General features: G+C 35.9%; 5 protein-coding genes and 2 long non-coding RNA genes across 7 annotated transcripts; 1 reads left to right on the forward strand and 6 right to left on the reverse strand.

Moving 5' to 3' along the window:
• Positions 1 to 3,567: 3,567 nt before the first annotated feature.
• On the reverse strand, positions 3,568 to 8,373 carry LOC119067024 (glycine dehydrogenase (decarboxylating), mitochondrial). Its single transcript, XM_037169756.1, has 9 exons — positions 7,887 to 8,373; positions 7,737 to 7,815; positions 6,601 to 6,736; positions 6,372 to 6,536; positions 6,087 to 6,312; positions 5,817 to 6,013; positions 4,119 to 5,756; positions 3,822 to 4,056; positions 3,568 to 3,755 (listed from the first exon to the last, which is right to left on the reverse strand). The coding sequence occupies exons 1-9, from the start codon at positions 8,055 to 8,057 to the stop codon at positions 3,636 to 3,638; spliced, it is 2,967 nt and encodes a 988-aa protein (XP_037025651.1). The 5' UTR covers positions 8,058 to 8,373; the 3' UTR covers positions 3,568 to 3,635.
• Positions 8,374 to 13,484: 5,111 nt separating this feature from the next.
• On the reverse strand, positions 13,485 to 30,591 carry LOC119067073 (serine-rich adhesin for platelets). The gene is made up of 9 exons (XM_037169805.1): positions 30,401 to 30,591; positions 19,317 to 19,584; positions 18,143 to 18,268; positions 17,962 to 18,077; positions 17,699 to 17,826; positions 17,436 to 17,537; positions 17,201 to 17,369; positions 16,937 to 17,137; positions 13,485 to 16,872 (listed from the first exon to the last, which is right to left on the reverse strand). The coding sequence occupies exons 2-9, from the start codon at positions 19,494 to 19,496 to the stop codon at positions 13,731 to 13,733; spliced, it is 4,164 nt and encodes a 1,387-aa protein (XP_037025700.1). The 5' UTR covers positions 19,497 to 19,584; positions 30,401 to 30,591; the 3' UTR covers positions 13,485 to 13,730.
• Positions 30,592 to 37,320: 6,729 nt separating this feature from the next.
• Positions 37,321 to 62,871, reverse strand: LOC119067018 (synapsin). The gene is made up of 13 exons (XM_037169746.1): positions 62,753 to 62,871; positions 59,737 to 59,867; positions 59,592 to 59,665; positions 58,407 to 58,537; positions 58,159 to 58,347; positions 57,937 to 58,094; positions 57,795 to 57,866; positions 57,589 to 57,732; positions 57,265 to 57,369; positions 41,707 to 41,924; positions 40,352 to 40,448; positions 39,516 to 39,683; positions 37,321 to 39,453 (listed from the first exon to the last, which is right to left on the reverse strand). Exons 4-13 carry the CDS (start codon positions 58,444 to 58,446, stop codon positions 39,031 to 39,033), a joined length of 1,614 nt encoding a protein of 537 aa, XP_037025641.1. The 5' UTR covers positions 58,447 to 58,537; positions 59,592 to 59,665; positions 59,737 to 59,867; positions 62,753 to 62,871; the 3' UTR covers positions 37,321 to 39,030.
• On the forward strand, positions 46,740 to 55,771 carry LOC119067019 (tissue inhibitor of metalloproteinase). The gene is made up of 5 exons (XM_037169747.1): positions 46,740 to 47,355; positions 53,746 to 53,879; positions 54,024 to 54,109; positions 55,037 to 55,258; positions 55,324 to 55,771. The coding sequence occupies exons 2-5, from the start codon at positions 53,753 to 53,755 to the stop codon at positions 55,516 to 55,518; spliced, it is 630 nt and encodes a 209-aa protein (XP_037025642.1). The 5' UTR covers positions 46,740 to 47,355; positions 53,746 to 53,752; the 3' UTR covers positions 55,519 to 55,771.
• Positions 62,872 to 67,383: 4,512 nt separating the features above from the next.
• LOC119067032 (ADP-ribosylation factor-like protein 6-interacting protein 1) lies at positions 67,384 to 70,177 on the reverse strand. The gene is made up of 3 exons (XM_037169768.1): positions 69,950 to 70,177; positions 69,433 to 69,801; positions 67,384 to 68,158 (listed from the first exon to the last, which is right to left on the reverse strand). The coding sequence occupies exons 1-3, from the start codon at positions 69,983 to 69,985 to the stop codon at positions 67,952 to 67,954; spliced, it is 612 nt and encodes a 203-aa protein (XP_037025663.1). The 5' UTR covers positions 69,986 to 70,177; the 3' UTR covers positions 67,384 to 67,951.
• A 14,013-nt stretch (positions 70,178 to 84,190) lies between these two features.
• LOC119067033 lies at positions 84,191 to 98,780 on the reverse strand. The gene is made up of 4 exons (XR_005085843.1): positions 98,770 to 98,780; positions 98,422 to 98,428; positions 89,702 to 89,707; positions 84,191 to 84,340 (listed from the first exon to the last, which is right to left on the reverse strand). It is a non-coding gene; the product is annotated as an uncharacterized LOC119067033 (long non-coding RNA).
• A 968-nt stretch (positions 98,781 to 99,748) lies between these two features.
• Positions 99,749 to 115,221, reverse strand: LOC119067012. The gene is made up of 3 exons (XR_005085840.1): positions 115,138 to 115,221; positions 104,617 to 104,622; positions 99,749 to 99,760 (listed from the first exon to the last, which is right to left on the reverse strand). It is a non-coding gene; the product is annotated as an uncharacterized LOC119067012 (long non-coding RNA).
• Between the last annotated feature and the right edge of the window lie 28,958 nt (positions 115,222 to 144,179).

The raw sequence follows: 144,179 nt of genomic DNA on the forward strand, positions 1-144,179 counted from the left end.
TCTAACAAACCAAAGTGGTGGTCGGCGGAAATGCAACGTTTGAATAATCGTCGGAACAAGTTGTATAAGCGTAAATCAGAATCGAAACTGGGATCGGTGGGAGTATGAAGAAGCACATAAAGCGTTTAGTGAAGAAAATGACCGTCGGTTTGACGAACACATTCGTATTGTACAAGAAAACATCAAATCAGACCCAGCTGAATTTAGGAAATTCGCCAAGTTGAATGGTGGAACCGAAAAATATCCTGACAGAATGAACTACGATAACAGAATTGGTACTTCAACGGAAGAAATAGTCGATATGTTCGCCGACTACTTTGAATCGCTGTACGTATCCGATGCAAAAAACTCGAATGTCGACGAAAGCTACATGCCGATGAGTAGTGCAGTGGATATCAATCTATCGATGTTTGATATCGAATCAGCAATACATTCACTCGACTGGAAGGGCGGTGCTGGACCCGACGAAATCAAGTCGTTTGTTATCAAAATGTGTGAAGCAGCAGTGGCATAGCCTATGTGGCTGTTGTATCGAAAATCGTTCGAATGTGGTAAAATACCGGCAGCGGCAAAAGTATTACGAATTGTTGCAGTGTACAAAAAGAAAGGTGATAAAACGAATGTTAAAAACTACAGAGTCGTTGCCATTCAGACAATACTCATGAAGGTCCATGACATTGCCGTAAAACGTGAAATCAGCAATATGATCGATCCACAGTTGAAAAGTGCACAACATGGGTTCAGGAGCAGGAGATCGGTTGTCACGAACTAGGCCAGATTACGCTCGCACACAAAGCATTCGAACGAAATTGTCAATTGGATACGTTTTATGGCGACTACAAGGCTGCATTCGACAAGTTGATCATCATGCTGTTGATCATCAAATTTGCCAGATTTGGAATTGGTAAAAGAACTGCAAGATGGTTGTGGCAATATTTGATCGGCCGTACTAATTATGTTCAAATTGGTAAGTCGAAGTCCAGATTGTACGAGTCACCATCTGGAGTACCACCCGGAAGTTCTTTGGGACCGGTAATGTTCACCGTTTTCATCGATGACCTGGTCGACGTATTGGAATTCGCTTACACTTTGCTGTTTGCTGACGATATGAAATTGGCGGCCATTATTGGTGACGTCGAAGACACACAAAAAATGCAACGAGACATCGATAATGTGATGAGTTGGAACGAAAGAAATCGCCTGCATTTTAACAACGACAAATGCCATGTTTTCAGTGCATACCGACACGATTCATCGTTTATTCGAGCGGATTATACAATGGGCGACCACGTAATTGAACGTGTTGAAGAAAAGAATGATTTGGGCGTTTATTTCAACAGATGGTACCATTCTGGACATCACATTGAACAAATGACGATGAAAGCGCGACAGATGATTGGTTGTATCAAGCACTTTTCAAACGGAAATTTTACGAAAGAGACCCAGCGCATTCTATACGTGGCATACGTACGGTCAAGACTAGAGTTCGCATCGACCATATGGAATCCGGCTGCTCAGATCTACATCGACGACATTGAATCAATACAGAAACAATTTGTTATCTATCTGCTGGAAAGTCGAGCGAATGCGATGTCATACAGGCTGGCACCAAACGAAGACCGTTGCAAGCAGCTGAAATTGCAAAGTTTGGAGAAGAGACGAACCGCCGCGGATGCTGCACTAGCTTTCGACATTTATAAAGGCAACATCGCCGATGACATAATCTCACCAAATTTTATCCTAAACGAAAGTGTCTACAACCTTCGGGATTCAACAATGCAACTGTTAGTCGAACCAAGGATGTCTACCGAATACTTGTCCAATCAACCAATTGTTCGGCTAATTAGGATTATCAATGAGTACAAGGCGTCAGTGAGTAAATGTGACAACAGGATCGCTTTTAAAGGTGAAGTAATGGAAAGACTGAACGACGAAAGAATGTGATTTTTTGACGAGTTTTAATTTTGACGTAATTTTCAAGAAGAAGACGAAGAATTTTAAGTTAAAATGTATCGTTTTTGTTTTTGTATTTTTGTATTTTGTATCTTTATTCAGCCAGTCTCGGCGGTGAAAAATAAATTCATTCATTCATTCAATACTGTTACAGGTGTGAATGGTAAGTGCATTATCACTGCCATAAACAGTGACGGTAAGTGCACTTCACCGTGCATAAGCATGTAAAGCTTTTTTCATACCTAGGACTTCGTCGCACTTTTTCTCCGTCCAATATGAAAAATACTATTCCAGTATTCGATTCCAGACCTCGCCTTCGGCTCTGTCAGGAAACCTCTCACACGCTAAAAAAGACTTTTAGTCCTAGGTACGAAATGTACTATTTTTGTGAAGGTGAGAATGGTCCAATGCACCACTACACGAAAATTTTCACTTTTTGATTTTTCGACACCTGAAGTTGTTACAGACCAATGTAGGCTAGACATATTTGCACACAAATCGTATTTTGGTTATGTCACACGAGTCCTTAAGTAAAGAGAATGATTTTGTTGCCCACTTGAAGTAGATTGCTTGGAATCGTAGAATCGACCGTCGATCTATTATTTCAAATTAATTTATTCAACCGTAGGATTTAACCGATTATTCTGTTTATTCGTGATGTTGCGAACGGAATTTCTTTTTGCTTCCAAACTAGTTTTTTATAGCTTTGCTTCACTAAATGAAAACTCTTGTTTTTATAACAAAATTTACAAATTTATTTCAGCGTTATACGCTTTATACGCTTCTAGTGTAAAACTGCAACTAATTCCATCTCACAACAGTTTCTTCTGACTTTCTAAAACTATATTATTGTTCAGATTGCTAGCAATCTAGTAATGTAGCTAGTAATCTGGCAATCTAGATTAACAAAACTCTACAGGCATTTTTAACACGTGACCACCGATGTTTTAAGTAGGTGACTATCGCTAAGCTAGTGGTTTCATTGAGAATCGTTTTAATGTTTTGTTTTGTACTTTAGCATTGGAATGAATTTTGACGAAACACTTATGTGTCAATGGTAGGCCTAAGTTTGTAAACATTCGAGGTAGGATATTGCGCTGTAATTTTCAATAAAAAATGTGTCCTTATTGTAACGATGTCGAAATTAATTTGGCATTAAATGAAATTGAATTGAGCGACTCAGAGTTTTCTACAAAAAAATAGATTGCTTAGCATATATCGCGTTGCAGTCACCAAACACTGTGCAACTACTCAAATAAGGACCTTTCTAGGACGTTGCCAATAAGATTTAGTCGCTCGAAATATTCGATGTCTGAAATGAGAACCGCGAACCCAGGTCATTTTGGTTGGAATCCAGTACGTGACCACTAAATCGACCCGTCCATTGCAAATAATGTGTTCCTTTACGACAATGATAACAAATCCTTTCAATCCTATAACACAGCGGGTTGAATGTCATGACTCTTCGTATCGAGTCTTTGGTCAAGCGGTCAAGCCTAAGGTATGTATTTTATGCATTTTTCTTCAGCGATACTGTGGTAGTCTTAGTGTCTCAGAGCAGAATAAGTAAATTGATTTTCGGGAAAACAAAACTCTGATCAAAACGCCAATCGATGGATGAGTTGTTTATAGAGACACATTTATTTCAAACGGAAACATTAACAGTTGAGGTAGTAGTAATATCAATCGGCATTAAAATCGGGAAGAATTGGTGGACATGTGCAAATAAGATGTTTGTCACCGAAGACATCGTCTATCCGTCCAACAGTCGGCCACACTTTTGCATCGGGCTTAACAAATGACTGGCACGGAAAAGGAAATTACAAAATTGATGAGATGAAAATTGAGATGAAATGTTTTCAACTTACTGCCGGATATGCGGCTTGTTTCCTCGAATACGGCCGATTCCATGGACTACTTATGATTTGCTCCTGTGTATGCGGTGCCATTTTCAACGGATTTACAGTTTTGCTCATTCGGCCTTCTTCAATTTCCTTCACTTCCATTCGAATCGATATCATTGCGTCACAGAATCGGTCCAGTTCTTCCTTGTCTTCGGATTCGGTGGGCTCAATCATCAATGTACCAGCAACTGGCCATGACCTGCAAATGTAACGAATTAAATAAACGTAGGCACATCATGCACCTGTATGTGGACAATTTACATTGTTGGAGCATGGAAACCGTAGTCCATTAACCGTTTGGCTACGTCGACAGCTTCAATGTTCGCTAATTTCTTTAAATCTCTGATGTCCAAAATGAATTCATGAGCAACCAGATCTGCAACGGGATCTTTAAATAGCGTTTTGTAGTGGTTTTCCAAACGTTTCGACATGTAGTTGGCATTTAGGATTGCAATCTGTGTAGCTCGTTTCAAGCCGCGGCCTCCCATCAACTTAATGTAGGACCAAGAGATCGGCAAAATGGCACTGGATCCGAATGGGGCAGCGCTTACAACACCGTAACTGGAATTGTTGGCGTCAGGGAATTCCAATGGATTAATAACTGGGTGGCCGGGAAGGAATGGTGCTAAATGTTTTTTGACGCCGATTGGTCCCATTCCAGGACCGCCGCCTCCATGAGGTATGCAGAAAGTTTTGTGAAGATTCAAATGCGACACATCGCTGCCATAATCACCCGGTCGACATAAACCGACCTGTGCGTTCATATTAGCGCCATCGAGATACACTTGACCGCCACTTGCATGTACCATATCACAAATATCGGCAACGGTTTCTTCAAAAACTCCGTTTGTGGATGGGTACGTTATCATGACACAAGATAGATTGTCTTTGTGCTCTTCCAATTTTTCCTTGAAGTGGTACATGTCAATGTTTCCGTCAGCTGTGCTTACTCGAATCGGTTCCACCTTCATGCCAGCCATTTGAGCCGATGCCGGATTGGTTCCATGTGCACTGATTGGAATCAAGCAAATGTTACGGTGACCCTGATTCAACGAAATGTGATATCCTCGAATGGCACGTAGTCCGGCATATTCGCCCTGTGCCCCACTGTTCGGTTGAAATGAAATCTGATCGTAGCCGGTGATCTCACACAGATCCTTTTCCAGTTCATTGAACAATTGCTGATAGCCTTTGGCTTGACTTTTCGGTGCAAATGGATGAATTTCGGTAAAATGTCGAAAACTGCACGGAATCATTTCGGTGGTCGAATTCAATTTCATTGTACACGATCCCAATGGAATCATTGAATGCACCAGCGAGATGTCCTTGTTCTCCAATTTCTTCATATAGCGCACCATTCTGGATTCGGAATGGTGATTGGTAAATATGGGATGCGTTAAAAACGAAGACGTTCTGCGATACGTCGATTTGTCGATGGAATATTTTGTTAGATCCGACAACGACAATACTTCGGCCACCGATTTACAGTTAAAAATGGCCAAAAGATCTTCCAAATCGTTGGTCTTTACAGTTTCGTCCAGCGCGATCCCAATAGTGCCGTCGCTAAAATAGCGGAAATTTATTTGCTTTCGCTCGGCACGATCTTTTATTTCATCAGACGAAATGCCCACGGGGTCCACGTGCAAGGTGTCAAAGAAGTTTTTATTGAGCACCCTGTGACCAGCTTCCAGTAATGCTTCGTTGAGTGTGAGAGTGGAGTGATGGATTTTATTGGCGATCTGCTTTAAGCCTTCAGAACCATGGTAAACAGCATACATTGCCGACATATTAGCTAGAAGTGCTTGGGCCGTACATATGTTACTAGTAGCCTTATCTCTGCGAATATGTTGTTCACGGGTCTGCAGAGCCAAACGATAAGCATCATGGCCATCCATGTCCCTAGGACGCAGAGGTAATTAAATTTGATTTCATTCTTCAGGAATTATAAACACGAATTACCTGGTTATTCCAACCATGCGTCCCGGCATCAGTCTTACAAGTTTTTGTTTACAAGCAAAAAATCCCGCATGAGGTCCTCCATATCCAAGAGGAACTCCCAGACGCTGCGAAGTACCGATGGCTATGTCTGCACCGAATTCAGCTGGTGGTCGTAATAGAGTTAGTGCTAGTAAATCTGTTGCGACAACAACCAAAGTCTGCAATACATTTAATCGTCGGATTAGATCTGACGATCTTAGGCTAAACGATCAGCTCGAAAAACACACTCACTCCGTTTTTGTTGGCCACTTTGGAAACATCAGCAAAATCTATTACATCTCCGAATGTGTCTGGATATTGAAGTAATATTCCAGCGTATTCACGGCTGCCCAGATTTGCTTTATCTATCGGTCCAACGACCAGTTCAATGTCGAGATCTTGGGCTCTCGTTTGGACTACGGACAACGTTTGTGGGTGAATATTTTCCGAAAGGTAGATTTTCGGACGTTTATTGTGCCTGGCGAAGTGACTAATGACCGAAACTGCCATACGATTATCTTTAAATTGACATTTTACCTCCAACACAATGTCATCGCTTCGGCGGCAGCCGTGCCTTCATCGAGAAGAGACGCATTGGCCACATCAAGCCCTGTGATTTCTGATACCATTGTTTGATAATTTAACAGTGATTCTAATCGACCTTGAGCTATTTCCGGTTGGTATGGCGTGTATTGAGTGGTCCTAGAATGTAACAAGAAAGGAATCACAATTTCCAATTGAATTCTGGTTAAGTTGAATGAAATACCATCCCGGGTTTTCGAAAATATTTCTCATTATTGTGTGTGGCACGTAGCAGTTATGGTAGCCCATACCTATATACGATCGCCAGATTTCATTTCGTTGTGCAATTGTACGAACTCGGTCAATAAGATCATGCTCATCTGAATAAAAACAGAAATGAAAATATTTTACATTTTTGTTACAGTTACACACCGTTGATACCAGTGTCTCTAAAAAAGAGATTTGTTGAAATAAATAAATTCGACAGATTGATAGTGATACAGTAAGCATGTCAAATGTGATGAATAGCGGGTTCGATACCATTCAATTTTTCTTCGAAAGCAAGGCGACATGAAATGCAACGCCTTCACTACAATATCTATTGCACATAAACTTGCAGAACAAGTTGTATACTTTTCCACATTAGAGACGGTGCTGATTCACAGAAATCAAATTTTTGTTGGTAAAGTCAAAATTTCCAGTTTTTGTTTGTTCTATTAACGAACTGCAGTTGAAATTCCCATTTAATCAAATCGAAAACGAGCACCCGATAAGTTTTATTTTTTTTAAACAAGAGTTCGGAATCAGGATGGTAAATGTGCATCAATACCACCACGGCAGCGTAAAGTTAGGCAGGAGCAGTCGATTTGACAACCAACTCTAGAGAGTTAGAGTACGACAGCAAAAACGACCACGAATGTGCTAGCTTTCAATACAAAAGAGATTTGGTTGGAGTAGTTTAACCATCTATGCAATCGCATTATTATGTTTGAAAATTATAAGGCTTTTTGACGTTGCAAAAATTAGTGTTCGTGCTAGGAGCAGTGCCATGTTCTTATCGAATAAAATTTAGAATAAATGCAATTTATGCACTGAAATCATGAAATGGATAGCTTCATCAATTTTCCGTATAAATTTCTCTGATAGATCAACTCATCCAAATACCCCGAGCAGCAAAAATACTTAATCTGAAAATATATCGGTTCTTGCTCGTCAAGCAAACCGAAATGTTTTATTTTGCTGGGGGTCTCACTGATAACACATAATTCTAACCTTGTTTGTGTTTAGATTGTATTGTTGACCCCTGCGAGAACATTATCGTTCTATATGAGCGTCTGAGTTCATTTTGCGATAATAATTTTGTGTAGCACAATCACTTACTTAGCGCTTCTTCAATCACTAATTCCCGGCGAAGTTGGATTTTTTTTGGCACAGCCTTGTCACTTAATTCATCTAATGACTGAAAGGGTAGAATGTTCATCTGAATTCTTTGGAACGATTTTAAATGAAAATTCTAGGATCAATTCCTACCTTATATCCCAACAAATCAAGCATTGCCACCACTTCTGTTTTTCTCGGACCAATGTGTCTGGTGGGAAAGTCGATTTTATTGGGAAACACATCCTTCACGGTCGCTAAATATCTCGTCTGAGCAAACGTCATGCCACCATAACAATTCTTCAACAAATTTAAGCGTTGCATCTTGAACACAATATTGCTATCACACACTCCACAAATGCAACAATTTTAAAATTTATTTTCAATTATTATTCACACCGCTCACAACCGATCAAACTAACAGCTGAATTATAAATGACCGATCTCCCAGTGGATGAACTTTGTGGCCTGTTACATTTTTTGTATCAAATAAAAATTCTAGCACTTATCGCATGGCTAAGGTTTTTTTTCCTTCTTATTTTGACAAAAACATCGTCTCATTTTAATTATCGGCAGTTTGCTGGGGGTTTGCCATGTTAATAGCAAACGAGATAACCTATTTGGTAAATGGGCACTGACTGTGATGTAGATTTTGTGAGCAATATCTTCAATGACAATATCATGGATCCTGTTTTGAACGATGAAATAATAGTCTTTATCTGTCTAGAACGATAATCTCGAGCTTATCCCTCTAGGGAATTTTTGTTTATCTCGATATATCTGTTCTCGACAGATAAAATATGATATGCACCTATTGCCAGACTGTTATTTTGACGTGTAGGCATTATGACCCACGCCTTTGGCTAGGGCAATAATGTCCTACACGTCAAAATACCAATCTTGGCAACAGGTGCATAATATATATTATCACATACGCGCGGTGTTCGGATGTCAAAATTACTTAACTAGAAGAATAATTCAAAAATTACACTTCAGTTTTATGTTGTTGTCTCGTTTTCGCTTATGTGATAAAATAGAGTACACACTTGTCACTATCAGTCTCGGTAAGCCTCGACTTCTTCGTGACAAGTGTGTAATATATATTAACACACTAGCGCCCGATCAGTAGTGTTTACTTTGCATGATAGTACCTTCGGTAGCAAGCACGTTACATCACCATTTTCACAGCACTTGTAAAGTACTACCGAGAAAAATTGAAAAAATAGTTATTAACGCAATTTATCACCCAAAATCCAATTTTCCCTTTAAAAGTAACATATGTTTGTGTGCTTTAATGGTTTTTCTTTTTCAAAAAATAGATTTTGGTTCAGAGAATATCTTACCGCCTAAATATATAGGCTACAAATTTGCATAGGGGCCATTCGGAGAGATGCTAATATGACGACTGGGGCGTCGTTTCGACGGATAGAGGGAATATGTCGAATGACAGCTGGTTTTTTGAGATAGAATTCAATACATTTTCTATCGACCAAATTCAAAATCATGCTACATATTCCCTCTATCCGTCGAAACGACCCAGTCGCAATATTAGCATTCACATTAAGAGTAATGGCCCCAGAGAGGGCCATTACTCTTAATGTGAATAAACAAACGTTCTCTTCTCTACCACTGCTAACGACTGTGCTTGTAATAATCATTTACAATTACTAACGGTGGTGGGTAGGAATTGCAAACCGAACTCGAATTCAAAAACCGCGGTTTTGGTTTTTTCCACTGAAAACCGCGATTAACCGGTTAACCGCGGTTTTTTCAACCCTAAGATCAAAAAAAAAATTCTCTAAATTTCACAGTTTTAATACTTTTTTCGCTTTTATGACGCGGTATTTCATATTTAATTCAATGAAATGAAATGAATTCGTTTACCATCTGTTTGGAGAGGGAATTTGGGTTTTAACTTTGCATCGACACATAAAATATCTTAAGTTTCTGCAGAAAAACTGGTTTATAATTTCGGGGGATTGCATCTCTTGACTTCGGCGCAGGATACAACCCTCCTCCTCGAAGATAAACCTTTTTTTGTATCACTTAATCTAGAACCTAATTTTGTACATAAAAGACCAGCATTCGAAAATGTTCTCTCAGTGTCAACACTGTCAACATTTAAGCAAATGCTGATAAACGGTCCCTAGATTCGGTCCTCATCTTGTGTTTAATAATGTTTTCGATGTTGCGACTACCATTTGTCTACCATGAATGAGTGACGATCTCTTTGCATTCCTAAGATAACTCTTATACCTCATAAGGTCCTCCTTATAATCTCTCCAATCCAAATCTAGCCCAGTATGACTAGCCAGACGACGTGCTTTCTTTCGAAGTTTATCTAGCTTTTTAGTCCAATAACGAGTCCTTCGAATATACGTCTTCTTTAAAGGGCAAGCCTCCTGGTATGACTGCAGGAGACTCGATTCTAACTTTCCTAACGCTTCCTCTACTTCCTCTCGCGTACGAGGCTGCTGGTCACCAAGGTTTAGGTCAGCATTCAGACTAATCAGGAATTTTTCCCAATCAGTCTTCCTGTACCACGCCGACTCCACCTCGTCCGCTAAGAGACTGAATTTCATCCACTTATGGTCCGCGACGGAGAGCTCAGTAGAGACACTCCAGCCCTTAACCTGGACAGCGTTATATCTATCACTTCCTTCCTGTTCGCTATCACGAGCGTCGGTTCGTTCCCTCTGTTCAACAAACTAAGATCAGTCGTGCTCAAATAATCTAACAAAGACTCACCTCTTTGGTTTGTGTTGCTACTTCCCCAAACTATATGGTGAACATTAGCATCCATTCCAATTATGAGTTCTATTTTGTCGGATCTGCAGGGCTCAACTAATCGTTTCAATTCAATGCTCGCGTCTGTCTGGATGTTCATACGGCAGGTATGCTGATGCGACCATTATCGGTTGATCAACTCCCTCCATTTTCCGTTCCAAAAAGATTACGGTAATATCTCTGCTACAGAGTTCGGACAAAGTGGAAGAAATTCTTTGCTACTTTTCAGAAAAAAAAGTTTATCGAAATTGATTAAGATTTGGTAGAACTTTTATCATATTTCCGAACATTTCACAATCAAATTACAATAAGAAAGATTTTTATTTTAAGTGTGCATTTGTATGGGATGTGATGATTTTCAAATTGAGTTTTCCCCGGTTCCAGTAAATTAAATACTTTCATTTATGAAAAGTTCCTGATTCTATTAGTTTGGTAGGTACAGAACTGCGTCACGGTTTCTGCTACCACCACAGCCATAATAAATGAATAGAATCACTTCATAATTAATTGTCCATAATGGTATTCAGAGAGTGGTTTCGATACATGCCACATTTTGCCATTAATTCGGAAAATTGGTTGGTTCGTGGAACATATCTGCGTAAGAAAATTCATTTCCTCAATAATATTTTCGTTTCTTGATTGTTTTTTATCATTTAACCTAAGGGGAACCGTATGGATGGACGGTGTGTACCAACCATAATCTAAATTAGTTGTCCTATAGAATGGGCACATATTTTTGCGTTGTATGCCGAAACCACGAAAAATATCTGTTAAATGCAAAAATCCTCAAATGATATCAACGTGAACATGGATCTTGAGATTAATACTTACGAGTATTTTCAAATCGTTCTGGTAGATTGTAGGTTTTATAGAAAGCTGATGTGTTTACTTGGGGCTCGTAACGCTCTACGTTTCTTCCGTAAACGTGATGATTTAAACATTCAAAATCTTCGCCACAGTAGATGTTCATTTTTGGTGTTTTCGAAATGTAACAACGATTTAGTTCTAATTATTGATTAAATACGGAAAATGTTGCCATAGAATTTTGAATGTTGTAAGCTGTAAAAAACCGAACGACGAACGACCTACAAAGCATATTGAAGTAGCGAGCTCATTTTTATTGAATCTTCCAGATTTCACAATGATAACAAAAAATTTTGTTATATAAAGAAACCACGAAATCCACATAGGCCTACATAGCGTAAATTTGGTACACGGTGAAACTTGTTGGAGTAGACAATGTTTATTGGAAAGTTAGCTCTCCTAAACTGTAGGAACGAAAGCTTAACAAATTTGTAAGTGGAAGATCGAGTTTTTGCTGACGAACGATCTACCAGCAGCCGACAGAAACGATGCAGTCAACTTTTACGAACCCATTTTTCTTGCTGAAACGATTGAACCTGCAAGCAGCATGCAGGTGAGTAACATATTGGTAACGTGGAAGTTTTTTTTAAAACATTAGGATGGATGGTGTAAGCATTCCAGATTCCCGGAGCAGCAAATAGAAAGACTCAAATCAATAAAATGAATTTAATAATAGTTTGACCAAGTAATATGATTGAAATTTCTTCAAGGCTTGATCATTCATATAGATCATGATCATCTTCAAGGCCGTTTGAAATGCCATCCACGATAAGAAAATCTCATACAAATGAATGAATGAACGAAACATTTACGAAAATTAAGGGAGGTTACGTTTAAGAGTACATTATCTTGAAGATGATCTATTGGAAAAGCAACAGATCGTAATGTAGGATGTCTTGTGTAGCTTACTTAATAGTTACGACAATTTGATCGTAGCTCTCGACCGCAATGAGGAAGACTTACCGTTAGTGTTTAAAGCCATGGCTGTTTTAAGATGTGGAAAAAACAATCACCCGAGAGCACGTTAAATGTGACATCAAAGTGTGTCTGCGTGCACTTACTGAATTCCACTATTCAGATTACCTCACACAATAGTCAATGTCTTGTACATTATATCCGCTATTTTTAGTCGAAAAGTCTTGGTCGGGAAAGTTGACGAAGTTACCTTGCTCAAATGGAGTTTTTTGATATCCAACATGTTAGTGCTATTTTGAAGCTATATTACTTAGTCGATCAAATCTAGTCATCATTAAGTTTTGTATGGAACCTCACTCTACAACCACGAAAATCAAATATCTTGTCTGCGCCCTAGGAAAAACTATTTTTTGTGTTGTAATCAATTCTTTGAGCCATTCGGTGCACAGCGTTAGGTCAGGCGTTTCAAAAAAAGAGTTCGAATACGATCCACCCTATTATGTACATGCGGGATAAATTTGGGATACGCATGAAAGGATATACCAAAGTGTTTTGTGTTTTGTTTCAACAGTTTATTTCTTTTCTTTGTTTCTGAATAAATATAATCCTATAGTTGCGACATTTACTCTTTAATTTCTACCTATCGAGCTTCTTAATTTACAAGTTGTAACACGGGAGAATTTATATCTGTTTTTAAAAATCAATATTTTGTACATTTCCAATTTAAATTCCTAATTCAAAAGGCTTCTTCGGTTTGCTTGGAAAAATGAAAATTACACACTAATGTTTCAATAACACACAGCTAGTGTTATTTGGACACTAGTACAGTTCAGACAAAAAAAAAAGTTTCGAGTTATCTCGACACACATTCTTCTAATTGGTTTCGAACAATTTTGTAGAAGAAACTATAAAAAAATATTCATTCTCCAAGCTGCGCAAAGAAGTTTCATTTTCTTATAATTCACTAACATCGTACAGTTTTAGCGAATTATAAGAAAATGAAACTACAATCGCTAAACCGAACTGGTGTGCATACGTTATTTTGCACCAGCTGGTCCCATTTGGAATTGTATGTGACCAGCTGGTGCAAAATAACGTATGCACACCAGTTCGGTTTAGCGATTGTACTTCGCGCAGCTCGAAGGGTGAATATTTTTTTATACTTTTTTCTACAAAATTGTTCGAAATGATCATATGAATAAATTAAACATTGTGCGTCGAGATAACTCGAAACTTTTTTTTTTGCCTGAACTGTACTATTGAACACAAGTGTATAATTTACACACAGAAAGTGTTAACTGCACAACACACACTGTGTGTATATATAGCAAAGTTTAATTAGTGTGTGTGTATGTGTGTCAATGACAACACAGCAAGTGTCAGTTGCAAACACTAGAGTATCATTTACAGCTCATCGGGAAATGTGGAAACTCAACTCTGGAAAAATACTGATGATGATGCTGGTGTAGGTGAGTGGTGATGAAAACTACTTCTCAAATCCGATGATTTCATCAGTTTAGCTGGTATATTATCACAGCTCCGTACTGACGAACTGCTGAATGGGGGCGAGTAGGCATTCAATAGAAGTGAATCGTCGGTGATGGCACCCGTTCGAGATGGCGAATTTTCTGCCGACTTTGAGTTTCGATCTTTAGACGGTGGTCGCAACGATTCTAAATAGGTTCGTGTTATGACCGGTGTCGACGGTGATTTGTCCAATTTGGTGGATCGTTCTTTTTTCTGTGACAAAAAGCGATCGTAAAACGTTGATGTGACGGTGGTGTGCCGAATTTCGAATTTATTTGATTTAACTGGTGAATAGTTCGATAAACTGAATGTTAAATTTGGTATGTAGCTGCTGTAATCTTTTGTTTTCGATTCGCCGCTTACGTCGACTGAATTGAAGCTTTGTTTATGGGGTAGGCTCATCGGCAGATCTCTTCTCGTTCTGCTCTCGTACTCCTTTTTGTCGTCTTCTTGTAAACGTCGCCGAGGCGACACATCTCGACTACGGTCTCGGGAGTAGCGTGAAGGCAGGTAATCAGTTTTAGTGAAGTCATACGACATTTTTTTCATCGAATGGATTTCTGTTACGGTATTGCTTCCATAATTTGTTGCATAGCTAACATCCTTTCTGTTGCTGTAGGGAGATTTCGATCGACGTTCGTCTTGACATAATGAATCGATATTTTGTATTGTATTTTTTATGGAAGACAACGTCTCGAATATATCCTTTGTTTCCTTTAAACTGGAATCTGTGTTGCTGTTCAAATAACTGTGGTCGAATTTCGAAATTTTAGGCTCAGACAAAGGAATGTGTAGACCGCCGTAATTGAGAACATCACTGTCAGTCGTTGCGTCCGTTAAACTTTTATCATCACCTTCACTTTTGGCTACTTCATCATCATCTACCATTTTTTCGTCAGAATTGTCTTTCTTATTGTCGTTGAGAGAAGTAGGTTCAGTAGGAACTATTGCATTTATTTTGTCATTATCTGCTTGGAAACTAACTTCAGTTGAACCATCAGCACTGACGGTATAATCAATAACAATTTTCTCTTGATTTTCTGCATTCATCGCTTTGTATACAACAGATGTCGGCACATCGTCGAATGGAGTCGAACTATCCACAATATCATCGTTCACATGAACTAATTCAACTGTTGTCACACTTGCGTCCATTGGGTCACCTTTATCACCAGCCAATTTCTTTTGCAAAATTCTGCACAAAATTTGCGAATTTTCTTCAATTATTTTCGATATTCGATCGGTGTTATTTTTGTCACATCTAGACTCTGGACATGATGTCGGTCGAAATTCTTCCTTGTCCTTCGTGCACTCATCCAATGAGTAAGATTTTTCTTTGATGAAATTTGTTCGATCTGGGAATTCTTTAATGCGAATTGATGAATTGGACGTTGAAATGGGCACATTTTCGTGCATACTGTAAGCTTTGTAATGGACCGTCGACTCATCAACGATTTCGGTCAAAGAGATTTCATTGTTTGCCTCGTCAGCTGTGTATGGAGAACTGGGTATTTTCGCGTTATCTGGACTGATGGGTCTCCCCGAAAATGATTGCGTTAGATCGAGACGCGTAGGTCGTTCGGGAGCATTAACGATTTCAAAATATTCATTCGTGACCCCTTCGTCGTTGACTAGATACTTCTGAAACACACTTTCGTCATTCGATTTCGTGTTAGTTTGGTGAATCGAATCACTCGACGAATATTCGAGGAATGATGACGACGGTGTTCGAAGTGGACTGATGGTAAAATTGCCTAAGTATTTGCTGATGTCGACAATTGGAGATAATTGACTCGTACTGGTGATACCTACAGGATTGTCAATGTGCAACTCTTGTTTGATCAAGATGTCAGAATCATCAAGCATTTGATTACCCAGAGTGTTTACCAATTCTGATGTGCTCTTGATTGTCGTTGCATCAGTTTTATCCAAACGAGGTGAATTTTGTGTTGTAAAAGTGGGCGATAGGGAACGACCGAATAACTCCTCCTGATATTTCTTTGAGTACTTTATTCTCACGCTATCGCACGTATTACTAAACGATTCAGTCATATCCCCCGTTGTCGAGCAACATGCTCCATACAATATGTCGTCATAATTTTTCTTATCAAATTCTAATACACTCAATGGTTCGTTTGCTTCATCAGTTTGATTTATGCTTCTGTCAAATCCATCATTTGCACACGGTTCGATTTCGGCCGGTTCATCATTTTGATCGTAAATTGCTATTACTTCGTCACAACCATTTTCTACGCCATCGTCAGTCTTGTATAGGTTTAAGCTGCGTATACATTCGTCAATATTTGGCTGACCCTCCTTGACATTATACACCAATTTCAATGGACTCGATTCCACTGACGACAAACTGTATTCGAAATTTTCGTCATCGCATAAACTTGTACTGGTACTCGAATTAACATCACTATCTTCACTGTATGACGACGATTCACTTCGTTTCCGCGATTTTGATGGCGTTGATAATGAGGTATCTGAAATACTGCTTTTGATTGATGTGGCACTTGAAGATTTCTTCGGAGAATAATTCTCATAATTCGATTGACTTTCTAAGCTGTCCAGTGCAACCATTTTCTTTGGTTTCTTTTTGTCGCTGATGTTAGAGTTAGAATCCGTTTCGTCTCGATGCGCTTGTTTGGGTGAAATTTTCATAGCTTTCGATGATATAGACGGCTTCCGTGCGGGTGGTATTGAACCCTGCAGTGGTCCCAATCTTTTTCCTTTGCTCACAATAGCGTTTCGTCCCATTAGATATTGATTCACCGACATAGGATTAGAGCCCGACGAATTGACAGTTTGTTTGGCCGTATTGGTTAATATTATGTGAGCCTGTCGTTGACGTTCCCGCAATTTGTCATACTGTTTCTTCAACAACGATATATCTAAAGCAATTCGATCTTTGCCATCTGACTGTTTACTGGTCGTTGGCAATCCTATTGATCCTCGCCGACCTAAACGTATACCCCAAGCGGCAGTTACTGCTAACTTGGAATCGTCGTCAGAATCGCCATCATCGTCAGATAGAAATATTCTGCGAACAGAAAATGAGACTCAGTACACGAACAAGTGAAAAATATTACGTCGTTCGCGCTTACTTCAGACCACGTTTATCCCTCCATGGTGCTATATTATACAGATGTTTATCTCTGAGCTTTTGTAGTTCTGGTATAGGTCCCAGGTCGACAACTTTCTGAATGAGACCATTCGAATCAAACAAATGACCGTTTAGCAGTTCACCAGAAAGCATTCCCATTTTGCAATAAAAATCATCTGCCGTTTTCGTAGCTAGGATTCGCCTGAAATGAAAATACGAAAAATTGGGTGTAAGGTGTGAAAAATTGGAGCATGTGCCCCCTTACTCTTCTAACAGTCCCCAAATGGCTAACGCAGTCCTTAACAGAATATCACTTCCTTCAATCAGCACCAAATCCCAAACTCTTAGGACGCAATTAATTGGCAAACATGTACAAAATAAGGTTAAAAACCATTGCATTGTGAATACATTGGTTAACGGTGGTTCGAATGAACCTTCAATTAAAAAGCAAAAGTCAAAAAATCTGCAAAATAGACACAAACAACAATAACGCAAATTACCTTCGCCCATCGGTCCTTGTAACTTTTGTAAATGTTTTGCAAGTTTTGGCAGTCTTGCGCTTAGTAAGTCTCGAAACACAGCCATATCTGCTTGCAGTCCACCTGTTACAGTTCAATTTGGTCAATATTTATGTATGTATATTTGGCCGAAGTAGATTTTTCTTTTGTAAATAAGCTTTCCGAATTTCTCGAAGCTTTACCGGGAACTTCGAGAAATGTAAGAACATGCTTTCCTTTTACAAAAGGACTATGGTCTGATTTACCTAGGGAACCATTAAAGTAACCTGCTGGTAGACATCCTTCAATTAAAAATATCATTACTTTCAGCGATTCAACATCCTCCTTATCCATAACTTGTAATATTAAAGCTCCTAACATATTAAATCCCTGAAAGAAAATTACTATGAGCATACTATCGGCATCACACTTCACAGACGATGCCTTACCTGACCTACATGGAAGCATTAAGAGAACAAATTGATATATTAGATAATTTTGAATTGATTCGAATTAATACTGTTACTTACAGTAGCCTACTTCCGGATTCCAACGGGCATAACCAATTAACACTCTTTTCAATTTAGCCTGATTGAGCGATCCAGCGGGACCGGAAAATAAACTAGAGCCAGTTCTATGCAGATCCTTAAACAAAATAAACAATTTAACAATTTCTCCCAGTCATAGGAAGCTGTTGAGTTTAAATTTACTTTAACTATTTGAATACCCAACTCTTCGTTGTCGTCTAGCGATTGATCGCACATACATTTCTGTTGTCCCTTTTCCCAATCAATTTCTTTCAATTGAAAGTGTTGATCAGCCAACGCCAGCCAGAGCTAAATTTTATGTGTGATGAGAACAATTAGTTTATCTGTATCTGTGTGGTGAGACTAACATTATGCATCAGCTCAGAGAGGGGGTTTGGGCTTTTCTTGGCATCGAAACATAAAAAATGATATGCACCTATGCCAACATGTTTATTTTGACGAATTGGATTATGGTCCGCGCCTTCGGCTCAAGATCACAATCACCACTGGTCAAAATAAACATTTGGATACAGGTGCATAATATTTGTTGGCAGAAAAAGCGCACGATCTAGTGCCTGAAAGGCATTTATCACTAGGTGACAGGTGACTAGGTTTCTCAGCTCATTAACGAAATGTAATAGTTATTTTCATCACTTGGATTGAAACCACGAAATTACAGTATTACGTGTGAATTCGTATTCCGAGAGAATAATTTTTGCATAAGTACGTATGATTCGTCGACACGAAGTCACATACATGAAATACACAAACAACAAAACCAAATATAGTAGACACCGTTCAAGGTTGAACTTGAATGTATAGAAGAAGAATGAGAATAAAAACGAAACCGAAAATACGCGATATAAAGCCGAACGAGTTGATCGTTCGATGTGCATCACACTACTCGTTGATACGGAGAGTAAGCTCCGCCTTCGTATCAAATTTCTCTCTTTGACGAATAACATAAACAAACTCCACCATTAAGGGAAAACATCGCCTGGATCCCTAGACATGTTTGCAATGTCTGCTATGAGAGAACTAAAAATGTGTGTTTTCCGATAGCTTTTGACGCGTGATATTCAGTGTTTTCATGGTTTGGCGAGTGTAAAACTCTATTGCGGATACGTATGTAACTCGATGATGAATAATATTTTGGTACACAAAGTGTATATATATATATTGTATCGCGTGACAATGACATATCTAGTGCCTGAAGAAGCATTTATCGCTTAGTTGCACAAACAACTATTTATTATCGTACACAAGTTCACGTTCTGAACGGTAGGCAATTTAAGAATATTAAAATAAAATAAAATAAAAAATCACAGCACCATATAAAAGTGTAATCATTGAATACCTTCCGTCTAAACTCTGGCGGCATACCTCCTGGTAAGCGAGCTACCATTTTCATGGCACGCAGCCATTCATTGAAATCCGATGTTGTTGTGTTTGAGGTAGACATTCCACTTTTTATTACATCATGTTTTGCAGAAACAATTTTACGTTGGTGGAGATGATGGGAAACTCCAAATTTCATACTTTTGATAAAGCAATCAAGGTCCAATTTATTATGTTCGTGAACATGGTCGTTTGACTTTTAAAATTCAGTGCTGAAGTATGAGTACCTGTGTGTATGAGAAAATAATAGGTCAGAGTGTATACCACTATCATTATATATATGAACTTAGAAAGCAGAGGCCAAAGGGAAGTACATTTGACGAGAAAGGGAACAATACTTTTGCTATCTTTTATAATTGATAATTGATGAGAACATTCTCTACACTTGGCGAGGCCTAACTCAGGGCCTATTCTTGGAAAATAATTTTGCTAAATTTCCTAACAATATTATTAAATTCAGGAAAATTTGAGCTAACGAATTTTCTGAAAATAAACCCTGTCTTAGAAGTTCTAATGTTCTTGCAACATCGTCCCAGAATCCAGCTAAGCTATGCTCACGACAAATCAATTCAAATAATGTCTAGTGCACTCTTTCGCGAAAAACGTATTTTATCAGAGCACAAAATGCAGCCCTCAACACAATATTTTACAGTCCATAAACTTTAAAAATATTTGATTTCAGTATATTTAGCTAATCCTTCTGTCACATCTTTTGACAGCTTTTTACGTTTTAGTACGTTTTCTCTCCCAGCAGCAAAAACCCTATCCCAGTACAAAAAGTATATCGAATGCCTCAAATGCATTTAAAAACGAACATTCGTTGAAATACTTTTTTATCACACCAAATCTTTATCATTTTATACAAATATGTTCATCTTTATAATAACACAACATCGGTGATTTGCATGCAATTTAAACAAAACCAAATCAATTGTTCATGTGTTACATTTACATTATGGAAGAGGAATGTCTTATTCTTTATCCAAATTTGTGCACAGCTAACTGTGTTTTTCTTTCTTTGTTTAACAAGTGTAACTTTCTGCAATAAGTCACTAAATAAACATTTCGATAAACTACAAAAATAATTCAAAAATATTGTATTGTGGCTTGCCTACGTCTACGATATGCAAATTTATTAAATTTTTGTGGACGAAAGAGCGACGCAATCTCAATAAACTAAACAGACATCTGAAACAAATTATGATCGGATCTACTACCCTCTCGTTTTCATACGTTTTGTTCATTATTTCATTATTGTTCCTTGACATTAGAGATTTTTTTTTTCATTGTGCAAAAGTCAACCGACAAGAGGACAGCGAATTATAAAACTTGTTCTTCAATTTGTAAATTTTAATTTAATTTTTGTGCTTTATTGTGACTTTGATATCAATTTCTATCAGTATTTTCGAAATTAGTTCAGCTAAATGCAAAGGAGTTGCGTGTTCAAATGTTGGATTTGTTGTATTAAATCAGTAAAAATGTTTTCTGTTTTGATCGTCTACAATCATTGTTTGGAATATTCTGTTTCGAATAGTTAACAATATTATTAACCAAGATGGCTCAGTATGTTTCTCAATTCGTCGGTCCGAAAATCAATAAATTGAAACAACTTTAAACATTTTGTGACCTTAACGCCATAATATCAGCTGTGGCTCAAAATATAAATACAAAAATCAAATTAGAATTTCTTACGTGTAGTCGAATTGACTTCAGACATAATTTTGTCATTTCGCTTGCACGTAAGGTGCGAGTTTTTTTAAAAGGAATTTTAACGTGATCTTATGTGTTTAAAGATTGAATTAATAGCTGATGTGTTATGTGACAATAAAGTCACGAAGCGTCGGAAAATGTTTCAATTTTGGATATTTTTGATCGACAAATCGAGAGACATGAAACCTCTAAAATGTGCAATAACTATTCGGTATAAGTATTACCGCTGTGCATTTTATATGTGATTATGATGGCCAATAATATTGATGATGTCTCTAATATCTGCAAGTTCGAACAAAACGCCTTTACGTTGCAGTTTGTAAATGGATGAATTCCCTAAGATGAAACAACACGCTTTTTACGTTTCTCTTCGTAAATGGAATTGTACAAACGCCTTTATGTTACATTTCGTATAAGGATGAATTCCCAAGGATTGTACAAAAATACTTTACAGTAAAGGCTTTACGTTACATTTCGTAAAAGGATAAATTACTAATTGATAAGATTAACAATAAACAGATTATCATTAAGAAAAAAAAATTAACAAAATGTTTGTTAAATCCTAGCGATTTTTTGATTTTGATTTTTTGGTGAGACTTGGTGACATCACAAAAATTCGCATCACAAAGATCCGCACTGACTTAAAACACCTCTTTGTCTTATTTTGTCATAAATTGTTCACTCCTTTTATTTGATTGCAAAGAAATTTTCAGAACAAACAGAAAGATGCTTTAAAGAGGAGGTATTTCTTGTCTACCTCTTGAATAAAATTTAAACTCATGTGAATACGGCCGCAAAGCTCACAGTAGTTGAAATTTTCTAGATTAAAAGACTTTTTTAGCAAATAAATCTACTGAATTGACCCGATTTGCTCATCAATAAGGTATGCAACTAGTGTGTTTACGGCCCTCGCTTCGCTCTGGCCGCAAAGTTCACACTCGTTGATTTTTTTTCTAGCATAGACAGCAAGAAATCACTCATAGAAGTCTTTTCAGAACAAATCATAGATTATTGATCCATCATTTTCCATTAACGTTAACTTCGTTAGTAATTTCAGTTCTGTCGAAATTACTCCGTATGATAAGGAGACAGAGCCATCACAAATTTCATTCTTAGTCGAATAATTTTTTTTGTTGAGGATTATTCAAGCTATCGAGCAACAAGCAAGTCGAACTTTGATGTGAGACAAAATATTGCGTTGCGTGTTTCTGTCTTTTTTACCTATGCATAAAAAATGCATAAAAATCGACGACATATTTTCATGGTGTGCAATTTTGTCAATATTAATTTTGTTTACGAGATCCCAAAATTGTTTCTTCCCCCGAAGTAATCCATGAATCGTCTGTATTCAATTCTATTTGCATTCAATGCAACACTTTCAAAATGGATCTTATCGATATAATTTTAACATTTAATGAATTTTGTAGGCGGATTAGCTCAAAAAAGACAATTTTTCTTTTAAATAATTGCGCCAATATATTTCGTCTTTAGTTCAAACATTTAAAAAAAAGTCAAAAATGTAAAAACAACTGATTTTGTCATGCAAAAATATAGATAAAAATTGACAAAATTGCCGACCACGAAAATATGTCGTCGATTTATATGCATTTTTTATGCATAGGTAAAAAAGACAGAAACACGCAACGCAATATTTGTCTTACAAGCAAGTCGAACTTTGATGTGAGACAAAATATTGCGTTGCGTGTTTCTGTCTTTTTTACCTATGCATAAAAAATGCATGTAAATCGACGACATATTTTCATGGTCGGCAATTTTGTCAATTTTAATTTTGTTTACGAGATCCCAAAATTGTTTCTTCCCCCGAAGTAATCCATGAATCGTCTGTATTCAATTCTATTTGCATTCAATGCAACACTTTCAAAATGGATCTTATCGATATAATTTTAACATTTAATGAATTTTGTAGGCGGATTAGCTCAAAAAAGACAATTTTTCTTTTAAATAATTACGCCAATATATTTCGTCTTTAGTTCAAACATTTAAAAAAAAGTCAAAAATGTAAAAACAACTGATTTTGTCATGCAAAAATATAGATAAAAATTGACAAAATTGCCGACCACGAAAATATGTCGTCGATTTATATGCATTTTTTATGCATAGGTAAAAAAGACAGAAACACGCAACGCAATATTTGTCTTACAAGCAAGTCGAACTTTGATGTGAGACAAAATATTGCGTTGCGTGTTTCTGTCTTTTTTACCTATGCATAAAAAATGCATGTAAATCGACGACATATTTTCATGGTCGGCAATTTTGTCAATTTTAATTTTGTTTACGAGATCCCAAAATTGTTTCTTCCCCCGAAGTAATCCATGAATCGTCTGTATTCAATTCTATTTGCATTCAATGCAACACTTTCAAAATGGATCTTATCGATATAATTTTAACATTTAATGAATTTTGTAGGCGGATTAGCTCAAAAAAGACAATTTTTCTTTTAAATAATTGCGCCAATATATTTCGTCTTTAGTTCAAACATTTAAAAAAAAGTCAAAAATGTAAAAACAACTGATTTTGTCATGCAAAAATATAGATAAAAATTGACAAAATTGCCGACCACGAAAATATGTCGTCGATTTATATGCATTTTTTATGCATAGGTAAAAAAGACAGAAACACGCAACGCAATATTTGTCTTACAAGCAAGTCGAACTTTGATGTGAGACAAAATATTGCGTTGCGTGTTTCTGTCTTTTTTACCTATGCATAAAAAATGCATGTAAATCGACGACATATTTTCATGGTCGGCAATTTTGTCAATTTTAATTTTGTTTACGAGATCCCAAAATTGTTTCTTCCCCCGAAGTAATCCATGAATCGTCTGTATTCAATTCTATTTGCATTCAATGCAACACTTTCAAAATGGATCTTATCGATATAATTTTAACATTTAATGAATTTTGTAGGCGGATTAGCTCAAAAAAGACAATTTTTCTTTTAAATAATTGCGCCAATATATTTCGTCTTTAGTTCAAACATTTAAAAAAAAGTCAAAAATGTAAAAACAACTGATTTTGTCATGCAAAAATATATATAAAAATTGACAAAATTGCCGACCACGAAAATATGTCGTCGATTTATATGCATTTTTTATGCATAGGTAAAAAAGACAGAAACACGCAACGCAATATTTGTCTTACAAGCAAGTCGAACTTTGATGTGAGACAAAATATTGCGTTGCGTGTTTCTGTCTTTTTTACCTATGCATAAAAAATGCATGTAAATCGACGACATATTTTCATGGTCGGCAATTTTGTCAATTTTAATTTTGTTTACGAGATCCCAAAATTGTTTCTTCCCCCGAAGTAATCCATGAATCGTCTGTATTCAATTCTATTTGCATTCAATGCAACACTTTCAAAATGGATCTTATCGATATAATTTTAACATTTAATGAATTTTGTAGGCGGATTAGCTCAAAAAAGACAATTTTTCTTTTAAATAATTGCGCCAATATATTTCGTCTTTAGTTCAAACATTTAAAAAAAAGTCAAAAATGTAAAAACAACTGATTTTGTCATGCAAAAATATAGATAAAAATTGACAAAATTGCCGACCACGAAAATATGTCGTCGATTTATATGCATTTTTTATGCATAGGTAAAAAAGACAGAAACACGCAACGCAATATTTGTCTTACAAGCAAGTCGAACTTTGATGTGAGACAAAATATTGCGTTGCGTGTTTCTGTCTTTTTTACCTATGCATAAAAAATGCATATAAATCGACGACATATTTTCATGGTCGGCAATTTTGTCAATTTTAATTTTGTTTACGAGATCCCAAAATTGTTTCTTCCCCCGAAGTAATCCATGAATCGTCTGTATTCAATTCTATTTGCATTCAATGCAACACTTTCAAAATGGATCTTATCGATATAATTTTAACATTTAATGAATTTTGTAGGCGGATTAGCTCAAAAAAGACAATTTTTCTTTTAAATAATTGCGCCAATATATTTCGTCTTTAGTTCAAACATTTAAAAAAAAGTCAAAAATGTAAAAACAACTGATTTTGTCATGCAAAAATATAGATAAAAATTGACAAAATTGCCGACCACGAAAATATGTCGTCGATTTATATGCATTTTTTATGCATAGGTAAAAAAGACAGAAACACGCAACGCAATATTTGTCTTACAAGCAAGTCGAACTTTGATGTGAGACAAAATATTGCGTTGCGTGTTTCTGTCTTTTTTACCTATGCATAAAAAATGCATGTAAATCGACGACATATTTTCATGGTCGGCAATTTTGTCAATTTTAATTTTGTTTACGAGATCCCAAAATTGTTTCTTCCCCCGAAGTAATCCATGAATCGTCTGTATTCAATTCTATTTGCATTCAATGCAACACTTTCAAAATGGATCTTATCGATATAATTTTAACATTTAATGAATTTTGTAGGCGGATTAGCTCAAAAAAGACAATTTTTCTTTTAAATAATTGCGCCAATATATTTCGTCTTTAGTTCAAACATTTAAAAAAAAGTCAAAATGGTAAAAACAACTGATTTTGTCATGCAAAAATATAGATAAAAATTGACAAAATTGCCGACCACGAAAATATGTCGTCGATTTATATGCATTTTTTATGCATAGGTAAAAAAGACAGAAACACGCAACGCAATATTTGTCTTACAAGCAAGTCGAACTTTGATGTGAGACAAAATATTGCGTTGCGTGTTTCTGTCTTTTTTACCTATGCATAAAAAATGCATATAAATCGACGACATATTTTCATGGTCGGCAATTTTGTCAATTTTAATTTTGTTTACGAGATCCCAAAATTGTTTCTTCCCCCGAAGTAATCCATGAATCGTCTGTATTCAATTCTATTTGCATTCAATGCAACACTTTCAAAATGGATCTTATCGATATAATTTTAACATTTAATGAATTTTGTAGGCGGATTAGCTCAAAAAAGACAATTTTTCTTTTAAATAATTGCGCCAATATATTTCGTCTTTAGTTCAAACATTTAAAAAAAAGTCAAAAATGTAAAAACAACTGATTTTGTCATGCAAAAATATAGATAAAAATTGACAAAATTGCCGACCACGAAAATATGTCGTCGATTTATATGCATTTTTTATGCATAGGTAAAAAAGACAGAAACACGCAACGCAATATTTGTCTTACAAGCAAGTCGAACTTTGATGTGAGACAAAATATTGCGTTGCGTGTTTCTGTCTTTTTTACCTATGCATAAAAAATGCATATAAATCGACGACATATTTTAGTGGTCGGCAATTTTGTCAATTTTTATCTATATTTTTGCATGACAAAATCAGTTGTTTTTACATTTTTGACTTTTTTTTTTAAATGTTTGAACTAAAGACGAAATATATATTGGCATTTATTCCCTTGACTGAAAGTCATGGGTCTTACGGATGATAAACACTCTAAAATGTTTGTCACAAAATGTTCACTATGATTGAAAATACATGAATGTATGACCAAAAATCTTAAATACAGAAAATGTTTGTCACACTTTGTTCATTCTTTGATAACACGATAACTCGAGTAATTCTCAATGGATTTCCAATTTTTTTTTATTCGACGGGGAATTAAATTCCTGAGGTTAAGTTCGAAGATGGGCTATGATGTACCGATGATCTTAAAGATATTCCCAAAAGAATTTTTGTCTCATTGCTTGATAACACGATAACTTGAGCAATCTTCAACTGAGTTCCAAATTATTTTTTTTATTTGACGAGGAATTAAATTCTTTAGGTTAAGTTCGAAGATAGGCTATAACAGACTGGGGAGCTCGGAGATATTCTCAAAAGAATTTTTGTCTTGTCTCTTGATAACAAGATAACTCGAGTAATTCTTAGTGGATTTCCAAAAACTTTTTTTTATCGAAGAGGAATTCAATTCCTCAGGTCAAGTTTGAAGATGGGCTATAACGGACCGGTGATCTTAAAGATATTCTTAATAGAATTTTTGGCTCGTCGCTTGATTCCACGATAACTTGAATAATCCTAAACGGATTTCCAAAAACTTCTTTTTAATCGACGGGGAATTCAATTCCTCACGTTAAGTTCAAAGATGGGCTATAATAGACCGGAGATCTCTGAGATATTCCCAAAAGAATTTTTGGGTCAACGTTTGATAACTTGAGTATTTCTCAACAGATTTCCAAAACTTTTTTTTAATCGAGAGGAATTAAATTCCTGAGGTTAAGTTTGAAGATGGCCAATAACGGACGAGTCACCTTACAGCAGGTCTTAGAGATATTCCCAAAAGAATTTTCGTCTCGTCGGTCGCTTGATAGCACGATAGCTTGAATAATCCTCAACAAAAAAAATTATTCGACTAAGAATGAAATTTGTGATGGCTCTGTCTCCTTATCATACGGAGTAATTTCGACAGAACTGAAATTACTAACGAAGTTAACGTTAATGGAAAATGATGGATCAATAATCTATGATTTGTTCTGAAAAGACTTCTATGAGTGATTTCTTGCTGTCTATGCTAGAAAAAAAATCAACGAGTGTGAACTTTGCGGCCAGAGCGAAGCGAGGGCCGTAAACACACTAGTTGCATACCTTATTGATGAGCAAATCGGGTCAATTCAGTAGATTTATTTGCTAAAAAAGTCTTTTAATCTAGAAAATTTCAACTACTGTGAGCTTTGCGGCCGTATTCACATGAGTTTAAATTTTATTCAAGAGGTAGACAAGAAATACCTCCTCTTTAAAGCATCTTTCTGTTTGTTCTGAAAATTTCTTTGCAATCAAATAAAAGGAGTGAACAATTTATGACAAAATAAGACAAAGAGGTGTTTTAAGTCAGTGCGGATCTTTGTGATGCGAATTTTTGTGATGTCACCAAATCTCACCAAAAAATCAAAATCAAAAAATCGCTAGGATTTAACAAACATTTTGTTAATTTTTTTTCTTAATGATAATCTGTTTATTGTTAATCTTATCAATTAGTAATTTATCCTTTTACGAAATGTAACGTAAAGCCTTTACTGTAAAGTATTTTTGTACAATCCTTCGGAATTCATCCTTATACGAAATGTAACATAAAGGCGTTTGTACAATTCCATTTACGAAGAGAAACGTAAAAAGCGTGTTGTTTCATCTTAGGGAATTCATCCATTTACAAACTGCAACGTAAAGGCGTTTTGTTCGAACTTGCAGATATTAGAGACATCATCAATATTATTGGCCATCATAATCACATATAAAATGCACAGCGGTAATACTTATACCGAATAGTTATTGCACATTTTAGAGGTTTCATGTCTCTCGATTTGTCGATCAAAAATATCCAAAATTGAAACATTTTCCGACGCTTCGTGACTTTATTGTCACATAACACATCAGCTATTAATTCAATCTTTAAACACATAAGATCACGTTAAAATTCCTTTTAAAAAAACTCGCACCTTACGTGCAAGCGAAATGACAAAATTATGTCTGAAGTCAATTCGACTACACGTAAGAAATTCTAATTTGATTTTTGTATTTATATTTTGAGCCACAGCTGATATTATGGCGTTAAGGTCACAAAATGTTTAAAGTGGTTTCAATTTATTGATTTTCGGACCGACGAATTGAGAAACATACTGAGCCATCTTGGTTAATAATATTGTTAACTATTCGAAACAGAATATTCCAAACAATGATTGTAGACGATCAAAACAGAAAACATTTTTACTGATTTAATACAACAAATCCAACATTTGAACACGCAACTCCTTTGCATTTAGCTGAACTAATTTCGAAAATACTGATAGAAATTGATATCAAAGTCACAATAAAGCACAAAAATTAAATTAAAATTTACAAATTGAAGAACAAGTTTTATAATTCGCTGTCCTCTTGTCGGTTGACTTTTGCACAATGAAAAAAAAAAATCTCTAATGTCAAGGAACAATAATGAAATAATGAACAAAACGTATGAAAACGAGAGGGTAGTAGATCCGATCATAATTTGTTTCAGATGTCTGTTTAGTTTATTGAGATTGCGTCGCTCTTTCGTCCACAAAAATTTAATAAATTTGCATATCGTAGACGTAGGCAAGCCACAATACAATATTTTTGAATTATTTTGTAGTTTATCGAAATGTTTATTTAGTGACTTATTGCAGAAAGTTACACTTGTTAAACAAAGAAAGAAAAACACAGTTAGCTGTGCACAAATTTGGATAAAGAATAAGACATTCCTCTTCCATAATGTAAATGTAACACATGAACAATTGATTTGGTTTTGTTTAAATTGCATGCAAATCACCGATGTTGTGTTATTATAAAGATGAACATATTTGTATAAAATGATAAAGATTTGGTGTGATAAAAAAGTATTTCAACGAATGTTCGTTTTTAAATGCATTTGCGGCATTCGATATACTTTTTGTACTGGGATAGGGTTTTTGCTGCTGGGAGAGAAAACGTACTAAAACGTAAAAAGCTGTCAAAAGATGTGACAGAAGGATTAGCTAAATATACTGAAATCAAATATTTTTAAAGTTTAGGGACTGTATCGATATCGTTTCGTTGTCGTGCGATAGAGCGCCTTTTCAACCACAGACACAAAATTAGATGGTGCAATTTTCACAATACATAAGCTTTTCGCAAAAATTCATATATTACACCAAATCATGGTCATAGATTTAACGGTAACATTAAAAGCTACTCAAGGTCAAGGTAATCGTGTTTTGTGGTAATTTTGAGATCAATCGGTATTTCCCTTTTTTTTGCTTCTCGTTCGAGACCAATTGGAACGGTTAGTGTTTGGGATGTAAATCGAAATTTGGGTAAAATGAAAATTAACGCCAAAATCGAAAATATTGTTCACAATACGACAATATTGGAATATAGAGCTCCATTACGCTAATGTCACAGTAAATTTTAATTTAAAAAAAATTGGCGAGTTATCAATTAAATTACATTCATCGAGCTTAAAATGATTAGGTGTATGTATCGAACATAAAGTGACCGTGACATTTTCGTATAAATTATTTCTTTGTATTATATATTGTAAGTGGAGTTGCTCTCCCTTAAAGCGAACAGAAGTTTTTTTTTTGTACAGATTCATTGAATTATTTATAATTAGTTTAGAACTTTGGTTATTTAAATTTAAAAAAAAATATCTAAAAACACCACTGACACTTTATTATATCTGCTTGTTTCTATATTCAGCTACAACAACGTTACAAGATTATCATCCATAGCCACCTAATTAATGCGATTGTGACTACGAAATCTGATTTAATAATAATCGATATTTTTTCCTTCACACTAAATTCGGGGGTTTTCAATTTGTGAAATAATACTTTATTCAATGAATTCGGTTACCTTTCTGTAGTCCGCTCGATACTATTCGATAGTAGCATTTTCTTTTATTTATACTAAAATTGTTAATCTCGAATTCTTAGAACTTTTTTTTCAGCAGAAAATCATAATTTTTTTCTTTCGATTTCTAAACACAGTCTAAAAGCTTCGAAAGGAAAATTTCTCTTTGAAGGGAAAATGAAGACTGAATATAATGTGCGCGCGAGAGAAACTGAGAATATAATTTTCTACCATGTAAAAAATGAATAACGTCATAGTAATTTTCGTTGTCAATTCGTTTGTTTTCCCCGCGCGAAAACGTAATTTCAAATTTAACCTCAATTTTTTTTTTATACGAAATCTTTAAACGAGCTTTTGAGACAATTTAGGCAATTATTGACATTGATGAAGCAAAGAAAAAAAACGGCAATGTCTCCTTATGCCTAGACCTTTGTCCGTAGACCGTAGTCCGTAGTATCCGTCCAATAAATTCAACCCTTCATGATATCTATTTTCAAATTTTTTATTGTTGATCTGAAATCGACAATGCACGCATTGAGTTCTATGAAAATTGTTTTGTTATCGTGTAATGCGCAAGTAAAAAATTTTCGCATCCCACTCACATGTTGCAAAAGGGATATTGTGATGTCACAAGGCCCATATTATATACTCACGTGAGAGTAAATATAACGGTAAATATAAATATCGCAACATGTTCTCTTTGAGGAACAAATATAAATTACATCAGTGTGTGATATTCGGTATCGAAGCACCTAGCAGAGTAATAGAGGTTTACCCTTGTCCAATAAAGTAGTATTTTAATATACCAATAATACCATCCAGCAGCCTTAATGGTAATTTTGCAATGACATTAAGAAAAAAAGTTGTCGAAATATTCGCGTACTTCGATTAAAGTATTAATTTTTTCTATGGTGCTAGGTGCTTTGTCGGTATCATACAGGTTTTTGATAGCTCCCCGGATCCCACACTTACAGTCGTCTTAAGAGATACAAGCAGAATTTACGTTTATAAATCGAATTCACGCCGTAAGTGTGGTCGAAATTTAAAGTGGAAAGTGCGGAGGTCTTTCTAACGTTGCGTCATTTTCATACAATGAAGCGTTGAAATGTATTTTTCGGTTCAATTTTTCATCGAATCGTTCACTTAAAATTCAAATTTTAGGCACACTTACGACGTGAATTTGGAAGTGTTTTTCGCAAAAGAAGTTCGTTGTTGTTGTAAATTGTACTCAACAACATTAATAGTATATAGGCTGAAGCCCTCGGATACTTTTACTCATCTGGATACGAGATATCAAATTACTTCACTGGTATAGTAATGTACTATTACATGTTTCTGTTTTTCTTAGAGTCGAAAGTGGCTTATTACACATCTAAGGAAAACAAGAACATTGGTTTAGGTTTTAAAAGCATATAAATAATACATAACTAGGGATAAAAAGATGAAAAGTAGAGTTTCCGTGCGAATTTTGTTGATCCGAGGCGAAGCCGAGGTTAAGAAACACACGAAAACTAGACTTTACATTTTAATCCCGAGTTATGTAAGAGGGATTCTTTTGAAAAACCAACTACCGAAATCGAACGCATTTTATGGTGGAATTTTTTATATGTACCTAGAAAGGACTTTGTAGTGGCCGTGAACTGAGTCACTACCCCTACGTTACAAGTGTCGAAATGTCAAATAACATCGCATTCTGTTAGTTCGAACTCTCTCGTTATATTCGGTTAACCGACTGCAAAATTGTAACATTTGAACATGGACTTTTGCGCGGAGAATGGAAATTGTTAAATTTGAACATGGACTTTTGCGCGTAGAATGCAAAATTCTAACATTTGAACAATGCGATGAAATATGGGCACTTGTACGACCATGTACGTTTTGTGTATCTCGAGAAAGAACAGTGTCTCGGTTGAAAACTTTCACTGCACATATTTCAGTATGGATGAATTTTAAGCCCAGTAAGACCTTATTTGGCTCAATAGTACTTGTGACTACCTATCTAATGACACCCCACACGACCCTGTACGGCTCGTGTAACTGGAGAAATTTTTGTAAGAAAAATACAAGTTTTCAGTTTTTGATCACATTTCGCCAGCCACACAAGCTTCGAAGAATTTTTTTGAAAGTGGATTTGGCTTCTAGGGTCGAAGTCCTTTCTAGGCATGTAAGTAAAACTGGAAAATGCGTCCGATTTCGGTAGGCTGTCCCAGTTGTGTCAAATTCTGTATATGTGACTTTTTGGTGGGCTGATGGTGGTAAGGGCGTACTTCGACTTCGCTGCGATATGCTTTTCTGTTTCTGCTTTTCTTTCTTCAGACGTTTTCATCACCTGGGTAAAAAATACACCTTTTTGGTCCTAGTGACAGAATGCACATTTGTTGGCGTCGTTCATAAAGTATGCCATGCGCATGCCAAAATCTATACTTTTTAGATAGGGACAGTAATCAATTAAAAACAAATAAAATCGTTTCACACGAAAGAGAGTAGCACACAAATTTTGGAAAATTTTGTTAGACACACTCATTACAGTTTGTATGATAAGAAAACTAGAAAAAAAAAAACATTTTTATCGAGTTGACCCTCCAGATAATCTGTAACCAGAGAAATGTTAAGTTGGTACTCATGCGGCTAGATAGAAGTAGGAACATGTGAATGACAGCTGGACCCTATATGGAGAAAATTGGTATGAAATTCTGTCGCATTCTCTCCCATAGGTGCCAGCTGTTATTCACATATTCCTACTTCTATCTAGCTGCGTGTGTACCAACTTAACATTTCTCTGTCTGTAACGAATGTGTTTAACGAAATGTGTCTAAATTTTCAAAATGTTCGTGATCAACTCGGAAGTGTCTTAACCTGTTGTTTCAGAACCTTGGTCAGATCATTGAAACTTTCATTTCTAAATTTTGAGCGCAATAATTTATTATGTGAAATTTATATGAGTTGATAATCATAGAAAATTTTTAAAATTGTGAAATATATTCCTTTAAAGAATGGAATTCATACGGAAGAAAGCCGAATCATCTGCCACTTTTTGACGCAAACTTTTTTATTATAATTTTCTTCCTAAAATTTTTCTGGTAAGATTTTTGTTGATAAAACTTTCGCGTACTTTCCTCATCAGTTCTTTTGTAAGTGGATAACAGGACTTGCGTCACACCTCCACTGTAAGTGGTTTTAGGCGATTTCTTTTTTCGACCTTTTTTTGATAGTTTTTGAATTGCGAAATGAGAAATGGTACATGGTAATTGTTTGCTAATTTTGGACTGGTACTCGAAAATCCATCAAAAAATTGTGATCTCCTTCCGTTTTGCGGCAGTGATGCAAATAAAGTCAAAAATAGTTTGAAGTTATACATAATACTTGTATATTTCACTGAATTTTCGTTAACATGGTCACAACAAATATATTTTTAACATAGATTAATAATCAAGTTTATATTTTATTCGTCCACTTCTTCTTCCTCTTTTTTATACTTTTGTAACACTATTCCAAGCTACGGAAAAATTGGATATTGCGATTATAATGTCATTTTTAATGAGAACAGTAATGATATATAATTATTAATAATATGTTGATTAGGTTATCAATATAATTAATTTATATTTTCTCTCCTTTTCTTCAATTAATAGTCATAAATATACATGGTGAGTAGGTTGCGCTAATCTAAAAGCTTCCGGATATGATGACAAAAGCTTTAAAGCAACTAAATAACATCAAATTGGCTAAAGAAAACATTATTTCAGTATGTTTGACATACGTTTTTTTTTTTAAATAATTAATAAATGTGATTTTTTAGCTGAATTTTTTTTTGTTTGCATCAATTTAAGATGAGCAAATATTTGTTATGAAATGTTTCTAATTTTAATATTTTATAGCATATTTCAATTTGATCGATTTTACTTTTTATCGTAAATATAAAGCTTTGAAAAAGCATTCATAAACCATTTAATAACTTGTATAACATAAATACGCACCACGTGACGTGACATCAACTGCATAGAAATGTTACACAAATAACTCAAATGTTTGTTTTGAAATTTAATGAAATCAGCTAAGATCGAAAACGGATTATGTTGCAATTTTACCAAATGCAATACCAAAAAAGTCAAGTTTCCGTCTGTCTCTCTCTATCATTTAAGAAAAATCGTTAAATCTTTTTTTTGAGCTACGCTCATAGAGGTACCTAGAGTATTTATGAGCCGAAATTCGATGAAAAATCACACACCACTGACCAAAATGTACTTTTCTCTTTTGAACCTAACAATCGTACCTGCTTCATGTATCCAATGACATTTTATGTGTGAAACATTTAATTCAATTTAATGTTTTGCAGTCTTAAAATGCATCGAAAATACTATCCCATAATTCAATGCACCATTCTGACAACAAATCATTTAATTCAAAGGATTTGGTTAAACAAACTTCGAATATTTACTGCGACCTTTAAATCCTTCGCGCATAAACAAGTTAACTTGAATTATGTCGAATTCAAGTTACGTTGCTGTCTGTGCACATTCAAGTGGTGATTTTTCATTTTCATTTGTCATTTTGTTCTAATGAGAGGGGCCTTGGCTACGCTTAAAAATGGTTTTCACTCAACAAAAAGTACTCCATGAGAGAGCCAGCTGTCAAACAAACAAAGCAAAAATTGAAAAAATGCAATTTTGCCTCTCACACAGAGTATTTTTTCGGTAAGTGGAAATCAAGCGAATGCCTACAATCACAACTCATGAGAGGTGAATTTGTTTGTATGAAATCGTCATGTTCTCCGGGTTTGTATGAACAGACCATACCTGGTTTATACTTTCATTGAATGCCGACACGGACTGTCAATTTTGTGAAAAATTCCGTGAGTTAGACGAATAACTGTTTAGATTAATGACTGTTGGGTTGGTTTTAGTAAATTTGAAATTCGTGCTTTTGTATGAGCGAAGAAAACCGAAATTCTCTGAGTGATTTCATAATCAATAAACAATTGTGAATGTCTTTTATTGTTGCAGATGATAATAATTGTGCACGTTAGGTACATAGTTTTTTCTTTCCACTTTCTTTTTCCTTTTTTTTTCGTTGTTATGGTTTATACAAAATAAATAAATAAATTTTCAACAACGTAAATTTTTACTAGTAATACTGTAACAATTCATTTTTCGTACTGAACACTTTGTTACTAATTTAAATCCACTCAGTTCCACAAAGCATTAATAGTGACAGTAAAGTAATATAATCCGGCAAAAGATCCACAAACATGTGATAGATGAGCGGAATGATTGAGAGTTTCAAATTGTTAGGCTTTAACAGTTGAAATGGAGAAACATTTATTTGCACGTGAATTTCTGTTCACTGCAGTAGATAGGGTCTTTTTAAATATTACTAATAATAACATTGATCTTGCCAGTCGTACTTCTTTCAATCATTACTATCACTGTTTTGGAGAACTAAGTGGATTGAAATATGCATATAAGGAGTCGTGCATAAGCCAAGTGCCCCGCATTTTTATAAAAATTTTGACCGCCCTAATTTGCCAAAAAAGGATGAGGGAATGGTTGAGTAAAGTAACCGACACACTTCTCTAAACACCCGTATGACATGACCCCAACCGAAAAACTGTTCAGAATTGAAAATATGTAATTTTAAATAATGGAAACAATTTTAACGTTTTATAATGGAGTGCGTAGTTTATATCCCTTTTAAGCGTTGGAGCCCTTAAGTGGCGACGGAAAAAACGTAATTCCGCCTTGAAATTCGAAAAAAAAATCTTTAATTAAGAACACAAAAATTAGCACAATTTTCAGCCAATTGATGAAGAGCTTGAAAGGCTCGAATCGGACGTAATGTGCTTCGGTGGCTCTCATGCCTCACATTCACACATTCATTATTTCAATAGTGTTAATATAATCTTTTAATTTCATTTCAACAACTTTTTTAATTTTTTTTAAAATTTATATTTATGTGTATGTGACTGTGTATGAATAAGATTATAACATACGATTTATACCTTTTTTTCCCGTCAACACAAACACCACTCTTCGATGGAAATTTATTTGCCGTGTATACTAAAAAAAATGGGTGCTAAACTACTAATACGCAAGTTGAATGTTTTTTCAAAAAATTAGTTTCAATAAATAAATCTCCACTCAAAGTTCTTTTCCTTGAATTTGCTGTAATATACTCGGTTACGAGCCTTTATTTATCTACGAGTCCCTCTTTTGTCTTTCTCACACGCAGAGTTGTACCATTCGTTTTTATGTTCAGGACACGTAACTGGTGCCGTTACCCTATTATGTGAAAAGCTCGTCTGTAATTTGAAGAAATGTGTAGTTTCAGCACTTATTTTTAAGTACGGCAAATGAGCCAGCCCATTAAAAGTTGCGAGTGTGTTTTCCAGCTATTTTCTCTTTTCCTTTCTCTTCAAATATTCGTAATATGTATCCTTAAAAACTAATTGCTTATATTGTCATTTAATATATAAATGATACTGAAACATATTACGATTTCTAAACAATTCATTTCAAAAAGTTTAAAAATCAAAAACAAATTACAAATCAATCATTTAGAATTCGAAATGTAATCCATTTTTTTGTTTGTGTAAGATTAAGTATTCAATAATAATTATCATTTTAGTGTAGCTAACAGATTTTTGTTTTTGTTTAGACTTTCATAATTCAGCTCAATTATTATTATTATTTTTATTATTATTTTTACTCATTTAAGTAATTATTGTAACATAATTTTAGCTTATACTATAAAACAACTTCTTATTTAATTGCTTCAGAATGGTTTTGAATTAATTTCTTTTTAATATGAGGTCCTAATGTCCGAATACGTGAGAAAAACGATGAGTTCATTTGTATAGTCAAAAATGGAGTTTTTTTTCTTCTTTTTTTTTGTAAATAGTCTTGGAGAATTGAAGTTTATTTCCGAAGTTGTTTCTTTTTATTCTTATTTTTTTATTTAGGATTTATCTTATATACTTGCAAAAACTAATCCTTAACTTTATTTATCAACTCCCACTATAACAAAGGAACAATTCTACTGAGTGCATGTGTATGTCAACAAATTAACTATCCAAAACTTGATCCTATCGACATCATTTCTTACCACACAAATCAGGATCATTTTTTCCATGGATGTTCTCCACATAAATCGTCAACTTAAAAATTTATGTAAAAGGGACTATCAAATATACACCAGTGTCACACGGCCATATTATTACACTACCCAATACGAAAAATAGTTGTTGTATGACTTTTTGTGTGAGCCCTTCGTCTTCGCTAATGTTTAGTAAACATGTTCTGTTAGACAACAAATTTTCGCTTGTGACTGGTCTGTTACGACAGGTTTTATTTTGAAATTTCATTCGTCATCTAGGACTTTTATTTTTGATTTAACTACGATGTGTGACGATGAACGAGTACATCTACCCACATTATTAGAGTCCTTCTAGGGCTCAAAAATATTTAAATATGTTTCGTATCGAATAGTGTAATGCTATGACACAGGCTACCAATCATGGCCCTAGGAGGGACTGACAGTGTCGTAGGACACTAGTCTGAAACTATTTTTTTTTCTTTTATTGGAAACCTAAAACGTTTGAACAAAATCTTTGTGTGTACAGTGCATTCACGACTACGGTTTCATGCTCTAAGATCAGAACTAAAAACTGGTTTTCTTTCATCCAAGCTTTCAAAATATAAATGTTTCGAGAACAGCTCTCATTTTAAATCATAGTCTTCATCATCTGTATTGCTTAGGCTTAGGCCAGATGATTTAGGCGAATCGAAATCGGTGAAAGCGTGATTCTGGATACCGTCGTAGATTTTGTAGGATGGTACACTTTTGTCGAATGATGTTTTCGGCGTTTCACTTTTACCAAACACACTGTCCGACTCAGTTGAACTTCTGTAACTCGAATAGTCGCTTGTATTTTTCGATTTATTTTTTAGGTCTCCGAAAATGATATCAGCATCAGATAACGATCCACTGGATCGTGTAAATTTATTGCTTACAGACTTGTAGCTGTCTAAAGAGCTTTGGCTTTTCGGTTCTTCATAATTTCCTTTACTAGTAAATGTATCCAATGATGATGTGCCTTTGTAGCCATATTTTGACGATTCGTCATTTGTAGCAATTGAGTGGGAGCGTACATCTCGTCTAAAATTGTTGGATGGTGGAATAAATGCACCAGCTGTGGAGACGTTTCCTTTTGTATCAGAAAGTTTCGAATAAACATCTTTCGGAGCGTCGCTAGGTACAAATGAAGATTTGTATTTGGAGTCGATGATGTCAAAACTGTCATCGGATTCAGTCGATGACTTTTTTGTCGTTAACGAATTTTTGTCGAATGGATTAACCCTTTCCATGGATCTAAATTCAGGTTTCTTAATTTCTTTATCAGCGTTACAAAAAACATTGGAAGAACTCATTGCGGTAACTGATGACTCATTGTCAGACTTTACCGCAGTGATGGAAGTAGCAGATGATTCTTCAGTATTGGTTGTAATTGACGGTAAATTTGGTTTTATAGTTTCCGTTGTGTCGGTCGTTGCAGTTGGTTTTATTGTTATTGCACTAAATATTGAAGTTCCCGATGAGTCTGTACTCGTTCTACCACGTTTTTTGTTTGCTAAATCCTACATGTCACCGAAAATTCCTGCAAAGGTTTTCCTCAAATTTTTCATCGTGTCCTCTGCATCTTCAGCCACCGAAGTTTGTCCGGTTGCTTGGCGTTGTGGTGTCTGTCTGGAAGTGTTTGAAGCACCTGATATGATCGACGATTGTGACGCTTGTGAATCACGGCGACCAACACTAGACAATGTCGGAGCCTTTTCGGTCGGTTGTTCAGGTGGTTCCGATGAAACACTACTGAGACTGCCGTGACGTCCAATGGATCCTGGTCCTGGAGTAGTGCGCTCGGGAATCGGTGGTGGACCGCTTGTTGAAACTGGCCGAGGACCAGTTGGTGCGGGTGGAACATTTTCATCAGTTGGACTACCGCCGCGTGACGAGATGGACGATCTGGAAGCGGTCTTTGCCATTTGTGGACGACATACATTCTGACAAGAGAGTTATGGTTTCATCTAAATTTATGTCCTTTTTGTAAGCATAGAAACATTACCTGCATTCGTGACACTACAATATCGGCAATTTGTCTACGGTCATCTTCTTGAGTATCTCCCATCAACTGAAGTGTACTGTCAGATGCCCCCAAAATGAATTCACGTCCATCTTTAGCTACTGCTATAGATATACCGCACACTTCCATTCCGCCAAACATGTCAGACAGCTGCATTCCAAAAGAATTAAAATTTTAATTTATTTGTTAAACACACCCTACCCTTCACAAAACTGTCGACAGTATTCATATTGGATTTCCACAAATCCATGTTGAAATTTTCAACATCTAAGTCTAAACAGATTTGGTTTTTGTTTCTGTTAAAAAAAGAATTTTGCTGCTTTATTAAATGCTCATATACAGTGAACGACATCTCAAATGTCTCACTGTCATTTTTTTCAGAGAATGTCATTGTGAACTTGCAATGACACAATAAAATTCTCAGAAAAATTTAACAGTGAGACATTTGAGATGTCGTTCACTGTAGTTAAAATGAAATTGTTCGACATTCCGTTTTCGCTTCTTTTTCCCATTTCACTTGAACTTCAAAGCACAGACATAAACCATCATGTGTGCTTTCATTTGTTTGTACACAGTGGTTAATTTAAGATACTGACACACACATCATACTACTTAAAGGCCATTTCATGTTTCAGTTTGGCTTCACTTTGAGTCCGAAACCGTATTTGGTACTGCAAATCTACAATGTCTATATTAATATGCAAATTATAGTGCTCGCAATTTGCATATTGACATGTTCTGTTTTTCTTTGCATAAAAATATAACTGAAACTGATGTTGAATCATCTCTTATCTATTTGTCGTTTTTGTTGTTCTTACCTCATTTAGCCAGCCTTTATATTTCTCAGTCATAGCAATTTGTTCGAGCATTGCCGATCCTTGATTTGTTTTCCAATTACCAGAAATCGATTTACGCCTAAAATTAAAATTAATTTCCTGGTAAGTCATCTTACGTAATCTTGTCGATATAAACGCTCTGATTTTGTTTGTTTGTTATTTTCGAAGAAAAACTTATTTATGGTGTGGTATACACATTATTCGAAATAATTTTGATAATATGTAAAACATTTTCAACAAACTTGATATTTATCACTTCACATAAATACTAAGCTTAAGGTAATCGGCGTAGTAGCTGATTATGTGCGAAAGAGGTTTTTTTAAAGTGATTTTACTTTAAAGGTTAACTTCGTAAATGTAGCATAAGCGTTGTAAAAAAGATAGAAATCTCGTGAAATTAATTTCACTCACTTTACTTATGAAATTTACGTGACATAATGGCTTGGCCTCATTAAGAGTCTGTATACAAAGTATTTTTCACATCAGTCAAAAAACCCTTAAAGGGTAAATGTGACGCAAGTCATTCATCTTACTTACAAAATAACTGATATCGCTGAGGGTGACGCATTGTGCGTCGTACGCAAAAGTTTTATCAACAAAAAATTGACTCAAAAAATTTGTGTAAGAAAATTTTACAAAAAGAAATTTGCGTCACAAGTGGCGTTAAGGGTATTTAAGGGTATTTTGACTGATATCACCAATTTTGTAAGTATGTCATTTTGACAACACCAAAAAACATAATGGAAATTAAAAAATTCTAGAGAAATCAGGCTAAATACCAAAATCTAGAAACCAATCTTGGTACACCTCACTTATATCGAAAATAACCCAAATCTATCCAAAAATCCCATGGAAGTTCGGTAGTGCCAGAGGAATCATCTGTCATCCCAAAATTTATAGAGCCAACCTTGGAACTCCTCATTCACGTCGAAAATCGAAAATAACCCAAAACCATCAAAAAATCCCATGGAAGTTTGGAAGTGCCAGAGGAATCATCTGTCATCCTAAAATTTACGAACCAACCTTGTAACCTTGGAACCACTCATGTCGAAAATAGCCCAAAACCATTAAGAGTCTGTTTATAAAGTATTTTTCACATACTTTGTACTTTGTAATGTGAAAATAGTCTATGAATAGTGCTTAAGCTGGTCAGACCAGACCAGACACTGTAAATTAATTAAAACGAAAATCAAGAATTGTGATGAAAAAAAGACTTGCAAATTCTCCTCGGAAAAACCTGAATTGATCAAAGTATATACAAAAAGAACGAGCTAGTCAAAGTTGTGAAATATCGGCCAACTACTCACCTTATTCATTCACCAAATCAATTAACTTACATGAATGCTTTATAGTTTGTACCAATTTTCTGAATGTGAATATCAAATTTAGCATCGATATATGGCTCAAGTGTACAATAACATTGTACGTCGGATGACGAACCAGTTAAAAGACCTGCAGCATCTTGGAGTGCACTTTGGTTGTCAAGGCGTGCAGTCGCTGCGCCTCCATGACAATGGCCTGCTTTCAAGACGCACGGATATTTTTGCCAACTGAACTGAAAAAGGTATACAAATATTGCAATTGAATTTTATGTGCATTAAATGGAAAAGATTAACTCGTTTGCATAACCGTTAAACAATATTGGCTCGTGTTACATTTGAATTTTACTTGATATGCTCGAAATTTTTCGAATTTTCTTGCAACTGCATTTCGAGAAAGTTTTCAGAAAATTTCGTGGAAATCAAAATAATTTGAGAAAATTCAAGAAAATACTCTGTCTCAAAAATAGGCCCTGTTTTATATGACAGTTTATAATGTAAACAACGTGACGAGCACGAATTTTGAGAATTCACTCTCTGAATCATTCAGAACCGAGCTTCACTCAACCGCTGAATTCGTATCTCAAATTTTAGAAATTTTAGTTGTTTGTCCGCAACAATTGAAACACACATATTTTTTCGCATTTTGATTTTAATTTAAAAACTTAAATATTCGAAGGTAATTTTTCGACATTAAAACGGAATTTTTCCAATCGACTGAAATAATTTTGAATTACAAATTCAAAATACATTTGGTCCATAGTCCTAAAAATGATTTCTACTCGAGTTTCTATTATTATTAAATAAAACACGACCTAGTGAATTATTTGAACCAATGCCAAATTGTAAATATAGAAAACGTTCATTAAAAGAAAAAATGTTTAAAAAATTTAAATTTATCAAACAACAACAACAAATTTTGCAAACAACAACGTATCATCATACAAATATAGGCACTTAATGAACTTATTTTCTAAGTAAATACTGATTAATTGCACGTATATCGCAATTCCAGTGATGAATTATATATTTATAGAATTCAATAAACAAGTGGAAAAATGGAAAATGCTTACATTTATTGTAAAATTAATTGAAACCGGAAGGTGGTATTTATTTTCAAAGTGCACTTAAGACTCGGTATAAATTTAAATTCGGTGAAAATATTGGATGAAACGTCCGTGTTAAAATATTTCTATTTTGACGAGTCGGAAGTTTGTATACCACTGATAGCAAAGACCATGTAACACACTTAATCAAAACAACAATTTACATACACGGTTCCTTAGCCCTTAGACCAGACGAACGTTGTAAATGTAATCACGTAATTAAGTTTTATGATAAATTTACACATTCTGAGCGAAATTATTTTCAGGTTCATAGTCTATTCAATCGTATGTTAAGTATGCACCGTCATAATGTAAATCTGTAGGTGATGTTATGATTTCTATTGAATAAATTGCAGACGTCCCACTGTTTCTCTGTGTGGCGGATATTTATTCAGATATTTCGAACAAAATGGAAATTGTACTTTGACGGAAACACAGAAACTGGCGTTAGTAATTCGTAGGTTTGATCTAGGAATGAAGTAGTTGCAAAAAATGTATCTGTGGAGTGATCCATTCACCCTATTTTGAATGGAAAGCTTTCGACTTTTCAATGTGAAGACATGACATTTCTACAGTGTGATCGTAGTCGTGGACGATAATATCGGCCAGAAGACGAAAATATGCAGTTCTGGGCAATATTATCGTTCAAAGATGATATTACTGATTGCAAAATCGATCATTATCGCCCAGAAGGAGATAATATTGTCCAGAACACAATAACATCGCCCAGAACACAATAATATCGCCCAGAGCACGATAATATCAATAAATAAGCGTTATTATTGCCCAGAAATTATCTACCTGGACAGTAATATTACCCATGGTGATATCATCACACACAATTTTCTGGACGATGTTATCATCTTCTAGGTGATGTTATTGACTTCTGGACGATAATCTCGGCGATATTATCATTTTCTGGACGATATTATGATCTTCCGTGCGATGTAAACGTCTTCTGGGTGATAATGTCATCTTCTGGGTGATACTATTGACTTCTGAGTGATAGTACGGTATAAATGTCCTGTCACCGTAACGACAATCTCTCTCACTTTCATTCAGAAGCTCTTGATGTTTTTAAAAAGAAATGTTTCATGAAGGAAAAATGTTTTGACTCGGAACAGTTGTTGACGAAAAAATGGATCGTCTGATAATTTCAGCTCTGACAGTTTAAAATAAAAGATTTCATGAATCAGCTTAGTATCAAAAAAGTAAAAAAAAATATTTATTTATACGAATCTTGATCATCCAAAACAAAGATATTTGTACATACCGATACCAAGAAGAAATGCGCACTCTGCATCTCAGTCATATTCACACTACACAGTCTCTGTAGTATACGGAATATTTAAAATAAATAAATAAAATAAGCAGTTGCCGCTGTCGCATCTGTTATCGTTAAAAGTAATAATGGGGCTATTTATCTTTCAATAGTATCCCGATAGCATAATAGATTTGACCTTAAAATTAAATCCCTTTAAGCGAAACAGTCACGGCATTCATAGAAGATAAGCAAAATTCGTTCGTTTTATCCATTTTTCGTATCACATATTAATAAGATAATTTTCCCGTAAAGTGAATTATTACAAAAGTAAAGCCATGGAGCATACTTTGTATAGGGTGATTAAATTCGATTCATTGCCATATTGTCAGTCATAGTTTTTGTCCATAGTTGACAAAATGTTGGATAAATGTTAGGCCATCAAAATTGATACTTTACAAACACTAACAGTTTCAATACGATCGGTCGGCTTATTCTTTCCAAGGGTATTCGACAAAAACAAATCTGAAGGGTTTGGGATGGATGGTTTTTTCGCAGCAAAGCCCAAGTTTTTCAATTGGTTGAACTTTTCGCCACGTTTAAAATGAATTACGATTACAGTCAAATATGCTGGTAAACAATTTGATTTCCGTTGCGAACACCACCAACCGATAAAAGAAACACCCGGTAATACACAATTTGTGATTTATATAGACAATAGACGCATAATAATTATAGTTGAACGGAGCTATCAGAAACAGTGCCGTAGATATTCAATTCAGCAAGGGCACGACACGGATAGTTTCTTCGCTAAATCCAGTTGATAATGCTGCGAGAAAAACTATAGTGTTTCGTTCAGCCTAATGCGATACGTTAAATATTAAGTGAAGCGTAGTAGAATATTCCCTGTGCCAACATAGCTTAGTTTTTACATTGAGTTATATACTCTAGAGGAGATATGGTGGCTCTGATGATAATGAGCACCCAAGTTTGGGCACGGCACCTCAGACATATTTAAAAATAACAGCGCTGCCATACCGTCTCTTAAGTGTAACTATGAGTCAAGCTCTCCATTTGATTTTTAAGAAAGAATTTGATAAGAAGATTATAGAAATGAGGTAAAGTTTAGTCGAGAGCAATGCATTGTTAGCTTTACAATCTTATCATTTAGCAGACTTTGAAAATGGAATAGTATGTTTCGATCCAGTTTTAGTCAGTTTAATCAAAATAACTAATACATTTGGTCACTTCACAATAAATTCACTTGTTCATTTAGTAATATAAAACCTGTATTTGTTATTCCTCCCGGATACTGTGAAACTGACATGCATCACCCGGACTCCAGCTCACCATATTCTGAACGTGACATACACGGTTTCGTGTTTGGTGTCACGATGCGATAATCTACCATTTTCTTCATATCTATGGAAAGCTTAAACTGACTGCTTACTGTGCGTCACCACAAGCTTAATCTGTTACAGGCGGCAAGCATATGACCAGTAGTATTGTCGGATCTAATACTTCCATCAATCAAAGTGTTTTTAATCTGTTGATTTCAAATCTTGTACTTCAATTTTTTTAACATGCATTTTACTGTATAAAAGATCATATTATCCAGAGCTTGCGTCATTATTTTTGTCGTCGTTATCGATAACAGATGAATAGCCATATGTGACAGGTTAACTCATGATTATTGATTAATTGGATTAGTGGTTTCACTCATTCATGTTTTTGTTCGTTTTTACTTTTGTTTAATTTGTCGTTCTATATTCTTGAAGAACTGCAAATTGCATCTATGATATTATAGCCCTCGCCATTGCATCAGCTCGCAAATAATAAGGTGACAATCCCGGACGACAATTACAGTTCGATAATGGCCTCCAAATGTCAGGTTGCGCGACTTTGTGAACAAGGGAACGAAATGCACTGGAGTGTCGAAGGACAATTTTCTTGTTAAATGAAGTTACAATTGATTGACCGGTTATGTTTAAGTCCAGTTGATCGTTTATCCTTCTTTTATTTTTGACGCTTAAACTTGTACAGAAACTTGTACGATTTGCATTCGATTTTGATTTGTAATTGATCTTTTTAATTGATCTTTATTTCAAAGCTGAGATTTAATTAATTCTAATTGAGGAATATTTTTTGGGGATTTCACGAATTGTAATTTTTCAATACGCCAGAAGGGTCGATGCCCGTTGGTGGCTGATAAAATAATTAAATAAATAAAAACTGCAAACATTCACGCCCGTTGTGAGTAATAACTCATTTTCCAAGGGGGTCATATTAACCTACTGTCATCCAGAGAATAATATACTATGCAACATAAAATGTTATAGTTTCGAATCTATCGATGGTACATCTGCACACAGCCTTGGCAAATATTTTGAAAATACTGAATCATAAATTTAAATATGAAAGTACTTAATATTTCCAATATTAAGTATACGAAAAAGAAAAGATCTGTATACCATATCTGTCGGTATATAACCGAATATTATGTAACGAAATGTGTATTACACATGTATGGATGTTTTTATCCAATGCACAAAACTCTGATTGGAATTATAAACTATACGATACGATACGATATATTTATACATATCAAAGTATAAGCATTTTTTTATTATTATTTTCTTCTCAATTATATGAGTGTTTGTACGAACGTTAAAATCGTCTTGCCTTGGAATTAGTCTAGTTACAGCCGCGAAACTCATCGGTTGAATATTATACACGTTTTATATACGGAGAGTGGTTTCACCGATATATACAGACATTTAAAACGAAACGAAATATTTATATTTCACTTCTATTTATTTTAATAAAATCAACAATTTTAAAATCGGAGTTCTGGTGATAAATTAAAAGTCGACAAAATAAAGAAATTTTGTGTGTTGATTGTGCGCGGTCGGGATATATTCATTTTCTGACAAATATATTTCTTTTCGTAAAAATTTATTTTCATTTATTTTGGTAAAACAAATTTTATGAATGACTTTTCCATGTAGCAGTGAACGCATATATTCATGATTCGTTTGATTCATTTGTGTAGTATTTTCAATCAGATGAAGTGTTATCATATTTGCTAATTTTATTGCACGAACCTATTAAGGTGCGATTACAGCCGTCCAAGTTTGTAAACAATAAATATATATTCTATGTAACATATATTATTATCAGATTGGGTAAACCGAAGTTAAAAAGAAAGTTTTTGAGTTTCGTCGGAGAACAATAACCAAACAAGATATTAATTGTTGTTGAGAGGGAAGCAGAAATTTGTGTTTGTTATCTTTGAAAAAGGTAAAACCATTATAATGTGGTGTATTTAAACAATAATATAATATTTTACGTTGACTGTTATATGAATATATTGAGTAAAATGTAAGATTCTGAAATAGTTGTTAAGAGATGTTAAGTAAATTAATAAATATTCTCGTATTGGCACGTATTATGTTTAACATTTTTCATTCTTGTCTCTGTGTATGTATATCAATAGTTTATCGTCGGTGACGGTGTAATAAATTTCGGGTAAAAAATTCTTCTCATTTTTTTTCGTGTGAAACATTCGGAATAAACGTTCATGTGTAATATGCATGATTGACTGCGAAAGTTTGTCACGTTTTCTTTTAGCGACAGCTGTTACGTTAATGATTGTTGACTCTAGAAACCAAATTAAAAATGTCGAATTAAAGTAATAGTACATTGATGGACAAATGTTGGAAATGGTAATTTTTGTGTGAAATTTACCGAGGCGAAGCCGAGTTTGATAATAACATAAATATCCATTTCCATCATTTGTCCCGAGTAAATTACTTCAAATAAAGAAATGAGATATAGCTTCGCTGCCGCGACGTAAACTTTACTTTACCTCACGCTCTTGAGTAAAAATGGATTTTGGAATTAAAACCGAGTTTTCAGAATATATAAAAGTGAGACTGTTGTTTCCAGTTGATAATGGAATTCGAGTGGGAGTTATTAAACAGAAAAATTGATTATTCCTTTTGAGTTAGAATTAAATAGAATTTTATGAATTTTGTAACTTTAGGAATTGATTTTAGTTTTGTATAGAGAGGCATAGTCACTTAGCTTAAATATTAGCATACATTTGTGCGTTTTGTATTTATTTTTGATATCTTTTTACAAATTTTTTTTTTCTGACGACCTTTATGTCTGGCAGCTTCCAATAAAAAGGAGAGTTGGTTGTGTCAGTTACACCAGCTCTAAGACAATTGAGCAGTTTACCGAAATTTTCATAAACTCCTTAATCTGTTATAGACGGCGAGTATCGGATCTACTTCCATCGATTAAATTATTTTTGTTGTTGTATTCTTATCTTGTACTTCAATTTTCTTAACATTTCCTATTTAAAGTATCATATTAACCAGAGCTTGTCATTATTTTTGTCGTCGTTATCGATAACAGATGAATAGCCGTATGCAACAGGTTAATCGTCTTAGAGCTGGCCAAACAGACACAATCAACTCTATTGGTAGCTAAAACATTTTTGCTGGAAATTAAGGTCGTCATTTTTTTTATAAAATGATATCATCGAAAATAAAATGCGAAGCACACAAATTAAGTCTGGACTTCGAATGCATGTCTCAATATTTTAAGAAATTCTCTTGAACAAAGTTTTAAATAAAATGTCCCGGAAATTATATTCCCTTATCTATTAGCCAATTCTGGCTTGGTGGAGTCTCATACATCTATGAAACTTGGCAATATGTCAAAAGCATTTATCATCGAGTCACTTTTCGCCACTAAGTTCCGAAAAATCTTGCGGTCCACAATACAACACTTTGTTAAAAGAATATGTAATTATACGCCATACACCTGTCGAATCGTTCAGTTAAATTTAAATCAAATCTCTTCGGTTAAAATGAGGCTACGGTGGGTGCCTGCACAAAATCGGTTTTCTTTCAAGGCAATGTAATCAAGATTTACAGAGGTATAATGCAATTAGTGTGTTGCGCGCATAATTTCGAAGTCGAAATCATTAAATGAAATATTTTATTTGTACTACACATGGCGATGATGATATCAATAAAACTTATTGCAATTTCTTTTTCCTTCTTTTTGAGATACTGTGCAACTTAATACGAGTGTGTAATGCATCAATTAAATTATGAATGAATTATAATGCATCAGTTTATCCTTTAAATGTAATTGGTCGTTTTTCATATACACATTGTTGTTGCATCATCATACGCATAAAACATGTGTAATAAAATGTTGTGTATACAATTAGCAATCTTAAGCGGCATGCTGTTTGGAAGATGCGGAACCGCGTACGAGATACGTATCAATAAATTGGCACTATAAGACCAATTAACAGATGTGCTGTACAAAAGCATTCAATTCTGAATTACTATTTTGTAATTGCAGCGATGATGTTCAGGAAAGCATTTGTACATATTTTACTTGGAAATGAAAAACGTTATCTTTCTTTATAGTAAATAAACTACAGTGATTAAAGTCATAAATATGTGCAGCTTTTCGCTTCAGCTGTCGTTGTCAGCTCTTCCAGAAAAGCGCACAGACTATAGTCAGTCATTAATCCGTAAACAAAATCCACACAGTGTCTTCGCTGCGTGAACGTCATCTATGCATACTAACAATGCAGCAAAAATTCTGAGTTCCACTTTGGTTGTTTAGATTCGTGAAAAGTGTCTCAAAATGACTTAAACTCTTACTCGTATAAAATGACTCATTTCAATCACTTGATAGGATCATGAAAAATACTTGAGAAATGAAATTTTGTGTAGGAAGATTTTTATTTTTCAGAAATTATTCACAAACTGTGCGCTAGCCATTATTATGCAAGATTCATGTGAATAATGGATCGGCAGATAGATGCAGTAGTAGCAAAAAACTGCTCAAATTTATTTGTTTTGGCACGCAGTAGTAGATTTCGTCGAAATATGTTGCCCTCTAGTATACTGTTTTGTGAACTAAATCCACGTCCTATGGAACGGTATGAGTCAAAAGCTGTCCACTGTCTGACTTTACAGTTAATGCGAAAACAAAAACAAAATTTGTTACAACGTTCTTCTATTTCGACGATTTCAGCAAAAAAATTATTCTTCAGCAATATTCAGTTGCATTCTTTTATTATGGCTAGCTATAATTTGCACTGGTATTAGGCGTGTTGGGTTTCCATTTCATTCAACATTTAATTCATTTAATTGTTGATTATTTAAAAAAAAAAAGCATTATACCAACCAGTATGCATGTCTTTAGATCACTATTATCGCGTCAATTTTTTGTTACAATTTGTGGATATTCACACTCATCATAGAAAAACAAACCATCCTTTCATAGTCGGACATGACCCTTTCAGCTGATCCACTCATACAACTTCACTACCTTGTACGGTTTTATCCCTACTACACGCACATATGACCATTAAACTTGTATAAACACGTGCACAGTGTGGTTGAACAGCTGATGCAAATTGCGTCACAAATTTGGTTGGGGTTAAGAGGAATGGACCCTGTGCAGTTCCTATATAATGTCCGGAGTGAAAGTGAAAGTGTTACTTTATGAGATGCAGCTAAAGCTAGAGGTGAGTGGGCATACCTAATTTTTATGCCCGCCCTGCCCAAAGCCCAATAATTTAAAGACAGCATGCCCACTGCCCAAGGCCCACATCGGAAATTTTCGAAAAAAAAATGTGAAAATTGTCAATCTGAGGCGAAACTGAGGTTGACAGCACATCGTTCGTGCAAAATTCTAGTGAATTGATGAGTTGGAAACACGATTTTATGTGCGAAAGCCATTTTAAAATTTCTTGATGAACATTACATCGTACGGAAAATCTTGACTACACTTAAGACTTAAGTTTGTGGGCTCACACATTTTTGAAAAGTTCCCATTCTGCGCCCTATGACCACGAAATTCAAAAGTGCCCATGCCCCACTTTTATGGGCAGCCCACTCACCTCTAGCTAAAGCCACTAAATAGAATCATTTTTAAAGAAAAGAATGAAGCGTGGAAACGTCACAGAACCGACGGTAACTTTGTTCATTTTAAAGGACTGAGGAATGCAGCCTCACAGAGCATCCGTCTAGCTAAGCGTCGCTACCACACGCGTAAGTTCGGGTCTTTGATGCCTACGACGAAATTGTGGAGCATCTTACGTGGGTTGGGTCTTTTAAGGGGCTCTGGTGATGCCGTGGCCCCGTATACGCTGGAGGAATTCAACGTCCATTTCACTCAAGGCGTTTATTTAGACTTCCCAGCTCTTATTAATTTGTCGAATACCCCACGGCTATCGACCGGGAACTCCGCAACGTCCCGTAGACAATTTTCTTTTCGTAACGTTACCAACCATGAAGTATGCAAGGCGATTTTTAGCATTAAATCAAATTCTGAGGGCCTCGACGGCATCCCGATTTTATTTATCAAACTAATCCTACCAGCTATTCTGCCAGTGATTACGACCGTTTTTAATGTAGCTTTGACTAAATCTGTATTTCCGAAGTCGTGGAAGCTGTCTAAGGTCTTGCCGAGGCATAAGAATACGCGTGATAAACAGTTGCGAGACTACCGCCAGATTAGTATACTTCCAGCGTTGTCTAAGGTCTCGACTTATAACTCATTGCCACCGAATATTAAAAAAATTAAATCGTTAACTGGCTTTAAGGGTGCATGCAGTGACCATTTTTGTGTCTAAGATTTATGTGTTGTTATCCATTTCGTTATTTCATCGTTTCAGTGACTGAGTTATTTGCCTACGCCCACAGATAATGTGTCGATGCTTGTATGCAATTCTATTGTAGCTCTGTCCCAACTGTTTTTAATTTTTTTTTGACTTCAACGGTTTGTTATCGTACTTTGACTAGATTTACTGCCTGTAGTTATGAACTTACAATCTGAATTTTTCCTTATATTTAATTATTAATTTTGCGTTGATTGACATCCTGCTGTACTTTAAAAGGCTCACAGCCCTTACTCATATTATGACATAAATAAACTAAACTAAACTATGTTAAAATTATGAAAATTAGTTTTGGTTAAAGTTATGTACAAAAAAATGACCACAAGAACCTTTCTACGGCCAAGTAGTCAAACTTACACTCACTCCAAGGGCTCTTATTCGAGAACCAATCACAGATTTTCATGAACTTTTTCTTTCCTCATTTAGAGGATGTAATGAGTTGCGTATTGGTATTCGTGAAATATCTAAAATAATATTTTGTACCACATTTTAAGACCCACTCAAAGTAGGTGAAGATGCACTCAATCTATGCTCTATGTACACAACCTATTCGGATAATTTTCTTTATGGATTTCGTATTCCGAGGTCCCTATTCCCACAATGAAGTGTTACAAACGATGCATTAAACTCACACACGTTGCACGGGGCTAAAAACTAGCGTATTAGTTAAGGTGCTTGCAGTTCATTTTCACATGTTCTTTATAAATAGAGCTACTATATACAATATATCTAAATAAAAATAGTTTCTCGAACAAATTTATATTCTTCATATTATGCGTCTTGAGAGGTTTATCTTTGGTTTGTTTTGTTTTTGTAGAACATACGTTCAGGGGTCATGGGTACTGAAATAAAACGTATTCGTTTCAATGTTCTCAGGTTCTGAAAGTAAAAGGTCAAGACACCTCCGAGGTGACATCACGAAGGTGGAGACAGCAAAATTTTCTGGTCGACTTAGAAGAGAACGTTTTATATTACTAAAAATTCTATAAATATTCTGAACAATCAGGCATGTCCAGATTGTGAAAATGAATAATGTTGAAAATAATACAATCCACTTTTTCTGCAACAAATGTACCTACAAATCAATACGGCAATTCGATACGAGTACATTTTAACGGTAACCTATATAAGCAAAAAAATGTGTCACACAAATTCACCCATATGTCGTACATAAGCGGATGACTGTTTATTTGCCCACCATTGAAACTAATTTCCCAGTAAGGAGTTACTATATTCAAATTAGATGTTCAATTGTATTATTGATGCCGTAAGTGCGCCGAAAAATTTGAAATTTTTTTGAGCAAACAAGTATAACCTCATACAGTCAGAGTCAGTGAAATTTCAGCATGAATTTACTTCTGCTGTTTTTCAGCTGATCCACTTGTTTATACGGTTGAAGTATCTACACGTACGCACGTGGTAGTGGTAAGACCGTATGAATACGTGTAGACAGTTTTGATTATTTGTGTGGATCAACTGAAAAACAGCTGAAACAAATTTAATGCTGAAAATTCACTGCCATTGGAAATCTATTTAATTTAACGTTTTTGTCCGAATATAAGACAAAATTTAACGGTAAATCAATAATTTCAATTATTGTCACAGAGTTAGGGTTCTCTATGGATGACGGTATCATTAGTGTTGGGGCTTACAGTTACTCGGACTTGATCTAAAAAAAATAACAGAAAATGTATTTGTCAAATATTTTAGATCCATCCACTTTTCAGGCATCTTTCATACATTTCCTATGGTCCCACGAACAGTGTACTAGCCTTTCATGGGAATTATTCAACAGCGGTCGACGTTAATAGTCCAAAAACGTTTGTTGGCAGATATTATTGAATGAATAATTGTGTAAACTGTAAACATCTCCCACATTTAATTTAAATAAATTTCAATGAGAATATTGATGTTTCTTTCAGACTATTTTTTTCATTGAAAGTTGATCGATAAAAATGTTTTGATTGCAGATCGAAAATGGCTAGGACTGCATCGTATGTAACGGTGTTGTGTGTTTTATTTATTGCATATTTGGCGGGAATAACACATGCTTGCATGTGCCAACCAGAACATCCACAAACAAAATACTGCAAAGCAGATTATGGTGAGTGTGAACAGTTTGCTTAGAAGGAATGTCTCAGATTGAACCTGTATTGTGCACCTAAAACCGAATGCTAAACGCACGATACGCATTTATGTGGTGACATTGAAGTTGATTCCCTTAATAAAGTAAATTATTTGTTTCCAGTGATTATTGCACGCGTATTAAGAAAATCGGTTCGGAGAGAAAATCACCATGACGTGTACAAAATATTAATCAAAAAATCTTACAAGGTATGTCATATTTATCTAACCGAATATTTTCGGTTTAATTTAACTTAAATCAAAACATCGTTTGGCATCGTTTGGCACATAAGGTAAATGATGGAGAGTTGACCTAATGGAAAAGTGATCCTGAGTTGTCCATGGAAATTTGTATGAAGAAAAAATAATCGATCAACTCACCATCCAATAAACCGCGAGTTGTCCCATGACGTTTGTATATAGGACAATTCACGATTCATTGAAATTATATGAAATCGGACAACTCACGGTTCACTTAGGTTAACTCTGCATTTTTATTAATTAATTAACTTTGTTAAACGAAATCTTCAATAATTAATAAAATGTATGTTAATTAAGTAAACAAAAGATAAATCTTTAAAATAAAAGTGGTTCCATGTAACATAGTTCCAAAATCGATGAGAAATTCAAGTTCAAAGTTGGGACTTGTCAATTTAGGTCAACTCTCCATCATTTACCTTAATAGAAATGCTCAAAATGTATCTCACTGTTCCATCATTACGTATGTAAGAAGCTCATCAGTTGTAATACTCTCTTTAAGTCTAGAGTCGTACAGGGTGTATGACATAATATGATGCCCTTCGCTGTGCTGAGAGTATATGAAGAAACTATAGCATTCACCTTCTCTCTCGATGTTCGATGTTTTCCCTAGGGTCGAAAGTGGCCTATTACAACCCTAGGGAAAACAAGAATAGAATAAAAGATGTTCAAAGATGAATTATGTTCATTTTGACGAGTGGGAGATTGTGATTAAGCCGAAGGAAAATTTGCAAACTTTGGATATGTCGTTGGAATGAATCTCGATTAGTTTTTCCTATTACTCTCAGATTCTATAGTAATGCATTAATATTTCCTTTTTCCATTATTGTCTCAATTGTTATATTTAAAATGGTTTTTTATTGAAAAAATATATTTCAGATGTCAAAAAATGCGAATCATTCACTCAAAGACGGACGCATTATAACAGCATCAAGTGAATCAATGTGTGGTATGCAGCTAAATGTTGGCAGTCTTTATGTAATTTCTGGCAAAGACAACCGAGTCGATATTTGTAATAATTATGTAAAGGAATATTCAAAAATGACAATTGTTGAGCGGCGAGGCTTTGCCGGTGGCTATAAGAAAGGATGCTTGTGTGAGGTATATTAGAGTAATGGATGGATGATAAACATAGGGCTTGATTTTTCGTATCTTTCTAATTGAAGATCAACATGGCTCGATGGTCACCATATCAACATCAACGATTGGGAACGTGTAATTGGGAACTGTTTTCGAAATGTGAAACGAATTACGGTGCATGCGTTCCATCACGAGGTACTATGACTCCCGAGGGTAAACCAGTTAAGTGCCATTGGCGACAGAGTCCATTGTATACGGATTGTATAGATGCTCTGCTTTAGTGATGTATGTTAATTTGATTCTTTCTGTTTGTTCATAATTTATTTTTATTTTTTGGGTTAATTTTAGTTATTTACTTATATATAATTGTCGATTTGTAAGCGAAAAACAAAAAAATATCTACCACAAAACCACCCAACACAATTTGAGATACGTTTGAAATAACTTTTTTATTCTTTGTTAAATAATATTTATTTGTAATTACAAGCGAGAATATAACTTTCAAAAAATTGTACAATAAAAACGGTGTTTTGCTACTCTGAATTCTCATCGATTTTTCTTTCTATTTTAAAGTTCCAAAACTTATTTTCTGTGGAAGCAGAGTCTAAACCAACTTATCACAAAATATTCCGATCCATTTTACTCCTTCGAAGATTCGTGGAAGTTTCCCATAAGAGTGCGTTGGTTAGAGTGCAAAAAGATGTATTTATTTCTCTCTTAGCAGCGCGCTCTTATGTAAAATTTGGACTAGTTTTCGTAGCCCTTTAATGGGTCGGACAATTTTGAAGTTTGGTGTCGGCAGTACATTATTTCGTGACGCTCTAAACAAGAAAGAAAAAAACATGGAAGGTCGATAAGAAATACCCTAAGGTATACATAACATGATTGCAAACATGATTCACTTACTTGTTAAAGATTGTGTAATATACTGTCACGAAACAGTTAATCAAAGAAAAACGATTTTTCACGCGCGCTGTGTTTTGCCTGATTTTCTCCCCTCGATAGCCCATGAGAAAATTGTGTTTTCTTGACGACTGGTCGAATGACATTTCTAGTGAGAAAAGTGCAGCACTTTCTCTCCCGTGGGGAGAAATAAAACTTTTCTCATTCGAACTGTCAGGTTGTTTATGTTTTTGAAAATACTATGGCAAATCGATGTTTTCGTTTCGTGGAGAAAAACACAACATGCACGCAGGAAAAACGTTCACCCCTGGGAGAAATAGCAAATTCCAACTAACTACTTGCAATTATTCTCGGATTCGGCATTACTTCGAACAAAGGAAGTAGCAGATTTAGTGACTACATCTCGATACACTTGCCTTTGATGAAAGAGAGTTGTGAAATGCCTCGGGCTCTTCATTAATGAAAGCTTCACGTGGAATGGCCACTTTACCGAAGTCATTAAGAGAATCTCACCAATCATCGGTGTTTTCAGATGTTTGAGAAATCTAGTGCCAAGACGAGCTTTGTTCAATTAATATCCGTTCGTGCAATCGCACCTAAATTACCTGAATCCGATTTGGAATACCGCACCAATTTGTGCATTGAATGATTTGTTCTGCTACAGAAAAGAGCACTTCGTAATATACACTGTTTGAAGTTCAGAGATTCTGTGAAAGATTACTTCAATGGATCGATTCTACCGATCCATCATTTCAATGCCCTTCAGATAACGTTGATAGTTTTTTCTCTAAATAATGGCCTAATGAAACACAATGTTGAAGTGTTACTTTTGCATCAGCGAACAAACATTTTGTATGAAGGGACAGTCTGTACTATTGTGTCTAAGGTTTGATATGCTAATCTCGAATCAATCTTCAAACATCGTTGCTGCATAGTTTTAACGAAATATATCTTTTTGAATTCAGAAGCGTTGTTCTAGATCATTTTCAAATTTCAACATTCCTTTCAAAAGCTCCATTGGATGCACTAATGTCATTGTTTTTGTGGATATAATAACAGTCCGAGCTGGACACACTCCACTCATTGGTGGATTAAAATTGATATAAAAATTCTGACTAACTTACCAGATCTCTGGCATTCGGGAAGAATGTTTGTTCAATCAATGGGAAAGCATCTCGACCCTGACGACGCTGCAACTGAAGTAAGTGAGCAAAGATCCATGGTTTGTCCTGAAAAAAAAAACAGTTTGTTCAGCGTTCACTTGAGTGAAGACATTCTAATTTTTTCTTCTAAAAAACAACATTGATGAGTGATGCAACAAGCACATAGGCTACCAAGCAAAAGCCAAACATTAATGCTCTTGGACAATTGTTCGGTTGCTTTTGAGCTCATTGATAGCATTTAAAGAAATTTATTTAGTTTTTACGGAAGTGGAGCTGAAGGCTTACCTGGAACTGGTAAACGGAATTCAATGAATTAATGCATGGCACACCGCCGTACTTCAGACCTAGAAGTGTCGACCGAAAATCTCGAGAGCCATCTCTAGGCGCCTGCCGTATTAAGACAAAGTCCGGTCTGAATGAACGTGCGACCTTAAAACGAAAAATACGTCGGAAATTATTCGCAATAAAAGTTTTGATTGATTTGAAGTTACCTTGGTTCCACCTCTATAAACTGCCATTGTCACCATTGTTCCTGCATCTGCATTTGCCGTTAGCGAAATTTCCTGATGAATTTTAAAACAGTTTTGCGTTTGGTCCTTGGAACAATTACTGTTAGCACATTGAATGACTTACCTTGAATTCTGCTTGTTCCACTCGAATGTCGTAGTCTCCATGTAAACGTTTTCCACGGAAGTACTTTGTCCAGTCTGTATTCTGATCATCTAGCACTAGTAATGTAAAGCACTTGTCTTTGTTAAATGTTGGTCGTGTAGCACTGGAAACAGCAGCTCCTGTAAAGCAGAAGAAGATATTTAAACGTTACGACTGTCAATGAGATTGACAACAGTGAATTACCAATAATGGATGCTCCTTGATCTCTAGCAGCTCCAGTTAGACTCTGGACGCGCTGAAGTAGACTTTCTCTTGATTTGGCCGGACTTGCCGGGGCACTCGTACCTCTCGGTGGACCTTTGCCAAAGCTCAGCGACAAATCTGGCGTTTTCGAAGCCGAATTTGTTCCACCTGATGGTGCCGTACCAGGAGCTGTGAATTTTAACCGAATGTAAGTTCGGCGACATGATTTATAGTATTTTATTGTTCACCTGGCGGTGGAGGAATATTCGGCGGTCCACTCTGAGGCATTGGCTGTTGCTGTAGAGGTGGCCTAGCAGTAGCTGGCAGTTCATTCGGATCGGTATCGTCACATTCGGAAGATAAATCGCCGGAGCTGAACCTTAAAAAGTTTTTATTATACACAACAATTTTAGCTGGATGTGTGATTTGATTGTGCTTGGCAATGGTTCATTTATATGCAAAAATAGTAGGCTCATAACACCTGCCATCAAGATGAGATGATACATTTGGCTACTGATGCATTAAGATCAATTAATCTCTGCAAATTTGTAGCCTACATTTAAGCAGAAAAATGTTCTTTTTTGATGATTTTTCTGAAGCAAATTTTATTTTTTAAAGTAAAACCACGCAAAAATGTGTTAATTTTAAAGGAAAAATTGGTTCCACTTGGAGAAACCTGTGCAGATAACATGAATTTACACAATTTGCAAAGGTTTGCCCAAGTCGGATAAGTTATGACTCACAAACCAATTTTTCCTTAAAATTAACACATTTCACTTCCTGGCTTTAATGGTTTTACTTTATCAAAACAAGATTTTGGTTCAAAGAAACCATCAAAAATCGAATATTTTTCCGCCTAAATGTAGGCTACAAATTTGCAAGGGGTCCATTGCTCTTAAATAGAAGGAGCGATGATTCGACATTAACGACGTTCTGAACTGATAATGCTCGTACTGTAATCGTTTTGATGATACTTAAAATTTATATCGTATACTGACAAAAAAGAGTTGAAAATCGTACCTGTTGCAGGTATCTTTGTCTCCAGGTAACCTACAATAGTTGTCACAGCTGTAGCTTCCCATATGAAAAATACAGCTGTAGCAGATAAAATAGATTACCTGGAGACAAAGTTACCTGCAACAGGTACGATTTTCAATTATTTTATATCAGTATACTGACTTAAATACTCAGACGACATCAGCAGCCACAGCATCACCAGAGCGAAACTCTGTGTTTCTAGAATGCCCAGTTCCCATTAGCGCAGGTAAATTTAACAACTGTCAGTTAAATTAATCCGATCAAAAAGTGGGGTCGGAGCTATACTAAGTTTAACGATCGATAAATTTAACTAAAATTTCCAATGGAGTTAAATTCATCAGCTCCGTTTAATGCTGATGAGAATTGGGCTATAGTAAGACGAAAAATGTTCTTACCGTCGCTTCAAGAAATTAACATTAGAGGTGATGCTGGTTTTAAAATTTGAGAAATTCAGTGTGGAGCTTTTTTCCTGTGAAAAACACAAAATTAATCTGGTTTAGCCACTGACATCATAATATTGTTTTGTTTCATTTATTTTACCTGGGGGGCGCAAATACGCCCGCACCCTACGTTTGCTAGTGCACTAATATTGACTACCTAGTAGTTTTATAGACTGAACAATTTTTTTTGTTCAGTTTTGAATCCAAATTGGTTCGATGGCTTTAATATATCTGCAAAAAAAAATTATAAAATTAATTTTAATTGTAAGGTGGAGTAAATACAGTTATTGTCAAGGATAGTATGGAAACTTAATTGTGAAGAGCTTTCGACAGCTTTAAGCTTCTTTTGTATTCTACTGAATATTTCACTTTTCAGAAAGAAATTCAAAGCTTTCGGGAGCTCTTCAAGGCACACAATCAATGTGATACGGTGTTTTGGCTTAACACGGCAGAAACGTTGAACGATACTCGGTGATAAATGCTTTGCAGGGTCGGTTCGGCTAGGGACCTCAAGTCACAAGCACACATATTATGTCTAAAAGGCATTTATCACTCGTAGGAAATGTTAATGCATTACTTTCCCTCGATCCTTTTCAAAATCGAAGTAGTCGAAAATTAAAAAAATGAAGTTAGGTTAGGAGAGGCATGCTACGAATGGCGCTATGTAAAGTGGAGTTTCGAATTGTTAAAATCGATCTACGCTGATGATCTGTTTCTCTCGATCCACTCTAAGTGAGGGTCGTCCAATCTGTATGTCTTTTGCATAATCTTTTGAATCGAGTTGTCTACTCTGGTAACAAAACGAAACTTAAAATGTAAACGCTGACACTTCAACGTTCTATTCAGCTCTATTCATTACAATGTTCTAATGCTAAAAAATTTATGTGAAAAAAAACCGCTGAACGTGAGTGTTCTTTCATAACCTCGATTCTAAGATTTCAGAATGTTGAAACGAAAACTCATCATGGGCATCAGTCAATGGATTCCCGGGCATTGTCTAACTAAATTTTACGATCTTTGCTGAGTACGTATAGTATAGTGTGACAGAGGTATGGCAATATTGAGTAAATCGCTAATATTTTCATCTGATTAACAACCTGTATCTCAGATATACAGCATTGGTAATGGATGGGTTTGGAAATATGAAGGTTCTCTAGTTTCCATTCTGAACATGATTTTTCTCAAATTGCTGAGTGTCAAATTTGGAAAAGCCATCACGGTAAGCCTACTTCTAAAAATACGACAAATTTTTATCCCTTTAGCATTATCCACTGCATATAGAATGCGTTCATTGGGTGGAACATGTTTCTTCAACTCAAATTTTTGGGCTTCTCCAAACTTAAACTTTTCTTGAAAAATGGATGAAGAATACGGAGGGTCTCAATTGAAGGTGTGTTTAAGCAGAGAAGAAAATATTGAAGGAGAATTATTGAGTAAGTTTCGATAGAAGCGAGTACAGTTTTTGCTGTTTTTCAGCTTGTTCACTCATACAGACGATAGGGCTGATACGGGTGGATAGTTACGTGCACTGCACATGCGTGGTAGTGGTAAAACCTTATAAAGATGTTGAAGTTCTGTTGGACTAGCTGAAAAACAGCTGAAGCAAATTCATGTCCGAATTTCCATGATGTCGACTGTTATTCACAAATAAATTTTTGGTAAACAAGTATGATGGGGAAAATTAAAAATGACTTGGAGGTGTGGAATGGTAGTATTGATGATGTTGTGTTATTTGTTCAATTATCGAAAATGTAAAATAATAATTCTCTGAGACTACTAAGCCAAGTAACGTTAAACAACACCCTATATACTAATGGAACTATTCACAAATAGTCAATTATTATCTTAACTTGAATCAATTTAGCAGTGATGAGCCACTTAAACCGAGTGCAAGAGAACTGCCTAAAGAAAATGGTGCCACAAGAAAGTTTCCTGTCGCACAATACACGTAAATATTCTAACACGAAGTTAAATGTATACACATGACTTTTTGTGCGCTCGTCTAAATGACAGGACATTGACTTTCTATTAAATGATGCAAAAGTTATGTAACAAAATGAAAATAAAAGTTATCGCTGGTTCTTTCATGTTTTATAAAATTTGCTGTTCCAAAGAAAGAATAAAATTCATTGGAAATGAGAGGAAGTTCGTCGGGACAGAGTCTATTCTTAGGTTTTACGTAAAGGCGAAAAATTGTGAGAATCAGAATCCAGAAGACACTGAGAATGGTTGCATGAAAACTATATCGTTCATTGCAAATCAATGTGACTCCAGAATCATTTTTCCATTATCAATTAAAATAATTGCTGGGTGACAATCGGAAACAGCAATAACATTTTTCTTCTATGAAAAAGCTTGACATGAACAACATGAAGACAAAATTCCTACATTGACAAAATCCAAAATTTCACTAAACACGAATCTGCAACTTTCAACAACTTTTTCGTACAACGGGCAGTCTGTCTAATCAACTTGGAAAAAGCAAAATTTGTGTGCATTTGCACCAATTGAGAGCGTTTGAACTAAAATTAATAATCGAAATACGACTTTCCTTCACACCGCTTTCAATTACCCCGAAATCGACTAAAAATTTCTAAGTCGAACCGAATGGTACATCCCACAAAAGAAAAGAGCGAACCATTAAAACGAAACTCGTTTTCATTTTGCTCCACAAAATAAACTGTTTACTACATTAATGGCACGAACGGAAAAAGTTAGTTTTCTCACCACCTTGTATGTTCCTTTTATGAAATTTTGAAAATTTCAATTAACGAAATAATTATAAATCTGTTAGAAAACTGGCTCGTTGTTTTATCTTGTTAACGGAGCAGAAGAATTTTTAATAATTTTACTCAAATGCTTTACTTTCGAAATTTACACCAAAGAAAATTCGTACAAAAAAAAATTGCGCATGTGCAGTGCATATTGATCCATCATTATTCATTTTTATCAATCAGTCAATTTCATTCATTTTAAAGTTCATTCCATTTAAACAATATTATACAAAATATGAAAATCACTTTTAAACTTTTCCGAAAAAAGTATTTACCAAAAAAGTGAACAAAATCTTAAACTTAATTTAGTTGATGCCCTTCAACTAACGCAACATTTTTTACCTATAATATTTTGTTAACCGAGAAACGATGATTTTCTCGCTTTTTACAAACACATTCCACAGAAAACCGAACTCGAATGTGGTGTGTACCGGGTACGAAACGGATAAGGTAAAGAAACGAAGTTACACTGTTTGTTTATTCCATAAAAAGGGATGAATGTGTCTGGCTCTCATATTTTCTATTTCGTCTTTCTGCCGCTCCATATTTTGGAAAGTAATATACAAGTGCAATGGAATCTGGAATCCGGAGAATAGTATTTTCATATTCAGTTTTCTCACATTAAATGCGCCCTAATTCTGATTTTCTTTTTCCTGCCTTACAACCAAATAACGTTTTGTATAATGTAATGCATTTTGCTTCGTATAAATTGGTAAGTAGTCATCTGCATAATTACGTAACATCCCTAATATTAAATCTCAAAACAAATTCAATTAATTCAATTCATAAACGAAGTATACACTGTATGCTATACAGGCCCGTCTTTATTGTTTGGGCGCCAAAAGCCAATGAATTTACAAACCAGGTATGGTCTGTCCATACAAACCGGAGGAAATAGCGATTTCATATAAACAAACTCACCTTTCAATGAAAATCATTAGACATCAGACCATACCAATAGAATTTACCTTCATTGCCAAAAGCAAGGTTGTAAATGAGGAGACTGCGCCGATTGCTTTTATTTCACTAGGGCCGTCCATATCGCTAAAAAAAACATGGCGGCTATCGGTAACCTAAACTGCATTTCAATACAGAATTTCCACTGATATACAACCAAAGGCACATGTAAATAGCAAGGTCCGCGGGCGAAATGGCCATTTTCCAAACACACACATTTTTATAGTATTAACAGAAGTCGTGAGCGCGTTGAAGATAAATCGCTCGGTCGATTGCCTGTACATACAAATTTTCATTGCTGTAAGTGAGTCGAACGCTATAGAATATATACCGGCGCGGTGTTCGATTGTATCTTAATTTGATTTGTTTGCATGAGTGAACCAGCTGGAAAAAGAGATGAAGCAAAATCATGTCTGAATACCACTTCCAGTAAGGTGGTATTGAAATGAAACGGCACCCCAACGACACTTGCGATAATTTTCATTTTTCAAGGTAAAGTACCTTGCGTAATTGTTTGGAGATCGTTATTTTACCAGGATTATAGCCCTTGCCTTCGGCTGGACTTCCAAAAATTTCCGGCAGCAATTGGTCTCCCGTCACCATTTTATTAAAAAAAAAAAAACAAGGCATCAGAACAGTCGGAGCGTTTGCTGCGACTTAGCCCCGTACGACCCGTAATCCTATTTGGTCCGTAACCATAATACGTCCGTAGCCGTAATACGCCCGGAACCCTAATACGTCTACAACCCTCTAATGCGTCTGTTACCAAAATGAAAGTGTTCATTTTTAATTACGAAAGCCCGTACGAAGTACCTGTCAAATAAAACCAACAATTTACGACATTATTTTAGAAACCCAAACCGCCGACCGCCGACCACCAATAATTTTTTTTCATATTTATAATAAGTGATGGACAAGAACTTCACACATGAAAAAATTAGCCCAAACCCCTGAGCCGTTTCTGAGAACCAGTGGTTGCGACTACCACAAGCAGTCAGGTACAGCCTGAGCACATATTTTAATTGGGATCGGTAGAGGGAACAATTCTAAGATATACCGTGTAAAAATTATTTCTTTCGATCATCTGCTCTCGGAGCAACAACTGTTGAAAGTCGAAATTTCCCCATTTTCGAAGAGTAATACATCCCTGACAAAGTGACCAAGACAGCCAGTTAAGATTGATTCTAGACGCGGTTAGTAAGCTCTTTCGAATGGCGAAGAAAGTTTTTTGAAAAAGTTCTTTTATGTTACATTTTCAGAGAAGTTACTTTTTCCGCTACCCTCGGTGAAATTCGGCCACTTCTGTTCCTTTCTGGTAGCCTTATTTCAAACCTACAAGCAAAAACGTCTTCGCGCCCTGTACCTGGTTCACATCATGGGCTCATGAGTCGGTCATCCAATTTCCATGAACTTTTTTTTTGTCGATCGGAATTGTTTTTACCTTTCATTTTACGCATCATTAATAACTTTAGCGTTTAAATTTCCGGAGATATGAGACAAATGCTTTGCCCTTACTGTCTGCTTCCAATTCAACGTGTTACAAACGGCATATTAATCTTATAAGCCCCCAGTACTTCGTACGGGGCTAAAAACGATTGAACGTCTGCTGTAGAAAATGCGGGCGATATTTTCATTGATGTTACCTACTTTTGCTAAATCTGTAAGTTTTGAGATGGAATTCTTTAATTTTTCTGTGAATAAAATTAAATCCTTGACACATGACGAGGTTTTAAGCCATCTATTCCACCCGAGAAATTTATTCGAAAACTCGATATGCGATTGATTCTGTTTAAGTTTCTGGTAATCTACCGACTGGGTTGATTTCTTCTAAAATTGGTACTGAATCCACTGGGTGTTTTGATTGCAGTTTAGAAAGAGTGTCATCACTTATTTCCGCTATCAGTTCGTTAGATCAAAGAACTCTGATTGCACCGCTGAAATCGCCTTCTCCGAGTTTTCTGTTCACAGTTTTGCTTGCTTGAACATCGTGTGAGCATGGGATTTTTAGACCCGTACGAAGTACTGGGGTCTTATAGGTTTACGCATACGTTTGTAACACGTCGAATTGGACTCCCTGAGTAAGGTGAAACCTATTGTGGCTGTCTAGAGATGCCAAATCCGCGAAAAAAAATGTCCGTCTGTCCGTCTGTCTGTCTGCACGATAACTTGAGTAAAACGCATCCGATTTTGAAAATTCTTTTTTTTCCCGTTTGGTAATGTCAAAAGACAGGCTAAGTTCGAAGATGAGTGATTTTGGATCGACCCCTCCCGAGCTGTGGCCCAATAAGTGCTTTACGGTTTTTCGAAGATATCGTTAAACGTTAAACTTGTAAGTGATACGTCAAATAAAAGGTATTTACAATACCGATCGACAAAAAAAAAGTTTATGGAAATCGGATGACCGACTCGTGAGTTAGACCCCTTGGTGTGGAACAGGCACAGGGGGGCAAGCAGTTTTTGCTTGTAGGTCGGCCAAATTTGAACATATTTCGTTCGTTTTCGCTTTATTAGATAGGTATTGACCGTACCAATCAGGGAAAAAAAAGTTTATGAAATTATGTTCTCCGGAGCGTGAGCTAGGTCTCTTGGAGTGAGCTCTTATCTGGCTACTCGGCCGTACAGTGAACGTGGAGTATTTTGTCAATATCTCGAGTAAATTTTGACCGAATTTCATGATTTTTTTTTGTTTGAAAGGTATTAACGAATGTAAAGCGTCGGTACTATTTCCGGTCTCCTAACAAAATGGCTGCCGGCGGCCATATTGGATTTTATTAAAAGTGATATAAAGTGGGAAAAATGATACTTAGAGAGTTTCTGTTAACATGGAAATAATTTGTTATGTGTGTGGGGTGTTTCAGGCATTCCATATATGGACACCTATATATATCTATATACAGCTATATTGAGCTATATACAGGCATATAGAGCTATATAATAGCATATATTTATCTGTGAAATGTTTATTTATAGTGAAATATAGGTAAATATAGCGGTATATAGCTGTTTAAATAGGAATTTATGAAATTTGTCTTCGTACGGGGCTGTCTATATTGCCTCCGGCAATTTAGTTGTATATGATAACAAGGCAAAGAGTGGATAATGTAAGTGATTTTAAAGGGAGAATAGTTTTTCAGCAGAGAAGAAAATGAAGTAAGAGAAATGAAGAGTTTCACATTAAAGGCTTTTGATACGAATAGGTGTTTCGTACGGGTCGGCGTTAGCTATGTTTTCATTTTGGATTCGAGACTTCTAGTAGGGATCTCAAAAATGCATTAACATCTGCGATTCCATTTGGTCCTCCATTCGATTTTGTTTTCTATTAAAAAGTGGTCAGGCTAAGCCCTCATGCCAACGAAAAGACCAAAAAATGCTTCACACCCCACTTCTATATAGAAAATAGTCCAAATAGTTCGAAATTTGGGTTCCAAGAGTATTTGACCCACGTGAATACATCGAGGAACTCCGTATATTAGTTGATCTCACTCTTTAAAAAAAATTCAGTAAATAATTAATAACCACATGAAAAACCTCAAAAAACGGGTAAAATTTCGTCGATTTGGGGTGGACTTCCACTAAAGTCGCTCCAACTCTCTGCAGTGAAACTGCCAAGGATGTTTATCCATCTTGCCATACATACCCTGTCATGGACTTGTTTCACTGCAGGCTCAGGGACTCGGGAAAATCACCTATTTTTTCACCTAATATCATTGATGTCACCAACAGATCAACATGGACCTGGTGGTGTGTATACTCAAAATGTGCGTCTCTTCAAGGCCTACAAGGCTAGCTAAAAAAGTTTTTTCTCAAAAATTGTTTCCCTCGATTAATCGCAAGAAAATGATTTTGGGGCTCTTTTGGCAAACCCTTACTTCATGACCTCGATCGTCGACAACAAAATAAATTTCACCAAACGTACTATGAGATTTAACTCAATAATATCCCTGACTCCTTGTCCCAAAGCTGTTCGAAGATATCGCGATATCACTCTTAAGGTATAAAAAAACGCAACGAAATTATACTAGGAAATTTTTTTTATTCATTGAAGATACAACGACTGGGTTTTTCTTCTTCAAATAATTCATTTTTCGGTAAACAAAATGTTTTTGAATTAAATGTAAATACTAAAAATAACAATAGTTGAATGGCAATAATAAGTCTGTGTAGGAATAGCAGAAATTTCAGCACAAAATCATAAAGGGACGCTACGAATAATAATAAACATTCAAACATCGGCAAACACACAAAAAAAATTCCATGACAATCAATGTCTCCTATAAGCTATCAGACATTGGGGACAAAAGAAGAGTACATTTATAGTAATTGCTGTCATCGAGCAATGCAACTCCATTAATATTATGTCTACTTAAGAACTAAAACTTATCGATAAAACTCAATTCTTGCAGGAAATAGCAGAGTAGTACAGCAAATAACTAGATTTTGTTGATTTCATTGGCATATTTCACATTAAATCAATAATTGGTTGTGTGTGTGTTCCGTTTAATTTATTTTTTTTTGGTGCCGCTAATTGCAGCTTGGGCTTTTTATTTCACACGCATAGATACCGAGAGTTGTAAAGGTCGGAATTTATTCGCCTTTTTTCTGTTTGATATTTTGGATTTTGCTGGAAACGCACGCAAACACCTTCTCCTTCACCATATTCACGATACCGTGGTGCAGCAGCCCCGGATAAAACATTATTGCCAAGAAGCCCAAATAGCTAAGCAGCAAATTATCAACCACTGCTCCGATATAGGCCAGCGCTATCAATACAACAATCGTGATGATGCTACTCTATATGAATAAATTGAAGAAAATCAAACCGTTAGACGAAGCGAAGAAGCGAAATTATTTTCTGGAATTCGTGCTGTAGTAGTTACAGGGGAGAAAATAGGAAATTCCAATAATAGTACATTTCGTACCTAGGACTAAAAGTCTTTTGTGAGAAGTTAAAGCTAAAAAGACTTTTAGTCCGCGGTACGAATCGTAGTTTTCATATTGGATCGGGTCATAGGTATGAAAAAGTGATTTTTGCGGTCAGAGGGAATTGGAGGCCGTAATTTCGCTCGAGTAGGAATTTTCTATTTCTCCCCGAGGAGAACACATCGTTTTTCATACGGGCATGTGGTGTTTTGCCGGTTTTCTCGACGAACCGAAAACATCGATTCGCCATACCATTTTCGAAAGCATTAACAAAGTGACAGTTCGAGTGAGGAAAGTTCTATTTTCTCCCCACGAGAGAAAAAGGCTGCACTTTTCTCACCAGAAATGTCATTCAACCAGTAGTCAAGAAAACGCAATTTTCTCATGGCCTATTGAGGGGAGAAAGGCAAAACACAACGGGCGCATGACATTTTTTTGACGCTGTGTCCTTCTCTTACAGATCGCCGATAAAGCTCAGCTGCCAAAACTATGTGCCATGGGTGGTCGTGGTAATTTTCAGTCAATATACGATAGTCTTGAAATTATAAAACTGAGGAAAATTGTAGACCGAATCGCCTGACCCTCAAGGATATTCTTTTGAAATGCACACCCTTGAAGAAATTTGATAGTGTTCTCTGTTGAAATCAACCAGCAGTTGAATATTTACTAATCAATAATCGATGAAATTTTCAAAATAAGAGGTCCGCGCACCGCTGAATCCAATTCAGGAAGCTACGCAAATATATGACACTATCTAATGTCGATGCATCAGATTGTAACGTTGAACAGTACAGATAAAGCGTACCAAATACGACCTATGACATTTCATTGAATAATACAAGAAGAGATTTATAGCAACGTGACCCCACTTCTACTTCACATTCATCGCGCATGCAACATACCAGGGCCTAGTATATTGAGAAATATTTCAATAAATTTTTCTAAAACCCTAACCAAAAATTTAGGGAAATTTAGTGAAAAAATTCTCAATGTTAGGCTATCCAGTGTATTCAACATCTCGAAATGTGAATAGATATTAAACGAATTCAAATGTCGATTGTTAGGCACAATTCGAGCTCTAACTTTAATTCCCCTTATCAAAGATATTAACAAAAAAAAGGGGAAATTGAACGCTCGATACTTACAACGGGCGATTTAGCTTCTTTGGCGACTACATAGCTCAGAGCATTGCAAATTGCTAGCTTGGCAACGCAAACCTCCCCGCAAACGTTTTCAAATTGCTTTTCGTGTTCACCAGTCCAATTCTCCGGTTTGAAAATAAACTTGGACAGCACGGGAAAGCCAACGTCCACAATCGATATAATTAACAGTATCAATGTGGCCATTGTCATTGTTGATAAGTCCAAATACCACAGCACCAGAAACAGAATTGTCGAAAAGCCAAATATTAGTCCCGGAAAAAATTTCTTTTCCCATTTTAGGATCGAATTCAAATGTAACACTAATTCCCGGTTGCCTTCCAAATCGTGTTTCATTTTGTTCAGCATTTTTTTCTGTTTGTGGAATTATAAATGGATTCTTTTTTAACGCACAAAAAAAAAAGTTTTCATTTTGCAACATAAAAATATGCGCAACATAAAATCATGTAAACAATGAGCTTATACTTGCACTGTTTTGGAAAAATCGATTTTAGTTCATTACCTGATCGCTGGTGTCTCCAAAATTTTGACTGACCATTGTGTAATTGTGTAATTGGTGCGATTGACGATTTATTCTAATCTAATGGAATTGTTCAATTCAAACAAAGTCCAAGTTTTCCGATTATTTTGATATTTTGCTTATACTCCGCTTGCTTGCTTTGTTTTTTATTTTTATTTTGGAAAAATATCTTTTGTTTACTTCGAACTTTGACACTTCGAACGCAAGTGGTAACGACTAGTAGATTTTCTTTTTGTTAGGTTGAATTTACATATCAGAACTGTAATAGATTGGTAATACCAATAATACCACAAAGATACCGAAATTTTTAAACAGGTAGCGGGTATGGTTACTGAGTCGTAAATCGAATTTGCTTCAAATTGTATATATGAAGACAATTAATAACGGATTCCATTAACGTTAGTGAGGTGAAATTTTGATCAACTTTCAAAAATCTATTCAAATAAATCGACAAACATTTAGAATGCAAAAAATAATCGGTTTTCAGATACTAATTAATTCTGTTCAATACATGCGATAGTATCGCGATAATATTAATTATCTGATTCGGAATCATTTTCGGAAACTGATTCGGAATCTGATTGTGTTGGTGTTTCGGGCGGATTTTTTCTTAGGTTTCGCGGCTGCTTTTGTAATTTAAATCCGGGGTTAAATTCTTATGGTCTTGACTCGTCACGTAGAAGTGTTTCTTCAAGTATTTGCATATTTACAGCCGCGTTGATGTCTCAATTCCACACCTGTAATGGAAACGAACAGAAAATATTACCTTTCTTTTGTTGTTTATACACAAACATTGTGCTATCTTGAATACTAATTAATAAATTTTTGATCACATAACACGTCTTTAAAAATTGTTTTTATAAAAAAAAATCAGAATGGAATTAGAGAGACTGATTCGATATGTATACCACCCCAGGTCCGACCTTTTCGGTGGGTCATGTTACTTGACTGATAATTTTACAAAATAATGTTGATATTTTGTCATTGGTAATTCTTAATCAATCAATTACACTGTTATAAATAACTTAATTTATTTTAACCGATTCTAGTTGAGAATGGACAATTTCTGCAATCCAACCAAATGACAATATTTTCACCTTGAACAATTTGTTGGAGCTCAACTCATCTGTTCATTTCAAAACGCGCACGAAAAAAGCGTTTTAAAATGATCTGTTCATTTGGGAACGACTACAAAAAAAAAAAACGTTTTAAAATGATCTGTATATTTCAAAACGCCAATAAAAATGTGTGTCAAAATGATAATATAAAAAAGTATTTTCCCTCGTAAAAATGAAATGTTGTCACTCCGCATTCGTTCAAATTATCCAATGTCCCAATAAGACCAGAGTTGTTTACTATTGCAATAAAATACCTCAATTCGTGTAAATTACGACCCTCGCTTCGCTCAGTCTAATGTTAAATTTGCTTTGGCTGCAAACTTCTCACTCGTCCGAGCTGTCTAATATTGCAATAAAATACGCAAGTCGCCGTAATTTTGAGAACCTAAATTTTTCAGTATTTTCTGCCGGTCAAGGGAATAACCCATTAAATTATCCATTTTCGACAGAGTAAAATCCTGCTTTTCTGGAATAGTTTCCAGATCCCTAGACCCACATAGCCTATCTTCGAACTTAATTGCGAATTTAATTACTCATCGATTACGAAAATCGGCTGGTTAAGAATTACTCAAGTTAATGTCGTGATAAAAAAAAATGGTTACAAACAATTACGTTTTTCATAACATTTGGTACGTCCAGTATTCCAGTATACATAAAACTTCAACTTGACAAACCCAAACACCGCCTTTTTTTGTTTGAAGACTTCGAATCGAAGTGTTCAAAGATGCACTAAATATGACGAAAAATTGTACTACAATTACAAAAGTGCTAGAAATGTTACCGCACTTACAAAAGTTCAGAACATAACAGAATAATGCTTTCCATTAAAGCTAAATCGTAATGCAACAGATGGCAGGATCAGTACTATTTGAAAGTGTTTATTTATGATTTTGTTTGAAATTTGAGAAGTTTCGGTTCTTCATTCAATCTAGCTACGAATTACTTTGAAAATAAACACAAATACTTAGGGTGTATGTTGCCCGTTCAATAGGGAGGTTTGTATTTTCATTTTGTATTTATTTTAAAAGGCCTGCCCCAGGCTGTACCTAGAATTGGTCAAGGAATCCGAAACAGCAAAAAAAATCAAAAATTAATTTTTCCCTTGCCTCTAGGGTGATTTTGATTTTGGGGGAGGTAGCATGGAATTGTACACATTGTTGCATTTGGGAACATAAGGCATTACTGCTAACTGTAGTTAATAGATGAGGAAACGAGCTATGAAATACCATAAGAACGTTGTTAACCTTCGCCTTCGCTCGGGCAAAGTAACTCTGTCAGTGTTACTGACTAAGACGTTTCGACAAAAAATTGCAACTTTATTTGCAAATTAAAACGACAAATCAGGTAATCTCATAGATAATCGATTGCAGAGAAGTTTGTTGAAGTTTTTTTGGACCTCTCTATGTATGTATATAGACAAGATAAGAATCAAATGAAAAGGTTTAGAGTTAAGTTCATGTTATGAAATTGTTATTTATGTGCGACATCACAGGTAGTGTTAAGGCGATAGCCTTCTGTGAATCATTGAAATAAACATACATACATACATAGATTTGCTGCTATCGGTACAATGTCATCAGCGAAGCGGAGATTGCTCAGGTACTCTCCATTTATCTTTATTCCCATTTTACTCCAGTTTAACTTCCTGAAAACACTGCAGAATCGCCGTGAATAATTTCGGTGAAATGGTGTCACCCTGCCTTACACCTCGGCCGATTCTGAATTTCTCCGTGCTCTTATGAAGCCCAAGTAGCATTTCATAACCGCGGTTGGAAAATGACTTATTCGTTGCAAACTTTTTCGTTGTCCAACGGTTATGTAACGAATAAGTGGTGTTAACCAGCAGCAATGCTTTTGGTAGCTTTCTTGATCGTCAGCTATGAGTCACCGAACTAGAAAGTAGCCAACAAGTAGCTGACTGATATCTTGAAACATCTGACCAGCGACAGCAATTACAACGTTAAAAACGCATCACACTTCGTCAACAAAATGCAGTCTGTAAATTTGAATCCAAATGATTGCTGTGTATTGAGGTGAAATCGTTGTTCACCAACGTTCCACTAGATTTACTGGAACAAATACCAAACGACAGATGGAATGATATCAGCGTACACACGAACATCCCAAGGCAGGAATTTTTCCAGTTACTAAATTTTATCATCAGAGACTGCAATCAATTCGCCTACAAAAACATGATTTACAAACAAATGGACGGTGTTCCGATGGGCCTTCCATTAAGCCCTATTCTCGCTGATATTGTCATGGAATACATACTGGACAAAGCACTGGACAATCTGAATATCAACTCATTGACGTGCGTCAAATACGTCGATGATTTATTCCTAACATTACCGAGAAACCAAATCCAACGTACACTCAACACATTCAATTCGATACATCCGAAGATCCAATTCACATACGAAATGGAACAGAATAACACACTACCGTTCTTGGATACGCTTGTCATCCACAACCCGGATGGATCTCTACTTTTCGACTGGTATACAAAACCGACATCTTCAGGTCGTCTACTGAATTTCTTTTCGAATCACCCGATTGCACAAAGGCTTAATGTTGTCGACAATCTAATCAAACGTATCTTCACGATAAGCTCACCGCAATATCATGTAAAGAATACACAGATCGTCAGAGACATATTAATCAACAACGGCTATCCTGCAAAATTAACTGACCAACGTATCCAAAAATTCTTCTGTTTACAATATCGTACCAACAACACAGCAACCATGCAAACGAACCGTAACGATCTGTCCAGTACCGGTAGTCAAAACAACAACTCAAACGCTCAACCAGCAATCCAGTACCGTGGTATGCTTTTTCACCCATCGTGCTCCCAAAACGTATCCAAACTGATCACCAAAAATACGCCGCACATCAGAATGGGCTTCAAACCATATTTGACGAACCGAACTGTCTTCTCAAAGCCGAAACAAAAGACCCCTAAAGAGCAACTGTACAATGCAGTCTACAAAATACACTGTTTTGGAGATGGTTTTGGCTCAAAATGAGACCTTCAGTATGTAGGCACCACAGGCCATAAAGTGACTAAGAGATTCGATCAACACGAAGATGATATAGCAACTTACAATGCTACCAATGATCTTGATAATACCACAGCAATAGTACATCATTTCCACGACACTGGTCATGCACCTGACAGAGACAAGGCATCAATATTGGACATTGAACATACTTACACCAAACGGAAAGTGTATACACGTAGCATTTCATAACCGTGGTTGGAAAATTGACTAATTCGTTGCAAACTTTTTCGTTGTCCAACGGTTATGTAACGAATACGTTATGTTCACAATAACTTATTCTTTATTTAACCGTTTCACAACTAATTCGTTATCATTCAATTTTTAACGAATTAGTTGTACTACCGTTATGAAACGAATAAGTAAATCGACAATTTTTGCCAAAAACTTATTCGTCAATTAACTGTTATGCAACCAATAAGTTGGAATAATCTACTTAACTAATTCGTCTTAAAGCGGTTATGCAACCAATACATTTTCAGTTGTTGATTTATGACATCTTGATTCTAACTGACGCGTCAGTTGAAATCAACATGTCATGCAAAAAAGATCGGTCGGAGACGTAATCTGTGAGAAACTTGTTATGCTTTAGTAATGCAATTTTACGTGTTACGGCATGTTTCATTTTCATTTACATTGCCTAATCACGTAAAGCATTGTACTTACGAGGTTCCAAGTTGTTATTTGACAATTGGGGAATACAGCCCTCCCCTTCGGGTCGGGCTGTAACACCCCACTTATCAAATACACAACTTGGAACCTCGGAAGTAATATACTATTAATACGATACCATAATGTGATACCACAATGAATTAATGTGAAGTTTGAAAATTTCGATGAAAATTGATCGTATTTTGTGAATAGTCATTTTGTATCTTTATGCCAATTTGTAAATCAGCATTTCATTGATCAATTTCACAACTTTTGTCTGCCGCTGTTGTCGAAGTTAGGATTCTTATATCTAGTTAGGTCTCTTTAGGAATATCCCCCTAGGATTTAGGATCGACAACAGTTTCTTACTAAAATAGGTCTTACTTTATTTACACACCAAATAAGGAATAATTAATTTAAAAAAATCGATTGCAGTGCATACAAACGTATTTTCTGTGCATATAAATAATGTGAATTTGATGTTCCAACCTGCAATTGGAATTGGACACATGTTTTCAGTGAAGCGATTGGTGTTTGTCGTTGAATAAAGATTACTCACAAATCAGATCTACGAATTTCCATAACAAAATATTGGTTGCTTTTAGCGTTAGCGGTGGAAATTGGGGTTGACGGTAAATTACAGTCGAAAAAGAAATCTTAATGGCTATTTTTACTGTTTTTCTTTTTAATCTTTTTTTCTGTGGGGTTAGTTCACCACCACCACTTGGTACCTGGTTTTTAAATATAGTGGTACATAATTCGTATTAGAAAAAGAGGAGAAAAAGCTGGGGCGTCGAAAGTAGTGCTTGTTTGTTAAGATGGTGAAGTTGCTGCAGAAATTTGTTTAATTGAAATTTATGTGGTGTTTGATGCAAAGTAAAAATATGCATTGATTGAAGGACATTTGCTTTCTCGTCAGAATCTTATTTTCCAGGTACGACAGTTTTAAGGGTTTGAAAAAAAAATTATGAAAATTATATTAAAGTTTTCTCTTGATGGGATCGGATAATAAAAAACTGAAAATGACAACAAGCAATGCTTACATTTTTTGGAAGAAATTTTATTTAAATCATGTCCGCACGTTGTGTTATTTTTTTTGTTGATAAAACTGTTGCGTTGTGCAGAATGCGTCACCCTCAGCGATATCAGTTCTTTTGTAAGTAGAAGCAAGGAGTTGCGTCACACTTCCACCCTTCAGTGTTTTTTGTCGGATTTCGATTGCTCTCCAGTCTGCATTTTTACCGTGTAGCTCATTAACAAATTTGCGATGTCCGTCAGAGAAAGATATTTGGGATGCGGATTAAAAGACTATTTGAAAATTCAGGAAATAAAATACTCACCGCAATGCAATGGTGTTATACGGTAGAGTGCTATTAGAAAGTGAATTTACGAATATCCTATCGCAGATAAAACTTTCAATGTATAAACGTGTTCTTGAAAATGTAGTTAGAAGCTGAAAATAATGATAAACGAAAAAGTTGTCAAACGGTAGAACAACCGTGCTACAACTTAAAAGTGAGACAATATTGAATTTTCAAATGTGACTTATAAGTCCTACGACGGTTTTGCAACCCTTTCACAACTATAACCAATTCGTTGTATAACCGTCACACAACCAATTCGTTAATATAATTTCACAACTGGGCAAAAACCGTTGTATACAACCGTTGCTACAACGTTGTAGCAACGTTGCGACAACAAATAAGGTATTTTGGGTTATCTCCAAATCATATCCGGAGCGATAGCGGAGGACTTGACGCAGTCTAACTTCCAAAAAAAGAACGAAGAAAATTTTTTGAGACGCGGCAACTATATATAGCCGAACATTTCAGTTTCTACCCTTTGGTTTATATCACCACAAAACATATTCTATCATATTCTCGCTTCAAATACGAGCAAAAAGAGCTATCACTCACTATGTAGGTTTAAAATTGCCGGAGATACATCGTTTTGAAATCGGTCACTTTTCATACAAAATACACCAAATTGACTTTTCCCAAACAATCAAAATCTTTCAACTTACTCTGTATGTTTCTATCTATCTATCTATCTATCCACCTAAAATATGTTCCCAAGAGGTGGAGGGGAACCAGAGTAGCATTCACACCTAAGCCAGGTAACATTGATTACTCCAAAGCGAATAACTTCAAGCCTATTAGTCTGACATCATTCTTCTTGAAAATTTTGGAAAAACTCATTGATCGTTATATTAGGGACGGACCACTAAGTATAAAAAAATTACAACCGCAACAACATGCCTATCAGCTGGGCAAGTCTTGTGAAAACGCACTGCATAATCTACTTACTACTGTAGAAGCTGCGCTACTTACAAATGAATACGCACTGGGATGTTTTATCGATATAGCTGGTGCTTTTAACTATATCACGTACCTCGCGATCGTGAACGCTTGTCGTAAATTCGGTATTGATCCAGGTATCACAGATTGGATCTTTTTTATGCTAAAAAGCAGACTTGTCTTTGTTCGCTACGGTGAGACAAAGCTAACGATTGTAGTCACCAAGGGCAGTCCACAAGGTGGAGTACTCCCCCCTCTCTTATGGTGCATGGTAATTGACGGTCTAATTGAATCACTTAATAGCCGTGGATATCAAACAGAAGGTTTTTCCGATGACTTAGCCACGATCCTAAGAGGCAAGTTCGTACCTACTCTTTGTGATATCCTTCAAGGAGTTCTGAACGAAGTGTCGAAGTGGTGCTTGGAAAATGAACTCGAGGTTAATCCTGGTAAGACTAAAATGATCCTCTTCCGGAAAAGTATAAGAAAAATAGAAGCTATCAGAGTACCAACCATTAATGGTATACCGATCTCATTGGTGGACGAAGTGAAATACTTAGGGGTCATTCTGGACTGCTCATTAAGCTGGATACCCAATATTGATTATCGCATTCACAAGGCTACCATAGCACTTTGGCAATGTAGGAAAGCATATGGCAAATCGTGGGGCCTTTCTCCTAAAGTACTCTATTGGATCTACACTTCGGTTGTTAGACCTATTCTACTCTACGGTTCCTTTCTATGGAACCACAAGTGTTGCCTTAAAAATGTCATAGATAAGCTCAATAAATTTCAACGATTGGCATGCAAAGCTATAACTGGAGCATGGCACTCTGCTCCCACTGCAGCTTTAGAAGTAATTCTCGAACTTACTCCTCTGCACATTCTGATAGAAACAGAGGCACTTTCAGTGCTTAGTAGACTCAAAAGGGACTCTAATATCAAACTTAAAGACGCTGGACATTCAGCAATTTGGTACAGGTCCAAGCAATTTCTTCCAGTCATCCATTTGAAGACGGACTACGTTAACCCAATGTTCAAATTCGAACGCAAATTCACACTAAATATACCTGAAAGATCCCACTGGAAGGATAGCCTACTGCCACTGACAAATGGCATACAATTTTACACAGATGGCTCTTTGATAAATGATCAAGCGGGAGCAGGTGTCTTCTGCGAAGCGCCGAGAGTGGAATTGTCCATTCCGCTAGGTAAATATAGCTCCATTTATTTAGCTGAAATCGCGGGTATACTCAAATGTTGTCATGAAGTCTTAAAGCTTAGAACAGTAAATGAAGTGATTTCAATCTACACAGACAGTCAGGCAGCCATCAAAGCATTTAAATCAGTCAAAATAAGTTCGGCTCTGACCCTGAAGTGCTGGCAATCACTAGATGACATCTCGGTTGATAACCAAGTTAACATCACTTGGGTGCCAGGACACTCGGGCATTATAGGTAACGAAAAAGCAGATGAACTGGCCAAACAAGGGGCACAAACTGCTATCGAACCTATCCCTGAACCATTAATAGGAATTCCGCCATCAATTATTAAGCGCGAAATAAACAGATACAAATACATGAAATCTACTAAGTACTGGCATGAACAAGAAGGATGCAAACAATCGAAGAATAATGTTACACTGCGTAAGAACCACTCCAAGTTTCTTCTTAACCTTAGCAGAACTAGGCTGAAAGTTTATGTATGAGTCATGACGGGTCACTTTGATTTTAACAAGCATCTTACGAATATAGGAAAACGACTGGACTCAGGATGTGATCTATGTGGAGCACACATTGATTCAGCCGACCACTACCTATGCCAATGCCCAGCATTTATCCAGTCCAGGTACAAATGTCTTGGCAATTTTACACTTAGAATCGGTACTATTAAATCACTACACCCCAAGGATGTCCTAAGCTACATATGTAGTTCGGGAAGATTCCGGGAAAAGTACGAAGCAGCGTGATTCTTACTTGTATGGAAAATTTTTTTTGTCGATATTTGGAAATTACATACCATACAATAGTACATTACTATGCAAGGGAAGTAAAGTGATATCTCGTATCCAGATGAGTAAAAGTAACCGAGGGCTTTAGCCCGAGGTACATTTACTCATCGTGATACGAGATATCACTTTATTTTCCGTGTGTAGTACGACGTTTTACTATGCGAGTGATGTAAAGGCCTATGCCTATGCATGTAATAGCCTTATTACATGCACCAGCATAGTAAAATATTGTGTTGGTATATGGAACATTTTTCTGTATGGACGCGATTTTTAAAAAAAAATTTTAGTGGTCACGAAAAATCACCGAAGTTTGTATGGCCTACTATGGGGGAAAAAATTTTCCATACAAACTTCGACGATTTTTCGTGACCACTAGAAATTTTTTTAAAAAATCGCGTCCATAGAGAAAAATGTTCCATATACCAACACAATATTTTGTATGGTAAGTAATTTTCAAATATTGTAGTATTCTGGCATAATGACGATACATGGGTGGCACAATGGGTCCACAAGAGGCCTACGTGCATATCTGTTTAAGCAATTGAACAGATGCCCTGTTTAATAAATAAATAAATAAATCTATCTATCTATCTATCGACGGTCGATCTCGGAAACCAGTCAGCCAATCTCCATGAAATTTTGCAGGAGTCTCAGGGTGGGTATAAAAATGAATATGTGATACGCCATTACCCCAGGAAAAACCAGAATTTTGTTTTATTGGCCTCGAAGTGGTTTCTGAGTGTGGTTTTCGAGGGTCGGGAACGCGTTTTCGGATGTAGCTTAGCTGTACTGAAACCTACAGAGGCGTGCGACCCATCAAATGAAAGGTATTCGTAACACGATTCGAACAAAAAAATAATTTAAAAAATCGGGGCAGATTCGTTTGAGCTAGAGTAATTAGAGTGACCAAATTTTGAGCTACTCGAGCGTAGGATGAAAGGACTAATATTTTTGCGATTATGAGAGATAGAGAGTTCTTTCTTCGGCAAAGTCTCAGAGTTTTACGAGTAGAACATAGGGGCATATGTGTAAAATGTCGAAAGTGGGTCAATTGGGGTTTTGGAGATATTTCTTGAAGGATGGCAGATAGAGAATTACTTTCTTCGTCAAATTTTCGATTTTCGTCAAATTTTCGAATTTCGTCAAATTTTCGAATTTCGTCAAGTTTTCGATTTTTGTCAATTTCTAAAATGAATGATATCGCTAGAGTTGACGCTTCCAGCTTCGTTACGTAAAAATTAAATTGTACGCCCAATTAGTTCAAACAAGGTGGCTTCCTCATCATCTGCCAAATAATTTTTACCAAAAAAAATTTGACTGGAAACAACCAAAATTTAACCAAAAAAATCTGCGTCGCAAAGTGGCAAATGTTCAGGAACAGACCAGCAAGAAAATTTATCTGCCACATGCGACGCAGATTTTTTTGGTAAAATTTTGGTTGTTTCCAGTCAAATTTTTTTTGGTAAAAATTATTTGGCAGATGATGAGAAAAACTAAGCCAGCTTGTTTGAACTAAAATTGGGTGTAAAATTTAATTTTTGCGTAACGAAGCTGAAAGCGTCAACTCTAGCGATATCATTCATTTTAGAAATTGTACTTCAAAGACTGCGTCACACTTTTCTCGAAGAGATTTTTGTTGGGATTATTTATAACCGCGGTAACATAACAGTTGTACAACCGAATTTTAACAGTTGATTGCTACTTGGATATGGATTTTGTGCGGTTTCTATTACCAAACTGATAAGTGACAGACTTGTGCAAACATAACAGACAAAAATTGGTGAATATAAATGTTTTTAATTTATTTTTTACAAATTAAGTTTAAGTATAAATAGGATCTAAAAGCATAACTGTGTAACAATGGAGTGATGGGCATACCAAACAAACGAACAAAACAATAAATCATTGAAACATTTATCATTAATCTTAACTGTCATCGACAAAGCTATAAAATCGCACAATGTCTCGTTTACGTAGAAAAGATTGTTAAGAAGAAAAAAAATAATTGAAAATAAATTTTCCATGTGATGAAAATGTCATTAGTGTTCCGAACACAATGACATAATAGTGGGATAGACAGGCCTTCTAAACTCAACTCAATTTAAGTTTGCAATTGGTCAGCATTCTACACTTTTAATTGTTCCACATCGTTCTGCATGTTGTCAACAAAAGAAGCGTAAAGAGTGTCGTTTCACTCACACGTACGTGTGGAATAGAAGAAACGTAAAGACAAAGCTAATTCTATGGGTGGAATACGTGTGGAACAAATAAAACGAAAGAAACAAATGAGACCCACCAAAATTTGTATTAAATTATGAAACAAATTCCACCCATGGAGTGGCTTCTATACTTAACAAAAATTCAATCGCAGTATATAAAAAATCTCGTCCAACCGTTCGAATTCATTTTCCCTAAACGTTCCCATAACACAAGCTGCATTTGAGCGCTGTAAAGCAATACCTATTCTTTGCTTCAAATAAGTCTTAGACCTTCCTTTACCAGTTCTTTCACAGATCAAATTGACTAGGATATCCACGAAACGAATAGCTTCCTCACACCAAGACCGAGTGTCTCTACTGCGAATGGTAAAAAGAAATAACCTTGATCCGAAAGCTCTTTGTAACGGTTTAGCTTGACGTCTACTGCTTTTCTTGCCACTGAACCAGCCTTTTTTGAACTAAGACGCAGGTATGACGGCGCCAAGGTGTCAGAACATGTCGCATCCCAGACCAACAGTTGACCATTACACCAAAATTGTATTCTTTGATTTTTTTTAGATTTATCAGGGTGGGACGATCACCTAGGTAATCTTGAAACACAGATCTTGTGATCCTTTGTTTCCTTCCCGGTCATCATTTAAATCAAGACAGAAAATTGTATTCTTATGATGAGATGTAAATATTTTTTTCAAGCGGTGAAGCAAAAGTAAATACGAAATGTTCAATTGTGTGTGTGAGTACCTTAAATTTATGGTACTTACGTATTTTCGTATTTATTTTGAAATTTTGAGGCGTAAAGAAAATTTTCATTTTCACTCTTTCTTCCAAATTGGTCTAAAGCATTTCTTTCTTGTAAATTTTGTGATTTTCTCCTTTATGATCGATTTTTTTTTTGAAATCTTCACGATCTGAGAATTCAATCAGTTGGCTGAATCTATAAACTTTCACGTTCAGTAGTAACGCATAACAAAAGTGTCAGCATCGTCAGATTAAAATTCAGGACATTTCTTTTTAAAACTTCAAAAATCTGTCAGTAAATTGGTTAGGAAATGTGTAATTAGGCAGTGAACAGTTAATGTGTAATTGATAGTAGCAGCTAATGAAATAATTTTCGTTTAAAGTGTTTAAAAATGATAAGTCTGCAACAGTTTCACCATTTGTCAAAAGAATTGGAATGTGTAAGTGTGTGTGTCTCAAGTGTATATTACACTGAGTTTACTTTTTTTTGATACCAACATCGAAAGTTGATACTTTCGCCCTCGAAATCCGGGGCGAAAGTAAAAAAATGCAAGTTATGTGTTTGAGCGGGAAGAAAGAAAGAATACATAAAGCGAAAGTCAATATACATAATGCGAAAGTCGACTACATAATGTAATAGTCGACTCTTGTCAATAAGTGTACTGCGATCAAAATTGAAATAAAGCGTGCGCCAGTGCTCTTATTGAAATTAACATACGAAGTTGATACTTTTTGTCGCTGAATGATTTGTTAGTTATTTGTTAATTTTTGTGTGTGTTGTTGTTGTGATGGCTAAATAATTAAATTTTTGATATACCAGGAGGCTGCCGCCCCCTGGACCCCCGCATTTTCTGGCTAAATGCCTTCATATTTCAACATTTTGTTCTGCTGTTTGCGATACGTATCAGCTTTCGATGTTGGTATCAAAAAAAATAGTATGAACGACTCGGGGCAAAAGTAAAAAAATTCAACCTGTGCGATTGAGGCCCTTGCCTTCGGCGCGGGCATCAACTCTCGCACACGGTCATTCAATGTACTATTGCTCCACGATTTCGTCTACGTAATTCCTGTATTTCCCACTATTATGTCATTGGCTCGGAATAAAACATTTCGTTCGTCGTTTCTTTTCTTTTTTATCTTTTACGATAACAAAGTTCATGTTAACATTTTCATTATCATTAGTAAATCGAAGAATATGATGCATTCGAATTGCGCATAGGGAAAACAGTGTACTGATGCTTTTTGGCTAGAGTGGGCACACATACACATAGTATGAATCGATTTTTAAGAACTGAAGTATCCACACTCAACCCAACTTGTAGATTAGGTTTATGTATTTAAAGCCAACGAATCCTACTAATCAATGTGGAAATTTAACGTTTCACAAATAAAAATTTGAAAAGAAGGTGGATACCTGTCCGATGTGATATTTAATGCCATAAAGTGAATACCAAAGCTTTCTTTTCCTACACTAAGTCTCTGAGGAAAACCAATTCCGTGCCTAGTCAAGTTCAGAATCTGCTGCGGATCCCGATTCTGTGTGTAATCTGTTCGCGAAATATTTCGCAAGTGTCTTTAAGCATAATAACTATCGTGACTTTGTTGTGAGACAGTTAGCTCCGGACCTTCACATTTGCGACGTTACCATCGATGAAGTCATTCTGGACAAGTTGGACTAGTATAAGGTTTCGAGCCCTGACAACGTCCTGTCGATTTTTTACAAAAGACTGTCTGCAAAAAAGAAGGAATTACGATTACGATGTTCGATATTAGGTCATCATCATCATACCATAATTCTAATTAGAATAAAAAAAATATTTTCAAAGTTTCACAATGTGTGTCATGTAAGTAAGTACTTCGTGTGCAAACGTGCTCCACGTTTACCTTCTTCTACCAACGCTTCACAATACAACTATCAATGTAGTATGTCTTAATAGCAACATTGGTTGAAGCGCCGCTCCGAGATCAAGAGGTCACCAGTTCAAACCCAGCACCAAACATGGAGAAAATTTTTATCTGAGAAAAAGTTACGATATAAATAATAAATAAAAACATGAAAAATAAAAATAAATTAAAAGAACAAAATTTGACGAAATATCGTACATCAAAATTTCATTTTATTTCGGATACCAGAGCAAACGTACTGGACGTTTACTGACGCAGTACACGTGTACTAAACGTTCCCGAAGTACGATCCGAAAATAGCTCTCTGCCAGCCAATTTACACGTCCACTACGTACAGTACACGTCCAGCGCGTTAACTTTTCTATCAGTGCACTGACGAAATTTTTCTTCCTACTTGTTTCATGCGCATTATCGAAAACAAACTTAAGATGATTTGATCACACTACCCAAAATATCAAATTTCATCAAAGTAATCTTTTTCGATTGAGGCTATAATCAACAGTATAAAATCATGTTTTTCTGGGATAGCATCCAGATCCTTCGCCCCACAAAGCCCATCTTCGAACTTAGCCTCTGGATTTTAATTCCACACATTAAAAAAAAGATTCATCCAAATTGGTTGAGAATTACTCAAGTTATCGTGCCCTCAACGAAGAATTGTTACCCACATTTAACGTTTTTTATACCATTTCATACATTTTCAATCACAGTGAACGGTTTTGTTACCCACATTTTTCGGTATTTTCTGGTGTAAGATCCTGGCTTTCAGTCAAGGGAATAAATTTTGTGTAGAATCATTTACAACAGCTCTCAAAACAGAAAATATGTCGAATTTCACCAATCTTGCAATCTATGCTTTCGATTGTATGATTTATTTCGAAGTTTATTTTTACAGTTGTTTTTAACTCATTGCAGCGCGTTTGGGCTTGTTGTATTTAAAGTCAATAAAGTCACATCAGGAGGCATAACGTGGAAAATCTATCGTTTCACAGAGCGGTTGAAAATACCGAACAAGTCTTTTAGGTGTTACGGTGTTTGTTCATATGAAATATATTCAGGGCAAAGTTGGACGCAGTCTACAGTTTATATGTGTGATAACTTCTAAAACAAGTGATATCGCTAGAGGTGACGCTGTCAGCGTCGTTACGCAAAATTAAATTTCACAGCCAATTAATTGAAATTAGCTGGCCTAGATTTACAAACCATTTGACAATCAATTTTTTCAGAAAAAAATTGAACCAACAGAATTGTGACTGAAAAATTTGCAACAAAAAATTTACTAAAAATTCTGCGTCACATGTGGCAGATTAAAGTTCTCGTAGGTTTGTCCGTGAGCATCTCGCACTTTGCGACGCAGAATTTGGTAAATTTTTTGTCCTACAGTCCTAATTTTAAACCTACATAGTCGAGTGATAGCTCGTTTTGTTCGTATTTAAAGCGAGAATATTATGAAATAGGTTTTGTGATGATATAGACCAAAGGGTAGAAACTGAAATGTTCGGCTATACATAGTTGACGCGTCTCAAAAAATTTTCTTCGTTCTTTTTTTGGGAGTTAGACTGCGTCAAGTCCTCCGCTATCGCTCCGGACATGATTAACATTGCCTATTCACATAAAGCACAGTACATGTGTACGTGGGTCCAAACTCGTCAAAATGAAATGCAATGTACAATTTCTGTAATTTCTGAAAGAATAGCTAGGCGTGAACAAAATACATGTTTACAGACTCGACAGAGTACAGTACTACTGCCTAATTTATTTTATCTGTCTAGAACGATAATCTCGAGCTTATCCCTCTAGGGAGTTTTTGTTTATCTCGATATATCTGTTCTCGACAGATAAAATATGATATGCACCTATTGCCAGACTGTTATTTTGACGAGTAGGCATTATGGCCCACGCCTTCGGCTAGGCCAATAATGTCCTACACGTCAAAATACCAATCTTGGCAACAGGTGCATAATATATATTACTCTTCCGTGGTACAGAATTTTAAAAAAATGTCTTGCATGTGACGTGAACGTTACTCGGAGTTGAAATGAAATGTTTTCTTGTTATCCGTTATCTTGACTTCGACTCGAATCAACAAATAATCACACGAAAATTGTTCTAAGTAATACTTTCGCATATCTTGCATTGCATTTCTTTAAAAAATTTCTGTTGATTTCTCATGCGAAATAGATATCAAGCATCTGGGAGTGGTATCGGCGGTACAGAAATTGATGACTTGAAAATTCTTTATTTACAAAAAATGAGCATTCTCAAAATGATCACGAACAGCGTTAATAATAACAATATAATTCAATAATCAATTTTTTTTTAAACAATTTTCTTATATGAACAAGAATCTAGTTAAACCGTCACAATATAACGTCTATAAATTATCCGAACAATGTTTCATAGCTTTCCGTTACAAACTACTACCACTCTTCAACAAACTCGACTAATAATAATGAAGCAGATCCAACATCATGATTCCCAGCACTGTTGGTTTTCCTTCAGCATTACGAGAATCTATAGCTAGCAACTTGTATACGATAATAATGATGTGAAATTGACTTATAACGTAATTTATTCTGCCACTTGAAAACTTTCCTTTTGGGAAATTCTGTTCGTCGAGGTGTAATGAATGGGTAGTTTTATATATATGTATACGTATGTGTAGTAGCTTAAATATGTGATCGGTGAAAGAGATATATTTTTGGAATTAATTTTCCCAGAAAATGTGATAAAATAGAAAATAATGTAGTTTCAGTCTTTGAGTATGTATTTTCGTGAACTATTCTATTTATGTGGTATTCCAAACAAAACGTTACGTACATTACGTAATATATACGGTATAGATAAGCCATTATTTATGGCATCGCAAAAATGTTCATGAAGGTGAGCACAACAATAAATAAAATGAAATTAATTCAAGATATGCCATTTGCATTTGCAAAAACCACGTTTGGTTGGAACTAATTTCTGGTTTCTTAAATAAGTAAAGTCTTTATAGTGAGACGTTTCGATCTGAGAGAAAATTAATAAGAATACATGTATGAAACACAAAAGCCAAAACTTTGTCAATCCGATTATGACTCGCTAAAAATTCATATGGTGTTCCTAGAGGTAATGGTATTTTTGAACTGCATATTAATGCAAAACGTTGAAAGACGTATTTAGTTTTCTCTCAGATCGAAACGTCCAACTATTTGTACGACATTGTGCCTGTCTAATGGCACGGATTCCTTGTTGTGTGATGAATGCTTAGCATTCGATGTTAACCAACTTAATGATGATCGGTTCATCTTTTGGTTTAACAACTTCAAGAGATACACTTCGCATCTATAGAAGGATCAAACCACCTTCGTCACATACATGTGCGGCTTATGAAATTTTGGAAAAGTTTCCTGAGTTCATATCATAGGAGATACAAAAGCAAAAACTTTAAGTAAAGTAAAGTAACTTTCAGGGCAAATAGGGTCTTATTGGGGTTTGGAAGCATCTACGACTAATTATGAGAAGTTGAAATGTTTAAGTGATTATATCGAATTGAAGATGCTTCCAAACTTCCGTAAGCTCTACTTTCCCTGAAAGTACATGCAATTACCTTTCTAATGACACCCCACACAACCATGCACGTTCCGTGTACCTCGAGAAATTTCTGTAAAAAAAGTGTAAAAAAACCTCGAAGCTTCGAAGAATTTTTTTGAAAGTTGTTTTGGCTTCTGGGGTCGAATACCTTTCTAGGTACTTATAAAAAATTTCAATAGAAAATGCGTCCGATTTCGGTCTTCTGTTTTTCAGAAGAATCCCTCATTATGAAAAATCTGCCAAGGACAACCAAATAAAGCGTCGTTCCAAACGTTTCTAAAGTGAGAAAAATTCGTGCTGATATTTTTTGATGAATTTTGTTACAGCCACTGATGATGACTTCGATTTGAAGTCGAAATATTTGGCAAATTAAAAAGAATAAACTGAGCTATTCTGACTTTAAAATACAAAATTATTGAAGAAGCTCAAAAAAACTACAAAAAAAAAATTAATATTTTATTTTAGAATTTGAAAGCTCAATACTCTAATTTACGACGACCGGGCAAATAAAAGAATCAATAGAAATAAGTTATTTCTTTGAAATTTAATCAGATTTATGTCGTATAGTGCGCGGCTTTTAATTTTGTGGTATAGTGGCCGCGCGACTTTCAATTTTGTGGACAATGCCAATTTAGATGTTTGATTAACTGGTCCATGTGAACAAACAAAGTCAGTTAATTTTATAATCGTAGTAGATAAAAGTAGCAACAGTGGTTTCTTTATTATCGTTAACATTACAACTAAAGAGTGTTGGTTGACATCGTGTGCCATGGATATAAAAGAGTAGAAGGTAACTGGAATACGGCGCATTGAAAATTAAAATTTAAAAAATAACAATTTTCTTTGTTTTGCATGAATAGCATGTTTTAGATGGAAAACATGTTTCAGATGGTAGACTAAGTCTACTAGACTTACTTCAGATGATAGACATATTTCAGATAGAAAACATGTTTCACATGTTTTAGAAACATATTAAAGGTAGAAAACATTCACATGGCAAACATCTTTCAGATAAACCTATTTCAGATGAAAAACATTAGACAGAAAACATGTTTCACATGGAAAAACATGTTTTGTGTCGAAATAGTATATTATGTTAAAAGGAACAAAAAGGTTTGTTTTTGACCCAGGTGGTGAAAACGTCCGAGGATGCAACAGAAAAAATTGTTTGAAATCCTTCGCCGTATGAAAAAATGACATGAGTGATGTCACCGTGACGAAAAGTTCCATTTATTTATTTAAACAAGCGAAAAAAAAGACTGCTGACGAAAAGTAGAAGAACAGGTGAGAGAAAAAGTTGTTGTTTTGGCTTCCTACCTGGTGAGTGAATGTGAAGTTTTTGGTCCGCCTGAATGATTTTTTTTTCTAATTTCAGCTGAATATTGGAACTTCATAAAATAGTATTAAACATGTTGTTTTGATTCTTCCTTCTAGTCTCTTTATGTCCATGGCATTGAATGTATATAAACACTGAAGGTAATGCAAATCCGCAGTTACACACGGATCCAAACTTTCAGGTGAATTTTGGCTCCGTCATGTTACACACGTATTGAATTCGTTTGCGTCAAGTTGCATCTAGTGGTGAATCTGGAACGATTTAGCGGCGTTATGTTGCACACATATAAAATTCGTTTGCGTCAAGTTGTATTTAGTGGTGAATTGGAAGTATTTAGGGCCGTCATGTTGCACAAGTCTAAGTTAGACAACATACGAAAATGAATTCACCTGAAAGTTTGGATCCATAATTTCTCTGATCCGTTGAGGGTCTGCATTATCAGTGTTTATATACTTTGATAACTTTGATAACACCGCCAAAGACTGTCCCAAGCCAGTTTGAAAAAGAGTGGAGGGAATGAAGTTTAACGAGGACGTAGCAGTAGATAAGATAGGATTAGATAGATCAATCTTAAGGCTGAATGAATCGTGAGTTGGAAGCCGAAAGAATTGGGGTTAAGGGACCAACGTTGAGGCGAAACAACACGATCAGGAAGCCCAAGGATAGAACGATCCCAGAATTCTTATTAGCTACTAGGTTAAGCTTTTCAACGACGTCCTTTAAAAGACGTCAATAACCTTTTGCTCAGATAGGTTCAAAAGAATGGGCAAAGCTTTATGGAAAAGAATGTTCAAAAAGAGTAACACTACCCCGTCGGGCACTGTGCACTTTGATAGGCACTGTGGTCCCGGTACGTGCAGAAATGCGCGGGTCAGAGCTCGGGGATTACCGGGGGCGAGCAAAGTAAAGCTTTCATACTCACCAACCCGCAGTAGCAAGCGTGGTGTTTTAATGCTAAAAACCTTCAAACGAAGCCACAACGAATTATACATTGCCACATATAATGCCAGAACATTGTCGTCAAGACAAAAAATGCAAGAAATGGAAGAAGAGCTAGAAAAGATAAAATGGGATGTTGTGGGAGTGAGCGAAGTGAGAAAACCTGGAGAGGAATGCCTGAAATTACAATCAGGGCATACATTCTTCTACCGAGGAAGTGACAGTCAGATGCTGATGCACGGTGTCGGATTGTTCATAAACAAGCGGTGGTCGGATCGCATAACTCACACGAAAAGCATATCCGATCGAGTGATATACGTAAGCCTGAAGATAAATAACAGATACAGTGTCAAATTAATTCAGGTTTACGCACCCACGTCCACCCATGATGACGAAGAAGTAGAAAGATTCTATGAAGATGTCGAGAAAGCTCTGGACGAAAACCCATCACATTACCAATATCTCATCGGTGATTTCAATGCGAAGCTGGGAAAACGAGAAGTAGACTCCGAAGTTTCTATTGGCAGTTTTAGCAACGACCAAAGAAATGAGCGTGGAAATGTTTTACTCAACTTCCTACAGCAACACAATTTGTACGCAATGAATTCATTTTTTGCAGGAAAGCCTCAACGTAAATGGACTTGGGCTAGTGCAGATGGTGTAACGAAAAATGAGATCGATTACATCATAACTGGCTGTAAGTCAACCGTTAAGAACGTTACGGTCCTAAACAATTTTTCAACAGGTAGTGATCACCGAATGGTTCGTGCAAGAGTCACGTTAAATACCAGATTTCAAAGATCACAACTAGTTCAGAAAAGTGAAAGGATTGACGTACAACGGCTTTACACACAAAATGAAGAATTTGCTACGAAAATGACTGCCGAATTAGATAACGTCAACAATCAATGTGAAACATTGGACGAATTGAATACCAAAATCGTCGATACAATAATGGGTTTCATGAAATCCAAATGCAAATCCGTCCAAGGGAAAGAATCAAAAACTCAGCAGAGAAACATTAGACCTGATCGCAAGCAGAGCAGAGTTGGTAAAAAACGGAGGACGAGATTCGGTGGAATACCGGAACTTGTCTAAAAGTATCAACAAAGCAAGGAGATCAGATGAAAGAAAATATAATGTCCAATTGGCTCAAAACATAATTGAAGCTAACTGCAATATGAAAGTCCTACGGAGAAAAATGACAAACGCCAAAAAAGAAATCTTCAAATTACGAGACAAAACAGGAATGATCCAAACGGATCGAAATGCGATATTAAACATTGCAACAGAATTTTATGAGAATTTGTTTTCTTCAGCAAGACAGAGTCCAACGGAAGAAACCGAAGATAGACCAATAATAAGAAACGTGGGATCGGATGATATGCCCGACATAACTGTTGATGAAGTCAAGGCCGCAGTAGCCGAGATGAAAAACAAAAAGTCTCCAGGAGAAGATGGTGTTCCAGTGGAAGCCATTAAACTAGGTGGAGACTCCTTATTAAAGGCAATCACGGCTTTGTTTAATCAATGTCTCCAATGGAAGAAGTACCAGAAGCTTGGGAAAATGCGGTAATTACATTGCTGCATAAAAAAGGAGACATAACAAAGCTGGAAAATTACCGACCCATAAGCCTATTGTCAACACTCTACAAGTTGTTTATGAAAATCATTACGAAGAGGAACACTAACAAGTTCGACTTCTACCAACCTGTTGAACAAGCTGCTTTCAGATCTGGTTTCAGCACAAACGACCATTTGCAAGTGATGAGAACGCTTATTGAGAAGTGTCGTGAATACAACATCGACATAGTCTTGCTATTCATAGACTTCGAAAAAGCTTTCGATTCAGTGGAAACATGGTCGATATTGGACGCATTAGACGAATGTAGAGTAGACTCAAGGTACTCCAACACAATTCGATATGTGTACAAAAATGCTACTTCATGTATAAAACTTCATAAGAGCACGGAGAAATTCAGAATTGGCCGAGGTGTAAGGCAGGGTGACACCATTTCACCGAAATTATTCACCGGCGATTCTGCAGAGTGTTTTTAGGAAGTTAAACTGGAGTAAAATGGGAATAAAGATAAATGGAGAGTACCTGAGCAATCTCCGCTTCGCTGATGACATTGTACCGATAGCAGCGAATCTAGGTCAGGCTCAGCTTATGCTACAACAGTTAAGTGAAGAGGCAAACAAAGTTGGCCTCAAGATGAACTTATCGAAAACAAAAGTCATGACCAACATCGGGGACGATAGAGAAATCAAAATTGGTGACACTGTCATTGAACGAGTCGACAGCTACGTATATCTAGGACATAAGCTGAAGTTAGGTCTGGACAACCAAACTGCAGAAATAAGACGTAGGATTGGTCTTGCATGGGCAGCGTTCGGAAAACTCAGACTAATTTTCAAAAGCAAAATTAATAATAGTCTGAAACGCAAAGTTTTCGACACTTGTGTCCTTCCAGTGCTCACTTATGGAGCGGAAACGTTAACTTTAACGAAAGCATCCGAAGAAAAATTGAGAGTGACACAAAGAGCCATGGAACGGAGTATGCTTGGAATAACACTCAGAGACAGAATGACGAATCAATGGATTCGACAACAAACCAGGGTCGTTGATGTCATGGAAAGAATAGCATCTCTGAAATGGAGCTGGGCGGGACATATTGCAAGAAGGACAGACGAACGTTGGACCAAAAAGATCATGAACTGGCGACCATATAAAAGACGAGCTATAGGTAGACCACCAGAGAGATGGACAAACGGAATTAAGAATATTGCAGGTACAAACTGGCAGCAAATGGTAATGGATCGTACGAAATGGAAAGAAGTTGGAGAGGCCTACATCCAGCAGTGGATAGAAACAGGCTGAAAAAGAAGAAGAAGAAGATATACTTTGATCCACATCATCAAACTTTTCATTGGTTCCTACTTTTGCTTTGAATTTCGATGATTCGAGATCTTTAGTTTCATAACCCAGCTTTAGGCATCTCGTCAGAAAATTCTCGAATGTTGGTATTTAACCTATTCGTATATTTTTCTATTCGATATTGCGATATTCCAAAAGTCTCAGCATCTAAATTATTCTAATAAGACTAAAATTATTTTAGTTTCTAAAGCATCTAAAGATTCGCATTGTATGATTAATTTACCGAATTCAGTTGAAACAAATATGTTCGCACAATGTTAGATTACAATCGACTCTCTTTATTCCTGTCAGAGTTTACCGGCATTGATAAACTTACCTTTCACGATTAAATTTAATTCAAGAAACTTTTAAGCTAGGCTTTGATTTTCTTCCATAAATGGTCTCACTAGAAGCCACACACACTGTACGGTCCGTTATAGTCCGTAGAATAAGAATGTGTGTTCTTAGTATTGAATAGACAAATTGGTCGTAAATTCTTTCAATTGTAAAATCTGATAAATTTTAATCAGTAGGGTAAAGGTTAGTCGTGCTTCTACATTGACGCTGCCTTGTAGCGTGTATATAACCTTGAAAATGTCAATAAATGCTACGCGTTACCAAAGAACTATACTAATACTATTCATCTATTAAACATTTACGACAAAAATCTGATAAAACTTCAAAATATGTTATTTCTATTAATTATGTTATTCGCACAGTCTCAAGTTGGAGTATCGAGCTTCCAAATTATAAAATAAAATATTAAAACCGGAAATTAAACTTTTTGCGTAGGAAAACAATAAAAAAGAAAGTGTAAAACGGACGCATCTTCTGTTATCGACCGATGTTATGACATCGATGACTTTTAAAACTCTAAAATATTTCAAATATGTTCCGAAATAAAAAAAACCGACTGTAAGTTAAATTTGAAAGCCTGACTAAATCTATAACATTAGTCAAATATGTCGGGTAAAGGTCGAACAATTTTTGCCTTGATTTTTGCTTAATTGAATGTGCATTGATCGAAATCTAAATTTTTTAGGAGTATATTTGTAGAGTTATGCACAAGTTAAGTGTGCAAAACAGCACGCAAAACCTGTTATTATTTCTCTATCGAAACTAAAACATGTTTAGTGTTAAACAAAAACAATCGTGTGTGTGTGTGCTACTAAAAAACGTCACAATATACAAGGATCATTCTTCCAAGGATAAACATGTAATTTGAAAATGTGTGTATCTTTCATTTCAACATCACACATATGTTTGAAGAAGCGAGCTGATATTGTGTGTTGCTCTGCTCCTGATATTATCCATTTTGTATTAGTTTTCGTTTACATAAGTTAAATTAATTTTACAGAGCTTGTTCTTCTAAATTAATATTTATATGCATGGTATAAGGTTGGTTAACGTTTGTACAACATAAATAAAATCGCTAGGGTATACAGCAACCATCGCATCAAATATATGTATATAGAGAGTTGTGCGATAACGATGCACAATGTTTTACAAAACATCAAGAACATTCTCTGGGTATCGAACATTATATTTAACTTGCGGCTTTTGCTAGCTTTTGTGTGAATTTTAAAACAAAAGAAAATTAATTTTATGTCAACGTCGACAACTTAAGAAATATTGGAGATATATAAGGAAATATACTATAAAAGATTCAACCAACAAGCATTATTCCGTTGTGGCTGAACGGTTAAACCAACACAGTGTTACTCCTTCCTACAAACGTTGCCATGCCCCACCAGAAATAAAAACGAGCTCAGCGGAGCTTATGGTGATTTTTCTGTGACTCTCTTGTCTCGCCTTTTCTACACGATAAACACTTAAAATTGAAAAATTCCGCAAAATTTTCTAATAGGAGCCTTGTTCCTACATTGTCAACGAGCAAATGTTCAGGCAATGGTTTGCAAAAAAAATCTACAACAAATATCCAAGGCCTACCGTCGCCGTCGGCTGGCACAAAAATGATTCCGATTTCGTTCCGACAATGTGTATGTACAAGCCCGCTCCAGAAGCTATAATCTTCTTCTTCTTCTTCTTCTTCTTCTTCTTCTTCAGCCTGTTTCTATCCACTGCTGGATGTAGGCCTCTCCAACTTCTTTCCATTTCGTACGATCCATTGCCATTTGCTGCCAGTTTGTACCTGCAATATTCTTAATTCCGTTTGTCCATCTCTCTGGTGGTCTACCTATAGCTCGTCTTTTATATGGTCGCCAGTTCATGATCTTTTTGGTCCAACGTTCGTCTGTCCTTCTTGCAATATGTCCCGCCCAGCTCCATTTCAGAGATGCTATTCTTTCCATGACATCAACGACCCTGGTTTGTTGTCGAATCCATTGATTCGTCATTCTGTCTCTGAGTGTTATTCCAAGCATACTCCGTTCCATGGCTCTTTGTGTCACTCTCAATTTATCTTCGGATGCTTTTGTTAAAGTTAACGTTTCCGCTCCATAAGTGAGCCCTGGAAGGACACAAGTGTCGAAAACTTTGCGTTTCAGACTATTATTCATTTTGCTTTTGAAAATTAGTCTGAGTTTTCCGAACGCTGCCCATGCAAGACCAATCCTACGTCTTATTTCTGCAGTTTGGTTGTCCAGACCTAACTTCAGTTTATGTCCTAGATATACATAGCTGTCGACTCGTTCAATGACAGTGTCACCAATTTTGATTTCTCTATCGTCCCCGATGTTGGTCATGACTTTTGTTTTCGATAAGTTCATCTTGAGGCCAACTTTGCTCGCCTCTTCACTTAACTGTTGTAGCATAAGCTGAGCCTGACCTAGATTCGCTGCTATCGGTACAATGTCATCAGCGAAGCGGAGATTGCTCAGGTACTCTCCATTTATCTTTATTCCCATTTTACTCCAGTTTAACTTCCTAAAAACACTCTGCAGAATCGCCGTGAATAATTTCGGTGAAATGGTGTCACCCTGCCTTACACCTCGGCCAATTCTGAATTTCTCCGTGCTCTTATGGAGTTTTATACATGAAGTAGCATTTTTGTACACATATCGAATTGGGTTGGAGTATCTTGAGTCTACTCTACATTCGTCTAATGCGTCCAATATCGACCATGTTTCCACTGAATCGAAAGCAAGACTATGTCGATGTTGTATTCACGACACTTCTCAATAAGCGTTCTCATCACCTGCAAATGGTCGTTTGTGCTGAAACCAGATCTGAAAGCAGCTTGTTCAACAGGCTGGTAGAAGTCGAACTTGTTAGTGTTCCTCTTCGTAATGATTTTCATAAACAACTTGTAGAGTGTTGACAATAGGCTATAATGAATAGAAGCTATAATGGAATTGAAAAAATGTAAATGTAAAAAAACTGGCTGCAAAAACAATCTATGTGTATGCCGAAAAAATGATTTGCCATGTACCGAGCTTTGCGGCTGTTGTGACGGTGAGGTCGAATGTGAAAATCCACCGGAATTTTATAATCATGATTTCGAGTTAGAATAAATATATTTGGATGAGTTGTGCTAATTTGTGGCGCAAATGACCCTAATTTCTTCATATCTACAAAGTTTTTTTTTGAATTTCCCGCCTTTTTATTTTTTTAATTTTCAAAATGGCTTTGCTATTACATTTTCACGTTAACTCGAACAATTGCAGGGCATATAATATGCTGCTTCCAAGGAAATAAAAAATATTTTACGCAACACTAACAGTCAGTAACATTTAGAACTTGCTTACCTGAGAATTTCTACGTATATAACTCAAAAATCGGATGTAAAACAACAAAGGTATTGCCAAATGACAAAGCTAAGAAAGCACACAACAGCGCCATCTCGTGTTTTTCCAACTAGGTTATATTTTTGTTGTATCAGGCATAGTTCGAAGAAAATTTGTGCAAAAAAACATTTCAAATGGGATCAAAATTCGATTTTATAGAACGTTTTTTAGTTTTGGCCGCCATCTTGGATTTTCGGGCTTGGCAGCATTGCGGGATTTCATCTACTAGGTTCAATCTACAATATAAAGCAATAAAATCGCTTTTAACAGAAATAGCGCGAAAAATGCAGTCTGAGACCAGACTACCCATACAATCCTATACGAAAAACTGAAATAATGTTCAAACGGATGCAGAAGTGGGCATTTTCCACCCAAATTCCACATGAGGTCTTAAGTTTGCAACATTAAAATTACAGTAGTATTGTATAGTAGTAGTATAGGTGAAATTTTTGTATAGAAAGGGTGTGTGGAAACGCAGCTTGCATTTTGGGAACATTAGGGATACGGAAGATTGATGATTTTTATTTATTGTGATTATGAAAAGATCGATTTTTTACTAGCTGCGCCATTGTTATGAGCAATCTTTTTGTCGCAATTCATTAAACATTTCCAGGTACCCAGAGATGGTATGCTGGAACTGTCATTTTTAAACATGCATATGTGCCTGTGAATTAACATCAGCGCCTTCATGCCATAGAGCCATAGCCAAAAAATTATTGTTGTCAAACTGTTCGCAAAAGCGTTGAGGTTATGGCTCTGTGGATGCTCTCGTTCGTTGTCGGTCGTTTTTACCGTACGATGGAACAAACCTATGGAGTATAACTCAATGTTCTGAAAGAACAGGTTCAGACAAGTCTGAGTTAAGTCAACTCTGAGTTGATCACGAAGGCGGTGACACGCAAATTGAGCTCATCTGCTACGAAGTTTATATGTAAAAGGCAACGTAATTCCGAATTTTCCCAAAAAAACATTTTCTTCAAGTTGATTTTACACACAATCTATACTGAGTGTGTTTATCGATTTCGGTGTCACCAGCCCTCGTGGGTGTCTTAACCTGTTCTTTCAGATCCTTTTTTCATTACACCACACCGCTTTCGTCACCCTTAAAATGCAAAATAAAATTACCAATAAAATGATAATTTACTATCGCATTTTCAAAATTCAATTAATAAATTAAATTTATTGAACAATAAACGAGCATTAATTAAGGATTTCGTAAAAACGATCGTAAAAAAGAGCCAGAAAAACGTTCATCATCATCATCATCACCCATAAGACCGACATATATATAAAGAAATAGAAATTTTATTTAATGAGAACGGGAGAACATTCTCGCTGAAACGTACCATAAAATGCAATAATGAAGTGAAATTGTCTTATATTGCAATTTATTTTGGTGTGCTTTGCCGCTTTGCCGAACATATAACGAAGTTGCTATTAGACTCATCGATTCGATATTGATAGCGGGTAATAAATGCACAAATAAATTATCTTATTTATTGCTTGCTACCATTTGATATTGGAATTGAAACAAGAATTTTAAATTGGGAATGGTTGGTGTACTGTACGTTAACAAGAAATGGATTGGTGGTTTTGTTGTTGCACTTTATTCGTAATAATTTTGGTACTCGACGACCTTTTTTTTTATTCTCGTTCTTTTTAAAGTTTTAATTGAAACCAGAATATAAACAGGGATTTATTAATTGTATTGCATTTGTGTTACTAAAAATAGATTTTCTCTTAGTAACAACATATTGCACCAATCAATTATATCAGCAAATATTTCATCTATTTACAAAGATTGAAAAGATCGTTTTTTTACGGGCTGCATCATTGTGAGCAGCCTTTTTTTTCGCATATTTAAATAAAGAGAACTTTATTGTGTAAAAAAAAAAAAGATTCATATCAGTAAAAAAAAACCTCAAATGGTAAATGTGACGCAAGTCCTTTATCTTACTTAATAATTGATATCGCTGAGTGTGACGCATTCTGCGCCTGTACGCAAACGTTTTATCAACAAAAAATTAACCCAAAAAATGTTAGGAAGAAAATTTTACAAAAAAAAACTGCGACATTAGTGGCAGATGTTAGGAAAATGGTTTAAGGCCCGTCATTGGGAAATGACAGGACAGTTTCCCGAAAATGTATGAAAAATTTTATCGCAAAAATTCACCGAAAAAATTCAAAGAAACTCACCTCTTATGCTTTCCATTGTATTCGGGCATAGTCTCTTTAGGTCACCAAGGCATATTTGAACACTAAAACACTTTTTACTCGATGAAAAAACAAAAAGTTTTTTTTGTTTTGTCGCGAAAAAAACACAGAAAATATTTCGACACAATTGTGACACTCCGCTATTATAAGGACTAGAATGAATGTTTGCTGTGTTCACTTCGGCGGTAAAATATTTTCATTCAAAAAAGTGTCCGACCCTTCAACGATGGTAGACATTTATTAAAATTGTAACCTCTCCCACTTCCTTAGTAAGCTAACAAGACTTCGCTGAGTCTAATTATGCCAACTCTTTGAATAAAAAATATCTCCTGAGGTCGAATAATTGTCCGCTGAGCTTTAACAAACCTCCGCTGGGCTCTAATAATTCTCCGCTGAGCTTTGACAAACCTCTAATGAGCTCTAATAATTCTCCGCTAGGCTTCAGTAAGAGTGCGTCAGACCTTAGCACGTAGTAGTAAGGCAATGAAGCTAAGCGAACACTCAATAAGCATCAGCGGATACCTAATAATTGTTGCTATGACTTAATAAGACTCCACTTAGCTTTGGCAGATCTCCGCTGAGTGTCCGATTAGCTCCATTAAGCCTTCCTGAAACTTCCTTCGGCCTAATGGACACTTCCTGAAGCCTAGCGGAGAATTATTAGAGCTCAGAGAAGAATTATTAGAGCTCAGCGGAGAATTATTCGACCTCAGCCGATATTTTTATTCAAAGAGGTGGCATAATTAGACTTCGCGAAGTCTTCTTAGCTTACTAAAGAGAAACGAACATTTATTTACGCTCAGCGCAGTCTTACGAGAGGCTCAATTTTTAATAAATGCTCTCCCATCGTTGAAAGAATGTCCGCTGAGCTCTCGTAAACCTTTAAAAAAATGGTCGATGAGCATTATTAACTGTATACGCTACCCTTTGTCAACTGTTTCATGATTTTTATAATATGTCCGACACTTTTTTGAATGAAGATATTTCACCGTCAAAGTGAACACAGCAAACATTCATTCCAGTACTTATAGTAGCGGAGTGTCACAGTTGTGTCGAAATATTTTCTGTGTTTTTGTTGCGACAAAACAAAAAAAACTTTTTGTTTTTGCATCGAGTAAAAAGTGTTTAGTGTTCAAATATGCCTTGGCGACCTAAAGAGACTATGCCCGAATACAATGGAAAGCATAAGAGGTGAGTTTCTTTAAATTTTTTCGGAGAATTTTTGTGATAAATTTTTGCATACATTTTCGGGAAACTGTCCTGTCATTTCCTAATGACGGGCCTTAAATGGGGAAAAATACGTCCTGAAAGAATGGAAGTTAAACGGAAGTTAACGCCGAATCAACTGCCACATAGTGACGATATTTTTTTTTTGGGGTCAATTTTTTGTTAGTAAAACTCACCGATATCAATTATTTTGTAAGGAAGATAAAGGACTTTTACCCTTTAAGATCGAACTTTATGATGACTAGAAGGTGCATTCATATCGCAAAAATTTTCATTTTTTAGCCTGTCGTTCCTGACGATATTGTCCACGTAGAAATGTCCACCATCGGCAAAAAATGTTACTGGCGTTGCAAGAAACAATTTTGCCTAACTAATTGCCTAACAATGCTAACGTACGTACACATTCAATGTCGCAATACACTATAACTTGATGCACGTCAGTCCATCCACACACACCCGCACGATATGAGTACACGAATCGTCTAGACCTCTCCATGAACGACACTCGGATGAGACCTATCGTGTAGACGAGTGTCATAAATGCGGCAAGGGGATTAAATTCACGCTTCGCTCACAAATATTGTTTTTTCTTTGGATCCAATTTGTGATTGATCTTTTTACTTACCAGTATTCGAAAAGGTACATTTTCGATAAAAAAAAAGAAAGAAAGAAAAAAGCTGCACAACTTGAGTGCTAAGAACGTCATAAGAATGAGCAATATTATACGGCTCCAATCATATCGAACCGGTCCCACAGGACTACTGATATTTTATTGATTTCGTATTGATATAAAGTATAAATAGCATTTCGTTTTCCATGTATTTATATGCATCAAATACAATATTTTACGACTTAAAAGAAGCAAAAAAAAATGAAGAAAAATTATAAAGAAGATGCAATGTTATTGATACTACTATGTAGAGAAGCTCAAAGTTACAATAATCTTTATGTATGTAATGTTGTATATCTGGTTGAGCTAAACAGCAATTTTTCTTTTTCCGAAAATATATGTTTTTGTGTTTTGTGTAATAGCGCAATTTTACCAAGTTTTAACACAGAACACATAAATTAGAGGATAAGTCATGAGATAAGAAATTGCGATATACACATGTTTTCATTCATTCATTCACGGGTATGTTATTAAATTTTACGAAAAGTATATAACATATATTATGTATAAATAGATATATATATCTGCACGTATGTATATACATCTGACAAGTGCTTATTCTGTTCACCTATTTATCTTCTTTTATACATATAACGATGCCTTGAATCTTGTTTTCATTAAAAACCTTTATACTGCAAAGTATCAGAGTAGAATGGGAAACTCTTTTGTCTGAAAATATTTTTGGCGAAGCTTCGTTATTTCCTTGTGTGTTAAATGTGGAATAATTATCTATTTATAAGAAGTTATATTGTTTTCGTCAGAAAATACAAAATCTCGTCGAAAATTCCTTAAGTTTCATTTACATATATGCTCTCAGAATACAGCCGTACGGCTGTTAAGACTTCTTGTATACAATCATATATACATACAATATAATTCCATACTATGCTGCAATTCATGAAATCTCTATTAGAATAAATAACTCGACGAAACGATAAGATTCCTGTTTTTGTTACTTATAATGCCAACGAATAAAAACAGTTATGCGGATCTGGATTCAATTCGGTAATTATTGAATTCAATTTATTTACCGCCGATTTTAGGCTAGATATGTGCGCGACTCAATTTTTCTTCATCGGTACGGCGTTAATGGGGTAAAATTGATGTTGGTGGCTTCATTTTCCGAACTAATTTAGTCGATTGACGTCACCTACACACAAAAAAATGAAATCGCCCAATTTCTACGGGCAACGCGTAGAAAGTACGTTTTGTATGTACAATTTACGGATGAGTAAACCATTGGTCTTATCGCGTTTTTGGGGGTTTTATCTGTACATTGATGTACACTTTATTCGTACATCGTTGTACATTTAATCCGTACTTATCATGTGACAGTTCAAATGTCACAGTTGCAATTGTGATTTCTATATTTCACCCAATCTGACATCATTCCGCTCAGATATCTTTTTTTCAATTATTTTCTTAGACAACAATATTTTTATTGGTTGAATTAAAAAAAAGTAAATGAAAATGTTAAAAAAAATAATCGGACGCAGGTTTGATTCGAAATTGGGCATTACGCAGACAGCAGCCACATCAAGAATTCATAACTTCGAACTGATGAGGCCGATCAAGGTGATTGATAAATGAAAGGTTGCTCATAAAATTTGCAGCTAGTCTGTGTTCCATTCTCAGTTAGGTTAAAATGTGACTGTAGACTTGAAGCACACACGAACAGACTTAGGAAGTAGAAAAACTATTTGCTGGTAGAAGACTGTCATTTGGCAGTAGATGTTAGTAACTGACACGATGTTATGAATTGTTTTAAAATTCATTCATAACATCGCGTCCGTTATTAACATGAACGTCATTTTTTAAAGATTTTGTCCACTTCGATTTGAAATTATACTTTCGGGAAAGATTTGAATATGAAATAAAACTTTCACATAATCTAGAAGTTCCACGTATATTTGATCGTCGAATCTGAAACTAAAAAAGCACCACTGTGCCAATCAATTATTTACTTTACTTTTTAACCGTCAATTAGAAGCTGGTCGAAATTTACTTCGGTTCTCTCAACGGCCTGTTAGCTCAGCAGGAAAGTCTTAGCCTGGAGTGTGAGAGGTACCGAGTTCAAATCCAGTGAAAGCTTTTTTTTTATTTGCTTGTGATCCTTTTTAAAAACTAAAAAACATGATATGATGTGCCATTACGAATCATTAATTAGCTTCGATTTATTCTTAAATTGACAAATAAACGTCAAAGCTTGTATGACACTTACTGTACGTTTTAAATGTACATGGTGTACGGATAAGTAAACCATTGGTCTTATCGTGTTTTTGGGCGATTAAAACGTAGAACTTTTTTTTGGGTGTAGTGGCATCATATTATCGAAAAATTTGTATCGACGTCTGCTGCGCACATGTCTAGTATAGACATGTAATGTAACACACAAAGCTAATTAAAAAAAATTGATTCTTCCTACCACATAATCACTTTTGCCCTAATTTCTATATATCCAAATATACCTCGACATATATTCGATAAATGGAATGAAGAATGGTGTATTATACTTTCAGCAACGTTTGGAATTCGAAAGCTCTCTTTTTAAAAGTACCTTTGACATTATTATTTCTTAGACTGGAGGTCAAGGGTCTTACACCAGAAAATATCGAAAATTTTGTGGGTAACAAAATAAAGTTAATAGAAAATATATGTAGCATCGGCCCTAAGTTTATTTTGCATATAACTTAAGTAAATTTCATCCGATTTTCCTAATTTGTGTTTCATTTGAAAAGTAATTGAACACCGAATAGAATGTTGTTTCCGACTTTTCTGACGGCTCGTTTAACCGATAAACACCTCTTGTTAGTGAACTACTAACACCTCTATAGTTAACTATCAAATTTGATAGTCAGCTGTCAAAGTAGGTAGTTTTTTAATTCCTTTACAATCATGTCTTACGTCAGAAAAACGCCAGTTATCAAATGAACACACTACTTCTTCTTCTTTCTTCTTTTTCAGCCTGTTTCTATCCACTGCTGGGTGTAGGCCTCTCCAACTTCTTTCCATTTCGTACGATCCATTGCCATTTGCTGCCAGTTTGTAGCTGCAATATTCTTAATTCCGTTTGTCCATCTCTCTGGTGGTCTACCTATAGCTCGTCTTTTATATGGTCGCCAGTTCATGATCTTTTTGGTCCAACGTTCGTCTGTCCTTCTTGCAATATGTCCCGCCCAGCTCCATTTCAGAGATGCTATTCTTTCCATGACATCATCGACCCTGGTTTGTTGTCGAATCCATTGATTCGTCATTCTGTCTCTGAGTGTTATTCCGAGCATACTCCGTCCCATGGCTCTTTGTGTCACTCTCAATTTATCTGCGGATGCTTTCGTTAAAGTTAACGTTTCCGCTCCATAAGTGACCACTGGAAGGACACAAGTGTCGAAAACTTTGCGTTTCAGACTATTATTCATTTTGCTTTTGAAAATTAGTCTGAGTTTTCCGAACGTTGCCCATGCAAGACCAATCCTACGTCTTATTTCTGCAGTCTGGTTGTCCAGACCTAACTTCAGTTTATGTCCTAGATATACGTAGCTGTCGACTCGTTCAATGACAGTGTCACCAATTTTGATTTCTCTATCGTCCCCGATGTTGGTCATGACTTTTGTTTTCGATAAGTTCATCTTGAGGCCAACTTTGCTTGCCTCTTCACTTAACTGTTGTAGCATAAGCTGAGCCTGACCTAGATTCGCTGCTATCGGTACAATGTCATCAGCGAAGCGGAGATTGCTCAGGTACTCTCCATTTATCTTTATTCCCATTTTACTCCAGTTTAACTTACTAAAAACACTCTGCAGAATCGCCGTGAATAATTTCGGTGAAATGGTGTCACCCTGCCTTACACCTCGGCCGATTCTGAATTTCTCCGTGCTCTTATGGAGTTTTATACATGAAGTAGCATTTTTGTACACATATCGAATTGGGTTGGAGTACCTTGAGTCTACGCACTACGATTAACATTAAAAACGTTAAATGCAACCATCATTCTTTGTAGACAGTATAAGATGAGTCATTTTCAACTAATTTCTGAATATTTTTTTAAGTACTGGAATTAACACAATTAAAGAGAATTCACGCCGTAAGTGTGCCTAAAATTTGAGAAGAAGAAAACATTTATTCAAAATAAAGGTGCTGCCCTCTTAACGAAGGTTGCCAAATCACACAGTGTATCAATCTATCACTAAAGACAATCTTAATACTAACAGCAAGCGGAATTCGATTTTCCTTGTCACATTTTAAGTTAACTATAAACGTGCTGATTAATAATGTGGACGGTCTTGACTAGAACCAGTTCTATTAAGTCTTTAAGCTTAGCCTTGTCTAATTTAAAAGTCTCAAAAAAATTTATCACACTTTCGCCATAGCTACCTCTACCACCGAAAAACAGTCCGATCACTTGCCACTCTCTTGGTCCGAATACTTTTCTTTGTAAAACGGTATGCATTTGTTGTAGATTGTAGCTTTTTCTTCCTGTATCGCCTTGTCTTGCTGTGGGTCGTTCGTTTCGTACCGAATTGTCGAATTGTCGGTTCGGGAAGTGAACGAGTCGATGAAAAAGTGAACCGAAAAATACATTTCAACGCTTCCTTGTATGAAAATGACGCTGCGTTAGAAAGAAAGATTTTCAATTTCGACCGCACTTATGGCGTGAATATTGTACAACTTTTATGGGTGTGAAGTTTGCGGCCAGAGTGAAGCGAGGGCCGTAATTTACCCGAGTCGTGATTTTTTATTCAAGATTGATGATTTTGTGAATGTTTTTTTTATTATTAAAGATAGTAGCTCGAGCTAGTCGAGCGCGTACGGAGGCCATCTGTGTGGGCATTGTGCTTACTATTACTTGTTTCTTACACTTGTGGTTTAAACGAATCTGCCTGTACTAGCTATGTAGTTCAGGATGTTTTGTGGTTCCAAATGTATAATCAATTTGTGATTGATTAGATAGCCCCCTAGGAACTTCCGCCTACTTTCGATAAAAGCCGGACAGTTGCAGAGGTAGTGCTCGGCTGAATCTGTGTGGTAGTCACACAAATCACAGCTTGAACTAATGCGTTTTCCAATGGTATATAAGTGTTTGTTGAAGCCATTATGTCCAGTCATCACTCCAGTGAATATTTTTAGTCTTGTTCCGCTGATATTTATTAGATACTTTGAGTTTTTCTTATTTATATTGATACACTGTTTTGTTTGTCGACAACCCGGAATATTCTCCCAGTATTGTGTGAATGTTTTTAGCCCCGTACGAAGTACAAAGGGGCTTATAGGATTACGATGCCGTGTATAATTGATGTAATTCGAAGCAGACGGTAAGAGCAAAGTGTTTGCCTATGTTCAAAAAATGACGAATCCGCAATAAAAATTTTGTCCGTCTGTAGTCCGTCTGTCTGTATGTCTGTCCGTCACGTCGATATTTTGAGCAAATCAAATCCAATTTCAAAAAAAAGTTCCCTGATAGGTAGTGAGGCTAAGTTTGAAGATGGGCATATTCGGGTTGGCCCGTCGTGAGTTAGGGCCACCTAAGTGTTTCAAGGTCTTTTGGGGATATCTACGGCAAAATAAACGATGGAACTGTAAATAAAACGGCAAAAGATAGGTATTGTTGATACCAATTCAGCAAAAAAGTTCATTAAAATCATTTGAATGGACCGTGAGTTAGGGCCTTAGAAGTGAAAGGCTACTCGGCCCTATGTGTATTTTGCATATAACTCGAGTAAATTTCATCCGTTTTTCGTAACTTTTGTTTCATTTGAAAGGTAATCGAACACCGAATACAATGTTGTTAAAAAAAATTGGGTCCTTGGACTTAGGCCGCTACTAGGACCCTATGTGTATCTTGCATATAACTCGAGTGAATTTCATCCGTTTTTCGTAATTTTTGTTTTATGTGCAAGGTAATCGAAGGCCAAACAGAATGTTGTTGAAAAATTTTTAAATTTGGGTCCTTGGACTAAGGCCGGTACTAGGGCCCTATGTGTATTTTACACATAACTCGAGTAAATTTCATTCCTTTTTCGTAATTTTTGTTTCATTTGGAAGGTAATCAAAGGACGAATAGAATGTTGTTGAAAAAAAAATTAAATTTGGGTCCTCAGACTGAGGCCAATACTATGTGTTATTATAGTCAATAAATTAAAATTTTTAGGGCGATTTGAAATTTTTGTTTCATTTGAAAGGAACGTCGTACGGGGCTTCGTAATTGCGCTATGCGCAATTTGTAAGATGTACACATTACATAATAATTTTACTTTAACTACATTAACCGGCGCAATAGGCTTACGGTCAAAGTAGGGTGACAGACGCACTAGGGTCACGTACGCAATAGATATACGGGTTTGTACGGGGCTCAGTCGCAGCAAACGCTCGGACTGTTCTGATGGCTCGTTTCTCTTATATTCTTAATTTTTGCTTTAATGAGAGAATCAGGTATACCTATCACTGGTTCTGGCCCATTAAATGAATTAAGAGCTCCCATTTTGGCTAATTCGTCCGCTCTTTCATTTCCCTTGAATCCAAATGATTTCTACTGTATGTGTTAATGCAATCTCATTTAGGGTTTTCCATGTTCTTAGAGCTAATTTTGAAGTGAACATGAATGCCGATAGAGCTTTCAGCGCTGCTTGGCTGTCTGAGCAGATTTAAATTTGTCTATTTGTGATGTTTAGGTTTCCAATGTGGTGCACACATTCTAATATTGCTCTAATTTCTGCAAGAAATATGGAAGAATGCTTCCAAATTTTTGTGTAATTTACTAATCTAAATTGAGTTTTGTTCATTTTATCTAGTCTATTCAATGTACTAATAGCTTCGGTCTCAATAAATATGTGAAGAGGAGGTAGATTTAACATCGCTTCTAGAGCTGCCGTAGGTGTTGATTTCCAGGCTCCTGTTATTGCTATACAAGCCATTCTTTGGAATTTGCTTAGTTTTTCTTGTACGTACTTTTTCTTGCAAATGTGATGCCAGAGAAAAGATGTAGTAAGTTGTGAATGTAGTAAGTACCCAGAAACTTCCATTTTATGCAAAAGAGTACTTTTTCGCTCTTTTTTATATTGTGCCAAAGTGAAAGAGTCCTCTCATCGTTCCACATTCACAAAACTTACTTCGCATCTTACTTCGAAAATTGAGAACTCAAAGAGGAGTCAAAACTCATTCGATGGTTTTTTAAAAAGATTTTTGTCAAATTTTGTTGCAATTAGGAATACAGCATATGAAAATAATAAGTTGGAACAACGCACTTCAAGCAAAAGTGCTTTGAGTGACAGCTGTCAAATAAAGTACTATTTTGTATGAAACATTTTTCCTGATTTTCTTACAGTGTCAAAATTTGTTCGATACACTGTCCCGTTTCAGTACTCTATTTAGAGTACCACTCATGCTTGAATTTCGTTGGTTGGAATCAGATGTAGGCTTACGTATGAGTGATGCTTCGGAAGTTTCACAATAAAATCAAAAATATATTGAGAAAATTGTCACTCGATGGACCTGACCCGCCCAAAAGGCGGGATCTAGTTATATGCTGTTCGGGAAGACATTTCATTTCAAAATGATTATGACGATGAGCCTATCCGAATTGAATAAGCCTTAAATAAGAAATAAACTTGATGATACATCAAAGAGAAGAAACATTTTCTTTGATAACCGAAAGAAAAAAATAGAAGGAAATTCCTCAAGTAATTTTATTTCATTTTTTTATACATTAGGATAAGGTAGGGCATGAGTTACATTTGTTTGTGTTGTACATTTGTGTAACAGGGCATACTATAAGCAATTTGCAAAATAAATTATTCACATTGTTCTCAAGCTATTTGCGGAAATATTTGGAAATTTTTTTGTTCTACACATAATTAAGTAGTTAATTTTCCGCGTTTCAATTAGATTCATTTAGTTAAATGCCTATCAACTCATCGAAGTACGTATTTCACCAAGCCTCATTGCACCTTATCTCCCCACACATTTGGCAGATTTTTTTTAAAGATAAGATAAAATAATCATTTATTTAGCTAATTTGCTATTAAGGTAAACGCAAAATAGAATGATCGAGTTTGGTTTTTGACAATTGAATTTCAGTTGTCAAAAACCAACCTCGATCATTTTATTTTGATTTCATTTTATAAATACAGTTTACATAAAATCACAGAAAAAAAGGACTACAGCAAAAGTCACACTTCTTAGTCAATTTCTAATCAACTTTCGTCTCCCTTTAATAATCACAAATGTATGCTGACGTCCTTCAAATACCTCCTCAATTTACTATTAAAAATTCCTCCACTCTTCTCGTTCTTCACTTCACTTGGCAATGAGTTGAATTCAATGAGGCCTTTATGGAATACTGAATTACGCGCTTCTCTTGCATGTGAACCAAAAGTTGTTTCTCGACCTCGTTGGAAAGTTATGGACATCACAATTGAATGCCACTATCTTGCTCAGATAATTGGGTAGGGCACCAAACTCAGTGACTCTAGCATCGCACGTACTGGTGTCAGTTTCTTGCACATCAGGATAGATCTCATTGAACGGTTTTGTAGCCTTTGCATCCGGGTGAATGATGTTTCGTCACAGAGGTACAGTAAACGAGCCATCAGAACAGTCGGAGCGTTTGCTGCGACTGAGCCCCGTACAAACCCGTATATCTATTGCGTACGTGACCCTAGTGCGTCTGTCACCCTACTTTGACCGTAAGCCTATTGCGCCGGTTAATGTAGTTAAAGTAAAATTATTATGGAATGTGTACATCTTAGAAATTGCGCATAGCGCAATTACGCAGCCCCGTACGACGTTCCTTTCAAATGAAACAAAAATTTCAAATAGCCCTAAAATTTTAATTTATTGAGTATAAATACACATAGGGCCCTAGTACCGGCCTTAGTCCGAGGTCCCAAATTTAATTTTTTTTCCAACTACATTCTATTCGGCCTTCGATTACCTTCTAAATTAAACAAAAATTACGACAAACGGATGTTTACTCGAGTTGTATGTAAAATACACATAGGGCCCTAGTAGCATTTCACTTCTAAGGCCCTAACTCACGGTCCCCTCACCCGATTTAAAAAAACTTTTTTTTTCCTGGATTGGTATTGACAATACCTATCATTTGCCATGTCATTTACATTTCCATCGTTTGTTTTGCCAAAAATATCACCAAAAGACCTTAAATCACTTAGGTGGCCCTTACTCACGAAGGGCCGACCCGAATATGCCCATCTTCGAACTTAGCCTCAATATTTCGACTATCCTTCAGGGGAAAAAAATTTTTGAAATCGGATTTGATTTACTCAAGATATCGACGTGACGGACAGACGGACAGAAGGACAGACGGCCAGACGGACAGACAAAATTTTTATTGCGGATTCGTCATCTATGAACATAGGCAAACACTTTGCCCTTACCGTCTGCTTCGAATTCCATCAATTACACACGGCATCGTAATCCTATAAGCCCCTTTGTACTTCGTACGGGGCTAAAAACTAAGGCTAGACCAAAATTAGAAGGCGGAAATCCTTACAGTGTAATTGCTTGTCTCTGAAGCCTATCCGAGCATCGCTGTTTTTGTGTAGAGAATCTACAAGCGGATGGAAGGGCATGGTTTGTCATAAATAAATGAATAAGGTCGATTCTCGCGGCTTTACAGTCTTAAAATTTAAAACGTTGGGGAATTCAATTTAACATAATTCAGATAACAGGACTGCCAAACCGCATTACGGCTAACAGATATCACCTTTGTGAAGAAACTTTTCCGGTTACATAAACCAAAAATCCAATTGATAGACTTCAATTGTCCAAAACCAGACGAACCGCAATATTTTACCTAACTTAAAATAATATTGTAACAACTGTGTAACATATCTGTTCAATGAAAAAAAGAGATGAAAAACTGGAAGAAACTAGAAGGAAATGGTTAGTTTGGTGATAAAATCGAGTTCTTAATTTCTACCCTAACATGTTCAAGTTTCCATGAAACTTTATCGAAGCCCTTTTCCCTTTTTTTTACTTGAATGAAATCTAACATATTGATATAATAATACATACATATTTCTATCATCAATAAAAACCTTTTTAAAATGTCAACATTTTTTTTTCTATTCGTCTGTCCTCATTTTTTGTTTGTTAAGGCAAACATGCAGAGAGAATATGTTTTATTTTGATTCTTTTTTACTTTTATAGAACTTTTTTTTTGAAGCGTGTATAGAAAAAAAGTTTGTGAAGCAATAGGAAGTCTAACGAGATATTATGCTAACACTTCACACACATTATGTATTTTTCAGCCTGCTAGGATGTTAGATTTATATTGGAACGAAGCGGAACTTGCAATATCGGTTTTATACACATTTTTTTCTCTCTCTCGAACGGAACCACAATATGATGAAAATAAATTGTATTCATTTGTATTCCATCGGTATCGGAAATGAAGCCAAACAGTTAATCATTTTAGTACGTTTGAATGATATAAAGGCGCAGTATTTGGATTTTTTTATTGTTTAAATTACTCATATAATATCGACCTCACATAATGCTCATTTTATTTTGGATTCCGTATGAAATACAGGACGGTCTTATAGGTTCACTATCATGTTTGTGACACTCGAAGTTCGAAAAAAAAAACTTTTCCATGTGTGCGGCGATGATGATTAACTTTATTTTCTCGACTATGAGAAAATGATAATTTGTTGACGTCTGATGATAGTTCGAGGAAGAAAATAGGAAATTCCAACTCGAGCAATTCGTGGCCATCGCAAAGTGTCACTCTCGTTGGATTTTTTTTTTCAATTGTCTAAGTGTCTCCAACGTTTACCACAATTATCAACCAACCAACCAACTATCGAAGGCTGTAAGTTCGAAGATGTACAAAATCGATTGCTGATATAGTAGAGTCGCAAACGAGTCAATTTTAGAGCTTTCGGCTTTATGAGACTTTTTCGTATTTATCTGCTTGTAAAAGAAGAAAACTGAGCAGCTGCATAGTGTTTACAGTTCCTTAACAAAATGGGAGCTTACTGGATTTTATAGTTAAATAAAACATCAAAATTAAACACTGATACTGGACTAGCCGATTTACTGGTCTGTCCTGTCAAGCCACAACACTGTATCGCAAACAACTGCCAGTGGTGAACATAGACTTTGTTTAAACAATCTAGAGTTATTTCATTTTCTCTTTAATAAGACATTTTCGTTTCTACATTTATAACGTAAATGGAATGCCCCATCTGTGTATTTGCTTGTAAGGAGCTTTAAGCTTCTTTTCTATTCCACTTATCGCATGAAATCCCCAAAACCTCAAAGTTTTCGATGATATTACGATTTCTTGGAATTGCAATTCCCTTGGAATTACGATTCCCATAAAACTAGGATTCCCTAGGAACTAAGATTTCCTATAAATTACTTCGGAACTACGATTCACACGAAATTACGATTCCTTAGTGATTACTTACTTACTTACTGGAGGAAAATCATTGTGTCAGTGTAATTAGGAGTGTGAGTGTGTAGCGTGTCAAATTTTATAACTTAAGCATAAGATCACGAAAGTAATCATTTAAAACTTTCAATCACTCGTCAATTTCATTCACTCGCTAAAATTATTATCCCACAAAAACCTCTAAGAGGAAAAGGTGACGCTAGTGTAGTAAAAATTAAACTTCCAAAACATTTGATATCGGTTTTGGTGACGCATTCTGCGCTTCAACGTAATCAATTTTTACCAAGAAAATTTTAACAAGAAAATATGTCAACGAGAAGTTTACCGATGAGATTTTACAACGAAAGCTTTTCAAAAAAAATGCGTCACAAGTGGCAGATCCTGAGGAAACCCCTCATACGACAATAATCATCTGCCACTTTGTGACGCATTTTTTTGTAAAGCTTTCGTACGAACTCTTTTCGAACTCGTACGAGCACTTTCGTTTGAACATAATTTTTTTTTGATTTTGTTCAGTATGGAAAAGTTAAAATGTTCGCCTATATATAGGTTCCTTAGTCTCCCGTTGGTTGTTTTCTTTTCTTAGGGAGTCGACTATATTTATTTATTTATTTATTTCGTCAATGGCATCCGCCCCCTGACTACTTGCATTTTTAATTTTACAATAAAAGACCACAAATAGATTATACATGTCAAGTTGAATGAAAAAAATAGAACAAAAACATAAATAAAAACATTCACCAACGTCACATAGAAGTGAGTCACGTCTCGTTTGACCAATAACCAGAAAGTCGTCAATAGGTCGTTTTCTGAGCCACCTGGAAATGAACGGTTAGTGGTTAGCGGGAGCCAGTCAACTAGACTGGCTCGATTCGGCACAAGTCGATAAGACTCGGAGTTAAGTCGTTAGACCACTTTTTAAAGTCGTGAGACCTAAATAACCTAATCGATACCGATTAGAAAAAGAACCATAGGTCCAGCATATTTGCAAGTGAAATCAGTCATGACATTTTGATCTTACCATTCAATTTGATTGGAATCTTCAACATTCTAACAGTCGTTTTGAATGAGTTCCGCGGCATACCCTGAAACCAAAGCTGTGAGAAACGGTTAAATTCCAAGCACATGTTATTTATTGGTTCATGGTAACCATACTTAGTCCTGTGTTCATCGACAATGAGTAGATCGTCAGCTCGAGTGGGACGAGGATTTAGAGTAATTCTTCTCGTTATTTCAAATGAATCAAGACCACCACTTAAAAGATCAAAAGTAAACAATGCACAGGCATTTATCCTGCGTCTAGCAAGCGGTTCAATGTCGATGGAGCAACATCTGTCAATGTAAGGTGGAAGTTTATAGTTCTCGTCACGTCTCACTGATCGTCTGAGTGCAAACATCAAAAACTTCTTCTGAATCGATTCAATCCTATCAATGAAAGTTTCTTGATACGGGTGCCAAACGACCGAAGCATATTCCAGATACGAACGCACATCTGCGAAATATAAACTCTTCAAGGTTTTGACATTCTTAAACTCCTTACAAGTCCTGATGACAAAACCGAGCATCGAATAAGACTTAGCGATTACGTATTCGACGTGTTTACCAAAGGTCAGTTTTTCATCCATGAGAACTCCTAAGTCTTTCACCAGTTTCAAGAGTTTCACCACAGTATCGTTGATAGAGTAATTGAATTCAATCTTTGACCTTTTGCGAGTGAAAGACATCACATTGCATTTTCTTACGTTTAAATAAAGCTGGTTGACTTCGCACCACCGTAAGAACCTGTTCAAATCTCTCTGAAGAGCAGTAGCATCAAGTACAGTTTTGATCACTTTGAAGATCTTCAAATCGTCTGCATACAACAGATGAGTAGAGGAAGAGAAAACTTTCGTGACATCGTTCATGAACAATATGAACAGAAGAGGGCCAAGATGGCTACCTTGAGGAACGCCAGACGTCACATTAAAAGTCATAGATGACCACCCAGACAACTTTACGAACTGTGTACGTCCGCTTAGATAAGACGCAATCCACGCCAACAACTCAGAATGAACTCCAAACTTCTTCAATTTGAATAAAAGAATTGAATGCTTAACTCGGTCAAAAGCTTTTTGGAAATCAGTGTAAATGACATCTAGCTGATGTTTAGACTCCATGACTTTAGTCGCATGACTTACAAACTCCACTAAATTCGTCGCTGTAGACCTTCGTTTCATAAAGCCATGCTGAGATTTCGAAATCACGTGATTAAATTTCTCGCTATCGCTTCGGTTCATGATAATCTAAGGATTATTACTTCCTTGTTAAAAATGTATAAAACCAGAATGTTTGGCTAAAATAAATCATTCTAATTCCGACCACTGTTGAAGTAACTTGTTTTATTGTAAACTTTTGGATGAGATTAGAATCAAAAGAATATTTACAGATTGGCTTGTCCCGTTATGATACCCTTACTATCATATATGAGTATAGCTAATTTGTAGTATTCTACAAGTGTGGCTAACAGTGTCAGCATTGTTACAAGTGTCACTGTGTTTAGGGGTGTCAGTGTGATTAGTGTGAAATGTCAGCGTGGTTAGGAGTGTTAGAATGGTTAGAAGTGTCAGTGTTGGTGGGAGTGTCGGTGTGCTATGAGTGTCATTAGAGTTTAATGTGTTTGAGTTTAGAGTTTGAGAAGAAGAAGAAGAGTTTATTCGCCGATGATGCAGAAATTGTAGGGTATTTTTGTTGGATTCTAGCGGCGTTTTTAATTGAATAAAACTTCGTTTTGTTTTCGCTATATTCGGATTGTTTAGGCCCTTCTTCAGGCTTCTTAAAACTGTAAATTAAATCAGAATTTTTCTTATTAACACTTGTTTACAATGCTTACAAAAATATGTTTGATGGTTTGTAAACAAGTGCTAATAAGAAAAATTCTGATTTAATTTACAGTTTAAAGAAGCCTGAAGAAAGGCCCGAAATATAGCGAAAACAAAACGAAGTTTTATTCAATTAGAAACGTCGCTAGAATCCAACAAAAATACCCTACAATTAGAGTTTAATGTGACAGTGTGGCTAAGATTGTCAGTGTATCCCGGGCGAAGTCCACCTGACGATAATTTGTGCGAGTTTGAAAATCGATAGAGCCAGACGCTACAGCCTGGGACAGTCAAAAAAATGCATTTTTATTCTTTACGCGTTTCATCGATTTCAGCTGTTTTGCCATTGTAATTTGTATTGTTAAAACAGCTGAAATCGATAAACACGAAAATCATAAAAATACACTTTTTTGACTGTCCTTGGCTGTATAATTATAATAAAAATGGGAGATCAAATAGCTATATTTAAAGATGCAGTGTATAGTTTCAACATACATGTACCTTATGGACTAGCAACACTGTTGAGTACACACACATACTCCGTACGGGCTCGTTTTCATATTTTCTTTTGAAAATCAGTTTTTTTTATTGAGAATGTTATGTACATTTTGCAGCAAAGTTGTTTCATTTTTTATTTGATTCAAAAACAAAGTTCTTCTCTTAAGTATATCTTGTACCCAGCTCCCAAACAAATTATTGCACATAATACATTTGAATGCACAGTAATTGCAGAGCTTTTAATGAGTTGCATATTAAATTTGTATGGCATACGTTAAGTGTCTGTGCATGTTGTATCCGAAAATAACATATGCATACAATATCGTATATAGTGTGTATACACACCACTTCCAAACTTATAGAATATCTAAGAAGTTTACAGCAGCGTGAAAATACAAAACTGAACAACATAATGAGAGCTTTCCTGCATGCATAAATACAATACAGTCTCATACCATTTTGGAATGGTCCTTCCATGCAAGCATAATATGGAGGTATTATTTTACCTATTGAGCACTTTCTTCTTATAACACATCCACACATATGTGTCGCATATTATAATATCTAACTAACAGTGTTACATGAATAGAAAATCTACGTTACAAATATGTACGATAAATGTTTTTGTATTATTACGTGTATACTCCCGAGCGTACATAAATGAGTGTCTACGGTACGTATCGTACATACATACACACACACACACACACACACACCGACACCGACTGCAAAAACCAACCCCAATCCCTAGACTCGAAACACTTCTATAACAAGAAATAAATGTTTCCTCGTAAGCAAACGTGCGGATTATTAAAATGCATCATCAGTATATTTATTTCCTTAATTCCTTAGTCTCTATATGAAATTTAAGAAAACGCGACAAGAAAAAGTTTTCTGTACTTTCTAAGTATTAACGGCGAAACAAGAGAACCATAATGGATTTACGCAATTAAACTTTCAGGGTTTCAGCAATAAACATTTCTGTTACACACAAAATATCCATGTAATAAAGTGGTGTGTTGTAACAAAAAGGTGTGTCTATCTCACTCCTTTCCTGGATCTTGGAATGTTATACAATATACATATATAGCACAGCACACATTTATTCATATTATTTATTTTCAAACCCCGAGTTATATATGTGGATAAAATTATTCTATAGAGATTTTACGGCGAGGTAGGTCGCAAAGTAAAATAATTTTAACGAAATGTAAATTAGTCGACTAGGTGCAAAAGTTAAATCTCACATATTTGTCGTATTATATGCGTCAGGTATATTCGTTTATGGTTTATTTGTCATTTAATTATTCCGTGTGAAGAAGAGGTGACAAAATCTAATACAGTCGTTGAACATGGCTCCGACTATACAAACTTATCCAATGGTTACCTGATTACGATACTCCTTGTGGGCCACGTTGTATGTTAGTTCATTATGCTTCAGATATATGTTGAAGATCTTTTGTTCCGACGTAACCATAAATTAACGTAGTAATGAAGAGCTTATCACACCAACATCTTTTTCATTCCGAAGAGGTCAGTTCAGATAAGATAGCACACAAAACAATATGCTTCACCGTTTGCAACTTTACCCATTTCGGCACTGAGAATCTCAGGGAGAGGCGTTCAGAGGACATCTATGGAATACATAAAAAAACAATTTGAAATTTACTTCACTGCAAAATATTGTTCACAACGCAGGCGAGAAAATACTCATTTTCTCACTTTCGGTGCAACTTCGGAAGCCTTTGTTGTGATAAATGTTGTGTTTAACTAGGAAAAAAAGTTGAAAATCGTATTTTCTCACTACGCTCTGGCCCAAAACACCCTCGAAATGTAATTCACGTCGTAAGTGTGCCTAAAATTTGAATTTTAAATGAACGATTCGATGAAAAAGTGAACCGAAAAATACATTTCAACGCTTCATTGTATGAAAATGACGCTACGTTAGAAAGACCTCAGCACTTTTCTTCCATCGTTGATCAAATACCTATTACCTTATTTTCTCAACTTGTTATAGTGAAACGGCTCGAAGGACCATTGTTATAGTGAAACGCTGCTGATTTTATGAATGCTAAACAACGAATGATCTTTTATTTGTCTAATTTTCTCTTTTGAATTACTTGGGTTTCTATGTTGTTTTATAGTCAATTTGAATGCTTAGTTTTCACAGCAACACAACTCAAAAGACAATAAAAAATAGTTATTTGATAACCAAGGGGGAAAAAATAGGAAATTTCAACAAGCGCTCAAGGTGAAATTTCCTATTTCGTCCCGAGGTGAACACAACGTTTTTCATTCTTGCGTTTTGCGAAAATCCGCATTTTTGTCCACTTTGAAGAAAATAAAACAAATAGTCTGTTTTGGTATTCAGCATTCAGCTATTCAGCTCAGCATGCATTTTAGGTGAGAAAATGGCGCCTCTCAGAATGACAACAAAACGCAATTTTCAACAACAATTCATAGTGGACAACATAAGGATTTTCGCATCGCTAGCATGAAAATGATGTTTCCATGCCTTGGGCATAAATTTCGGAATTTTTTCTCGTAATTTAGGCACTTGACATTAAAAGTTGATTTTATTTCGCTTTGTTGACAGTTCGGGAGAGGAAATGTCTGTTTTCTACCCTCTTGTTTTTACAGGGAAGAGCATAGTAATTGTCGGAATTTTACATTTTAAGGTAAAAGCAAAATAAAATGATCGAGTCTGGTTTTTTGACAATTGAATTTCATTTTATTCACTCGGTAAACCAAAATCTACAGAAATTTATAATTGAAAATTTCGAATTTCCACCCTCTGACTGAAGCAAGTGAACTGAAATATGTATAAGAGACTCTGTCGAACTTATTTTCAGTTTGAAATTTCATGCTTTTTTGAAAATAACTCTCTTCTTCTTCTCTTCTTCTTCTTTTTCAGTCTGTTTCTATCCACTGCTGGATGTAGGCCTCTCCAACTTCTTTCCATTTCGTACGATCCATTGCCATTTGCTGCCAGTTTTTACCTGCAATATTCTTAATATCCATTGCCATTTGCAAATGGCAATGGATCGTACGAAATGGAAATACTTCTCTTCTTCTTCTTCTTTCTTCTTTTTCAGCCTGTTTCTATCCACTGCTGGATGTAGGCCTCTCCAACTTCTTTCCATTTCGTACGATCCATTGCCATTTGCTGCCAGTTTGTACCTGCAATATTCTTAATTCCGTTTGTCCATCTCTCTGGTGGTCTACCTATAGCTCGTCTTTTATATGGTCGCCAGTTCATGATCTTTTTGGTCCAACGTTCGTCTGTCCTTCTTGCAATATGTCCCGCCCAGCTCCATTTCAGAGATGCTATTCTTTCCATGACATCAACGACCCTGGTTTGTTGTCGAATCCATTGATTCGTCATTCTGTCTCTGAGTCTTATTCCGAGCATACTCCGTTCCATGGCTCTTTGTGTCACTCTCAATTTATCTTCGGATGCTTTTGTTAAAGTTAACGTTTCCGCTCCATAGGTGAGCACTGGAAGGACACAAGTGTCGAAAACTTTGCGTTTCAGACTATTATTCATTTTGCTTTTGAAAATTAGTCTGAGTTTTCCGAACGCTGCCCATGCAAGACCAATCCTACGTCTTATTTCTGCAGTCTGGTTGTCGAGACCTAACTTCAGTTTATGTCCTAGATATACATAGCTGTCGACTCGTTCAATGACAGTGTCACCAATTTTGATTTCTCTATCGTCCCCGATGTTGGTCATGACTTTTGTTTTCGATAAGTTCATCTTGAGGCCAACTTTGCTCGCCTCTTCACTTAACTGTTGTAGCATAAATACTTCTCTAGTCTCCATAAATGGGCGGCAAGAAATTTCATCCGGAAAGTTATAAAAAAATCATCACACACAATATTTCCCAGTTGTGAACATCGAAATGGGTCTAAAAAGATGTGGTTTCTGTTAAAAACAAAATTGTGCTATACTCATTTTCGTAAATAATTTAACCGTATTTCCGATTCCATTCGAAATCTACATGAAATTACATGAGCTTTGGCTGCTTTCTCAGAGTGGAGAGCCGAAATATTTTTTTAAGTCGGCTAAAGCCTCCGGCTTGGGGTGCAATCCGTTAGATATTAATCAGAGGAATCATATTTTGTTTCAGCAAACGGCTGGGTACAAAAGTTATAGCTCGGCTGAGGCCATTTTTTGCAGTTTTTTTAAAATACGGCCTTAGTCGAGCTATATCTTTTAATTTTGTACTCAGCCGTTTGCTGAAACCTACAAAATATGATTCATCGGATTAATATCTAACGGATTGCTAAAGACACTAATATAAAGCTCTACGACGTCATCTACACTCCAAGTCGCTTTAGCCGACTTAAAAAAATATTTCGGCTCTCCACTCTGTGCCTTCTTCGTGGAAACTTTGAATACTATGTTATGTATAATAATATTCGCACCAAACAGAATGGCGTTTTATCTAAGATCTAAATACAAGTAAGGAACCTTGAATTTAATTAAATAAAACAAACTCAAACACTAATACAAACACAATTATGCAAACCATAATTCAGCGTTCCGTACACGAGAGGTAGAAAAACATTTGCTAGTTCATAAACACTCCCTATAATGCGACAGGCTGATACAAAAAAGAAAAAGGAAGAAAACAAAATTGTGTTTATGAGTGATGGGAAATAATTGTAACTGTAAGAGGGGTTCACCGCAACAAAATAACATATATTATCGTGTACGTTCTACTGGTAAAGAAAGTTTAATTTGAAGGTGAATGAAACAGTTAGTCTAGGCACGTACCTATACCTAACCCAGTTAATTATCTTTTGGAACATAAAAGGAAAAATTATATTCACTCTGGGGTATGCAAAGTTATCATTATTCAAGTGGTTTTACGTGTGCGACATTATAATTTACTCCCACCACCTGCCGACTTTCAACAATACCTTAACAATTCATCTGTTGACTGTGCGCTTCGCTCATTTCTTTCCTCGTTTTTTAATTCTAATTACAATCTACAGTTCTTTCAGACAACGGGATGTTTTGGATCGTACAGATCGCTTATCATGTTGCGGTAATTGATTTTCATTAGAATTTTTTTTGTTTGATGATTGTAGACAGACCTCTTTCAAGTGAGTACAAATGGCACAAGTTGAATTTGCGAATATTTTTCCTTTTACCACAACATAAAATAAAAACCAAATCGCTGCATCCGAAACTATATTTTCCAAAAAACTTATACCCACACGACAACAGATGTTGCAACAAAAACACTTTTACGAAATGAATATCCCATTGACATCGCACTACTCATACTTTTCCAATAAAATCGACTTCAATTTTCCATAAATAGTATTTTTGTTGCCATTTCCAATCTCGTACGAAGCGAAAGGCTATAAGAGAAATGTTTTCATAGAATCTACCAACTTTTTTTGACGATTTTTTTTATTTCGTCCCAAATTTTTCACTTTTTTAAGGAATCGTTTTTTTAATTTCCGAATGTTATAGGGCCGAAAAAACACTTCATATAAGGGCTCGGTTGTTTTCGGCCTGTCAAAAATCGTTCGATGGACCAGACTTTTATGAATTCTAAATTTTGCATTGAACCTTCTGTAATATTTGGTTGGACGGATTAGGTGCATTACATACGGTACAATTTATGCAACTCGAGATCATAATGTTCGAAAATTGCGAACTTTAGATCCCTCTGTTGCATAAAACGTTGTATGAATCTCGTTGCGAAGTCTCTGCGGCCTCGTGTCATAATTACACATTTAGAGTACTTCGCACTCGATGTCATAAATAACTATTGTACGTATCGTGTGGGACCTCCAAGCGCCTGTCGCTTGTTTTGTTACGGTATATATTTTCGAAAACAATTGGTTGTTTCGAGACACTGAGTATGATATCTTCATATAAATTGTTATATGAACCACAGAATAATGACGTTGCCAAAGAGCATTGCACTATTTGTTATGGTTTTGTGGGTATTTCGGGTGATAAATAAAATTGGTGTAAAAATTGGTTTTTTTAGAAGCATATCGTACATAGATGTGTATGTGTTGTATAGTAACCAGACACAGCAAAACAACAAAAAACAAAAAGTGTTGAAACAGTTATTTGTTAACCAAGCGGAGAAAATAGGAAACAGCAAGAGCGAAAGTTTGCGGCCAGAGCGAAGCGAGGGCCTCCATTCTCTCAAAGTGAAATTACCTATTTTCTCCCCGAGGTGAACACCACGTTTTTCATGATTGCGTTTTGCAAAAATCCGTATTTTTGTCCACTTTGAACTAAAATAAATAGACTGTCTTGGTATTCAGCCTTTTTAGGTGAGCTGGACCTGCAATTTTAGGAGAGAAAATGAACATTGTCTCACCTAAAATGGCCGCAGCTAAGAATGACAACAAACTGCCCTTTTAACGAACGCTTCATGCTGGACAAAATTAGGATTTTCGCATCGCTAGCACGAAAAAGCTTTTTACCGAATAAATATAAAAATATTTTGTGATATGTTGATGTTGTTGATGATGGAAGCAATTTTTGATTTCCCATCAAATGTCTGCATATCTCTATACCATATTTGCGAGAAGACGTGACGAAAATATTTTTATAGCATAATGTTTGTTGTACTGCTGACTTTTGTCGAGATAAATGCGTATAATGAGGCACTGACGTCGAGAGAAAAGATTTTTTTTTGTCAAATGACAGTTACCGAATGAGAATGTTTATTGCTTTAAATCAAAACGGTTGGAATTCTTAAATCAAACGTATTATAGCAGTTCGACGTCGATTAGACACACGATTTCAAAGATCACAACTAGTTCAAAAAAGTTAAAGGATTGACGTACAACGGCTTTACACACAAAATGAAAAATTTGCTACGAAAATGACTGCCGAATTAGATAACGTCAGCAATCAATGTGAAACATTGGACGAATTGAATACCAAAATCGTCGATACAATAATGGGTTCCATGAAATCCAAATGCAAATCCGTTCAAGGGAAAGAATCAAAACTTAGCAGAGAAACATTAGACCTGATCGCAAGCAGAGCAGAGTTGGTAAAAAACGGAGGACGAGATTCGGTGGAAAATATAATGTCCAATTGGCTCAAAACATAATTGAAGCTAACTGCAATATGAAAGTCCTACGGAGAAAAATGACAAACGCCAAAAAATCTTCAAATTACCAGACAAAACAGGAACGATCCAAACGGATCGAAATGCGATATCAAATATTGCAACAGAATTTTATGAGAATCGGAGGATATGCCCAACATAACTGTTGATGAAGTCATGGCCGCAGTAGCTGAGATGAAAAACAAAAAGTCTCCCGGAGAAGATGGTGTTCCAGTGGAAGCCATTAAACTAGGTGGAGACTCCTTATTTAAGGCAATCACGGCTTTGTTTAATCAATGTCTCCAATGGGAAGAAGTACCAGAAACCTGGGAAAATGCGGTAATTACATTGCTGCAAAAGAAAGGAGACATAACAAAGCTGGAAAATTACCGACCCATAAGCCTATTGTCAACACTATACAAGTTGTTTATGAAAATCATTACGAAGAGGAACACTAACAAGTTCGACTTCTACCAACCTGTTGAACAAGCTGCTTTCAGATCTGGTTTCAGCACAAACGACCATTTGCAGGTGATAAGAACGCTTATTGAGAAGTGTCGTGAATACAACATCGACATAGTCTTGCTATTCATAGACTTCGAAAAAGCTTTCGATTCAGTGGAAACATGGTCGTTATTGGACGCATTAGACGAATGTAGAGTAGACTAAAGGTACTCCAACACAATTCGATATGTGTACAAAAATGCTACTTCATGTATAAAACATCATAAGAGCACGGAATCGGCCGAGGTGTAAGGCAGGGTGACACCATTTCACCGAAATTATTCACGGCGATTCTGCAGAGTGTTTTTAGGAAGTTAAACTGGAGTAAAATGGGAATAAAGATAAATGGAGAGTACCTGAGCAATCTCCGCTTCGCTGATGACATTGTACCGATAGCAGCGAATCTAGGTCAGGCTCAGCTTATGCTACAACAGTTCAGTCTAAAGGCAAGCAAAGTTGGCCTCAAGATGAACTTATTGAAAACAAAAGTCATGACCAACATCGGGGACGATAGAGAAATCAAAATTGGTGACACTGTCATTGAACGAGTCGACAGCTATGTATATCTAGGACATAAACTGAAGTTAGGTCTGGAAAACCAGACTGCAGAAATAAGACGTAGGATTGGTCTTGCATGGGCAGCGTTCGGAAAACTCAGACTAATTTTCAAAAGCAAAATGAATAATAGTCTGAAACGCAAAGTTTTCGACACTTGTGTCCTTCCAGTGCTCACTTATGGAGCGGAAACGTTAACTTTAACGAAAGCATCCGAAGATAAATTGAGAGTGACACAAAGAGCCATGGAACGGAGTATGCTCGGAATAACACTCAGAGACAGAATGACGAATCAATGGATTCGACAACAAACCAGGGTCGTTGATGTCATGGAAAGAATAGCATCTCTGAAATGGTGCTGGGCGGGACATATTGCAAGAAGGAGACAGACGAACGTTGGACCAAAAAGATCATGAACTGGTGACCATATAAAAGACGAGCTATAGGTACACTACCAGAGAGATGGACAAACGGAATTAAGAATATTGCAGGTACAAACTGCCAGCAAATGGCAATGGATCGTACGAAATGGAAAGAAGTTGGAGAGGCCTACATCCAGCAGTGGATAGAAACAGGCTGAAAAAGAAGAAGAAGAGAAGATCAAGCTCCTGTTTCAGGCTAGCGATTAGGTTGATTGACTCTTCTACTAGATTTCTGAAGAGTTCCCAGTCGGTGCATTTATAAGTAAGATTTTCTTTTTTAGTATGACTGTAGCATTGAGATTAAGAATCACATGTGTATGATCTGATGTCAGGTCCACTATGTTTACTACTTCCATGTTGTTGTGTGATATTCCTTTTGAAATGAAGAAATCCAATAGATCTGGTACCTTTTTCTGGTCTGTAGGCCAGTACGTTGGCTTACGGCCGGAGTGGCAAACTATAATATTCAGAAAATTAAAAAAACGATTCCTATAATAGTGAAATATTTGGGGCGAAATATAAAATCGTAAAAAAAATTGGTAGATTCTATGTTTTTAAAATCAATGAAAAAAAAACGGCACGTAAATTTAGATGTGACACAATTTTTTAGGGTGTATTGGATGAAGAAATGAAAAAAAATGTTCGTCTTAAATGAAATTGAGAATATCCATGAAAGCGGTAAAGTATACTGTGAATTGTACACCTGCTTTCAAATGATGCATATAATTTAATGTTCATGTCTACGTTGCCTGACGTAAGTGTACCTATTTTACACTGTTTAAGGCTGAAGCAATTGATTACACTAAATGTGTATGCCTGTACAATCTATTCAGAAGGCTGTTGAATTTTTTCGTTGTTGTCTGCGAGACATTCTTTCTTACTTTTTACCTTGATGCACTAATGTAAATAAATTCTTAACAGTATCTTTTCTAGCATGGCATGGCATATAAATAATAGCAGTTCCCACCCATTTAATTAACGAGTTTAGAAGGAAGACAATTTTCGCATTCACGTCGGGGCAACTTAAACGCAGAAAATTGAATTGAATTTTCAGAAAACGTTCGAAATGTTTCGGTAGTTCAGTAGTTAGTGCTGATTTGGGTGGTCGTACAACAGACTCAAGGAAATATCCACTTAAAACTCAATCCAATACAATCAGTAGGTAGTTAGTGTTATTTTCAAAATCATACAAAATACCTGAAAAGTAGGCGTTTACATCAAGCATGTAATAGTTATTGGTATACCGAGGGAAGAGCGAAGTTTTGTAGCCAGAGTCGGAGCGAGTGCCGCGAATCTTTCAAGTTGGAGTTTGGTTTTTCATATGTGACAAGTCACCTAAATTGAGTTTGTTGACGATTGGTCTAATGACATTTTTAGTGAGAAAAGTACAGCACTTTCTCTCCTCTGTGGGGAGAAAACAGAACTTGAACTGTTATATTGTTTTTTTTTTGTTTCGTGGAGGAAAACGGTACACCTCGCATATATATGAAAAACGTTGTGTTGACCACTTGACGAAATAGGAAATCGTCGTGCAGCCTATTGAGTGTCATGTTGAGATGTAACCTCACTTAAGTTTCGTTAAATGTTTCGTTCATTCATACATTTGTATAACTTTTTTTTTAACGTGGATGGCCTTGAAGATGATCACTATTGGCACTTGAGATTAGAGATGAGCGGGCCGACGTTTTTTCAATACCCGACCCGACCCGGCCCGATCCAATTTTTTGAACCCGAGCCCGACCCGACCCGAGACTTTTCTCTTCGCGGCCCGACCCAACCCGACCCGAAAAAATCATCGGCCCGACGTGACCCGACTTTTTTTTACTATAAGAAATTTAATGAAAAATCATTTTCTACGCATAAAAGCTTTGCAATAATCTTATACGCGAAGTAAAATAATAAAATAAGTTAGTGTTTCATGCTTTATAGGCTTTTATTGGCTTACTTTAAATTTGTATTTCTAAGTCGGGCCGGCCCGAATTTTTGTTTTCAAAGCCCGATCCGACCCGGCCCGAATGAATTTTCAAAACCCGGACCCGAACCCGATCGGGCCGGGTCGGGTCGGGCCGATGTATTTCGGGCGGCCCGCTCATCTCTACTTGAGATGCACTGTATAGGTCGCTTTGTTGTCACTAAATTGTATGGAACGCAAAGATCACTTTCTGTCAAAATATATGGAGGATTTCGGTTTTTGTCAGTTTATACAATTCCTTTGATGTTTACACAATCGAAATAAATTGTTAATCATTTGCACTATAATTGCACACAAAATAACACTATAGTCAACAATTTTATTAGAGCTGATAGCAAATAAATTTGTTCATACATTTTGACAGAAAATGATCTTTGCTTTTCACGTTTTCTTGTGTTTTTCCGTGTGGTCGGAAGGTCGGCTACTTCTATCTCAAGTGCCAATAACGTATCGTATTTGTGTGTCCGTTTTTGGAGAGCTTAGAGCTTCTTTCGTATTCTACTTTTCCAATAGCTTTTGGCTTTAAAGTTGAGTGAAGTGATCTAACGATCATTTTAGTAGATTAATGTATAAGCAAGCTGTAATACTATTTCCGTGCGCTCAAAGCGAGTGTTACTCATATATCCCTACAGTTAGTTTGCATATTCATACGATGCTTTACTTTAATGTGTCGCTGTCACGTCAGTTGTTTTCATTCATGCAGAGCACATATACAACATTCATAACATTCACGAACAACGTAGGTTTTTTGTAGGGTAGGTGAAAAATTATGAAAAGAACTCCGTTTAGTTGATGCGTACTTGTTGTGATAACTTACAAAGCCACAACACATCAAAATGCAGGAAAAATCACGGAAATTGTTTTTTTTTTTGTATAAAATTTGTTGATCCGACATTTCGAATCGAATGCTTTTGTTTGATGTGGTAATACATTCGGTTTCGAGCCAAAGGTTACGTTATTCACGCATAACACAATTTTCGAACTTAATATTCTTAATTGTATGCATTTTATAGTATCTTTCATGAACTGTGGAGCAAGCTTGCCATTTGAACTTTAAAATGAAAATTTTGCCCATTAAAAGCAACAACAAACAAACAAAAAACATTGATCCTCACTGCTTCGTGTAAGCCCAAAAAAGACGAGTAAGGTATGACTAAGGGTATTAAGGCAAATGATTATTTTCAACGATACAAATACACTTACACATACAATCTGCACGCCATTCAGTAATTATATTCGAAATGAAAACCATATTCAAGTGAAAAAGTACAACTGAAAAATGCAAGTTAGATGTTGTGTTCGGGGGATTAAAATGGGGAATGGCGATGGAAATAAGATTAAATGAACGTTGATATTTCATAGCGAGAAACAATTTAATGTTTAATTTGTGGTGAAAACATTAAAAGTTCAATAACTTTAATGAATTTTAGCATTTAACATTTTTAATTCAATTCCTAAATATATATAAAAAAAGGTTTGTTCGTCTGAGTTCGCATCATTAAATCATTTTTTTGTTAAAATTGAATCAAATGAATGCAATTAACGTACAATAATGTTGTGACGTAGTTTGTATAGGACATACTTCAGTCGGTTATTGGCTGTCGAAGAGTAAACATCTCTGCCAAAACAAGGACATACTTTAGTCGGTTATTGGCTGTCGAAGAATAACCATCTCTGCCAAAACAAGGACATACTTTAGTCGGTTATTGGCTGTCGAAGAGTAACCATCTCTGCCAAAAAAAGGACATACTTTAGTCGCTTATTGGCTGTCGAAGAGTAAACATCTCTGCCAAAACAAGGACATACTTTAGTCGGTTATTGGCCGTCGAAGAGTAAATATCTCTGCCAAAAGAAGGACACACTTTAGTCGCTGATTGGCTGTCGAAGAGTAAACATCTCTGCCAAAACAAGGACATACTTTAGTCGCTTATTGGCTGTCGAAGAGTAAACATCTCTGCCAAAACAAGGACATACTTTAGTCGGTTATTGGCCGTCGAAGAGTAAATATCTCTGCCAAAAGAAGGACACACTTTAGTCGCTGATTGGCTGTCGAAGAGTAAACATCTCTGCCAAAACAAGGACATACTTTAGTCGGTTATTGGCTGTCGAAGAGTAAACATCTCTGCCAAAACAAGGACATACTTTAGTCGGTTATTGGCTGTCAAAGAGTAACCATCTCTGCCAAAACAAGGACATACTTTAGTCGGTTATTGGCTGTCGAAGAGTAAACATCTCTGCCAAAACAAGGACATACTTTAGTCGGTTATTGGCTGTCGAAGAGTAACCATCTCTGCCAAAACAAGGACATACTTTAGTCGCTTATTGGCTGTCGAAGAGTAAACATCTCTGCCAAAACAAGGACATACTTTAGTCGGTTATTGGCCGTCGAAGAGTAAATATCTCTGCCAAAAGAAGGACACACTTTAGTCGCTGATTGGCTGTCGAAGAGTAAACATCTCTGCCAAAACAAGGACATACTTTAGTCGGTTATGGGCTGTCGAAGAGTAAACATCTCTGCCAAAACAAGGACTTACTTTAGTCGGTTATTGGCTGTCGAAGAGTAAACATCTCTGCCAAAACAAGGACATACTTTAGTCGCTTACTGGCTGTCAAAGAGTAAACATCTCTGCCAAAACAAGGACATACTTTGGTCGGTTATTGGCTGTCGAAGAGTCTTGTTAGGCGATGAGAAACCGTTTATACGATCATTGTGTATCAGTTATAAGCAAACTCTCCTTAAACCACATTATGTGGGGCAGATAGGACGCCACGTTAGGTCAATTGTCAGCCAGCAGAGAAATGATAACGGATGTCTGGGCCGGAACAACACCATCCGTTGTCATTTCTCTGTCACCCATCGATGTGTAACAGCTAATTTAACAAAGAAATTCGAATCTAATGTGAATTCTACACTGGTAATATAGGTGTCCTTACTTCATTTGCATAGCACTAACATGTGTAGCGAATGTGTCTTGTTTTACCACTCAATGCCGCCGGTATACGTTGTAGTACATAGTTCGCGTTAGTTTTGAATTTCTTTCGGGTTGGCGATCATTCGATAGGTGATCAATTAACCTAAATCCTTGTTAGGCAATGAGAAACGGTTTATACGATCATTATACGGAAGAAAAGAGGGCACAGGCAGGGCCTTGGGGGCAGTTCCCAAGTACACTCAACTGTGGACAATCTTTTTCAGCATCAGTAAATGAAATATTTATCTCATAAAAGATGGTGACGCATCTCCTTGTGTTTTAACTTACAAAATAACTGATATATCTTTGGGTGACGCATTTTGCGTGTGAAAATTTGAGAAAAAATTGGAACTAAAAGTGTCACCTTGTGACGCATTTTTTTTGCTGAAGTTTTATCAATCTTAGAAGTAACACTAGTTCCGGAAACGACAAATTAAGGACACATTTTATGTATAGTTGAAAATGATTTATTTTTTCAAAAATTAGTTTACAAATGACTTTGAATCATTTAAATATTAGGTGTCGAAAAGTGATTTATAATTAAGGACAAATTGAGGACAATTGATTGAAAGAAGAGAATTAAACACCAAGGAAAACTATTTGATCTATGGGCACAGATTTTCAGATATTCTTGAAGACGTTCCAAAGAACAGTTTCGAAAAAGGAAAAAATAGCTTCCAGAGCCTTAGTCCCCCATCTTCGAACTTCATCTCGGGAAATTAATTCCATTTTAAAAAAAAGATTAATCCAAATTGGTTGAGAATTATTCAAGCTATCGCGTCCTCTGGCGTAAGACCCTTACTTTCAGTATTGATCATTAATGAAAGAATATTTCGGATGTTGTTTTGTCACACATCTTCAGCTATAAGCATTTAAATAACATCGTAAGGATACAAGAAAAATACAGAGTGTACAAACGATCACCCTTGTCACATGTTTTTGAATGAATAAGAAGTTAAGTTTTGGTTGAAGACACAATTATTGAAAATAGATTGTTTCAACGACTTAATGTACGGTAATTTGATGGCAACAAAAACGTTTACAATATATCTATAAAAAAACCCAGCGGAGTGAGCGAACATAATTAGAACAAGCATTAATGAAATTATTTTGTTGATAAAACTATGAGACCAATAAAACATTGAATTTGGCAACAACAACAACAACAAAAAAAAAAAAAGAATTACAATGAAAATAATAATAATTTATCCACGAGGAGCATATATCGATGTTTGGAGTATTAACATCCAAACAATGGGAACCAACAATTTCCAATTCGAGAGACAGCAGAATAAACAAAACTTTACCATAATAACCCAACAAACACCAGATGTTACACATACATTTTGTGTGTGTGTGATCTCTAGCAATATATGTTTTAAGCCTAAAATGCTAGGAAAAACAATTTTACTGGCGTTGAATACACGATTTTCTATTGAAGGTAATGGCAACAACAACAGCAGCAACCAAAAACTGATGAAAAGCTCGGAAAAACATATTTCGGATGCGACAAAACACATACACAACTATATCTGACTAATAATTTTCTATATTATATAGCTGGTTGATACTTTTATATTATGCGATATGGTACATCAACCAAAAGGTCGGAAGGTTTGGGGGTTAACAGGCTTCGTATATTTATATTTATATATATAATCAGAAAGGGCGAAAATATGGAAATTGCTTTACCACAAAGTGAGTATACTTAATTAATGTTTTCATTTTGCTGTTTCTGTGTGAAATTATTTCGTGTTGTGTTGTTGTCTGCTATAAATGTCGATGGTGGTGCTTAGGCGAATGATACCTCATTTGAATAATTTTGATAATAACCCAAAATACCCTTTTTATCCTTAAGTGTTACTACACATATCACACCAAATACATACGTACACAAATGCTCGAACGCAAACATTGCATAACATTATATCTCCGGTATCTTTTGGATATATTATAATAAACGGTCAGGAATTAAAAACTTTTCCCGAAAAATAATTTGCATTTACACACAGAAGATACTGATTGAATTACGGAATTAAAACTAATTACACCTGATTACCATGAAACGATTACATTTCATTTGACTGTCTGTCCCAAAATTATACTTTAGATGAAAAGGCGTAAATTAACAACCAATACAGGTCCGTGATCGCTGTTTTGTCATCCGGACCTTCGACGTTTTAGTATCCCATTTTTCTTCTTTAGGACTTTTTAGCCCCGTACGAAGTACTGGGGGCTTATAAGATTAATATGCCGTTTGTAACACGTCGAATTGGAAGCAGACAGTAAGGGCAAAGCATTTGGTTATGTTCATAGACTACGAATCCGCAATAAAAAAAATGTCCGTCCGTCCGTCCGTCCGTCCGTCCATCCGTCCGTCCGTCCATCCGTCCGTCCGTCCGTCCGTCCGTCCGTCCGTCCGTCCGTCCGTCCGTCCGTCCGTCCGTCCGTCCGTCCGTCCGTCCGTCCGTCCGTCCGTCCGTCCGTCCGTCCGTCCGTCCGTCCGTCCGTCCGTCCGTCCGTCCGTCCGTGACCCCTCTAGCTTGAGTAAATCACAACCTTTTTTCAAAATTCTTTTTTTTCCTGATTGGTATCGACAAATGTAAGGTCAAGTTCGAAAATGGGCATGGTACGGTCGGCCCTTCCAGAGCTAGGGCCCTATAGGTGTTTTTCAGTCTTTCGACGATATCTACCGAAATACGCACGCAATAGCTGCTTGTGATATATCAAATGAAAGGTATTGACGAGTAGAACAAAGTTGCTGAACATTGTTTTTGGGTAAGATGCAACCCGGGCTTGTTGGGAGGGCTCAAAGGTCGGTACTCGGCCCTAAGTGTTTTTTGCACATAAATCGAGTAAATCTCATCCGATTTTGCTAGATTTAGTTTTTTATGGAAGGTAATTGAATACCGAAAAGAACGTGGCGAAAAAAGTTTCAAATTTGGGCCTTTGGACTAAGGCCGCTACGCGGCCCTAAGTGTTTTTTGCACATAAATCGAGTAAATCTCATCCGATTTTGCTAGTTTTTGTTTCGTTTGAGAGATAATTGAATGCCGAATAGAATGATGGCAAAAAAAGTTTCAAATTCGGGCCCTAGGACTAAGGCCGCTACGCGGCCCTAAGTGTTTTTTAAACATAAATCGAGTAAATCTCATCCGATTTTGCTAGTTTTTGTTTCGTTTGAGAGATAATTGAATGCCGAATAGAATGATGGCAAAAAAAGTTTCAAATTTGGGCCCTAGGACTAAGGCCGCTACGCGGCCCTAAGTGTTTTTTAAACATAAATCGAGTAAATCTCATCCGATTTTGCTAGTTTTTGTTTCGTTTGAGAGATAATTGAATACCGAAAAGAACGTGGCGAAAAAAGTTTCAAATTTGGGCCCTTGGACTAAGGCCGCTACGCGGCCCTAAGTGTTTTTTGCACATAAATCGAGTAAATCTCATCCGATTTTGCTAGATTTAGTTTTTTATGGAAGGTAATTGAATGCCGAAAAGAATGATGGCGAAAAAAGTTTCAAATTTGGGCCCTTGGACCAAGGCCGCTACTCGGCACTAAGTGTTTTTTGCACATAAATCGAGTAAATATCATCCGATTTTGCTAATTTTTGTTTTATTTGAGAGGTAATTAAATACCCAATGGAAAGTTGGCAAAAAATTTTGGGTTTCTAAAATAATGTCGTAAATTGTTGGTTTTATTTGAGAGGTACTTCGTACGGGCTTTCGTAATTGCGCTCTGCGCAATTTTAAAAATGAACACTTTCAGTAAATTTGTCTTGCATTTTGGTAACAGACGCATTAGAGGGTTGTAGACGTATTAGGGTTCCGGGCGTATTACGGCTACGGACGTATTATGGTTACGGACGAAATAGGATTACGGGTCGTACGGGGCTAAGTCGCAGCAAACGCTCCGACTGTTCTGATGCCTTGTTTTTACATAGAGACTATTTGCACTGTGTGATAATATTTTGACTATTTGCTCTCTCTGTCAATATAGTAGGTTTCTATACAAGGGCGGTACAGTTAACCAATTATATTATGACTATATGATTGTAAGATGCATTACTTTTACATCCATTTCATTTTTGATTTTGTCGATTGGCACCATTGACATACAAGTAATTAGTTCTCATTATCTGCACCATATACTTTGCGTGTCCAAGCAGTTAAAGAAGGCTAGGTAGCGTCAATGAATAGTACATACGTCGAAAACCGTACTTTTCATGTTTCACGCACTACTTTCGACGCCCAATGCATGTAATAGTATTTTACAAAACTAGAGATAAAAAGATGAAAATCAGAGTTTTCGTGTGAATTTTGTTGATCCGAGGCGAAGCCGACACAAAAACACAAAAACGAGACTTTTCATCTTTATCCGTTTGCTCTAACTTGATCATATCATTTTTCCAAACTCCTGTCGCGTAGCAAATATTGGTCCAATTGAAAAACTACTTACTGTTCCGGAGTTCTGAGGTCATGTGCAATACGCTAACATTTTTTAGCCCCGTACGAAGTACTGGGGGCTTATAAGATTAATATGCCGTTTGTAACACGTCGAATTGGAAGCAGACAGTAAGGGCAAAGCTTTTGGTTATGTTCATAGATGACGAATCCGCAATAAAAAAAATGTCCGTCCGTCCGTCCGTCCGTGACCCCTCTAGCTTGAGCAAATCACAACCTTTTTTCAAAATTCTTTTTTTCCCCGATTGGTATCGACAAAAGTAAGGTCAAGTTCGAAAATGGGCATGGTAGGGTCGGCCCTTCCAGAGCTAGGGCCCTATAGGTGTTTTTCAGTCTTTCGACGATATCTACCGAAATACGCACGTAATAGCTGCTTGTGATATATCAAATAAAAGGTATTGACGAGTAGAACAAAGTTGCTGAACATTGTTTTTGTGTAGGATGCAACGCGAGCTTGTTGGGAGGGCTCAAAGGTCGTTACTCGGCCCTAAGTGTTTTTTCCACATAAATCGAGTAAATCTCATCCGATTTTGCCAGATTTAGTTTTTTATGGAAGGTAATTGAATACCGAAAAGAACGTGGCGAAAAAAGTTTCAAATTTGGGCCCTTGGACTAAGGCCGCTACTCGGCCCTAAGTGTTTTTTGCACATAAATCGAGTAAATCTCATCCGATTTTGCTAGATTTTGTTTTATTTGAGAGATAATTGAATACCGAATAGAATGATGGCAAAAAATGTTTCAAATTTGGGCCCTTGGACTAAGGCCGCTACTCGGCCCTAAGTGTTTTTTGCACATAAATCGAGTAAATCTCATCCGATTTTGCTAGATTTAGTTTTTTATGGAAGGTAATTGAATACCGAAAAGAACGTGGCGAAAAAAGTTTAAAATTTGGGCCCTTGGACTAAGGCCGCTACTCGGCCCTAAGTGTTTTTTGCACATAAATCGAGTAAATCTCATCCGATTTTGCTAGATTTAGTTTTTTATGGAAGGTAATTGAATACCGAAAAGAACGTGGCGAAAAAAGTTTAAAATTTGGGCCCTTGGACTAAGGCCGCTACTCGGCCCTAAGTGTTTTTTGCACATAAATCGAGTAAATCTCATCCGATTTTGCTAGATTTAGTTTTTTATGGAAGGTAATTGAATACCGAAAAGAACGTGGCGAAAATTTTTTCAAATTTGGGCCCTTGGACTAAGGCCGCTACTCGGCCCTAAGTGTTTTTTGCACATAAATCGAGTAAATCTCATCCGATTTTGCTAGTTTTAGTTTTTTATGGAAGGTAATTGAATACCGAAAAGAACGTGGCGAAAAAAGTTTAAAATTTGGGCCCTTGGACTAAGGCCGCTACTCGGCCCTAAGTGTTTTTTGCCCATAAATCGAGTAAATCTCATCCGATTTTGCTAGATTTAGTTTTTTATGGAAGGTAATTGAATACCGAAAAGAACGTGGCGAAAAATTTTTCAAATTTGGGCCCTTGGACTAAGGCCGCTACTCGGCCCTAAGTGTTTTTTGCACATAAATCGAGTAAATCTCATCCGATTTTGCTAGTTTTTGTTTCATTTGAGAGATAATTGAATGCCGAATAGAATGATGGCAAAAAAGTTTCAAATTTGCGCCCTTGGACTAAGGCCGCTACTCGGCCCTAAGTGCTTTTTGCACATAAATCGAGTAAATCTCAACCGATTTTGCTAGTTTTTGTTTTATTTGAGAGGTAATTGAATACCCAATGGAAAGTTGGCAAAAAAATTTGGGTTTATAAAATAATGTCGTAAATTGTTGGTTTTATTTGAGAGGTACTTCGTACGGGCTTTCGTAATTGCGCTATGCGCAATTTTAAAAATGAACAGTTTCAGTAAATTTGACAATGCCCAACTTGACTTGCATTTTGGTAACAGACGCATTAGAGGGTTGTAGACGTATTAGGGTTCCGGGCGTATTACGGCTACGGACGTATTATGGTTACGGACGAAATAGGATTACGGATCGTACGGGGCTAAGTCGCAGCAAACGCTCCGACTGTTCTGATGCCTTGTTTTACTAAAATTCTCCGAGAAAAATCTAATAATTTTTCTCTTACAGTGAACGACATCTCAAATGTCTCACTGTCAAATTTTTGACATTCTCTGAAAAAAATGACAGTGAGACATTTGAGATGTCGTTCACTGCAATATTACTAATAGTGGATCTGTTTTAACGACGTTATATTCGCGACATAACGAAGCGTTTTTCTATTGATAAGGTAAAAGAATAGTAGACGATAAAAAATGATTGCCGTAGTACCGATCCAGATGCTGTTCCAGCAGTTGGGCCCTCAGAAAGAAGCAAAAAATCTACATTTTGGCACCAACTTTTTTTTCCTTTTTTTCTGTAGGCTTGCAGCACAAAAGTACTAAGTTCATAAGTGGAACGATAGTGGGTGAGGCCAGCTTCAACACCCCATACTCAGTTCCGTGGAACATCGAAGCTGCAGAGAAGGCAAACTCTCCGAACCTTCACTATATTTTTAGTCATAACTCTCGTGGATCTACTAGCACCAAGTGGTGCGTATACTCTACCTGTAGGTCTTTCCAAGGACGACATTCGTACAACATTACAACAATTAAAAAAAAAATCTTGAGTTATTCTCGAAAAACTGTTTTCGCGACCCTCTGACATGTCTCCACTTTTGAACGCTTTTCACAGAAAACTATTTTTTTTAGAAACATAAAAGTTAAAAAAAATCACCTACTAAAGATTTGGCGATATCACTCTTAAACGTTAGGAACCAACCTACAGTGACATCAATAATCTACAAAATTTAGAATACGACACATGCGAAATCCATCAAAACCTTGAAGTTATTGGTCTGAGAACAGTAAAAAACGGCATCGAGGGAAAATATGTTGCTCATTGTAATTCTCTTAACCTTAGGAATAAACTCGCTGACCAAACTTGTTTCCTCCTCTGTCGTTTCTGCCTCTTCTCAGCCCAAGAACTTCAAGCTATTGATGGATTTCACATGTTTTTGTGGGTTGTTTAAATTTTTTTGGGATAATTAACGTCACTGTAGGTTGGTTCCTAAAGTTTAATTGCTCTACATTGTCCCATCTCTATAACTTTCGATATCGAGGCGAATTCGAGTAAGACTGAGTGGCCGACGCACTAGTTTTTTTTTAATCTCGAAACGATCATCATTTTGCAATGAAAGTAAATCATCCATGTATGTAATGTACTGTGACACCCGTACTTGTTTCACGTTGTAGCATTGCTGACGGAAATGTTTGACACTTTGTAACGTAGTAAAAATGTACACAACATCTCACTTTGTGGAATATTTCCTAACGTCTCTGTCGATGTGTGGTCTACCATTGCAGTAGCAACAACAACTACAAAAACCAATAAATTTCTATAAGCCAACCATCGATATACAAAATAATGAATGTGAAAAACTTGGATCAAGTTTTGAAATTACATTGTAGATGAATAGATTGCCTTTGCAATTTAGCTATATAGCCAAACACCGAGCACAATAACATCACAACAGTTACTCTAACGCTTGACTCATTGCTCATTCCACGGAAATTTCCTCAACATTTTACGGTTCAATCTGAACCGGAGAACCATAGACCGTTTGCCAGCCAATTTAATGGCTATCAGATTCTGTAGGCGAACGAAAGTAAGTGATATTAGATTCAAATTCAATTTATTTTGCAATCATAAAAAAACCTCCCCAGTGTACAAGATGCATGTATGGTTCAATCGTTCATATATGGTAGAAACGAGAATGGAAAAAATCCTAGGTTTATTAAAAAAAAAACGATTTTTTTTTCAAAGTTTCATATGCTTTTTTATGTTTATTGGGCGTAGTTTAAGCTTATTACACGTTCCAATGTGTTGGGTTTTCTTGTTACCGTTCATGCATATATGGCGAATTCTACATACCAATCGACAAAATGTAACGTGGTAACGGCAATAACACTCTATAAAATCGAAATGGTGTATATCGATGTACCATTTTGAGAGAATTTTGTTTTTATCGACTTATTTACCATCCAATGTTGGTTCCTAACTTTAGGGATGAGAGATGATTCCTCTGGCACTTCCTAACTTCCATCGGATTTTTCGGTGGATTTTGGTTATTTTCGACATGAGTGATGTGTTCCAAGGCTGGTTCCTAAATTTTGGGATGAGAGATGATTTCTCTGGGACTTCTTAACTTATATCGGGTTTTTCGATGGATTTGGGTTATTTTCGATATAAGCGAAGTGTTCCAATGTTGGTTCCTAACTTTTGGGATGAGAGATGATTCCTCTGGAACTTCCTAACTTCCATCGGATTTTTCGATGGATTTTGGTTATTTTCGATAGAAGTGAGGTGTTCCAAGTTTGGTTTCTAAATTTTGGAAGGACAGACGATTCCTCTGGCACTTCCTAACTTCAATCGGATTTTTCGATGGATTTGGGTTATTTTCGATATAAGTAAGGTGTTCCCAGCTAAGTTCCTAAATTTTTAATTGCAAATTCGGATAGAGTATTTTCTGAAACGTCGAGAAAAACTTTTTTGGAAAAAGTATGTTCGCGAAATTTCGCGGTTTTCGCATGGAAGATATAGAGGATATAAATTGTAACCAAATAACATAACAGAAAATCAAACCAAACTTCCAAAACAACTGATATCGCTGTAGGTGACGCATTCTGGCTTGTACGCAAAAATTGCCAAAGCAAAAATTAGGCCGAAAAAATTCTAGAAGAAAAATTTTACCTAACAAATTTTGCGTCACAAGTCACAACTCTTTGAGTGTTTTTGACTGATTTTTTCTACAAAATAAATTAATTTAGATTATCTTATTAATAAAATAATAATTTTTCGGTAGGTGGTGTCCAGCCGAAATTCAAAATAAATAAAGAGATTCGAACTGAACCGATTGTAGCGTCCGTAACATGGTTCACAATAGAATTACCATATAGCAGGAAAAGTCCTTACTTGCTACATTGGCTACATTGGCTATTGCGGATAAACATGTGTGAGGAATATATACTGTGTAGACGTAGAGCCAATTGGTTATCCATGAAAGTTTCATTTTCCTATAAACGTTGCCTAAACATTGAACGAGTTTGGTGATATGTAACTATTATGGGATCGGCAAGAATTAAAGGATTTTCGCTTGAGGCATTTACGCTGTAATCGGATTTACCATTTTTTTTGTTTGTTTGTTGAGAAATGAAATAGTTAAGTGAAAATTAACCTCGACTTTTGTGCTTCTCTCTAAGAAAGGTTTTCTTCAATTTATCACATACGCGCGGTGTTCGGATGTCAAAATTACCTAAGTAGAAGAATAATTCAAAAATAACATTTCAGGTCTATGTTTATGTCCCGTTTTCGCTTATGTGATAAAATAGAGTACACACTTGTCACTATCAGTCTCGACAAGCCTCGACTTCTTCGTGACAAGTGCGTAATATATATTATCAGTTTCGATTCTTTATTTATTCTACCAATCGGATTCATTCCCCCCCAATTTGTTTTCACTAAAAAATTTCAAATTATGTTGTCCGTACCGAAATGAAGAAGAAAAAAAAATCTTTTTTTCTGCTGTACAGAAAAGTCTAACTAAGGGGAGGGGATGGGGGGCATATATTGTCTTTTATAAAGACAGAAAATACTCGTTCATATGACATATGTATCCACGTGTACCGAATATAAATGTAAAAATGGGACAGCTATTTTTGATATTTCATTTTTAGGTTGGTTTTGCACTTTTCCATAAAGTTGTGTTAAAATTGTTCCTATTCATGTTTACAGTGATACAGATACCGAATATGGTCATGCATACACAACTAGTCCGACTAGATTTTTTCCATTAATCATTTAATATTGTTGACATTTTGATATATTTTCTACGATATTGTCCCATTGTGCTGTGAAATATTTTGAATGAGATTGTGCTCCAGCCTCAAACGCATAAACATATAACTTTATAGCGTTTTCTCTGGTTCCCTGTTGAAGCTTCATAATAGACGCATATACATATCTCTCTGCAATATATACATATACCTCTATAAAATACTACTTTTTTTTGATGAATTGCAAATGGTTTAGTTGGATTTTTATGATATGATTTATTAAACCGAAATAAAAAGACTAATCGAGAATCATTTTTTTTAATATTATGCAGAATGCGGTGCAGATATAAAAATGGTATGAGAGACGTATATTTCCGAAGTTAAATAAGTTAAAAAATAATCATATTTCAAGTGAGATAGGACAGAACATAAAAGCATTTTACTTGAAACATCAAAGTTATGTGCTACACATTATTTATCCTTAAGCTCTCACAAAAAAAATGTTACTCAAACGGGGGGAGAAAGTTGGGTCATCTCTTAGTCGAATAAGGTATGGCATCGCATGTAGCAGCTGGCCATGACCGGTAGTTTATGGAGTAGTCAAGCACTGCAGGTGATGCATTTTAATCAATGTGTGTATACAGTAACCTTTTAAATTTGAACAAACCTACTGTCTCAAGAGCTGTGACTAATTTTGTGAAAACATTTTCTTGAATTTTCCTAGATTCCTAGAAAATGTAGGAAAACGTTTGTCCCTGTGTAAAAGACATAAAATTAGGCCATAGCATCTGCAATCAAGGTTCAGTGCTATGGTTAGGCCCACAATTTGTGTATTTGAGAACTATTTCACATGACTGTTAATGATTGACGCTGTCGGCAAGTCGGTCTTCTTTACTTGACACGAACAAAAGACAATGAGAAAATTTTAATTTCTGAGCAAATGATTTGTTTTTTTAAGCTCAAAAGACCGCTATCGCTGATATTTGCGGTAGTTACGATAACAATTCCAATCTATTTATATCAAGAATGACCCATTAAACAATTAGAAATGGTTTGCACGTTACAGTCGATGACTTTGAAATAGCAGACGCATTTGTTGTTGTTTTTCAGCTGATCCACTCATGCAAACAAAAGTTCTTGTATACTTGTTTATATGGACTTAAGTGCGCGCGCGGTAGTGTTAAAACCGTTTACAGACGTAACAAAAAGAAGACTAAAGCCTAGTGAGGTCTTTTTTCTTATTCTCAGTTTTTTAGTCAGTTTCCAGCTGTTGAACATTAAACATCTCCACCAGCTTTCTATCAGTTTCGTAGTGAACTATCAATTTGGTAGTCATAACTACCAGTTTGGTAAACAACTACGACCTAAGAACCTTTTTTTCGTTTTAAGTTTTTTTAAATAAAAACATGCATAAGAGAGATAGAACGGTAACTATAACCCGTCACACTTTCTATTCATATATTTTATGAGTTTCCAAATTCGAAACATTTACAATGACTAACATTCTAAAACCACCCAATCCAAGAAATATTAGTATTTCGATAATTTTAACTTCCCAGTGCTTAAAACGTCAAGGCGTATTTTAAAACAGCTGGCCATTGTCACATGCTTCGCGTGTGAGTAGGAAATAGTATTTATCTACTGTAAGGCTGCGAGCGGACTTACACCGTTTAGCTCTCCGTTTACGTTCTAACAAAGGAAAGTGGGAGGAGCTTCAATTGTTCACTCGTAAACGAAGTCCGCGGACAGCTTAAGTTGAAAAAAATCATAATTTTCAGCATGAATCTAGTTAGCAAAGACAGTCAATTTACACACTAAAATTTCTGTGCGCATAAGTTTATATATTTAGTTATATGCTTTATGCATATAACCAATATAGCAATATGCGCACGCAATTGACAGAATCCTGCTACGATCATGTGTAGCAGGATTTTGTGTTGATGTGTTTTGCTTGAAAATTATGAATATTTCAACTAAAACATTAGATAAAATGACGATGTGTTGCCGAACTCGCATCTAGTGTGCAAAACAAGCCCATTTACTAACTAGTTAGCACAATAGCTATTGTGCAACGGGCAACTGAAATCATAGAGTTACACTCGAGAGTTGGCGAGATGGCGTTTTGTCGTTTTATCATCTACCCTTGTTGCCTGCACATGGACAACCCTATTCTTGCAATATTTAGTAACCCTGACTCGTATGTCAAACTGTCATACATGACATGTCCAGTGAAATTTTAAGTTTTGATATGAATCACACTTGGTCACATCTTATCGATGTGGTATGCCCTTGACTATTGTGAATTTTAGGTAATGAAATGAAATTTTGTAAACTCTTAATTCATTTACAAAACATAGACAAAACATGTAAATTTGAATAATTATGTTTAATCAAATTTATATAATTAACACACGGAATACCTATATATTGTTTCAGCTTGAAACTATTTGGAAAAGCTTTTTGCATCATTTTCAGGGATGCACTAATATTGGAAATAATTAGCTCGGTTGTTTTTTTTTACTAGAATTACCCATTACAATTTATTTTGTTTTTAGACGCTTCTAAGTTCGACTCTGTAACATTGGAAAAAACCTATGGTTCCATTGGCAAAGTTGTTTGTCTATGCCTTTGTATATGGCAGACTCCAAGATAAAAAGGGATCTTATTATTAAAAAACTTCATCTAATATTCGACAATTTAAATTTTTACAACAAACTACAACCAAAGATAATCATTCTGAGTAAAACTTACAATAAATGATCGTTTTAATTATTTTAAATTTCAATAAGTTGTCCTGTGTACAAAATAAATAAAAATAAACAAACCACTGACGTTTGACATTTTAAACACTCCACATGTGGGAAGCAGTCATACAAGAAGGCCAAGACCGAAAGTACTTTTCGGTGATACGTATTGAGTTTTCTATGATTTTGCTAAGGGTGGAAAAAGAAAAAAATGTCAATTCAAGGGGCGATACGGTTCTTCGACCCCCTCTTAACAAACATGAAAGGAACATTGAAGAATTCCATACATTGGCTAGTTTTAGAATGCTATTCGAATTCTTTCAATTTCTTTTCGCCCTTTCAAGTTTTCATTTTTACTCAGAAAATTGTAACGCCTTTTCGAAAACGACTGTGTGTCATCTTAATAATAATTTTACTTCAAGTGATCATCGCACACATTGAACAATATCTACATATTTTGACTATACAGATATTTTGCGTATAACATTCCATCCACATTATATATATAGGGATGAAAAGTACACCGATAAGATTTTCGGTCAACCACATTATACTCTGCATTCCGAATGACATGCTTTTCCCAAATTCTATTAAAGTGAAATTGTTCGATAATTGCAGATGATGTTGAATGACTTGACATGACTATGCTGACTGCTACAATAGCAGTAATTGTTGCCAAAATTGTCAGTCAATTAAAGAGAAATTGATTAAACCGAGAATCAATGCATTGCAAAATTGCTGCTCTCCATTCGTATTCGGAATGTTTAACTCGGTTTTTTCCCCCCAATATATTCAATTACCCTCGATTCAGAAAACAATTTAAAAATAAATTATTTCGTCAGTTACCAGTCATTATGCTCGTAACACCTCTATCAATATAAATTGACCATGAAACTCTATAAACCAATCTAGTCACCTGCTATCCCTTAGATTAATCGCACATCCTGAACAAACAGAACTTAAGTAAACATCACAGCTAAAACAGATTAAAACGAAACTTTCTTATGTGTTTGTGTGTGTGTTTGAGTGTGTTCTGTATATCTTCTACCTAGGATGTAAGTAAATGCATTGTGATAAAATAACCTTAGGGTGTTTGTAAAACGGTCCGAACGAAATCCACAAAATAACCATGCGACATCATTATACCGAAGAACATTTTTACACAACAATAATAATACAAACATTCAACACTATACGTTAAACCAAAAGACTCTCGAATATCCCCATGATATGGTTTTGCTATGGGAAATCTACATCGAACACTTACTTTATCGAATGTTTTACTTACCGAATAGCGTAACTTGTGAAATGTCTTCAAATTTCAACAGACTCATCATCAAAATACAGTGTGACACTTCCTATGCAATAAGTCAATCTGCTCCTACGAATTTTTTTTGCGATTTTTTGAAATTTGTTATATTTTATAGGAATCGTTTTTGAATTTGCTGAATGTTATGGTTTCCGGCAATAACGTTTTCTGTTGCGATTCTTTTCGGCAACGTTTGTCATAAATTCATACAGCGAGTGAATATTATTCATTTTTCCACTTTTAATTGGTCTACTATCCCCCACTGCCAAAAACGTTTCGAAAAACTCAGCTGTTGCAGGTAACTTTGTCTCCAGGCAATCTACATTATCTGCCGCAGCTGTACATCTGTGGCAGCAGATTACCAGGAGACAAAGCTACCTGCAACAGCTGAGTTTTTCGAAACTTCTTTGTCAGTGTGGTCTACCCTGTTGTGATATACAAAATCAGCAGCAGAGTATCTCCGTAATTATTTTATTTGTTGGTGGCAATCAATCAAAAAGCAAAGTTCGTTGAGTTTTGTTTGACTTGTGACCCCATCAGAAAGGATTTATTTAAACAAAACAAATGTCAGGATTTTTATTCCGGGGAACGATTTCATTTCAAATCGAATATAACAGAAATTGTTACGTCTGTCCCGTTGTCATTGTACGAGATGAACTCGTCTTCATTTGGTCAAATCTTTCGTATATGATTCCGTCGTTCTTCATTTTCATTTTATTTTTTCTTTGTTTCTGTTCTTCATTTTTAATGTATCCTATACGGGAAAGGGAGGGATTAAATTTCATTTTATATGTGAAACGAAATTAACTTGGAAATAAAGTCTTGTCAGATGTTCCACAGTTGTATCTCAATTTTTGCGAGTTTATGTCTGATGGAAAAGGGCATATAAAAAGGATATTATTTTCCGACGCAAAGGAAAAATTCTGCAGGGTAAACGAACAAAAACATTAATTTGAAATATGGC

This window comes from Bradysia coprophila (genome assembly GCF_014529535.1).
Source record: "Bradysia coprophila strain Holo2 chromosome X unlocalized genomic scaffold, BU_Bcop_v1 contig_117, whole genome shotgun sequence".
Lineage (NCBI taxonomy): Eukaryota > Metazoa > Arthropoda > Insecta > Diptera > Sciaridae > Bradysia > Bradysia coprophila.

Coding starts and splice junctions, on each gene's coding strand:
- LOC119067024 (XM_037169756.1), bottom strand. CDS start 8,057: ATGCAACGCTTAAATTTGTTGAAGAATTGTTATGGTGGCATGACGTTT. Junction 6,313..6,371: donor GCGATGACATTGTGTTGGAG/GTAAAATGTCAA, acceptor TCACTTCGCCAG/GCACAATAAACGTCCGAAAA. Junction 5,757..5,816: donor CGCATGGTTGGAATAACCAG/GTAATTCGTGTT, acceptor TCTGCGTCCTAG/GGACATGGATGGCCATGATG.
- LOC119067073 (XM_037169805.1), bottom strand. CDS start 19,496: ATGAAATTTGGAGTTTCCCATCATCTCCACCAACGTAAAATTGTTTCT. Junction 18,269..19,316: donor CGCCAGAGTTTAGACGGAAG/GTATTCAATGAT, acceptor CATAAAATTTAG/CTCTGGCTGGCGTTGGCTGA. Junction 17,138..17,200: donor ATTTGGGGACTGTTAGAAGA/GTAAGGGGGCAC, acceptor TTTTCATTTCAG/GCGAATCCTAGCTACGAAAA.
- LOC119067019 (XM_037169747.1), top strand. CDS start 53,753: ATGGCTAGGACTGCATCGTATGTAACGGTGTTGTGTGTTTTATTTATT. Junction 54,110..55,036: donor TAATCAAAAAATCTTACAAG/GTATGTCATATT, acceptor AATATATTTCAG/ATGTCAAAAAATGCGAATCA. Junction 55,259..55,323: donor AGAAAGGATGCTTGTGTGAG/GTATATTAGAGT, acceptor TTCTAATTGAAG/ATCAACATGGCTCGATGGTC.
- LOC119067018 (XM_037169746.1), bottom strand. CDS start 58,446: ATGCCTCAGAGTGGACCGCCGAATATTCCTCCACCGCCAG. Junction 57,733..57,794: donor TTTATAGAGGTGGAACCAAG/GTAACTTCAAAT, acceptor TTTCGTTTTAAG/GTCGCACGTTCATTCAGACC. Junction 39,684..40,351: donor ATAAAGGCTGGCTAAATGAG/GTAAGAACAACA, acceptor TTTGGAATGCAG/CTGTCTGACATGTTTGGCGG.
- LOC119067032 (XM_037169768.1), bottom strand. CDS start 69,985: ATGGTCAGTCAAAATTTTGGAGACACCAGCGATCAG. Junction 69,802..69,949: donor TTGGAGACACCAGCGATCAG/GTAATGAACTAA, acceptor TTCCACAAACAG/AAAAAAATGCTGAACAAAAT. Junction 68,159..69,432: donor AAGAAGCTAAATCGCCCGTT/GTAAGTATCGAG, acceptor TTATTCATATAG/AGTAGCATCATCACGATTGT.